Genomic DNA, 111,573 nt, shown 5'->3' with positions numbered 1-111,573 from the left:
CTCTGTAGGGTTCATATGTTTGTAAATCTGACTGTGATGACGTCAGTGCCTCATCAGCCATGAACCTCACCGCAGGTCACTGTGTCAGACTAAAACAGTCACTGTTTTAGTTTCAGAATAGTCTTCTGAGACTAAAACAGTGAACATTTCAGCTCCTTGTATTTTTTTGAGAGACCTGTCAGAGGAGAGTGGGGGTGGGAGGGTTCAAGTTTTATCTCTGAGTCCCAGCCCAGCCGGTGTCTCCCTGCTTGGCCTCCTGTGACTGAGGGAGAGCAGGTTCACACCCCGGCTGTGTCAGCTTCCAAATGTCCTCCTTACATCACTGTAAAAAAAAAAAAAAAAAAAAAAAAAGTTGAAGTGAACCACTTCCCTGAATTTTGGAATTTGGTGAAGATTATGTCCGCCACTGTCTTTTTAAAAATTACATTCCCGTTTGCGCCCCCCCCCCCCTTTTTCCCCAGGCTGTCAAGTGATGATGGAGTGATGGGGCAAAGTCACCATTCACTTTTTTCAGTAAATTGCATGTTTTCCCCCAAGGCTGCTGTTTCTGATGGAAAAACAAGCCTAAAAACAAGCCTGGTTTTTATTAGCTAAGGAAAACGCTTCCTTGTACTTCTCACCCTCTTAAGCTCCCATTCGGTCCTGAATATTCTTGCCGGTTTGTTTTTTTTTGGTACAGTTCCTCATTTTTGTTGCGTAATTAACAAGCAGTTTGAGTCAGTTGAGAGGTAGATGGATAGATTAGATGGGTTGTAACTTCTCATAGCAGCCAGTCATATTTACATTTCTGCAATAGCATAGCCTAAAATAAATAGAATAGTATCAGCTTGGGAATGTGTGTATTTATATGTGTGTGTGTGTGTGTGTGTGTGTGTGTATACATAAAGGAATTAACTGTAAATTTTGAAATCTATGTATGAAGCATGTTTTGACACAACCGGTTCCAATGCAGTACAGTTGCACTAACTGTACCTTAAATGTACTGTTTGCTTTTTGCTTTTATTGTCTAAAATTAAACTGGAATGCACAGTAGGATCAATACACTTGCGGAATTTAACGTTAGGAACAGCAGTCCGAAAGCTCAAGCAAACCTTCTGCAGTTGTTGAAACTTCTTAAATCATCAAACTTCCTTCTTTTTCAGGATTCAAGCAACAACGTCAGATTGATTGATTTCTGCCACTATTTTGCGACCCTGTATTGAAGTCAGTTAGTTTCGAAATATAATTTCCATTTCAAAGATAAATATGTTACACTAAATCGAATTGAACCTACTTTTCAACAGGATGATTTCAAGGTATTTAAAACCCAAAGAAACAGAATGAATGGAAAAACTGATCACACAAAGTACATAAACCAATTATATTTGCTTATGTTTGCATTGAAGTATACAAGTAGTTTATAGTGTGCGACTAAATAATATATATTGACTTCAGTAGTTGTTACAAAGAAGCTTATTTGATGCCGACGGCTTCAAGAGTCTGGCGATTTTCAGCTTGGGTTCCTTAGAAACTGCCTGAATTATTCTCTGAAGTAACTCCCTGTAAACAAACCGAGACAAAAAGGACGACTGAGGCTGGCAGCTTTGGCATGTGTAAACAGAGATTACGGATTCATCCCCGGTGGCACCTTTACAACTGTAATTCCCCCGAGCTTCTCCCGCGTAAACCGCGACACACAGGTGTATGTTTGTACGTACAAGCTACCATTGGCTAATATCTCTAAGTTTGGCACATCGTGATAAACAGGTCACGGTTTTTCTAAATGTGCCAAACAATATTATGCGTTGTGAAAAAAGGCTGCACTGCAAAAACCTGGCGAGCGATTTTCTGTGATTCCAGCCTCGGTGTGTAATCCTCGTTGCGGTTTCAGAGAGAGGTGTGGAGGGAACGGGCCATCCTGGCGCGGCGTGGCGGCCAGAGGCAGCTGGCGCGACGTTACGAAAGCTTCCTGTGGTGTGGTCCTGAAACTGGGTGTAGATGTGGTGGGGAAAGAGGGGGGGGGGGGTCCCAGAACATCCTGAGGCTGATTTTCTTTCTGTTTTTACGCCTCTTCCTCACCCCATACCGTTGGCACCCCAAACGACCCACCACCCCAACACACACACACACACACGCGCAACGTCCGACCAGCTTCCAGGAAGCTTGTTGGCCATCGATGAGACTAACTGTACATGCTTCCTGGCTGCTTGATAAAGGCGAACACGCACGCAGCGAAAACACCGTTAAAGCTGAATCGCCAGCGCCCCTTCTCCCACTTTGCGTGCACCCCTTCCCCCCCCCATCCATTTCCCACCCAGGACCCGTCCAACGCTCCCCCACCGCAGCGAATCCCACCTCTAACCGCTTCCCACTTCCTCCCTACCCTTCTTTTCACACCCCGCCTCGCACCTACAGATGTTGCTGTTACATAAATCTTAGCTGGTTCCTTAACCACTTCCACAATAGCGCCAAACACTTACACTCACACACACACACGCACACACAGACAAAAGGCATATTACCGTGGCTGTTACACACGCTCACCTCCTTTACCCCCTCTTTGTATTGCTCCTTCCTTACGTAAACTTTATACCCTGGCAAAATTATGGCCTTTTGTGTTTTTTTTTTTTTTTTGTTTAGTTTTTTTCCATTTTTAAAATAGAAAATCCAGTGCTTTCTTGTGAGCTTTTTAATTTTTTCTTTTTCACATTAGATATTCCCTCTCTGCGTTTGCTATCCGGAGTTCCCAGACCGACTTGTTGTGTTTTTGTTTTTGTCTCATGTCTCGTGTCGCCGCAGTATAATGTCAGCAAACAGTCACATCCGGCCGGGCAGTGTCACGTCACTCACAATATATACATATTTTTAACTCCCGTTGTTTACACGTCCCCAGTGCCGTCTGTCATCCTAGTCCTAAGCACCAACAGGGACTTTGTGTACTCAACCAATATAATGTGTGGTGATACAATTTTATAATTATGTTCACCTCACAGACCAATGAAGATTTATTTTATTCAATCAATTGAATTTTATTGAATTTGATGATCAGTGCAAAAATTAAGCAATAATGCACCCACACTAATTTATATATATATATATATATATATATATATATAATTGGATGTCTTGCTCAGCCTTTTGGGACGCAATAAGAGGATGTTGAAAAAACAGGAACAGCAAACTCAAACGCATTTTTATTTCTGGTCTGGTACAAGTGTGTCACAATATCTAGGCAGAGCCGTCGGCCCCACCAGGCCCTCAGAGAAAACGGTGGGGGATGTCGGAAAAACCTTTCTTAGCATCTCGCGGATGCCGTTGCCGCGCAGCATAGCAAACTGATTTACTCCTACTGGAACGGGACGGTGCTGATTATTTACATCTTTGCAGTCATTTGAATCGACCGACTCATCGATTTGTTCCCCTTGAGGGACGATTTAAATATCCTGACTGATCTTAATTTGGGATGCAAAACTCCTCTGTTGGATATGTGTTCCTTTAGAAGGACATGAAACGGCTGACGAAGGACCTGTGAAAAATAATAATAACCATGCGTTATTTACACTGATCACCCATTGATCTTCGCTGGTGAAGACAAAGTGATCCGTCAACATCCGATTGCCACACACTTCCCACATACCGCCTTTTTTTTTTTTTTTCGCTCCCCTCGCCGTCATCGCTCGTCATTCCTGGCGGCCACCATCCTTATCTGACCCTTAACCTTTCCCAGAATGCCATGCGTCACTACGGACGTCTTTCCCCCGAAGCCCTCCTCACTGTCCGTGTCGCCGTAGCAGCTGGATGTCGCCGGGGAATTGGCGAGGGCGATTACCGAGTCCGTCGAGTCTCTGTCTCTGCGCGTCGTCGCCGGCGCCGGGCGTACCGACGGCGGCGGGGCGTCTTGTGACGGGGGAGGGGTGTCGCACGGGAAAAGAGGACTGGGTTTGTCGCTGTCCATCCCGGCCCTGCCGTCCTCCGCCGACGGGCCCCGGCTCTTGTCCTGCGCCTGGTCGTTCAGCAGCGTGACCAGAAAGTTGATGTACTTGACGGCCAGGCGCAGGATCTCGTTCTTGCTGAGCTTCTTGTCGGGCGGGTGCGTGGGGATGAGCTTCCTCAGCTCAGAGAAAGCCCCGTTCACGTTCTGCTGTCGCCAGCGCTCGCGGCTGTTGGTGAAAACACGACGGGCGAGTTTCTGAGGCGGGCCTGCATGACACATGTTGAGACCGTGTGAGTGTGTTGGGCGTGGGTTCTACGACCGTTAGTGTTTGGTTTACAGTGGATTACAACTATTCCAATCATATTTCCCATCATAGCATTCGTTGTCAGAATATATCATTATATTATAAAGCATTCCCATTCTTTGGAAGGTGCGGAGGAGAGAGGCGAGAGAGGCCATGTTGTCTGGCTTACGGACATAGAGGACGAGAGAAGAAGCAGAGCTGGATGCAGCAGAGGTGAAGATGCTGGATTCTCCTTAGGAGCAAGGAGGATGGAGAGGAGTCCATCAGAGAGACAGCACATGTTAGAAGTTCTGGAGATAAAGTCAAGGCTGAGATGGATCGGACATGGACGGAGAAGGGAGAGTGAATATCTGGGTGGAAGGGTTGGACCTGCGGGGCAGGAGGTCTGGAGGAAGACCTGACAGGAGGTTTATGGATGGAGGGAAAGAGGATGTGAAGTTAGTTGGTGTGCGAGGACAGGATGCAGAGGAGCGGGTTTAAATTGAGGAAGATGATGCACTGTGGTGAAGGGAGCAGCCCAGAGGAGACGAAGAGGAATATACAACATTCCCATCCTTTAAATAACGTAAATATGAATACATTATTCATGCCGTGTGCAGTATCTCGTCCATATCCACTGCACGAATGTCAGTGTCAGAAACTCACACTCATTTATCTCCATCTCATAGTGCGACGAGGGTCTTCTCTTGATCCGACTGCCGGCGATGACACCGTAGCCCCCTCCTGAGGCACCCAGATAAGAACTAGAGCCCCCCCCCCCCCCCCCCAAAAAAGCAGTGGTTATATAATATATATATACAATATATAATTCAAATATTCTTTAATTGAGAGAAAAGTCTTCTGGTTCAAGCACAGAAACAAGAATATGATGGATGCTGTGTTTCTAATTGTGCTTGGCATTGATTGAGCGATCGTGCAAGGTTTATTCCCATTTCAATTAAACCTTGTTACTCCCCGTTTTAGCAGGATAAAATACATCGACACAGTGCGACAGCGGAGAGGAAACCTTATTCATCAGTGACTGATGGGGACGCTATAGATGTCACTGTTGAGCGTGGAAAAATTCCTACTCTTTGAAGAAATGGACGGCCTGTTTTGGGGACTTTTGCGAGCTTAAATTGTAGTTATTGTCATTTCATCAGTGTAAACCTGCATCTTATCTACACCCACGTTCTGTGACGGGGAATCCACCATTCTGTATCGTCACGCCATCCAGATGTCCTCCACGCACGACTGTTGGCGTGTGAAACAGAAATTAATATGAAAAAAAGGAAGCCGTTGGCGTGGCAACAAGCATGAAACCGTCATGATTGGGCAATAGTTGGGTGTTCCATCACCGGTTTGGTAAATCTTCAAGATCACCTGGGAGTGAAATGTGTAGGAGGCGGATGTTCTCAGGCTAATCCTGATGTGCAAATCGCAAATCTAACAATATTTGGGCTTTTGCTCGTAACAGCGCCAAGGATCGTGTGGTAAAATGGTAAAAATCATCTCACCCGGTGAAGAAGGGGTGTGAAGGCAGATACTGCTGAGGTAACAGGGGTCCGGGCGAGGAAGACGACGGGCCTCCGGACGCCGAAGGGCCTCCGGGGCCCCGGCAGAGCTCGGCGTGGAGCCCGTGAGCGAGGTTGGGTATGGGGTGCAGAGTAGTCAGAGGGGTGCCGGGGAGCGGCAGGGGGGGTTTGCTGTGGCCGAGGCTGATGACCGGGATGTGCGGCGGGAGAGGAGAAGGGGAGGACGAGGAGGGCGGAGGCAAAGGCACGGAGGGGGTCAGGGGAAGGTGAGGGGAGGTCTTGGCCGGCACTGGGAGGAGTGGGGGAGGGGAGGAGAGGGCGGCGGAGCTGTTGGCAGCGCGCGCCGGCTCTTCTCGTTTCTCCTTCGTCTCCATGGCGACGGGCTCAGGTGCAGCGTCTGAACGACGAGCGCCCGACAGCCCCGCGGTGCCATTAAGTGAGCGGACGGAGCCGGCGGCGGGTCCGTTCCGCCCCGGGTCTGAGTTTTCACCGGCGTCCCGGGACGCGGCGGTCTGGCTGCGCGCGGGGCTGTGCTGCTCCACGGACACGGAGGACGGGGAGGAGGCGACGGAGGAGGAAGAGGAAGGGGAGGAGGAGGAGGGGCGAAGTAGGGGCGGCGGAGAGGCAGGCAAGTCCGCGGCGTTAACCTTCTCCATCATGATCGTTAAGTTCCGATCTCCTTTTTCCAGGTCGTGTCACTTTGCGTTACCTCCGCGGCTCCTAAAAGCGATCGCTACCACCGTCTCCATGTGAGCCTCCGCCGGGCCTCTCCTTACAAAGTGTGTGTTCATTTTCCATCAAGGTGTGGGCGGCGGGGAAACTCCTTCTAACACCTTCTCCCCCGGACTCTTTCACGCTCCCTGAAAAATGAAATTAAAAAACAGAGAAAACGATTGAAGCCAGATGAAACTATCAATTATAATAATTCCCTTGATTTCCCAAAGATGGAGCTGGAAGTAGTCCCCCCCCCAAACCCCCCCACCCGCCTCGGACGAGATGCCGATGCCTGTATTTATTGTCACGGCACATCCTGAGCCGTGGGGTCGGGGGGGAGGGGAGGGTCGACTCCCCGGCGGCTGCCGTCGGTGAATCTGTCTGCGTGGAGGACGTGAGTCAAAATCCTTTTAAGCATTGAAAACGTCCCCCGGCTGCCGAGCGCTGGATCGATATCAAAGAGACGGTTGGACAAAAGAAAAAGAAAAAAAAAAAAGCGTCTTACACGCTTCTATATATTTGGTGTATATTTAGCAAAGGATGTTTTTTCCATGTTACTCATCACAACACGCCTGTGTTTTCCTTTGACCTTTGACCCTTTTATCTAGTAGTCTCTCTGAAACAGTGACACACTGGGTTTTTTTTTTCAAATATTCCCTTTATTACCGAATCCCTTAACTGCCGGCCGAGTCGTAATATAAATGAGACTTAAGCGTATTTATGGATGTCTGTCGCCGACCGCCAATATATTCCTGAAAGTCTCAGTAATGCATTAAATAACTGTGTTACTGCTTAAAATAGTATATTTGTGTGAAATATATTGAATAAAGACACCTTGTTATTTTTAAGTTGTTTTTTAAATGCAGAACGTCTTAATAAAAATAAATACATCGGATACTTATTGGAACTACATATTTAATTTCCGGAAATTCTGCTATAATGTGAAGGAGGTTTTTTTTGTCGTTTTCTCTAACTCAGTTCTAAGGAGACATGATTTCTCGGGTTTTGCAATCGCAGTTGTTCCTGTTCTGGTCTTGGCTATTGGTCATGACTTTATTTCGGACAGTTCCGTTTTTTTTTGTGCCGACGAGGGAACAACAACGATGCTCGTCTTACTTTTCTGCTGCTGCTGCTTTGCGGTTTTTAAATTCAACGCGAATATCAGCAGATCGGTTGACCGGGAGAGATGCCGGGACGTTAAGATAAAAATGTCACTGTCAAACATGCATTTCAGTATATATTTCAACATAATTAAAATTGATTAATAATGACTGATTGTGAATGAATCGATCGACATCTGCTTCTCACACCAACTCCCTTACAGCCTGGCATAGTAACTCCCGCATTGCCGTTTAATAATAATCATTCAAATTCAACAAGTATAATGAAAAAAAAAAGAGTTTATAAACAAAATCACCAAATTCCTTTAAATGAATTATTTACTTTTGTTTTATTAATCTCAGTACCAATCTGTAGTATTTACTCTTACCATAAAATAATAATTAAAAGCAAGTATTTCTAATATTATTAGAGAACCTCACAGGACTAGAATACTTCAACATTATGAAATTTTAAACTCAGTCACATTCATATCACCCTTCATACCATCTGCATCATGTATATAACTACGCACTATGTAAATAACTTATCTGTCTATTCGTTCTTATTTTTATAAAAACCTGTATATGCTCCGAGCCGGGAGCTCTCATTGCCAAATTTCACCGTGCCTGCACAATGAAAACTAAAAATATTGATTCTTGATTCTTTTTGATTGCTTTACTATTCACACTGGATGTAGAAATAAAAGTTCACTTAAATAACAATAATCTATTTACTTAGTGTAACCATGAGGTACATATTAACTTTATGTGTTAGTTGCGTCAAAAATATAGATACATAGAATACTCACGTGTACATCGTTGCATTCAGTCTGGCGTTCCCCCCCCTCCCTCTTTCTCTCTCTCTCTCTCTCTCTCTCTCTCCCTGTCATGCAAAATCCACCGGAGTCAGAGCGATCCGCAAACGCACATGTGGCATCTCCTCTGTGTTGGACAGAACTTCCCCCCTCCTCCTCCTCCTCCTCCACCTACTCCTCTGGTCCGTCACCGCCTGTCCGTCAACCTTCGGGGGTCACGAGCCGAGCCGAACCGCCGCGACACCGCTCACGCACAAAACGACCTCTTGGCACTCGTGGAAAGCCGTGAAGTCTCCACTCAGACCCGGAGGCCGGACATAGAAACATGAAGTTGTTTCTTCGAAGGGGAGACGCGGCGATGGATGGTCGGCCTCTCTGCCATCATCGCTCTCCATATGTCATCTTCACCCCTCTTTCGCTCTCCTTCAACGTCCCTGTCTATCCTTCTTCCCTCAACCCTCGTCGCCAAGGAGGCACAATGCTCTCTCGCTGGTTGCCAGTCGGGAAGCTGTGATACTGGCAAAATGCGCGGTGGGAGAGTGAGAGGTTGGGGTGGTGGTGGTGGGGGGGGGGGTTGGAGAGAAGGAGAGAGAGAGAGAGAGAGAGAGAGAGAGAGAGAGAGCGGGGGACTGTGTAGCAAGGAGAGTTTTCCGCTCCCTGCCGGACAAGAGGATGTGCTCGTACAATGTGGCGGCTGCTGATAAGAGCCTCAAAAGCTGCCTGTGGCCTGTAGATAAGAACCTCCCCACCACCACCACCAATACCGCTACACACTTTTCATAACACATCTCTAACTCACGTACACACACACACACACACACACGAGCGCAAGCCGCATTTGACGGGCCGGTCCCAGGCTCTGAATCCACCTGGATTGTTTCCAAGAAAAGATCTGCAACTGCACTTATAACACAATGTAATTAACAGCCAGTGATGTAGTGCGCTGTGCGTGCGCGCACACACACACACACACACACGCACGCACTCACACACGAACGACACACAAACGCACACTCATGGTGAGTCTACACACACTTAAAAGATAATAGTGCCTGGAGAGTCAAACTAAATCCTCCCATTTAAAATGTCCATCTACAGCTTTGTATGTCCTTTTAATGAAGCGTTAAACACCCCCATTGTTGTTATTTGCGATGTATCATAGTGTGAGGTGAGCGGGGATCGCACAGGCCTTTCTGATGAATTACATTGATGTAACAGTGATAAATAGTAAAACAAATCAGCAGAAAATGAACCTGAGCTTAGATCGAGCACATTTATATGGTTTTGTGTGTGTGTGTGTGTGTGTGTGTGTGTGTGTGTGTGTGTGTGTGTGTGTGTGTGTGTGTGTGTGTGTGCGTGTGTGTGCCATTATGTTATGATAATATTGTTGCTTATTTTTTAATTGCAGTGGACTACAAATGTAGTTGTAACTGGATTTATCAAAATAAAAGAGTAGCATGTAATCATATGACAGTATCAGAAATTTAAGCTGTTGTTTTTTTCAGGTCGAGCAACAACAACAAGCAAAATAGAAATAAAAAATAGATTAATCAAAAATGTAATTAATAACAAGAAACAAGTTTAATGAATTGTATTCCAGTATCCTGTGTTCTATTAATGGTTATGGTTAAATGTGTAATCATCTTTAATTTTTTAATCAGTCCCTATTGATTGTAATGCTTGAAATGATCCTTGAGCTTTAATATATCTAATTTCACTCAGTTCTACATGATTATAAAAAAATTCAGATTAACAAAATTCTCTAGCTGTGTATAGTATATTCATAACGCCATTATTTTGTCATTTTTTTTCTTTCTCCATGTAGCTGTATAATGTCAACCTTTTGAACCAGGATGGGAATACTTCTGTATAATGTGACATTTATATTTTTGTTGGAATATGTATTTGTTTATTGTATTAGACTCCTGCTTCTGTGATTTAGAAAATTAACCACAGATTAATATAATAACAAAACGATTGATACCTTGGCCTATTCTTTAAATTCATGTATCTGTTACAGCACACAAGTGAAAGTATTTGAAAGCTTGCGATCCTCTTATTGGCTCGTCCGTGATGACATCATAGCATACCTGTGTCACCGATGACCAATACGTGAGTCACGATGATTACTTTCCTCTTCGAGAGCTCAGAAGCTTCCTTCCTAAACGCGTCTCACACCCGGTTTTGCCCGAAACCCTCCGTCGCCGCCTCTCCCCGAGCCCCGGGGTCGACACCTTCCGCCGCGTTCCCATCGGCCGTTTCCTTCTTAGACACGTTCAAACACAAACACTGAAGACTTAACAGTAACGTGACCTTCGAGGTCCTGGGAAAGAAAGCAGCTCCAACGTGGAAACCTTCTACAAATCTGTCCTCGCGAACTGTAACATCATCATCATAATCATCATCAGTGTGGATGTGTTGAAAAGGCGGTGATGTGTGTGTGTCTGTCACACTCCTTTGCGTCCGGCACCTGCGTTTCCAGTTGATCGCACCGCTGTGTTTGCCGCCGTGGCCTCGGCCGAGCCGGCAGATGCCACGCAAATTTGCCTGCGCCGTATAAAAAGCAGACATGGGGGTGGAGGGGTCCGTTGGGATTAGATTTTACTGTTCTTTCCATTACCCTGACAAACGATGCCATTTTGTTCACCTCTCCCGCGTATCTGACTCGGTTATTACGATTAACTTTATCTGAAATGACACATAGATACATTTATAGCACATCGGGGCATGTTAGAAATATTCCTCATTCCTCGCAGTCCTCGCTTTCATCAATACACGATAGCAACCTCGTGTCCTCGATTCGCCGCTCCCCTGCGAGCGTGGCTTGATCTACTGCAGCTGTCCCGCCAGGCGCCCACCATTGTTATTTCTATTATGACTATTAAAGCTATTATTGTGTCATACTATTACCAGGTAATTGTTAGCACTACTGTTATTATTAGCATGAGAGCATTTGTTTCCTGCCCCCTCCCACTCTCATACAGTTCCCTTATCTCAATCACTCTTGTGCTTTCTATCCCTCTGTCCTTCTACGTCGCTCTGTCTCTCTCTTTTGACGCCGACCGGGCGAGGCAGAAGGCCGCCCGCATTGAGCCGGGATCTGTCCGAGGCGGTTTTTGTCCGAAGCTTTCTGTAAATCATTTGTCATCAGCAACGCTACACTTGGCTTATGCTGGGCTTCCACAATTTTCACAGTTCCAGACTTCAAACTGAAAGTCAAAGGAAATCTAAAAGTTTCGCTGGAGCGCGTTCGTAAAGCGGTAATCTTAACAGATCGGTGTTTGCCCAGTCTTGGGCTTACGACAATATCAAGTGCGTTTGGTATTATCTGTTTTACATTGGCATAATATGATCAACAACCAAAAGATGAGTTCCAACAAAACCAGAAACAGGAAACTTTGTAGACAAATAATCACCAGGGCGGTATTACCAGTAGAGACTGTATTTTTTTGCGGTATGGATGAACAGGAATGACAAGGGCCGTCCCGATCGGTACGGGACATCCAGAAAGAGCAGCGACCGATGGCGCTGTGGGCAGAACAGCCTGGCTTGGACGATGTCGACTCCGACGTATCACGACCAAATGGAGAAGGAAAAAGCGATGGACTGAAATAGCCGAGGCTCTGGTGTGAGATGATAATTTTCCATGAGTCTTTCCAAATTTTTCAAAGTCTTCAGACGTAGAGGTGTCATTTCTTTGATTCAAATTCAATTACTTTACATCTCAATTACATAGACCTCCGGCGAAAAAAATATAATTTCGAGAAACACGCTTTGCATAATGTGACTATATATGTGATTATCTTCCCGACCCCCTCTTCTCCAGACTTTGCTGTGGATGCAAAATGCAATTTCATATGCAAAAGCATCATTCGCTGACTAGAAACAGTGAACCTGCGGCCGACAAATAAGGATTAGTCTGCCCTTCTCATTTTAGAACAATTGCGGTGGCCGTATCTGGCCAGTTCCCCAAAAGGAATGAAGGATAAATCATTAACATCTAGCCCCTGGCGTGTAAATACCCCAAAGTCAAAACGGCAAATCAGAATAGAAACATGCAATAACAGACTGCTTCCGTTTTTCTCCTCCAGTCAGGAAGAAATCAACAGAGGATTGTTTGATTCTCAATACTGCGCTGTCACACCCTGCTGGCCGTCTCCAAATGCCACACTCGCTAAAGTAACGGTGGGGAGTATCTTTAGCTTTTTGTGTGTGTGACTGTGGGCGTGTGTGTGTGTGTGCGAGGGATTACTCATGTTTGGAATCTGTTACAACAGTCCTTTTCGGGGGGGCTTTTAACGGCACACAAAGAAGCCTCCATTGTTCAAGCGCAAAACATTACAGTTCGGTTGCTCGGGGTCAAGGTACGACACTACTCCTGGGATTATAGTTGTGTGTGTGTGTGTGTGTGTGTGTGTGTGTGTGTTTGTTTGTGTGTGTTCGTGTCTCAACCTGCCAAGTGTGACGCTGCATTTCATTGTAATGTCAAATGAATATATTTCGAAATTACTGTCACTATTGATCATGTGAAACTGAACACTGACACTCACACACACTCACATATTCACCCACATATCTCTGCCTGCCATAGAGCTTCTACCCAAGTGTTATTTTACAAATGTATGTGGATAATTTTATTTTGTGCAGAAATGCATGTGCGGTGTAGAACATTGTAAGAAAGAAATAGCCTAAATGCCAAAGCTAGTGAAGAGGGCACCTCTGCAGTGATGATGAAGGTGAGGAAGGAGATGGGAAAACCCGTCCTTTCCTCTTCTTCATTCTGAACGGCTCTGAAGACCCCTTGATATATAACTGCCGACAACCGCACGGACATATTCAGATTTGTCTAAAAACACCTATAAAAGTTCTTTTTGTTGTAAGCGTTTCACTTAAGTCAGTTGACAAGAGGCCAGTTTGAAGATGTTGCTCAGTGTCTGCGTGGTTTCAAATAATATTCTTATAACTGACTTGCCAACCCAACTCATTCTGCGTGTATGTGTATGTGTGTGTGTGTGTGTGTATGTTTGCGTGTTTTTGTGTGTGTGTGTGCGTGTGTGTGTGTGTGTGTGTGTGTGTGTGTGTGTGTGCGCGCATATATATTTGTATATTTATATCTGTTATATCTATTATAGTCTATCCCATTCTTTGTGTACTATTTATATATATGTGCATGAATTAGATATGAAATAGACACATATATATATATATATATGTATTTGTGTGTGTATTCCTATATCTATTTCATTATATACATATATAAACTCATATCCATCTCATTCTCTTTGTGTTCATATATATACATTATTCTGCATCTACAATGTCCATTTAATTCTGTACAAATATAACTATTTTCATCTCATTCTGTGTGTGTGAAATGTATTTTTATATGTATATATATATTTGTATATCCATCTCATTCTTAATATACAACATCTATCTCTGTGTATCTACATGTACAAACACACATACAGGACTGTTTCAGAAAATTAGAATATTGTGATAAAGTTCTTTATCTTCTGTAATGCAATTAAAAAAAACAAAAATTACTTTTTCATGATATTCAAATATTTCGAGATAGGATTTTTGAGTTTTCTCAAGATGTAAGCCATAATCAACAATATTAAAACAATAAAAGGCTTGCAATATTTCTGTTGATTTGTAATGAATCCAGAATGTATGACATTTTTGTAATTGCATGACAGAAGATGAAGAACTTTGTCACAATATTCTAATTTTCTGAGACATTCCTGCATATATATATATATATATATGCATAGATATGAATAAGCAGAAGGGCAATATTGTATGACTGTGGGCGATTCCATCTTTCCATCCACTCATGGTCCAGTGTGACACAAGAATCACGAAACCGGGTACAAATGTGGGCACACTCGCGTACGTGCCCAGCAAAACAGGCACACACGCCCCAAAGGCGACTCCATGGCCACATTTCCCCGCCGTCGTGTAAACACTATTGTGTGGCCGGTGATAGTGATCACTGGAACCTAATTGTTTGAGGCAATATTCACAGTGCAATTCGTGGAGAAAGTGACAAACAATGCAGCAAGCGCTGGCCAGGACAGACGCTCTCTTTTTCTTCTCTCTCCTCTGCCGTGACAGATGTCGACCCTCCACTCTTTTTATTTTGTGTTCCTTGATTGTCCTGGAATCCGGCCACGCGGCCGTAAATGCCGGGATGATTTCAGCCGATGCTTAAGATTGAGGAAAGAACAACGATGGCGGGGGGGGGGTTACCGCCAGAATGGTGATCTCATCTGCTTTTATTAATATGGCAGACCAGGTTCCAAATCATCGACCCCTCAACAGGTGCTCGCATTTTAATGGGGAGGGGGGTAAAATTCACTTTGAGATCATTTGGGTACTGACGAGAAAAATCGTTCAAATAATTCATTACAAAAAAAAAAAAAAATCAAAGTGAAATAGGACTTGTCCAGGCAGTCATTGATAAAAGCGGAGATTATTTTTATCCGCTTGCGACACAAAGTTCACGGCGATCCTGACGAATGTAACAGCTCGTCGCTCAGTGTCAGCCGCGCGGCGGCTGTCGCACGCCGCTCCGTTCCCAGGATGCACCTGGACTGGGCCGAGAGAGCGGACGCAGGGGGACAGCTGTTTCCTGCGCACACTTCCTGGTTTGGTAGAGCGCATGGAGGAGGGAGGGGGGGATGGTTTTAAGGGAGGAGGAGTGTTTTGGAGTGGTTGTCGGGGACGTGGGGGGAGGGTTGGAGGTTGGATTTGTCGAGGCCTTTTCCAAACAGGATGTATCTGCCATGGCCACAGGTGTGAGGGCGACCGAGCTCCGGCGCATTCCCTTTGTACATTCGGACAGAACGACAACGCCGCCGTGGACACGAGACGCTTTGGTCGGGTAGGGGGGGGTGAAAAAAAAAGTGAAAATATGCGGAAGAAAAACAGCCAGGAGGGAGGCGAGGATGTGACAGGGAAGGAGAAAGGAGAGGAGGTTCCTTTATTGTCTCCTGTCTCGGATTAGACCCGGGTCCCCTGGGGAGGGCGGGGGAGGAGGGAGCTCATCGGCGGGTTAATCAGGAGATAATGACCTCAATCGATAGTTTCCTCGATTGAACGCGTTCCACGGCGCCGACTGAACTCAAGCCAGATAGGAGAATATATGCTTGAGGGGCGGCATGTACCCTGCTTCCGTGCGGGAGTGGCAACATAGGTTGCAACATAAGTTTATTATACAGTTGTGTTCAAAATAATAGCAGTGTTGTTAAAAATGTGGGTAAAGCTCAAAATCCTTCTAATATTTTTATTTCCATTCACTGGGAACACTGCACATTATATTTTACATGAAAGCATCAAGAAAAAAAGAGTAGCAATATTTGAATTAGTTTACAGAAAATGAAAAAAAGTGGTTAATGAATGGATTAAAAATAAATGAATAAACAATGACAATAGACTGCATAATAATTAGTCATAAAAAATAATCATCATAATAAATTTGACCCTACTATACATTGATTTTCTCACCTCCCTTCACCCCCCTTTCACAGTAAATATCATTGTTATTTACAATAACTATTATAGAATAGCCCTTGAGTGTTATGTGAGGCGCCATAAATCTTCTTCTTCTTCTTTCGGCTTTTGCCTTCAGGGGTTGCTACAGCAAATCAACCTTTTCCATCTAACCTGATTCTCTGTATCCTCCTTTCTCACACCAACTACCTTCATATCCAAGTAAGGCGCCATAAATAAAATTTATTATTATTCTTGTAATAAAATTGTAAAAAAGGCATTTTTATTCATTAATGCACAGGACAAGATATGAAAAAGTCCCTTGTGCCAAAAGCCCAGGTAAACATATTTAGAGGCCTAATTCAGATTATGAAGAAGCTAACAAGCTTGACAACAACCAACAGGCAAGCTAACAACTTAGCAAACTAGACAATCACCAACTACCTACCCTATCCAACAGTAGTCTGAAGCACTTCATTGGGGTTTTCAATTGGGGCACCTATTTCTCCTATGTTTTGTTAGGTTAGGCCAACAACACCTCAAGAAGGCTTCACAGTGAAATCCAGCGTCCTGGAATCACCTCCCCTCCATGCTTCATAGCCGATCTGTGAGCAAACAAACCTACGTTAGCAGCCTCAAATGCTACCGTGCTTCCTCCTTAACCACAACAATTCACTTGCTCGTTCTGCTGCCGGGGACATGACGCTGACCGCAACTTTCAGACTTCGTCCGCGAATGCCCAACTCAGTCGGTAGTGCACTAACAGACTTTGCCACAAAACCACAGCCGCCCACCTCTACAGGCCGCAGCCGAGCTCTCCGACCTCGCTGCTCTGCATCTGCTGCCATCTCAGCATAACTAGCTTTCTTTCGCTCATGAGCCTCCTCAACTCGATCCTCCAAGGGGACCGTAAGTTCAATAAAATAGACTATCCTCTCCACCCCGGACCACAGCAACATATCCGGTCATAACTCTATACGCAGGGATAACCAGCTCCTTATTCAAGACCACCATCAACTCCCAAGACCCAGCTACGCTTTGGTGCCCCGAGCTGTGCATCAACCTAAGAGGTCTAACCTTTTCACCCTCTCTGACAAATGTAATCAGCATAGCCTCCTTACTAGTAACTACAGAATTTACCACAGGACGTTTTTCCTCAACTGCTGCTGCCAAACATTTCAACACCTGGTTATGACGCCAGGTGTCTCACCCCTAGGAGAGACTAACCTTACACCCTGTCAATATTTGTCAAAGTATGCATACACCAGAACACAATGTGCCTATCTCCCATTTTAAAGCCCAAATAGTGACCTCCATTGCCGTCATAAAAATCAAAGGAGAACTTGTACACCCTTCCATATCTCCAGCTGTACTCCAGTGTACTCTGCTGCGGTAAAGCGCAGTTGAATATCTTTAATGTATGCTTTAACTAAGCTCATTATGTTACCTGGCACTTTGAAGAAATCAAAAACCTCCCACAACAGAGTATGCAGGACTGACATGAAAGCTGTAGCCAGGTTTAAGAACACGACATACGAGTCTCGCTTCTCACACCCCGACTGGATTTGGTGCCAAATCCTGCTGATGTGCTCTGAAGTATCACTTAATCTATTCTTTCCTAGGTAACTAGACAGCCTCTGCTGCCACACTAAGAAGAAAACCTGCCCTTCAACACTGAGTAAACCGAAAGACTTAAATTGACAAATCTCTAACGAGTCACTTTCTTTATGAACTAAGATTCCCCCACTTAGCGCCATGCCTTGGGAATAACCTGCTTCTTCCAATCTACGTTCATTAACTTCCATAGAAACCTCAACATATCCGGCACACTCTTATACAGCCGGTTGACACTCCATTAAGTTCTATTCTCTGGGCATCCCCATGTGACCTCTTGTAGCATTAAACATAGATTAGACAGTAAATATCGTTGTCATACCTGAAACTGTCTTGATGATTAATATTGACATTTATTAAAGGAAGAGGTCTGCAATATTGACGTCCTGGCCTTGCGCGTGTGGAGGATTGTGATTTGCTCTCGGACCCGCAGCCACTTCCTGTTTCCTTTGCTCGGCCAAAGGCTGTCGGAGTGATGGAGCCGTGATCATTGGCAGAGCTGCACGTTGGATGGAGTGCACTTTTTGTTTTCACTCATTCATCGTTCGCAGCCTCTGATGCGCACAGTTATTCGGTCTTTTTTTGTTGTGATTATTATTCATTTATACATTATCTATACAACCCATCCTTGACTAAGGGTTGTGGGGTCGATGGAGCCTTTCCCAGTTGCCAGTGGATGTGAGGTGTGGTTCACCCTGGACTGGTTGACGGATGACAACCATTCACAAGCCTGGACAAATAAGGGTCTCCGGTGAATCTCCTGCAGTGGCCTTTCTGTGTGGAGTCTTCATGTTCTTCCCTTTTCTGCACGGGTTTCCCCCAATTTCCTCCCACAGTCCAAAAACATGCAATAGGTTCATTGGAGACCCTAAATTACCCAGACATATGAATGAGTGAATCAATGTTTGTATGTCTCTGTTATGATGTGTGATTGACAGGCTCCAGCACCCTGGTGACCTTATATGCAGGATGAGCACTGTAGATAATGAATGAATGAATGAATGAATGAATGAATGAATGAATGAATGAATGAATGAATGAACATTACGTGTCAATCAACCCTTTTTAAATATCTCTAAATCTAATTATTAGCATTATTTAAAAAATGTAGAGGGTGATTTTCAGCATTTTGTCCACTTCATAGCCACCACTTAGTCTGACACATTTAAAAGAATGTGTAGAAATGAAGTTTAAATTCTCCTCCTCAACAATAATTCACTATATTTTGGTTCAGCCATTTAACATTTGATGGTAATGGTGATGAAATAATAACATAATATCATATATTACCATCATAATATAATGTCATATCTGCATCTGATAAGAGGGGAAATCTACATTGCCTATTCAATCAGGACAAAATAACAAATATTAAGAAACAATAGAAAATTGCATAAATTATTGGATGTTTCCAGACAATTTTGTTTTGGATATGGACGTCAGGAAAGATGGGCGGGAGGTAAAGATGACGCAGTTGCGGAGCCAAACTCTGCTGGCTGCCGTGACCTTTTGACCTCTGAGCGACCTTCGACTTTTCAACTATAGGAGCGGAGCAGGGCTTTCCAACACACCCAGGCTTGGCAGCAGAACTCCAAATATTTCCACATGTGAGGAGCAATGACAATAGGCCGAGTATTTGTGTGTTGATGCATCGCCTCGTGAGTGCCAAGTGTGTGTTTTTGTGCACTGCTATATTTGTATCTGTAGATGTATCGTTTTTTTTTTCGACTTGTGTGTATGAGTGAGTGTGTGTGTGTGTGCGCGGGCCTACGTTCGGGTCGTGATGACATCGTGTGGAACAAAAAAGCATATGGTGTCATCGTCTCTCATATTTCTCATCATCAGCGTGGCCTCGTCCAAGTTCCACTGGCCCGTTCACGCCGCGGCGGAGGGACTCGACCCCCACACTGCAATAATAGGAAACACCACATCATTTTTTTTCCACTCCCCGCCGCACTATTCAGCACTAATTCAAAATATATGAGTTCCTGTAGGGATATTTCTCACTCTAGATGCTGAATCTTTGTTTTGGATGAACGTTTGAAGTGCTTTTGTAGTGTGTACAGTGTGAATATGCGTGTGTGTGTGTGTGTGTGTGTGTGTGTGTGTCTCTGTGTGTGTGTGTGTGTGTGTGTGGTTCTCTTCTTGAATGTTGGTGAAACTAAGGAGGTATTTGTAAAAGAAAAGGTGCAGAAAGTTAGCAGTCATACAAAGAAAATGTGTGTGTGTGTGTGTGTGTGTGTGTGTGTGCGTGTGTGTGTGCGCGCGCGTGTGTGTCCACGTGTGTGTGCGTACTCAAAAGTGGGTGGAATTAAAGAATAATTTATTTATTAGTTTATTTCATTTGTATAGTTTTGTATATCTGTTCAGAAAACATTGTAAAGAAAGTCAGCGATCATACGATCATAAGATGCTGAGTGTGTGTGTGTGTGTGTGTGTGTGTGTGTGTGTGTGTGTGTGTGTGTGTGTGTGTTATAATAATCTAATACCAAAAGGAAACAAAAGATTTAACACCAGTTTCTGGAAGTGTTTATTTGAATTAAATAATGTATTTAATATGATCATTTCAAACAAACTTATTTAAGGTTCCGGAAATTTAATGAAAACAATCATTTTAATAATTAAATATATTTATAAATCTATATATTTGTTTAATTGTCCTTTTCGAAACATCCTTTCGTTAAAGATGCTGCAAAAAGTTTTAAACTCTGGTCTAATTGGGCCTGCTGGCCTTCTCGGGTCCTTTCTAGGTCAAGGTCACCTCAGCGAAGGTCACCAGGAAGGAAATAGATGCTTTTTCTCTTTTGATACCCACTTTGCCACTTTTACCGTTTGATATCACACAAAAAAAATGATCCAATCAGACAAATATTGTCATGTGATGTTTTATTATCACTGTATCGCGGCGATTTAATGACAAAAAAAAGGAGCCGACTTCTTATCTTATAAATAGATTCTCACACTCGCAAACTATTCCATCTGTATTTTAGGGATTTGACCACTAGATGGAAACATATGTCGTTATATCGCAGCTTCCAAGTGCAACGAGACTATTTCTGTCTTTATTCGTGCGCCTTTCTGTTTGTTTTGGCGTCTCTTCGTCTCATGAGGAAGTAAAATATTATTAAAATTTGGGGACTTTTTTTCATTTCTCTCTCTCAGCAGAGTTGAGAAGTATTGCAAGTTGACCTCCGCGGGGGGAGGGGGGAGGTCAATGCCTCTTGGTCTCCAACTGCTGCCGGATATTTACATCTTCTTCCGTCGCTGGACGCCAGGTGTGCTTCAGAAATGTACATTTCTGCTGTCGAAGAGAAGCGATGTTTGGCATTCAACTTTGCCATGGGTATTTGTTTATTTGGGGCCTCTGTGTTGAGGTGAGCACTCGTGCTTCTCGCTTGACGTCGCGGGATACAGGCCTCGCTCGCTGCTGGTGGGCCGCCACCGCCCCTGCTGCCGCCGCCGCTGCCGCCGCCGCCGCCACCGCCGCACTGGCTTTGTGGGTGGTCCGGGCCAGGTGGAGGAGCGAGGGATTAACACCAAGCCAGCCTGAAGGGAAAAGACAGAAGTGGGGGGGGGGTGGAGGAGAGATGGACATCTGTCTGCCAGATGTGGTTTGAAACGGAGAGAGAGGTGGTTCATGAAATGGAGAGGACTCTGGGACGCAGGTCAGCGACAACTAGATGCATTGTGTCTAAAAAAAAAAAAATCCTCCAGGCTGCCTCTCCTCTTTTCTCTTTTCTGCATTTCTCCCCAGAGTTGTTTCATGTGTAGCCTTGACTTTTGATTATATACACAGGAGTGTGTGTGTGTGTGTGTGTGTGTGGGTGTGCGCGCGCACTCTTAGCAACCTCTGCAGAGGGCTTTAATACACTATAAACAGTGATGAACGCTGTTCTGTCCAGTGTGTGGTGTTTGAGGAACATTTTTTACGAGTGGTAACGACGTAGGTTTGTTCGTAGAGGAACAAACAGCCCATTTTAAAGCAACTGGAAATGATAATGATGCCTCAGAGATAAACTTTTTTTTTTTAAAAAAAGGACTTATAACCTTCATGTGGCCTTTCAGCCATAAGAAGGGGAAGAAATCGGTCTCAGGGAACTTGCAAGGTTAGTTTTGTCATATTTAAAGGATGCTCCTTTAACCAAATAACGGGAGTAGGAATTAAAATAATGACATTTTCATTGCGTATAAATAAAGACGCTTGCCATCACTGTGAGACCACACACGCCGGAGCGTCTATTTACTGTAAACTCTCTTTGATGGCGTGTTTAATCCGCGGTTGCTGGTCCTTCCCGGCCACACACGGATACAATTGCCATCGTACAAATGTCAAAAAAAGCAAACTTTGCGAAAAAAAAAAAATTGTCACTGAGACATATGATGTAACAGTTGTTCATGTTTTTTTTTTTTTAATCCACGCACTTCCTTCGCCATGGCGCTTCTAGTCGACGTGCCGCTCTCAAATACCACATCTCGTGCAGCTGTTAGATCATAACCCAAAGGGGCGAATAATCATGGCAGCCACGGTGATTCTGACCTTTCTCAAGCTCCGTCTTTAGACTCTATCCCCTCAGAACGGAGGAGCAAATCAATTCTTGGATTTTCCTGACTCTGGCCAGCTGTCCCTGCTTTCACACGCAGACAGTAGCTGTTTGTCCGGAACCGAAAACCGGCGACTCACAGCCGGCAGATGATTCTCTGCTTCTGATTAGCCGTTGGTATTTGGCTTCTTTTGATTTTCAAAACAATGCCAGCGATGAAAATGCAGTGCAAGGGTCAAAAGGACTATGCAAGTATTATGGCAACGCAGCGGTTGGCACTTCTTCCCCACGGCAAGAAGGCCCCTGGTTCAATTCCGACAAGAAGCCTTTCTATGTGGAGTTTGCATGTTCTCCCTCTGCTTGGGTTTCCTCCGTGCTCCTCCCACAGTCCAAAAACATGCAGAAGGTTCACTGGAGAAATTAAATGACCTACATGTGTGAATGAGAGGATGAGTTGTTGTATGTCTCTATGAGACGGTGAATTGTTGTATATTTATAATGTGTGAATGAGAGAGTTAATGTATGTCTCAATATGGTATGTGAATGAGAGAGTGAACTGCTGTATGGCTATATGTGTTGTATGAAAGAGACAGTGCAGTTTTATTTCTCTATATAATGTATAAATGAGAGAGGGAATGATCGATGTCTATATACGTGAATGACAGGGTGAATTGTTGTATGTTTATAACATGTGAGTGAGTGAGTGAATGAATTGTTGTACTGTCATTCTCAGACTATTAAGCGCACCTACTAAATTTGAAAAGACATAAAAAAATGTGTAAATATAGGCCCCCAAGCTGCAAGATTCCATTTGTAACATGAGATATTTACACAGAAAGATGTTACACAGACAGATTATTTATTTACTTTTTTCACTGAGTATGTACCATTTATGCTTTTCTGAACACTACCTGTAACACATCTGGTTAAAAAAATAAAAAATACACTAGCCTACCAGGAAAAGGCATTGATGACTATCTTCATCTTTATCCTGCACACTAAAACCACTAAATTCATCTTCTTCAGTGTCTTCAGTGTAAACAGCCTCAGAATTCCTCCGCCAGACGATTCCTCAGTCTCTCCTCCGTTAAACCACACACGTGTGTTCTGCTGTATTTACGGAAAATTTCATTGGTCCGATTTGACGAGGCTAAATATTTTGGTGACATGACATTTGTTAGCCCAAAAAAAAATCGATAAATTCCCAGCGTCATTGTTTAAGCCGCAGTGTTCAAAGCGTGTAAAAAAAGTAGTATATGATGTGAATGAGAGTGAATTGTTGCATGTTTCTATGTGATGTGTGAATGTGACGGTGAATCGCTTTATATCTATTATAGGGTTAATGAAAGAGTGAATGTATGTCGCTGTGTGATGTGTGAATGAATTGTATTATATTGATTTATATGATGTATAAATGAGAGTGAATGATCGTATGTCTATATATATATATGAATGAGAGGGTGAATTGCTGTATGTCTCTGTGTGACATGTGAATGGGACAGTGAATTTTTAACATATGGATGATTGAGTGCCTGGTTGTATGTCTTTATATGACCAGTGAGTGAGTGAATGAATGGTTGAATGTCTCTATATGTGGTTCTGTGATTGACTGGCAACTGGTCAAGTGTAAACCCCACCAATCTCGCAATGACAGGGGGGGTAGCTCCACCCCCCCTGCCCCCGACCTTGAGTGCAAGTACTTTTAGAGAACGAGTGAATGAATATACAAGTATTGTTTTTCTCCATTATTCCCAGTCTGGGCTTTTCCTCGCGAAAAGTCAATGTACCATGTGTCCTCTGGGCTTCCTCGGTCTGTTGACGTTGTCAGTCGAGGAGATGAGTGGAGTTATTGCAGAGACGTAGCATCTCTCCCGTGTGGGACCATCAAAAGACCATTAAATTTAAAGATGCACTTTGTTGCGCTGTGCAAAATCGATAAAAGCTTCATAAATATATATATTCCCACTCCTGTCCGCACTGTTTTGAGGTCCTGTGTGCTGTAAAGCTTTGGCCTTCGTCTTATGAGAGGCTGTTACCTGATCTTTCTAACCCCCCCTCCGGCTTCTCTGACCTCGCCTCCCCCCCTCTGCGCCAGCAAGTGAAGTCAGCGAGCAAGGAAAACACACACATGCTCACACACACACCCCTGATCCACGTTCACTCTCGCTGAGCTTATCCTGCAAAGTGCATTACCTGGAACTAATAAAAGTTATTTCTGTTGATGCTCCGGTTATTAGGTGCCGCTGATGTTGAAAGCGTCGCAATGTTGCTTTCTCACACGCCGCGGTAATAATACGCCGGAAAATGTTTAGATTTCTTAAGGAAAAGAAGAAAAAAAAAAAAGAAAAGCATGTTGTTATCTCATGTAATGACTTGGATCGCTTGGATCGCACACAAGCAATATGACTGTGCGAACAACTTACAGATGTTTGGAGTTTGTGTGTGAGTGTGTGGGCCCGGGGTGTGTGTTCAGGCCTCTGTATGAACACGTGTGTGACTTTATGTGTGTAATAATGTGAATGTTGTGTACAGGACCTTCGGTATCCAGGGTTTGGAGGGGAGCTCTTCCAGCTTTACCTTCACTTCCTGTTTTCCAACCATTTTACTTTGTTTATCTGACGGCTCTCCTCTCTACCATGAGCCGTCCATCAGCGCTCACAAAACGCACAAGCTCGCCTTTTCTTGCTGTCTGAAATTGAAACGGATTGCCGTCCACGCCCTCTTTTCCAAGCGCAGGAAAGTTTGCATTTCTATCCTGGCGAATCCCCGAATCTGCTAACCACATGCCCGGCCTCGTTGTCTCTGCGCTCCCCTGCACGCCAGCATCGTCCCCTCCTTTGCCATCCTCGTGTTTATTTGAAATGAATGTTAGCATTGTGTGGCTGCTGACAGGGCTGATCCTCGGTGAGACCGTCTGCTGCGTGAGTGTGCGTCTCAGGGACCGGCGAGCATGTGTGGGTGATTTTTTTTTTTTCCGCAATTGTTCACAGATTGTGACATTTATCCAATATTGACCTTTGGTTCAGTCACCAATTTCCCGAACAGAGCTGAGAATAAATATAACAATCAGAGAGCCGTGGGTGGGGGATAACCACAGTCCTGCTATCAGGGTGATGGAGGAAAGATAAGACTGGGTAAAGATATTTATTTTTATCTGGAAAACTCAATTTGCCAGACTCATTAAGCAGTGTTTACTTGAATAGCAAGTTCTTTTTTTTATTTAATTAACTCCCTGTCTACAGAATTAAACAAAACACAACATGCAGCTATTCATTAATTTGGGGCCACGGACACCATTTTCGATATTAGTTTATTTCTCAGATAATGGTCCAAAAACATGCAGCAGGTTAATTGGAGACCCTAAATTGGAGACACATTGGAGACCTGCGAATGACAGGATCAGGACGGCTGGGTGTTTGTTGAATTCAGATCGACCAGCCACCGATCCAAGATGAACCCCGCCTCTCGTCCAGTGACGCAGGATAGTTTCCAGGCTTGTTTGGCGTGTTTATGTGATGCAGACAGGGAGAGCCAGGGTTCAAACCGCCAACCTTCAGATTGAAAAGGGCACCGCACAGTTCGTCACAAATTCGTTTCGTATTAAAAATGCATAAAGCAGATGACTCGGGTGTAAAATGAGCTGGTTCGAGGCCTGTAAATTCAAATTGAGAGACATTTTTTGGAGACAGTTGACAAAAATTCCAAGTATCTGAAGTTTAATAGATGCAAAGAAATACTTTGACTCCGCAAGATTTCAAAACATTTCAAATCATTTTTGGGCGGCATGGCAAAGGAGGTAGAGCAATAGTCGTTGGAACCGAACATTCCTGGTTTGATTACCGGCTCGTCCTAGTGTGTGAAGGTATTGTTGAGCAAGACACTGCTCCTCTGACGCTGGTGGACGGCATGGGTTAATTGCAGAGAATGAATTTCCCCGCGGGGATTAATAAGGATAGATTATTATTAAATCTGCAGAAAAGTGACGAGGAATGACTTCTTGATATTTTCAACCCATGTTTGAATTTTACAAAGTTCATTGCGCCTGGATTGTTAACAATAAAAATCATTGATATTTTCCAGATATTGTGAGTTGAACCCCTGACTTAAAAGATGGGGGTGAAAATGAAGATATGTGAGCTGAGACGCCACATGATGGGAAAAACTGCTGCAGCTGTGCGGTTCTTGGGTTAGATAAGATTAGATCCAACTTTATTGCCATTACACGTGATCGAGCACTTGGCAACAAATTGCAATTTAGCATCTAACCCGAAGTACAAAAAAACAGCAGGTGTAGATATAATAAATAAATTAACAGTATTTCTTTGGTATATTGTGCAAATATTTAAAAAAAAAAAAAAAAAGGTCAGGTACTATGAACTGTACAGATTAGTCATGTTATACAAATATACAGTTTAAATGGACATTAAATAATGCATAAATATGGACAGTAGCTGGTCAGGGTTACTGAACTAGCGTAGTATTGTGTGGTAGCATGTGTGCAGGACGGTCTAGGATTCAACTGTTGGTGGTCGCTCTGTTTCTTAATCTTAGCTCATGGCGAGTAGAAATCCTCCAATCGGTTCAGGGATGGCTCAGAGATCCGATCCGCCGGTAATGGAGGAAACTTGGACTTTGTCTTTTGTTCGCAATGTTGTGCCTGCAGAGGTAGCTGGCTTTTACAGTCATCGAGTTGAGCGGGGTGGTCTTCTTTTGCTGCGCGCATTTCGCTTAAATGGAAACTTTGTCAACACAACAAGAATAAAAACATCCCTGTTATCCCCGCGCTCCTCCCAACATCTCACGGCCAGGGTTGGCCACTCCGGCAAAGTTGAGATCTCGTTCTGCTGAACTTACAAGGCTTCTTTGACCCCCACCCTAAGGTATACATCTCCCGTCTCCAAACTAAAACACCCTCCCAAGGCTGCGCAAGTCTGCTGACTAAAGTGCCTGAGTTTTATTCTGTAAATCCAGCTTAGACCAGCCATATGAATTCAGCTACAATCAGTGTGCACACAGATGTGGATATAAATATATATATATATATGTATATTTGAAAAGAGTCTAAAACATATGCGTGTTTGATCCAAGACTAATGAAGGAATTATCAACCCAGAAACCATTAATGATCCCGCAGCCCCTCTCTTCTCTTCGTACCCCTGGCTTGAGTCTCCAGCACCTGTCAGGTCCACTTTTTATGAGCACTGGAGGCAGGAGGTGGTTTGGAAGGAGGAGAAGCCAGGAAATGGGAGGAGGAGAGGAAAGGAGGGGGGATATTTGTGAAATTTACAGGCTTCGGGGTGGCACCGGGCGCAGTTCACAGCACCGTGTTGTCTGGTTCTGCTCCGCGGTCCGCGCAGGACCTCCATCTGTTGAGGTTGGAATTTGACCAGAGTAAATAAAGAAATAAACCAATTACTCAAATGCAATAATATTCTGTTCTCTTTGTGAAAATTATAGAAAAAAAATAGATACGGATTATTTTCAAATGGATTTCTTTTTTATTTATTCATTTTATAATGCTCGTACTCATTTGCACGTTTCCCCTTGCTATTACATTTCCCACATTCATCAGCCTGTACACGGCTGAATGCATCCAACCAAAGCGGTTCTTTTTGTCTTTTTGTAACATATCGCTTGGCCCCTGGATCTGATTAAATGGAATATTCAGCCTGGAGTAGCATGTGATGGAGGTTCTTACCAGTAACTGCACGTTAACTGCAAAAAAACGCTGTAAACGCAATGATCAAGCCTGTGCATATCTGGGGCATTACATAGAAAAAAAGCAAGAAGCTGTTCCTCCCTCTTAGAAACTTGTTTGCAAGCATTTCTGTTCAAGATGTGTGTTCGGATATTTTATATAAAACAAACAAATACACTGTCAAATAGTCATTCTTCAACAGCTGCGTTGTAATAAAACCACTCCTGAGACCTTGGGCTCGACCGGGTAAGCGAAGAGACATTTTCCCAGCTTTCATGACGAAAACTGTGGAAACAGTTACGGGGTTTTAGAAAAGACTAAAAACACAAAACAAAAAGAACCGTATTACATAATCAGTCCTGGAAGCAGTAAAATCGCAGACGTTGTACTTTTTAAACGTTGTCATACCAGACACGCGCTTTTATGAGCAGTTGTCACAGGAAAAAAAAACATTCACGCTAATCTTAACTTGCTTAATGTTAATTTTGAGAAAACATAAGCCTATTCCAAAATTATTACGTCGTAAGATCTGTAACAAGTGGTGTTGTAGAATGGACAACTTGGCTTTCATGGTGCTGCGACATCACTACAGACAAACACGACTGATTTGCTACATTAAGAAACTACACCGAATTACTGATTTGCACAGGAAATTAGTCTAATTTTATTTCATTTTGCATTCCTGTAAATATAAATATATCAACTCTTTGCCATGATAAGCCCTAAAGAATGCATTCTATGGGGTTCGGTCATTTCAGGGAGAGGGCCTGGAACTCCTAGCTGAACTCATAAACTCATCCCTGTGCTTCGTGTTATCCGAGGGGAACCTGGAGCTTCAGACCAGCGTGGGCCGACTCCTGAGGCAACCCGTGGCCAAAAACAGAGCCTCATTCCTGGCCTTCATGGCATGACGTAGCACACAAAATGACGGACCTCTGAGATTGTGATATTTAAGGGAAGAAATAATAATCATTTTCAGGTAAAAGCCGCCCTCATAACCTGACAATTATAGTGTTCTGTCCATTTGCATATGTAAATAATAGTTCCTCTACAACTGTGACCGCAAATGATCATTAACCCTCTCAGGCTCAAATTAAGTTGTAGTTGCAGGAAAAATCTGATATTTGGCTGTCGCAAATCTGCAACATCTGCCTGGAGAAGGTTAACTTAAATGTCCTTCATAATTAAGAGCCTCATATACATATTCCTAACAGCACATGTATTTTGATGGGGTGAAATGGACAAACCAAATTCAACAACATAAAAGGCTTGAGGAGGACTTTTTTATATGTATGGGGAGATTTTCTAATTAAAAGTAAAATATTTATTCTTTTCAATTCAGTTGCCATAGTGTTTTGTGCTTATCAATTTATCTGCATGTTTCTATAAAACGTAGAAATACGGTGGCATGGAAATGGTCTGCATCTTTCCGGCTCTGCTTCCTTGTGAGAATTGTATTTGCATTTGTGCGGCTATTATGCGTTGAAATATTCGTTTCAAAGTCTTGTAAATCAGCTGCTGCAATAGCCTTAAGAAAATCCCAACTTTTGCGTGCTTAGTCGGATTTGGAAGGGGAACTCCTCCATTGAAACCACACGTTATTAATCCATTGTTAGACCTCCAGATGTTATGATTTAACTGTTTCATGAATAATCGCAACTTAATCTACAGCCTATATGATATATTCGATACACCTGATTTCCGTTGTTCCTGATTTTAACACCACGCAGATGTTGGGCGGTCATGGAGTGTGTCCACGGATCAAGGGACTTGTTTGGCGCTGAATCGCAACGTGGTTGTGTGATGACACTTTTTGTGTAGAACAGGTCTGGACCACGCTCTTTGAAATTATCTACAGAAACCCAACATTCCCAGAAGAGCAAGAGCTTCGTGACAGTGGCAAGGGAAAAACTCAATGAGCTCAATGTGTGTGGCCTTCTGCCTTGACCGGTTGCCAAAAGAGACCGAGCGAGATCGAAAGCAAGAGTGGTAAAGAAAAACAGAGGGGGTATACTAATGATGACAATGGCGCTAACAGTAACGTCTTATAGGTGAAATGATACATTAATAGCTTAAATATTCATATAAGCAGTCCTGGCAGGACTCCTGCAGTGGATGAGGGTATCATCATGCATTGATAACGGGACATGAGTGCAGATAGGATAGGATAGTGAGAGAAGTGTATCATGGGATCTCCCTCAGCAGAGTAAGCCTATGGAAGCTAAAGGCAAGCCTAGTCTGTTTGAGTAACCTCCAATAGTGCCTATATTGGACATATTTTACCATAATACCCTTTAAGGCTTCTGTTATTTTCAGAGGCTACAACTTGAACCCTCACCCACTAAACGCCTTGATGAGCCAACAAAGAGTTCAGGGTCTGACAAAGGCCCATGACATCATCACCCCGGGTCGTCTGAGTCCAAGCCGGCTCACTTTTGGGGTAAAGAGCGCTTAAAAAAGTCTCTGCATTTGTCCTGCTCACATTTCACAATGTTTGGGGGAAGGAAAAAAAAAGAGTTTATGTGACGGTTTGTGATCGTCAGCAAGGACGCTCATTCATCTGACAAATGAGATGAAAGTGCACGGTTACTGAAACGAATCACAATAAAACGTTGAGACACTCAGCTTCAGTCAGTCTTCCCTCCTCACGTAATCCATTGCTGCACTCCCCCTCTTTTTCTGTTTTGGAGGAAATCTCACGCTGTTCATCTCAGCTGTGGCATTCCGTTCCTCCGCTTGGAAGTGCAGAAAGCCTGTGATATTTACAACATATATGACATCGGTACCTGCAAAACTTTCCGCCTCAGGGTCAGTAAATGCCCTGTACTTAGTTTTTTTTCCCCCTGACAATTCACCAACTTCTGTTAATCCAACGCCCTGGTTCGCTTAGAAATCTATAATATTCTTATCCAGTATTTGCGCTCAGAGGTGCCTGATTGATTGCTAATAGTAAATAAATTGGGAAAAAAAGAAAGTCCTGATCAGTCATCTCAGCACTGCTCATATTTTCCCTTCAAAGCCCCCGTCCTTTTTAATCCAGAACACTAAAAGCGAGTGCTGCCGTTTGTCTCAGTTTAAATCAACTGTTTCTCTGCATGTTCTAAAGACGTCTGCCTATTCCGGGGGGTCTTGGGTGGGATTCAAGAAGGACCCCAATTCCGCTCTCATACACACTCCATCAAACTTTTGCCTTGCATGAAATACAGTGGGACTATCAGGCTCACAGGCTTTGGCTCACACTTCACCGGTTTTAATGGGCCACACTTCAGCAATATATGAAGTTATTTTGCAATGAAAAGAACAGGACCGCGTGTGTGTGTGTGTGTGTGTGTGTGTGTGTGTGTGTGTGTGTGTGTGTGTGTGTGTGTGTGTGTGTGTGTGTGTGTGTGTGTGTGTGTGTGTGTGTGTGTGTGTGTGTGTGTGTGTGTGTGTGTGTGTGTTCTGAAATTGAATAAACTCAAATGTGACCATGCAAGCCAGGAAAAGCAAACCGTTCCTTCGGGGGTTATTTAGGTGGAAGACGGCCATTTATAGATGGCAGAAGACCTGCTTTGAAACAAATCACACTTCAGACGTCACGCCAGACGCCAAATCCTCTGAGAGATTTCCTCTGTGTATCTACACTCACTTCTCCCAGAGGTTGTTTCTCCAGAAATTAACAAGCCGTTGAGGCCTTTCTTGAGACTGACTGTATTCATTAGAAGCCGTTACGACTATCGGTGAAAAAATACACAGATATAAGCATAAAACTGGAAAATGTTACACACGCCAGTGTTTGGATTAGAATGAAATCAGCTCAGTGGGTAGAGCACAGCTCCACCCACTGAGCTTTGGACTATTATTTTAAACCCTCTGGTTTAGCGACGGATATCTTAATTAAACTAAACTGCATGTTGGCAGGGGAGAAGTGTGTGTCTTCGAAAAAAAAAAAGGACATGGAACATATCACTGCTTGCTCTCTCACTGAAAATCTACACTTCCAGCAAATGAATAAAGTAAAATAAAATGAAATAAAGCAAGGTAAAATAAGATAAGCTAACATAAAGTGAGATAAGCTAAAATAAAATAGGATAACAAGAAAATAAATTAAAAAAATATTGTAAAATAAAATAGAATAAAAATAACATTTTTTCTTCTGTTTTTGTTTTAAGTACTTTTCCAGCAGTTCCAACAGTTCATTTTACAAAAGAAATATCCAGTCTAATCTTGGTCCTTGCTGAATATTTTAAGCTGAATGAAAACAAGATTTCCTGCTGAATCTTCTTCCCTTGAAATGTGAAACAGCAGCTGAATAAGAAACCTTACCTGTAAGTCTTAAATCAAAAAACAGCGAACGTAAACCACCCACCCACTGGAGAACTATTATAGTCCTGCCAGGAACAACAAAATACTGGCTTAAAATAAAAATCCTTTACATGCAAGAGTAACAGAAACACCGACAGATTTACAATCATAGAACGTGACTGTGAATGGAATAATTAGGTGATTGTGGGACTTTTAGAGTTTTTTACATCCCCCAGGATTTGCTCTCTCTTAATCTCCTACACGCCGTCGTCAATCTCAGAAATAAGACTTGCCGCACAAACAAACACCAGATGTTTCATTATCCGATGGCTAAACTAACCTCATAACTTACTCAGAAAAAAAGAAAGATGTAGTATTTTGCTCTTAAAGTATCGGTAAATACTTTCTAGCGGTGTGAGCATCACTCCAGGTGTAGCACTCAAACCTCTCACGTGCACGGCAAGTTCAGCATATAGGAAAAACACAGCTGGAGTGGGGTTTGTATACCTGAAAGCCCAGATGTGACATTCCATGTTGACACTGAAGAAAAACCTGTCCGTGGTCACGTGACACTCGCTGAATTCACACACACACACCGAGAACATCAAGGCCTCTTTCATCCAATATTCTCATTCACTATTTAATTTTAACTAATGATCTGTAAAAAAAAAAAAATATATATATATATATATATATATATATATATATATATATTTGTTCTTTCTTTCAAAAGACAGTATGTTTAATTTTTTGGGCGGTGCCACTTCCTGCAGATATGCATTAATGTATCAGGAATTGGTATCTAGTAGTGACTTTCAGACATGTTACTTCTTTAAGCCATCTTTTATAGAAGTTGCCATTTGAATTTTCTCCTCATGGTAAATATGTAAGGCATATTATGAAGTAATTTTTATTTGACTTAGGTTTAGATCTTTTAAAAAAATGCCACAAAAAAAAAAAAACAATTTAATGTGTGGCTTGGTTTTATTTAAAACTCCACAAACGAAGTTTCTTCATAGGGTTTTTAATCCAAATATAAGAAAATATCCGTTTTGAGAAACAAAACAAAAATCGGATTAAAGTATTACAAAACTCTGTTTACGCAGGTTAAGTTAAAAAAAATTGCAATACTTTCAAGCACAGTTCCGAAGAGAAAGGATGCTGCTTCACTTCCGTTTTCCGCGGACTACAGGAAGTGCAGGTGGTCCCAGTAGAACCTGGGCAGCTGGGCCGCCAGGTAACTCGGAAACATCCCGGGAAAAGAGGCCGGGGACAGGAAGCGGGGGCCCCGTGACCCGACGGCGGGCCCCGGGTCCCCCGCCTCGACGCGCGGCTGCGGGTTTTTGAAGTTGAAGAGCAGCGACGAGAGCGCTGGCGTGACGTGTCTTGCGACGGGGTCGCATCTGCTCCCCGCGGCAGGAAGACGGTGCAATCCGGGTACCTGCGCGCCGGAAGTGAGGGGGGACTCGTTTGCCCTGGCGTCCCTCGCCGCCCTCAGGTGGAGGTGCTGCCGCTTGAAGCGCTTCCGGCGCCGGAGGAAGCTCCCGTTCTCGAACATATCGGCCGACATGGGATCCAGCGTCCAGTAGTTGCCCTTCCCGGGGTTCCCGGGCTCCCGGGGCGTTTTGACGAAGCAGTCGTTCAGGGACAAGTTGTGGCGGATGGAGTTCTGCCAGGCGGGGAACTTTTCCCGATAGTAAACAAAGTGCCGGCTAATGAAGTCGCAGATCTCGCTGAGGGTGAGTCTCTTCTTCGGGCTCTGGAGGATCGCCATGGTGATGAGGGCGATGTAGGAGTACGGCGGTTTCACCGAGGTGGTCCTCCCGCCCGGGGCGTCGCGGGGCCGGGCGGCAGCACCGCGCTCCCGTGACGCGCTTCGCTTCAGGTCGGTGGTGCGGCCTCCATCGAAGATAGTTTCCTCCATGGGTCCCGCCGTGGGAAAAAAAATAGCCTTGGTCCTCAAGACTGTCCGGCGGCCGAAAGGCTGCCTGCGCAGGGGGACAGAGCAGCCAGCGCAGCCGCGTCTCCTCTTTCATCCACGGGAGAAAAAAAAGGAAACATGCAGCATCTGAGATTTTATAGCAGCCTGTTGAGAAGCCTCCTCCTACTGGGAGCGCGCGCGCGCGCACACACACACACACACACACACACACACACACACACACACACACACACACACACACACACACACACACACACACACACACACACACACACACACACACACACACACACACACACACCGCTGTGATGCTGCAGGGCTGCAAAGGCTCAAAATATAAGGAGCCCACAGTGAAGGATTCACTGATACGCTGAATTTAGATGTGGTGTATTTACCGAATAGGCTGCAATAGAAAATATTAAGAAAACACTCAATACAGCACCCAAAAAAAAAAAAAAAAAAAAAAAATCGCTGATGTGCGGAACTGGAAATCTTGTGCAAGGCCAAAAACTTTTCAACTGCTGTTCATTGTAAAGAAGGCCTGCTTTGTTATGAGAGTTTGAACGGATTTTTGAAAGTGCTGTTTTTATTTACTGAACAGCTATTTTTGGAAGTTTGAAAAGCAGTTTTCTTGTTTTGTGCTTTTAAAAGGGAGGTAGGTGTTGATGGCAGGTATGCAGAAATAAGATTTGTTTTTGAGTAAACTCTGGACAATATGTACTATCACTGACAATGGGCTAGTTCGTTTTAAGATGACAAAACAGGTTAACACTCAAAAAAAAGACGACCATCGAACGACCATGAAGCAGCTGGGTTATGGGCTCTCCTCTCAGGGGAGGTGTACTTCCTTTGGCGTTGGCAGCCGGACAGAGAAGTCTCTCTCAACAGAATAGGTTTTGAAATAATAGATGCGCTGTGTGGGTCGGGGTGAGGCCACCCACTGCACTCTGACAGGATGAAGAAAACCTCTACATATAGTTCAGTGTGTTCTTTAACAATAATTGCATTTGAATTAGAATCTTAATCCCATGTTTGTCCTTACTGAGTTTTTTTCCTTTGAAGAGTGTTTTACTGGACTGACTTTAATAGACCAGACCTGCTACATGCTCACTCTATTTTTATTTATTCACACAAAAAGGAATTCTGTACACCCCTTTAACAAGAAACAATATAAAGCTGTCCAAAACCAACAACCCTCCCCACACACACACACACAAAACATGCGTCAAAAATAAAACACACAGTGACAAACACAAACAAACTCAATTTAACTTGTGCAACTAAGCACTTTTCTTCTCAACAAAGAAGATAGTCTTACTGTGAAAGTCGGCCGGACATGGCGTTGCAGTTAACAAGTGAACAGAGCTCTGGGCTCAGGTTGCGTTTTCTACTCCTGAAATAACTTATATTGCAGCTGTCTGGCCTTGTTGACCATTTTACACAAACACATACTATTTAGATAGTGGGGGGGGGGATGTGCAACAACACATAACCTACCACTGAGGTTCAACAGTCTCTTCCTAACAGGTGATCCTACAGGATCCAACTTAGCCAGCATCTTTAGATTTTCTCCAAACTTAAAACAGATATAGTTGTAACCAAACCATGAGGGGAACCAGGTTCAGCTTGCTAACGTTTAAATGTCATGTGAAGAGGGGAGAAACCGATGATGGTGTAAAGCCTTAATTTCTGCGTTCAAATCTGCAGTGAGCTGTACGACTGCGGAATGTGAGTGCCGCATTTTGAACTGTTACATCCAAATGCATTTTTTGAGGTCCGCGTGGAAATAAAAACACTTTATGCCTGTAAATGTTTCCCCTAGGTGGTGTGTTTCTGCTGAGCAGAAGTCTACCGCACAGAGTTTCCACACTTGAGGCAGCACGAGTTAGAGTTGCTCTCTTTCCTTGGAATATGCCAGCAGTGGACACAGCGCACTCTGTACTTCTTATACCTGGAAAGTCAACACAGAGCATATGGTGGTGATTCAACATCTCTTCAAACATTCACATACCATAGTAATTTTATATAACTGTTATACTAATTCAATACATAAAAACACCTCAGAAATAACCTTCCAACCTTAAAAAAAAAAAAAATTTATTCCTGTTGGCTGACATTAACATTTATTTAGTTAGCAGAGACTTCAGGCCATCGTTAATTGTGAAATGCTGCGAAAACATTTCAAAAGGCTTGGACAGGAAGTTTGTTTTTCAGATTAGACTGATATTTAAATGATTCAATGTAGATATCACTTGTATTTTCTCCAGTCACATTTTTACAGTTAATAATATTAAATAATTGCATGTTTAAGTGTCAAATGAAAACACGTGTGTATTTGCTTAGAAGTTAAGCCAAAATTCCTTTCAATGTCGAGGTCCTCGAGATACCTGCTGTACAGCCAGTAGTTCGGCCTTTGCACAGAGTCTCCCCAATGGTTTTAGCAGCCACAAGTGTCGCCTACCTTATTCCACATGCGTTACAGAGTGGGGTTCCATCCTCTGCATCTCTCCACATCGGGGTCTTCTTTGTGCAACATGAGGCACAGACTTTGCCCTCTGGTGACAAGAAAAACGTCAACATGTTGCAAAGATTTATAACGGGATACTTTAACCACCATCTACGCTTTCCTCAACTGTCATTCATTACATATGTATTTCATCCTATTCATGTCCGAATGAGAGGTAAAAGAAAATGTAATGTTAGCAGAGATTATAATTCCTATAAGGCGACTTTTGCAACTCATTCAGAATGAAATCTTGATGTTGATGTGTGCAGAAAAAGCTTGATCACCACTTCCCTCTTGCATTTTATTCATGTACCACTAAAGAAAGTGTGAGATCCTTCCTGGTCCCTAGATGTTTAATTAACACATCCCCTCATCACTCGTATGAACCTCTTGTCTTTCAAAGGCAAAGGCAGACGCTTAGATGAGGGGGCGCCCTCTACTGCAGAATATGCTGCCTACAGACATCATGTGGATAATATTTTTGCTGAAGAGTGCTTTAAAAAGGAAAGTGTTTCTATTTACTTAATGATTAACCTTAAAAGTAATTTGTTGTTCGAATAAACAGCAACAATATCACCATAAACAGAGACTGTCTTGCAAAGTGTAGATAGACTGTTACAAACTTGAAGCCATGTTTGCTGGGTCACTTTCCTCATCTGAGCTGCTAACTTTGAAGGATCTCTGGGATTCTCGTGTCCTCAACCTGGATTTCCTCACAGTCTTGCAGAGCTCCTTACTGTGATGTAAACACATACAGCAAACTTTATTTTTGCATGACAGACAAAAATCACTACTTTGTAATTACCAATGCGTATTTACAGGAAATGTGATCCCTGCAGACCCCCGGCTGACGGTCATCACCTGTACTTTGAAGTTATCAGGAGTCGACATTGGTCTCTACTCTCGTCCAACTCCGTTTCCATCCTGAAGGTCACTCCCTGGAAGTGTGGATCTTGAATATCAGCGCTCCGGCTGGGGTTTGGTTGCTTCCTACGAGTTTTGGTCTTCCACTTAGAGCTGGAGGCACACGGATGAGCCTGCGAACCTGCACTTTCTGTGTTTTGTGTGAATCTTGGTTGTGGTTTTGTTACAGATTGCGAGCGGTTGGTATCCCCACAACAGCTTGGAGAGTTCAGGTGTGCAACTGGAGTGGAGGTTTCCTCAAGTGGGTAAACTGTGCTTCCTGTGTTGGAGGATATGAGAGTCTCTTGTTTTAAGAAGGGGACTGAGGTTCTTTCAATGCCAGTAGAGGGTAAGGTGAACTGTGAGGAGCGCAATTTGGAGCCCGAGGGTGCCAGTTGAACAAGGTTTGCGTTAATATCCAGTGCAATCACTGCCTTTGATTGAACCCCAGCAGCATCTTCATTTGAAACTGATGTCAGTTGTGTTCCAAGGGACAGGGCAGGGATGTGTATTCGAGACAGATCAACTTTGACCTCTGTTTTTTCTCTTTGACTGGATTCCTCCAGCAGCTCTTGCGTAACTGTGTCCAATTCCTTGGTCACCTGTGGTTGAAGGTGACAATGAAATAAGCACCTTTGTGGTGTGTCATCGTCTCTGCCACTGTGGCCCTCTCCCTCATCTGCCACAGGACCGACCCGGGGGGAGAGGTTGTGTTGTTCACTGAAAAGACTAGAGGGTGGCCGGATGCTTTCGTCCCTATCACAGCCACCTTCGACTCCCACATCGATAGCATCTGTTCCCAGTGCTGTTGACAGGCAACACGATCCCGTGTCTGGTTCCTCTACATCTCTTGGATGCATGAGTCTTTCACACTGCAGGTTGATCAGACTGAGTACTCTCCAGGGACTGTGGCATTTTGGCCGCGAGGCTGCAAAGGCGAGACGAGACGACGGATTTGACAGACCGCATTGGCAGGAAGTATTAGGTGTTTGTGTCAAATCCACATGCGCCTCTTTCTTCTTATCTGCAAAGGGATCTTGCCTTGAGGCGTCGTTAAGCCACAGCGACAGAGAATTTGCACCGCAGAAACCGTTGTGGACAGGCGGTGCCAATTTAGAAACTTCCTGGAAGAGGTAGAAAAGTGCAGATTTGGAGGAATCTTTTTCCACGGCGCTCTCATTTCCCTGGATGAAGGCTGCTTGTGGCCAAGCCCCTGCGTTCATCTTGAGGACGTGCCTATGGGTGAGGGGACAAAACACACACACATTGAGGAAGCCCTAGTCATTTTGACAGTGATCAAATATAAGCGGAATAGGTTGTTAACAATGTTGAGGTTCTCTTTGAGAATTAAGAGGATGGATAGGATCAGGAATGAGTCTATCAGAGGGACAGCACACATTAGACGTTTGGGAGAGAAGGTCAGAGAAAAACTAGATTGAGATGGTTTGGTCATGTGCAGAGGAGGATTAGTAAATATATTGGTAGAAGGATGGCTAAGCTTGGAATGGCCAGGCAGGAAGACCAGAGAAGATTTCTGGGTGTAGTAAGAAGACATGAAGTCAGTAGGTGTGAGAGAAGAGGATACAGATGATAGGGTTAGATGGAGAAGGTATATTCGCTGTGGTGACCCCTGAATAGAGTACCTGTAAAAGGAAAGGAAGGAGGTCATTAGCAATAAAATTTGGAAATAGTATTCTAGAAAGAAAACTACCGCTACATTTCTTTATCAGCAAAAGTGCCCCTAGTTGTCGCCTAGAGCAGTAAGGCAGACAGGTCATGTGAAACAATTGTCTGTCTATTGTAGACAGGTTAAGGCTAATGAAAAATTGAATTTTGAACACGTTACAACCTGATAACCTTACAGTTGTGCTTAGGACTATCGACTATTTTAGCCCATGAATAGCTGTCTCTGGCTATAAACCTTTTACTAAAACGCGGAAAAAACGTCAAGATTTTCTGATGAGAAAAAAAAAAAAAACGAGGTGAAGTTGAGCCCGCGTTTACATTGTGGTCGCCTCTGCTTTTATAAATTAAAAAGCAAAGTCCGCAATCTCGACTTTGAACAGCGCTTTCAAGTTACGAATTTATATAAACTAGAGATTCCCCTCAACAATGTTCTTAAACTACTCCCAAAAATAGGCATGTTAGCATTATTTATTGCGGTAACATTACGGATCTCGAGAAGTGCCTCGTTGACATTCGCGTTTGATCTCTGAACTTAAAGACAAAAAGCATTGATTGATGTTTGTGTCGAACTTGGGAATGAAAATTAAATGAACAAATTAGGAAGAAAAAAAAAATCACTCCGCTGTTTTTCCTTTTTTTTTTTTTTTTTTTTAGGAGGGGGGGGACGTGACATTTTCACAATTTCCGTCGGGACTCCCGATCCCGGAGCTCACCTCGGACCCTCAGATGCGCAGACCGTCGAGTCTAGCGGCGGGACATCAAGAAGCAGAGCGGAGCCTTGATGACCTGACCCCGGCTTCCGGCCCTGAGGCCCCGCGGGTGTTTCGGGTTTTAGCTAATTTACAACCCGGATTTAAAACAACAGCATCCGGTTTTGCCCGCCCCTGCGAGGAGCACCGAGGGACCTGCTTGGCCGTAAAAACGAGGTAAAAAAAATAAAAATAAATAATGACCACGATGCTTTCCGGCATCGCTCTGCCCGGGGGTCGTTAGCTTTGAAAGAAAGAAACACTGAAACAGCAATCTCTCCCAAAATAATATTAAAACTTTCATTTTATTGCACAATTTTCAGATACTTTGCGAGATGCGACGTTAATAATTTCGCTTTTACATTTGTGCGTAACTTAGACGAGTACAGTACAAGTCGGATGGGGTTGTTTGGGGACCAAAACACACCTGAACCCGATGAAACAATCATACTCAGGTGCGGGTGATTGAAAGCCCTGCACCGCCAGTCTTATGGTCCCAATTACACCTGTGAAATTAAGTAAAATTTCCTATTAAATGAATACTAAGCTGTCCTCTTATTGACTTAATTTAAAAACTACAAAAAAAACCTCTTGAACTGCGGCAGTTTTTTTTTTTGGAAATGTTTCAAGTGATATTTATTTTGTTTTGAAAAGCAAGCTTGTACATCCACTGCTTTGATTCATGGCAAGTCCTGCTGTAGTCCTACGAGGAGTTTGACAAACGACACAAAGAAAATGCTATGCATACTAAATGTGACCAGAGAAATGGGATTCCTAGGGTGTACTGGCTCAAATTACTTGACTTTTGTGCGTATATGAGCTGTAACAAGGAATGTTCCATTCACAGATTCAAAAATTGGACTTTGAAAAACACCCCGTCTGCCAGGTGCGACACAACCAGTTTTTTTTTTTTCAAAGTTCAGTTTGTGAAAGTGAATGGTGTCTGGATGCTGGCCTGAGATCACGCCACAAAAATAAATAGACAGAGTTACATTAAACAGGTGTGTTTGTTGAGGAATATAACCATTATTTCAACACCAGTGTTTTGTTTTGTCCCCCCCCCCCGATTGTGTCTGATCTCCTCTGCCCTGATTGTGACTTTTTCAGGAGATAAAATCCATCTGGTGGAGTTGCCTCAGAGCGCAACATTCAGTCATGTATCTCTTCGTGGTCACTGTGTTAAACCGCAACACATGGACCCCTGTGTGAGCCTTGGTGTTCCTGTGCGTCATGTCAGTGAGGTTTCGGAACGTGGCCGTCCACGTAGAAGTTCCGTGTCACTTTGGGCAGCGTCACCTCCATGCCTTCAAGCTCTGAAGTAAGTATGATCTGGCATCCCAGCCGAGAGTTCTCCTGAAGCATAGGTGCCATGTCGAGCATGTCATCCTCCCTAAAGCAGCGATAGATCAGTTGTCATTTGCTTGCTATTCTGCCTGCGATCCATTGCGCAAAGCAGTGGATATCAGAGTGTATGGAACGTTACTCCTACCTTTCAAGAGGTTCAGGCAGTTTGTCAAAATGGGCATTGCTAACGTACACATGGCAGGTAGAGCAGGCCAGCGATGCTTCGCAGGCTCCTACGAGAAAGATACAAATAGTGAGCAATGATCCTTGGGGTTCGACTTGATAGCAAATCCACGTCACCCACCTTCAAGGTCAATTCCGTTCTTGTGAGCCAGGTACAAAACATTGTCTCCCACCTTGGCTTTGACTGGGATTTTCTGGCCTGATCGATCTATATATACCACGTTAACCCTGCAAGACAGAGGGGGAAAAAACAGAATTCGATTACATTTCAAAATTAATTGTCTTAAACTTTTACACAAAATCTGCCTTGCAAATAGGCTCAACTGTAATTTGTTTGGAAGAATTATCATGCTCTTTCCCTGTGTTTTCTTAACAATTGTAGAAGGTCATTCTTGTTCAAGTTTTGCCCTCTCTCTTCCTAAAAGCTACTTTTATGATAAATTAGTTCCTGGAACTTCCTGGAAACTTTTTTCAGCCAGAATGCTTGACGTTCTCATAAATAACAGAGACCACTATATTGTCTTTTCAATTGATAAAGAGCAATAACTTCCTGGTGCCTTCTTGGCACACTGGGTGTCAAGAATTGTTGCTTAATGTCTGTAGTCTTGAAAGTCAACAACCTTAAAAATCAGAGGTGGAAAAAAAATGGAGAATAGCTCTCAAATCAAATATAAATTTATTTAAAAAAAAATTGCTGAGTGCAAAAGGCATTTCACAAACTTAAATGCAGACAAGTTCATAGCCCATGCAGAATACTGCCCTCTGGGAGGTGCTACATTTCTCTCTCCGCCAAAAATACTCTTTAGAAACTACTTTTCCCCACTTATTACATCCCACCTTAGTTCTATCATTAAACTACTTATGGACTCTACAGTTATTTCCTGACCGATTGTTGCTTGTGATAAGTCAACAGGAAGTGCCTGTCTAGGTACAAATAGGAACCGACAAGTTCAAATCAGAGTTACACTTGACAGGTGTTGGCCATGAAGAATCCAAGATCGAGTCAAATTAAGTGAGTAAACAGGGATTGCTATGAATATTGAGGGAGACACATTTGTTGCCTAATAGCCTGCAGGCCATCCTTAAAGTACTTGCCATTTGTATTTACTTATGGGTCCTAATACAACCAGTGAGTCACAAGAAGTGGACCCGACAATAGTTTCGTTATTGGCAAGATTAATAGCATTCTGATTTCGAAATTTCAGTAAGAGACGTAACCGTAATGTAACCCAAATCCTAAGGAAAAGGGACTTACACGTCGTCCGGATTCTCCGCATTTGAGCTCCCATCTTCACCGTGGCAAAGACCTTTTGAGATTCAGAGGAGAAAAAGCAGGTTCGTGAGGGCGGTAAACGCCGCCGCATCCCGGGAATGTTTGACAAGTTACACAAACGTTTCACAACCGCGTCTGACCGAAATTACACAAGTGTTACTCAGCGAAAGAAAATATCCGTCGATCACAAACACACGTCAAGTTAACTGAAACCACATTTCATTTAAGCTTTGAGGAGTTTAAACGATTTGTGATTAACGATTATCACCAAAGTAGCGGTTCACAAAGCTTGCTTCTTGATGGAGTGACAACTAGCCGCGACTAGCCAAAGCTACGCCACTTACCGATGCTCGTCTGCAAATGCCGGTTGATGGTTTTGAAATTGTCAAAGGAGGCCGTCCGCTGCGAGTGAGCCGCGTTGTTCGTTCGGCCTTTCGACCTCGCAAAAGGACAAGTGCGGCAATCCGGTATAACCCGACTAAGTCTGAAAGTCAGCCCCGTGCTACACCGGACTGCCGCGGAGGCCGCCATGATTGTGTTTTGATCACATGGGCGAAATTGGCCAATATGATGCTTATCCCTTTGCTGTGGTAGTATTTGATCCCGACTCTCGAGGGCGCTGCGACACCACACTGCATCAACTCAAGGCCCTCTTCCTGTGTCATTGAAAACTCAAATAAAGCATTCAAAATGCATTGAACAATATAAATTTCTTCTATGTTGACGTATAGATGGCAGCAGTAGTGAACCAATGGCCTTTTACAAATGTAAAGGTTAAGATATTCTAACAATTTATGCAATTATAAAAACAAACAAACAAAAAAAAACGAAGTTGAATTCAGGAGGCCCTTGAACTTAAACTAGACTATTCCATTACAGGCCATTTTATATTTGTATTACAAAGCTAAAATATGTACTTTCCTTGGGTATGTTGTTCATATTAAATGTGTGGTAACATTTCACATTCAAGCGTTCAAGGTATGTGAATTAACAGTGAACAAAGAAGCAATGAATATTAAACAACTGTTAAACGATAATACTATTTCATGTAAAGTGTCACTATTTCATGTGAAGAGTCTGTTTTCAATGACATCACAGTACACTTCCTTTTTGTTCGATTTGATACAATGAATTCCTAGTTGTGACATCACTGTTTTCCTTTTATCAGTCCGTGTGTTGGGAGAGGAGGGGCAGGGGGCTTAAAAGCTTCTCTTTTATGAGTCCCCACCCACACATACACACACTCTCCCAATTTCCCCCTTTCATGCCGTGGGAGCAGACTGTTCCTGGGTTAATCGTGGTCAAATCCTTATTTGACACAAATGTCAACAGTTAAATAACTGTTTAAATATGCCCCATATTTATAATTTTGTATTGCATCGACTCAGTGTAACTGATGTCACTGGATTCCTTGCAAATTAAGATTTGGTCACTTAATTACTACAGACAACTCTTAAAACTGTGTCTGTCAACACACACCCATGTATATATGCATGTACCTGCAGGATCTGAAGAAAATGATATACTTTGTGGTGTAAACTCCGTTTCATTCTTTTCAAATTAATGTTTGTGTATTTTTGGCTTTATTTGCAGATTGTCTCTTTAGGTTGTCATAGACCTTTTCCTCTTTTTGATATATATTTTTTTCTGCTATGAGCACGTTACATGTCAGACCGCTGCATTTTATTTGAATTGCGGCTGACTGCTCAGCGTTAAAACTTGCTTTACTCTATTTGTCATGCTACAGAAGGAGACAAACCGAGATAAGAAATCTGATGCACACTGTGTGTGCATGGTTGAAGCCACTGGCGTGTGAAGACAGAGAGGCAGTGTTGTGGCTGCAGGCAGGTGATCTGCTCAATCATCTCTTTTCTCATTCCTCTCTCTGTTTCGAAACAAAGGAAGTCTTCCTCAGAGGAGGGCTTATGAAACATAGAATCCATTCTCAGACCAGTGGCTCTCACAGGGAGAAGCGTTGTGATGATACTGAAGTGTGTGGGATAGTTTATTTGTTATCTTGTTATCCATCTTTTCGTGTACCCCCATATGTCTCACTTAAGGAAAAGTCTTTTTCAAGGTTCATTTTTATGGTGTATTCAAGCTTCCCATCTGGCGCCAGTGGTTCCTCTCACATGAATGGATGTAAATTGTACGAGGGGCGTTCCTTGGTCTACTTTTGTATTCCCTGTGGGCACCACTCTGTAAAATCGAAAAATCTTTTTTATGTAGTCCAAATGCACATAGTGAAACACTATCCCACTTTTATGTAAACGCACACCTGCACAGTATTGCTTTCCAGGGACAGTCCACAGTCTACCTGTTTGTCATTGATGTCTGTGAATTCAGGGCCCTCAGTATATCACTGTTGTCCAGACCTATGTATGTGTGTGGGGGGGGCTGGTGCGGAGGTTGCTGTATGCCTGACTTGGATATAAAGTGCCCCCTTGCTGCTACTTTACTTTCCTCTCTCCTTGAAGTATCAAGACATAGAGACAGTCTCTCTCTCTCTCTCTTTCACGCACACACACAATTGCACTGAAACAGCCTGTATATATCGAACAGAACATGTGTGTGTACAGTTTTGTGTTTCCAAGGACAGAGTATGGAAAAATGCACTTCCCAAAAGATCTTTTTGGTGACATTAAATCACTTTCATTTTGGTTCCTACAAGTGTGTGTCTGTGTGTGCGCGCTCTCAAGTGGATCACTGCTCTTCCCTTGTGTGCTTGAGCACTTACTCACTGTCAGCATACATTTACACACTCTTATTAATGTTATGTCAAGCTTGGCTATAAGTACATTATCAGCTGTGATGATCTACGGGTCCACTGGGCTGTTTCATTTGGTTTCAGTTGTTCCTCGCCCCTCCTTGGGGAACCTCCTGTTCCAGCTTAGATGGATGTCAGATGCATGTTTTAATACCATGCAGCGTTTGAATGGCTCACAGATGAGCGTTACCTCCAATGCCATGGCATTTGCAAATATTTAAAGCCTTTAGTGATTTTCTTTTGCCTTGATGCACAGCATAGGAAAACAGACTTAACATTTCTCTCTTGTCACAAAGCGCAAACCAGCAGGGTTTGAGCAGAAAGAGAGAAACAGTCCATGTTATTTTCTAATTTTGTTGTTCTTTTGAGTACACATGTGTGCATCCAGATTTAGTCCTGTGAAACATTGTCAGGACTAGTGAGAGAATTTGTGAACAGGTTAAAAGGGTTATGTCCTTTCTTGTCTCATCTTAATGGGAATTCTTTTTTCTCGACTAGACAAAAGAGAGGCTTTACAGTAGGTGTGAGTGAATGATTCAGCCAGAGCCTTAAACAAAACTGCAACCGAGTCAGACCTGTTGGGTGTTTACATGTCAGCTCTGGGAAACACTCTCTCTTGTGTGTCACACATTTAAATGTCTCTGAGGCTCGAGGTTGTGTTTGAGTTGTCTTTAATTAATGACCTTTTACACACACACACACACACACACACACACACACACACACACACACACACACAAAATGATAAAAACTGGCAGCACAGAGACGTTTGTTTTCTTTGAGGCCTGAAACTGGTTTAGTGGTTTCAGACTGCGGTGTGTTTTTTTGTTGTCTGGCCCATGACGGGTTGTGCTGACCACTGGCTCTTGAGGTCAAAAAAAGGAAAAGCTCCAGAGAGGTCAAGGCCTGAGGAGATGACAGAGGTCGTAGACTCTCTACAATAATGTTTTTGTTACTGTTGCTTGTTTGTAGGTTATTACTTGTATATAGTGAATGGTATTATTGTTAAAAGCCTAACTACAGGTAACCCAGAGCATTGAAAGTCTCTACATTTTTATTTTTTCAGCAAAGGTGCCAAAATAGACTACTTATATAATAGGGCTTAATTATACACACATTCCCATGAAGAAATTAATTTACTTTGTTTATTTCCACATATTTACACTTATTATTATTATTATTATTATGTTCAACAAACCCCCAGCATTAAATGAAAGGATGTAAAAAAGATGCTTTTTTTTTTTTTTTTTTAAAGGTCAGATTAGTGCTTTTTTTCTATATTCTCACTATTCATTCATGTGTTCGTCCATTCTCTATACTGCTCATCCTGAACTCAGGATCAGAGGGTTGCTGGAGCCTATGAGTGGCTGGGTTCACCCTGGATCAATCACCAAATGATCACAGGGCCACATATAGAGACATACAACCATTCACTCTCTCATTTACACATCTGGACTTTAGGTCTCCTGTGAACCTACTGTGGGAGGTCGGGTGCCTATGGGAGGAAACCAGAGAACCCACGGGTAGAACATGCAAACCACACGGGAAGGCCCACCACTTGTTGCCGTGTGGCCGAGGCGCTAACCACTACGTCCTCACTAATTTGCTGTTGATGAACGATTTCAATAATTTTGATAATCATCAACCAAATGACCAAAAAAAAGAAAGGAAAACTTTCAGATATAGATCTAAGAAAAACAACTTGTGCAACAAATATATGGCTTCTGCCCTCCAAACCTGGGGGGCCCAGGAATGGATTACTTCCTGTAATTATGCGCTGTAATTTTTCACTTATCCCGATTCATTCTTTATCCAGTAATATATTGTATTTACTGATGCACTTGAAATAGACTTTCCCAGAGTTCATTTTCTATTCTCTTTGTTTAACTCCTCACCTGGTTCACCTTACACTGTGGACTTAAATGTTCTGACGCTTAGAAATTATACATAAATGTGACTATACTTAAATACACAAGTATTGAGCTTTTGAAGGAAGTGACTGATCGGTTGCCATGATTGTAGTCAATCATGGATGTTGTTGTGTCCTAGATGGTGAATGTTGTGTTGCACTTTTCAAACAAACTAACTCAGTTAAATTTCTAGCCTGGAGCGCTTGAGTTGAAAATGTTTGCACAATAACGTTTTAGCTTTTTAATACTGCCATTTCTTTTTCTAAGTCTTCAGTCTTGCCATCGCTTACTTTACCCCCGTCTTTCAAGCTAACCCACATCCCTCACTCTCACTCTCTAAGGGACCAAAACAAAACACAGGCGCGACCATTCAATGAATCTGACTTACATTTCTACTGAATTAATAGTCTAAACAGTCTTATCAGGGTATTATCTGTGCTGCTTGCAGACTAAAATGCCTCTGAGCACCATTCAGTATGTGTGTACGTGTGCGTGCATGTGTGCGTGTGTGTCATGCATCTCAGTATTGTTTTAAATGTTGCATAGCTCAGTTACATGAGGCTTAACCATGGCTGTGCGCTGCCAAACATGGGATGTTGGAAACATGTTGCAAAACTTTAGTGAGGTCATATTGACACGTGAGTAAATGAGCAAAATAGTTAACAATAGAAATGAAGATTCTGAAAACCATTGCCTCTAAACACAACACTATTGGTGCAAATGTGTGAGGGAGTGGTCGTGTCTGCACACTGTGTTTTCACTTGTCTCATGCCTGGGCGCTGTTATCGTCTGGGGCTCAGGGCTTTATCGTTGACCGGCGGAGGCGATAAGCGAAAACTCAGGATGTATTGTTGGTTCGTCTGGGACTGTGGTCACAATGCAGACATGGCAACCGACGACCTCCGCCAAAAAAATGGCTGCTTTTTCTTAAACTCCTAACTGTTTTCTCCCCCCCAAAACACGAACCCAGTGGTTCGGATGAAATCGAAGAGCTCTCTGTGGGTTAGAGTAGAGGAATACTGATACCCTTGTTTTTTCTTAATAGTGGAAACATTAATAAGAACAAAAGTGGCTGCAGTTGCTCTGGACTAAAGTCAGAAATGAAAGAAGTAACGTCAACCAGGGCAAATTATAGTGAGGTAATTTAATCATTTATATGTAATTTGGGCGATGAGTTAACTCTTAACACAACTGCATATGATGTTATGGAAAGTCTTGAGGCGAAATCTTCCTGACAGCCTAATATTGGGTAATCCCTTTACATGATCATTATATGCATATTTTTATATATATATTTATATATATATTCTCAATTTATGTGTGCATCATCTTTGTTTTAAAAGCAATTTTCCTTCTTTTAGGGTTTACATTGTTCAAGTATAAGTCAAATTACGCTTATGCAGACTTTTGAGAGAAAGAAGAGCTCAGAAGCTCCTGATGTATGTGTATGTGTCGTGTCATTTCAAAATCTACATAAAAACAACCTACGTTTGAATTTGGGCTGATTAACAAGAATAAGCCAGGCTGGATTTTCTCCTCTGCGCGTCAGATTTAATCAGAGCCTCTCTCTGATGTTGCTGTTTGTGCGGAAAGCTCCGCTGCCTCTGGAGACATGTGAGAAGATTAGTCCCTCCGAGCTGCAAGAAAGCCGTAATGATTTGAGATTTAAGCCACACTTAAGTGAATTTAAACAAAGCGCTCATTCTTCTTTTTACATCTCAGTATTTTGCAAAGTAGGAGGGATAAAGATTATGATAGGACAGAATTCTGAGATGGACTGGAAAGACTGAAAGCAAGCGACGATGATAAGAGACCCACCTGGGTCCAACCATATCCATCTCAAATTTATCTAGTTTAAATTTGAGATAGTCTTGTTTCACGTTCCATGTTTTCCTTAGCAGAGAAATCCAAAGAAAAGTTTTCATTTAATCGGCAATTCAACGCAGGATTACGTGTCACTTGAGTAAGAGTTTGATTGTGGCGTGTAAATAATGTTGGGTTTGCACAAATGTTCATGGAAATAAATCCCCATATCTTTCCCTTAATGTTTTGATTTTGTAACACAGTCATGCATGCGTGCATATACACACACACACACACACACACAGGATCAGGCTCGGAGGCAATGATAAAGGCTTATAATATGGCAGTTGAACTGTCTGGTTTTGTTCTTCCTCCAGAAAACCACGGGTTGTGTGTGTGTGCTGGACGTTAACGTGCCTCCTGTCACTGACCCTGATGAGTTGCAAGCCCTGGGTTTCCTGGTCTACCGTCATGTGCAAGAGGCACCGATGTCATGAGAAATTAATTCATATAGCGCATTTCATATGACAAGACTAGACTTGATGTGCTTAAAAACATCAATAAATGTCATACCTGTAAGTAATAAAATCCTACATCAATAGGAACATGTAGTAACGAGCAAACAAGAAAGAGATCAAATGTGGGTGTACGACATGAGACTGTTATTAAACATAACAAAAATATCTGAAACAATCAAATGGATAGCATTAACATCAATCATGTTGCCTACACGCATCAACATCATCCTTCTAATTTTTTTTAATTTTTTTTTTAAAGCTGGCACTGTGGCGTCGTGGTTAACGCTCACACCTCACAGTAAGAAGGCCCCTGGTTCGATTCAGGCTGGTCAGTTTTACATGTTCTCTGTGTGGTTTTCCTCTGGGTTCTCAGATTTCCTCCCACAGTCCAAAACCCCACAGGAGACCCTATACCGCCCAGACGTGGGAATGAGAGAGTGAATGGCCACATGTCTCTATATGGCGTGTGAATGATTGATTGAATGGTCTTATGTCTCTATAGGAAAAGTGAATGAGAGAGTGAATGGTTGTATTTCCCTACTGTATATGTTGCCCTGTGATCGACCGACGATCAGTCCAGGGTGAACCCTGCCTCTCGCCCAATGACAGCTAGGATAAGCTCTAGCCCTCCCTGCGATGTTGGGTGCAGGACAAGTGGTATAGATACAGAATGAATGAATGAAACCAAACCTTTAAGCTCATGGATGTTGAATAAGAAGCATTGTTATAGTAAGCCTGAAGGTCAAAAATCACAAGGAAAGTATATTGATCAACAGATACAATAGCGTTTAAACAGTAGCATTTGTTTGTTTGTTTTTTACCTAACCCTCATGCTTCAACAAATTCTAGCAGCCTCCTGTTTTTCATGTCGAGCTGTGGGAGCAAGCAACCTGTCGGGTTTGAGTCACAACCATTCTTTTAATCACCTGTTCAGTGGAATATCCTCCTCCCCTTGGAGACTTAAAACCAGACAAGGCGAGTTGTGTGCGGCGTGCAGGTGTGCCAGGAGTCTCCGTGAGTGTCGCTGTAATTCGTGCACACTGTAGCTTTAGTCATACGCATTCCAAGACATAAACACGCACAGGTGGCCTAAGCGAGAAGTCAAACGCAGACAGGCAGACAGAGCGCTAAGCATGCCCACGCCAAACACGCACACACACAAGCACACACACACACACACACACACACACATACAGGCTTAAAGGCATTCCCAAACAATAAGCATCACAACAGCTGTGCTGCCTAAATGTCTGTGTTTACCTTTGATAGTATCCTAGACAGACAGAACCGTTTCCTTGCGTTCTCACAATTTTCCCGAACACCCAAATTCATCCCCATAAAGATGCGGGGGTCTTTGACTCTTATGATCTGACTTCATCCTTGTGCGGCAGGTTTACGAGGCAGCAACGGGTCTCATTACCTCATCAGGCACAAAAATAAATCATCAAAGTGAGAAGCCAGAGGTGTAGGTTAAAACAAGGTGATTTATTTATATGTCCAGGTTAAAAAAAAAAAACAACAAGGCCTCAATGATAAGCAACTGAGGAATTGTTCCTGAAAAAGTCCTCCATCTGCGGATTTATTACATGTCAAGTTAAGTCAGAAAATAAATCATCAAAGTGAGAAGCCAGAGGTGAAGGTTAAAACAAGGTGATTTATTTATATGTCAGGGTAAAAAAAAAAAAAAAAAAACAAGGCCTGAATGATAAGCAACTGAGGAATATTCCTGAAAAAGTCCTCCATCTGCGGCTATATTATATGTCAAGTTAAGTCAGATTTTCTTTATAAAGCGCCAAATTGTCTGACACTCTCCATCACTCTTTAGAAATGATCCACAGACAACCAGCATACCTCATGAGAAAGCACTTGGCGAGGAAGGAACTACCTTTTACCGCTTCAATGCAGGCGACCTCTGCCTCCACCAATGAGGGTAGAATGCGAGTAAACAAGAAAGAAGTACTGAGAGATAAAAAATAAGAGCGTGATACAGACAAAGGAACAAATGATCTCCTGCTGGTAATAATAATAGAGCTAACAGTTACAAGGTAATAGCTGATGTTATACAATAATAGAAATGAAATGACAGTGTGTGCCTGGCAGGGCCGATGCTGAACCTGCATGGCAAGAGAGCCCAGGGACTCGGGCTCCCATGACTGCAGACAGGATAGTGGGAGGAAAAATAGATTTGTTTGACTTTTGTTCTGTGTGAAAATTCAGTTGAACTGATAAATAACAGGCCCTGCAATTGACTGAACCCCGCCTCTCACCCAATGCCAGCCGGGGTAGGCTCCAAAATCCCGGCAACCCCGACCGCAGGATAAGTAGTAAATGAATGGTAAATAACAGTGTATCCATCTGTTGATCATTTTATTTTTGTCTTTATCAAATTTTTTTTTGTTTGCTTCGCTGGTAAACATGCGTTAACCGATTGTCTAATTTCCCCCTAATTTGCTCACAACATCTCAATGATTCTTGCGTCACATCCTGCAATATTTTGGCAGATTTTACTTTTGGCAGTCCTTCCAGCTATTTTCAACTAATCTCTCACAGATTTTCAGCCATTGTCCTTGTGACATTTCCCATGCTATGATGACACAAAACAAATAGGAAACAGACAAACCAGTAAATTAACAGTGTCTCAAGTTAAACCACAAACACCAACGATGGAATACAACGTCGTTATTCTTCACCAAAATACATTTTATACTTATGGGTTTCTCTTGACAGTAGATTAGATAGAAGTTTTATTTCTCACATTAACAGGTTGGGTAGAAGAGGGGGGCGGGGCACTGCACATTCCTCTGCCACGGAAGATATACAATTTAGAGTTGTCTAATTGTAACCCGACAGGGTTCGGAAAATCCCTGCACGGAAAGAATTCAATACTCCACCCCACCTTCCCCCCGCTTCACTCCCTTGAAGCCATTGTCTAATCTCATTGACAAGTGTTTGAGGGATGTTGCTGCGGGCCAGGTTCGCCTTTGGTGGGAATGTAAGTCTGTGCCCTCCATGCAGTAAGAGACTGCAGAGTCTTATCCCGTCCATGGAATGACGCTCCTTGGAGCATCATGAATCATGTTTCACATCTCTGGATTGATGGCGCGTTGCCACACTAAACTCTCACCTTCCCTGAACGGCTAATGTTAAGTGTCAATCCCACACAACAGTAGTGGCAGACGGCCGCCAATCAAATCCATGATCCTTAATGAAAAAGAGCACAACAATGCCCCCAATGTTAGGTGTTTCTTTTTTTTGGAGTTAATTTAGCTCTTTCAATCATGTTAAACAAATAGCGTGTCTGGTTTGATTTCAAATTTCCATTCACATTTAGGGGTTTGGTGATGCCATCTTTTATAATGGATGGAGACACGCTTCAGCTGCAATCCGAGGACGCAGCCAGACTGAAAACCCCGACGTGTGTTTTCCAGCAGGTTCATTCAGCTACAAGGAGTCCATGTGTGAGAAATTCCTCAGTAAACTCTTCTTAAATGATTCATATGAAACCACAAAATAGTGGGATGTGCCTGTTGCAGACTCTCCACTCCCTCGCTCCCTTTTGACTCCATGACTCCCCAAATTGCCAATGATTTAGCTTGTTCCTTCTCCAACTTGCGTTTCCGCCCTGTGTTTCTTATTTGAAGGTTCTTTATTGGAAAGCCCCATAATGATCAAGAGTTGCCATAAAAAAAACCTGTGTTTAAACAATGATATTTCATTCATTCATTAAACGATGAATAAAGTGTTTGCTATGTGGATCTTTCCCATTCCCCCTCCCTCAGCCCACGATAAAACAGATACCATCTACAGCTCCATACGTTGAGAACATCATCCACCATAGTTATCAACAAAAGCTCTTTCAGACCTCCTTCGGTGACATCTACAAGGGTCTTACTCCCTCCCTCCCACACACTCTCTCTCACACACACAGACACACACACATATATGCAGACGTGCACACAAAAGTAAGATGCATTGTAATGCAGCATGTTTGCCCCTTTTCCATACTTGGACTGTCTGCTGATTTATCTCTCGCTGAACTCCCGACACATCTGGAAGCATATACGAACATTCAAGACAATTCCAACCCAGGAAGACGAAGAAAAAAACAAAAGAAAAAAAAGAAAGGAAAATGTAGAATATCGATGTGTGTGTATTCTTGTGTTCTGGCAAGGGTTGGAGCCAATGTTTTTCTGTATTAAGTTCAATGGGTTCTGCTTCTGTGATGTAAATTGCTCTTCCTGGGCCGCGCCAGCAAACCACACACTGCTTCGGCCGGCTCCTAAGCTCACTGTTACCAGGGCACGGACCCATTCCTATCCATACATCTTGGTTTTCCTGTGGTTTTTCTCTCAAACTGACCTTCCTTCATTGTCTCTAGACAACACTCTGCTCTCTTGACATGTGCTTTGGCATGGGCTCTTCTTTAAAAAACATGAACGCCCAGTCTCAGGAATGAGAGCGAAGGAAGTGAGGAGAAAGAGAAAAGAAGGAGAGAAGAGAGATAGAGAAAAGAAGGAGAGAAGAGAGAGATAGAGAAAGAGGAAGAAAAAAACGGATGAGGAGAATGAGAGCAGAAAAAGGAGGGGGGGGGGGGGCTTGATTTCTGTGACGCCTTGCTCTTACCAACCCCAAACCCACAAAGAATGACATTGGAGGAGAGGGGCAGGAAGGGATGGAAAGGAGGAGGTTGGAAGTAGAGGGGCTTTAGAAAATGACTGCGGTAGAAAGCAATCTTTAATAAGCGAAGAGCCTTGGGTTTCTGCGGTTGCTGGTAATGGCTCCAGTTGTCTAGGAGGTGGACTGAACAACAGAGTTTGTTTACACACAGAAGTGGGGCAGCTTGCCTTTGTAACAACTATATTGACAGCATGGATTGGTTCAGCGGTCACTAGATGTTTCTGCTTTCGTCATGTCACCATACACTGTATATTTATTGAGTACACACTATTGGGGGAAAACAGGGACCAAAACTTGTTGTTTATCTTCGTAAAAGCCTGACGGCAGGAGTGGAAAGTGTCACAGCTCTTGCAATAGGTTACGCTAGACTCCTGTGAGATGTTGAGGTGCCAGCCAACGTGCGAACTAGCTAAGACCATGCTTCCGCAGGGCCTTGAAGCTTATTAAACTGCATGAACAGCATTTCGCCAAAAGCAATGTTAATCTTGGACATCATCTGTAGATTATGCATTTACCTTCATCCATTTACACTTTGTTCAACATTTCAACAAGTCATTTTTGCACTTCATAGAATGGTGAGCGCTAAATCATAACAATCAATCAATTTCATTATCATCAAGACTCATCGATCAGGGCCTGCAAGCATTTTTTTTTTCGTATTTACCTTGGTGTTTGGAGTCATGGGCAAATAATAGGAAGTGATATTCTCAAGCTGCGTATTAAAGACCTACTTTTCCAGCACGATCTGAAAATATATGCAGGTGTTTAAGATTTATGGACATAGTGTGTCACTGTTGGCAATTGATTGCTACATTACATATATATCTATTTTTTTAGTGTGCCATGATTTATATCACAGGTGTTGTAAAACCTAATGTATCAGGAACAAGGGATATTGAACAGTAAAGAGAAGCATGTAAACCAGTGTTGAGTGTGGTTGCCATAGCATCAATTACACATCTTTTACATCATTGTTTCTTTCAAAGTCAGAGCGGACTTTGTCAGGGAATTTGTGGAACAAATGACAGAGTTACAGATGTTACACAGGGAGGCGAGGAGACTTCGGAAATAGAGCTGCTAAGTACTGTAGAGTCAATTGACCCGGCAGTAAATACTGATTAAACCTGTTTCCATTATACTTAAAAGCCAGATGTTAGCAGATTTCTGTTGGGGTTTTGAACCAATGGGCTGCTGGGATCTGTGAGCGACTCCAGGACACGCACTTCCTTTGGTGAAGTTGCACAGCTGAAGTCTCTTTTGGACTGTGTGTGGACTCCAGGAATATTGACGATACATCAGGGGTCGTGTTTCACTCAAAGGCATTTTACAAACCTACTAATTTTGTGTACATTAACCCGCCCATAAACATTACATTGAGTCAAATAACTAGGAAGGAATCCAAACAAGCTGTTCAATTTTTCGAATCATTGTACTAAGAATGTTTCCTTCCTTTCATTCCAGATGTTCCCCTCCTCGTATCTCCCCCATACAGTACGATGCTGAAGGGATGACGGGCTCAGAGTGTACGATCAATATTGATACAAATAAAGAGCGAAGTTGGGCCACGTTTGTACTATTAAGTGTAGGTTAAAAAATGGACGCTGCAATGAAAGGCAGAATTTGTAACCTGCTTGTGGGGATTTCAAAGAGACCTGAATCATGTTTAGTCATTTGCCCCTGAGTACAATAATATTTTAGACACTAATTCTATATAATTTCGTGTCATCCAACAGCTTTGAATTACACAGAGTGCTGTTAATGTAAACCAGGGATCGTAATTCATCATTGCAATTCCTTTTTTCCTTTTTTTTTTTTTTTTATGCCATTGGTCAGCGATGATCTGTTCAACACCCCCACAGCCCCAATAAATACACACACGCACCCAAACTTGCAAATTATTCTTGTGAAAACAAGGAAAAGTTGGAGATGAAGTCGGAAACAACATGTGCTCAGTAGTTGTCAGCGAGCTGGTGAGCTGAAAGTTATCAAAAGTTGTGTTTGGCAGATAAAAGACTCAATTGTCCTTTATTTTTAGGCTAGATAGCCGATGTGGTTTCCAGCGTGCTTGGATGCTGAGAAACTGCCTCTATGAAACTGCACTTTCTCCTGGCCTTTTAAGTGATCTCTGTCTTGTTTTACATAAAGCACGCATTTTCTTCATTAAATTAGATATGATGTACAATAACTGAGCAGATGTGGACTGTACGCAACCCAAGTGACATCATTACAAGAAAGTCCTTTCTTTCTTGTTACTGTGCTGAAGCTATGATGTGGCCATCACTTCAGTAGATTCGAGACCTGCTCCAAATTTAAGACTTACATTCGAGTTGACTCGTCGAGGAGCGTTTGGCCGCAGCGACGCAAGCCGCATATACCAATACCACAAGTGAACACAGCCAGTGTTAACGAGACACAGATGGGAAGATGGGCTTGTGAAAACCACTGAGCCTGACAAAGAAGAAAACCTCGAAGTGGGGAGTAAATAGCAAAGCATCAACGTCTCATTGTCGTCTTGAGAAATGATCAACTTTTTTCCAGAGTTTATGGAAATCAACATTTGCTTTTAAATGTTTCCATAGCGCTAAGCGTATACTTTCTTTATCTCAGTCTCACAAAGAAGCAAGACTTATGGAAAATGGACGCTATGTGGCTGACGAATCCGTTACGTACCCTGCAAAATCAGTTTAGGTTCATAAGTCAGTGGAGATTCTCAGTCATCCGGGTCATGGTAAATTCAGCTCTGAAGATGATTGGATTCTAGGATGATTGGTAAAACATCTTCAAGGGAAGAAATTCAAGTCCAGCTGCCACGACAAGACAATTTTCACAAGAAGTTACATACACAAGAAATATTTAACCAAATGAGGGTGACCAGGCAGCCAGGTTTATTTGGGTGGTTGCAGTTCTGAAGCTTCTTGTCATGAGCTCTGTCTCTCACGATACACATGACACGCTATGACTACCAAAGTATTGTAAATTACATTCACCCACTCAGAGCTGCCATCCAAATCACTTACCAGGCCGTTGGGAGAAACTGAGGACTCTGTGTCTTGTTCAGGGGCTCTTCAGCAAGCATGCATGAATGGCTGAGAATCACAACAGCAACATTGCAATTTGAGAGATGCACGATTTACCAACCGAGCTACAACCCCCCCCCCCCCCCCCCCCAAAGAATCCCGGTTTTCAGGCTATGTTGATATTGTTTTGTTCTACTCACTACCACCAACCATAAACAAAATCCTCAACAAGGCACCGTCTGACTTGATCCGCCTGGAGATTGGTCAAAAAATAACAGTTTCAAGGTGGTTGCTATCATCTAAAAATGTACGCAAAGGTGGATGCCATTTTAAAAAAATAGTTTTTAGTCCTAAAGCGCTCCATAAGGCTTCTCGCCTCCTGCACTCTGCATATATTGCAAAAGTAGCTCTGAAAACGCAGATGTAAAAAAACCATATGAGGACTACGCCATATAAAACTTGGGTAAAAACTTCAATGTTGGGCAAATACCAGGAATCAAGTGATTGAGAGGGAAGTTTTGCCTCCAGGCTACAATGTTGAAAGCACGGGTGGTTGTTTTCTTTTAAGAAGCAGTTTTTCAGGTCTCCTCATGTGCAGAGAAACTGGTAGCTAAGAACTCCAAGTTGGAAAGCGCAGTGACCCGGCTCCGCCACCCTCCAGATGATAGTCATTACTGTCATTTGTATCAGTAATGTCATACATTTGTGAGGGCTGGGAGGCATTTCAACTGATGCCAAAGAATTACAGACAGCACAGTGTTCTGTGTTGCACCCCATTTATTAGCGTGAGGAATACGAGGAGAAGCTTGTTTGGATTCCCACTATTCGCTTTCTGAGCTTCAGGACTTCTTTTCCTCCGCGATGTCAGCCCTTTTCTGACACTTGCTGAAATTTCACTGCAGTCTCTTGGCCTGTTAGCTTGATGACCTGTTATCAAGTCTGATTTCAGTTGCACAAATACAATGTTGAAAGAGACGCAAATTTACATGGAAGGCATCGAAAAACATGCTCTGCTCATGGCGTTGTCGGTTTGCAGCGATCAATTCTTTGTTGCTGTAGAGAAGTTTCTGTGTTGCAGCCACTTAAGCCTCACATGGAGGGTAAGCTGTGTAAGATTGTGAATACCATAATCCTATCAGTAGGCTTGAAAGTATAAAGCTATAATGTGCCCTGTGTTACTTTTTACCTACAGTGTCACACCACTATTTCAGTTGCCGGAAAACTAACCTAAATTAAAAACCAAGAACAGTGAATTATTAAAAGTAAGTTAATTAGTCAGTTTATTGAACCACTTGGCGGCTATAGAAATGTTGTTTCAAAGAATTACAAGTTAGGAAAAACGAAAATGTATTTTCTCAAAAGCTGACCGCTGCTGAAAATTATATTGGTGTAAAATAAAACGGCTGCGTATAAATTCCATTGGGATTGAGAATTTGCAAGGAGTCATCTGATCTAGCCCTCTGGCTTTCCCTGGTATATCAGTAAAAGACAAAAATTTTTTTGACATTTTTGATTTACTCCTAATAATTAACAAGCCCTTTAAGCTGAGGTTGTTTGAGGCTTGACGTGCTCCCATTAACATCACTGCTGTTTCCTATGATGTCTGCCCATAGCAACTACAGAGGTCAACAAGTTTAAACAGTTTAGGTTAGGGAAGAATTATGATATGAGTTAACACAAACACCACTATATCTGTTATTATATCAGTTGTAACATATGCCCTTTCCAAAAACAATGGATACACACTGTTGGCACCGAATATCATACAGCACAGATTGGTTTTACTGTGCCAAATAAGTAACACAGCAACATGATATAACATGAATACACAAACACTAGTCTAGGGTGAAAAAAAATAGAAAGATTTGGTCTCAATGCAATTCACTGGATTTCAGGATATAAAAACAGAACTTATCTTTGTAATAAGGTTCAGCGACCTTCCTGCTGTGGTAATTCATTGTTGAGTGTTGAATCACAGATTCTGCATGATTTGATTAAATATGGGCGATAACTTCGCAGACCCAATCATAATTGTTCCTGTTCTTATTAGGACATAAGAGATATGACTGCGCGAAAAAAAATCTTCTTGCAGTAAAAACTTTAATGAGGCAATATTAATGGGAATTGTGAGTCTTAAGAGAAAAGCTCTGAGTGGTTGTTTCTGCATGGGCTGCCAAGAGGGAGATCATCTCCATAGTGATGACCAGAGCTTTCCCCTTGAGAACACAGCTGTCTCTGTCGGACAAGTTTTACTGACAGTGGAGTCTGCAACTCTAGTTTATGGTCAGTGGTGAATTTTGCCGCTCAGACAGTGGAGATATTTACGCTTACCCCAAACAAACATCGATGAGTCAACTGGGTAATCTCCCACCGTGAAACTTGGTTGCGGGGGCTGCAGCCGTCGTAATCTCAGCTCGATAAAGTCTGTTCTCGTCCAGCACGAGCCGTTAAAATGTCTGTACCACAAACACGACCTAATCACACCATAGAGGGCTTTCTCTCTGGTGACCTTAATTATGTTATCATTTGGACACATGAGACAAAATTGCATGGCAGAAAAAGAACGTCTGACTGAACGCGGCCCAGAATGCTCCTTTTTTGGGTATTTGAAATCATCAGAGATGATTCTCATCCATCTCTCGTGACAGTAAACACATCCTCTCATCTCTTCCTTCGTATCCTGGGAGGAAAGCGCCACAGAACACATCTGCAGCCAGTCACTCCACCACTGGCTTGTCAGCGCATCTCCTAACGGAACATGTGAGTGGGCACTAAGACTGGAACAGCTGCGTTAAGTTCAGTTACACATTCGGGCCGGAGAGCGCCAAGTTGCCAACTCTTCACGCATTCTAATTAAATTGAGCAAATTGATGTTAATGGGGTACTTAAGAGACGTGGCAGTGGGTCACGGAGGAAAACAACTGGATCTCATGGAGGGAAAAAAAACCTCTGCGGGGATCTGCTGGGTGAGTGGGGTACATGTGAAGAATGAAAAACAAACTCAGGCATTGCCATTAAGAGTCGAAGGGTCAAAGTTCACAGATAATGTTGCTGAACTTTGTTTCCTCAGATTGGTTTGTTTTTCAGGGGGGTGCCTGACTTTACCTGTCTGCCTGGCCTGGGGCTAAATCACACACACACACACACACACACACACACACACACACACACACACACACACACGCATACACGCACACAAACACCAAAAATGCACCTAACTGTGCGACCTACATGAAATTTGCTATAAAATGGGCCAAAATCATCACGGTCTGTAACCTTTAAATTTGCATGGTCCATTACAAATCCTTAACTCGTCTCTACATTGGAGTCAAGACGGATTAAGACGTGAAAATAACTGATGATGTTTTTGTCCTCCAAGGGGGAAAAAACTCGACAGCACTCCTCCAGAAATGTGCATGAAATCGTCAGCTGGGCAGGAAGAAATGGATTATGGGAAAATTCCACCCGTCTCATCCAAACATTATCCCACCGATTCAGCCCCGAACCGGACAGAGAGGTATGAATCATGGGAAAGTAATATTCAATAATCTTCTTATTCCTTCTTATTCAAATTGAATCTAAAATGCCTTATTTCTTGTATTGTTACTAGGCTTCACTTCTTGACTTTATTTCCTCATAAAGGGACTTCAGACAGATTTTGGTTGCCATTGCAAATGTTAAGGCTAAAGGTCAGAATAAACACAGGGTTTTTCATTACGTGAGGTTTCATTTTCATTTATTTCAGTTTACTTTCATCGTCTCTGTGTTTTTCTGTGCTTTCATTTGAGTATGGATTAGGTTTCCTTTTTGGTTCAATCACTGTGTTTTGTCTTCTGAATTCTTTGTCTGACTGGAAACGCACACAGATCAGACCGTGCACCTAAATCGAATAGATAAAGAATGAAAAATGGAAGTTTGACTGTATCACACGCACTCCCAGCTGTGTGACCCGCGTGCATGTCTGACATGCAATTCTCTGAATTTTTAAGTTATGCGATGCAGACCCGGACTTTGTAAAATATGGTGTCTGAACCAAGTCAAAGGTGTTGAGCGCGACACACATTCAAAACCAAGCCAAGTCAAAGACGACAACAGACAGTAAGCCAGTATTCCACCATGCTCTGTTTCCTCTAACATTTGTCCAACATCTTGTTTAAACTGCAGTGCAAATGGTTCAGTGGGTCAATTGAATGTTTGGCCACTTGCCTCCGATCGGCACTGACCTGAACAAGGCGCTCAGCTGGACAAACCCTTCCCGCTACGCTCGACCCCATATTTAACTTTGCCGTCTCTTGTAAAAATATTTGTTGTAAAAATTGTTTGGATGGTGTTGAGTTTTAAATAAATACAGCAGTAACCACCTTAGCGTTAATCCTGGCGTCTACGCCGCTCACTGATGTTTGCTTGTTCTGTATGTCTGCCTCTCGGATTTTCTCTGAGATGTCAAGATGGACACGTCGGGTTCCCAAAGTAGAAAGAGCTCCTGTTGTATCATTTGGCTGGGGAACGCAAACAATGCAATTCCGCTTTTTGAAATACCTACCAATAACACTTGCTGACCGTGGCTGAATATAGGCGGCAGGAAAATGACTGGAGGACAGGAGCTTAAATCTAGTGGAGTCCAAAAAGCAGGCAGAGGAGGAAAGGGGGTCACGGAAAACCGGGATATAATGTGAGAGGAAGGCCTCGGGTAAAAAGGAAGTTCTGGATCGTGTACTGTCAATAAACACACACTCGCACTGAACATAATATTCCCCCCAAACCCACCTCTGTCAATTTCCATCGGACCCATGGAAATTCTATTTCGGTTCGGCCGTCAGTCATCAAGATCATACGCATATCATAACCTGCTGTCAAACATGCAACAATAGACTCCATTGTCAAGCTCCGGCCCTGCAGATACACAGTGTCTGTGAGGTAATTAAACACACCATGATAAAAAGGTTTATAATTTACTCTTTAGCTGAAAACCAATCACTCCTCTGCTTTAAGGGATTTTTCCTGCATAATCACAAAAGCAGATGTTTCATGTCTGATCCCTATATGGGGAGCCCGAGGCAGAGGAGACGATGCAGTGTGCAGATGAGTGGAGTTAGAGACGGAGAAAAAACACTAAAGGATAGCGTCAGGAATTACGGAGGATCTTTTGCTCCTCAGTCTAAACAATCTTGAAAGGAGTGCGCCGTTTTTCTTCGGGAACTGGCATATTCCTGGCAATCTGCTGAGAGAGCTCTCATGGCTGCAGTCCGTGTTTTCATTGAAGCGTTTTATGTGCGCGGCAACTGGTTAATGTAAAAATCTGAATTGTAACCTTTTTTTTTTTTTTTTTTTTGTAATTTGCTCAATAGCTTTGGCTATGTTTATTGTGTGCGCCCCCCCCCGATTGAAAATATGCTTCCGCATATGCATTTCACTCCTGGCATCCCACTTTTTGGCGGAGGGGGGCGAAAAGGGTAAAAGGTCATAGATGACAAGTCCCTGTGGGAATGTCAAGGCACATTGGGAAGCCTGTGAAAGCCACTGCCGCTGGCTTGTTTTCCTGCCTCCCAGCCACATATAGAAATACCGCGGCCTCTGCCAGTCCCCTTTAATCCCAACATGAAATGTGGAATACCTTGCGAACAAAGACTGTGAACGTTGTCTACAGTGTTGGCCAACAATAAAATGGCTTAGCAAGCAAAGACACCACCGGCCCTTTCTCCGTGCCTCAGCTGTGATAGGGTGACCATCCAGTGGCCCGCGGGGACTCATTTGGGACACACAGTCATGCTTCCGTAAACAAAAAAAGGCCTATAAGTCTCCTCTTCTGAAAGGCTCTGAAAACAACCCTCCAAAATAAGACATGGAAATACTCGCAGTGACCCGTGCAGTCCCGCAGGGCTTGTGCACAAATGTGAGAAGAAAAAAAAGTTGTGATTTTCAATGGTTTCTGACATTTCCTTCAAAATCTACTTTAACCAGATTCCAGATGGTACATGTAGTGTAAGATTAACAGAGTGAGCCAAGTTCGTATGTGGTACTTGTGGAATCTTCGGAAATTCATTTTCAAGTTCTGTGGATTCAGGCAAAGGCCTTTTTTTGAGGGGGATGATGAAAATCCAAGATGTCGTTACATTTTCTTTGGGGTGCCGGCTCATTTGAAGTCACTCGGCTGAGCTGACTAGACGACTTGGACTGCAACTGCACTCCTCTGACACACTAACATCCCCAAGACCTCAATTTATCAGCAAGGAGGAACAAAGTTACACGATATCTTCAACAGTTTGTGGATCACAGTTGGAGTGCGCAGTAATTAGGGCATTGCTGAAAACACGGATGAAAAAAAACAACAAATTTTCAGCAAAAAATGGCATCCACTCTGACTCTGGAGACCTTTCTCCTCCTCCGCTCCTTGGTTAGTCGGCTGAGTAAACTACAGAAGCAACAAATTTCTACAAAATAAGGAGTTACACACACTTTTGAAGGACTTGCCCCTTGACCCAGAAAGAAGTGCGTGTTCACGTCTGTACATGTAAGTCTGGAGGTGATGTGATTTATTTTGATCCAGGTTCAACTGGTTTTTCAAGACAAATTCTCTTCACTTTTTTTGTGTTGTTGCCGTGGAAGCTAATAAGCTATAAGGCCAGCTGGTTTGTATCTGCATGAGCTTAGCCCGCTGGACTCATGATACCCCATTAACTGAGACCTGTACGGAACGTGCACTGTAGCACACTTAAACAGGACCCAGCTGCTCGAATGGTTGTGACCTGACATTTAATTGCTGGCAGTGGAACAAGCATCTCGGTAATGCGTTTTTTTTTTTTTTTTCCGAAGCCGGGGAAGGAGACGGTAGTGAGGTGGGCGGTTGGGTGCCAGTTGACTGACACGTAGATGTGGAGCCTCATATACAGAGGAAGACATTAAGTTTCACCATTTGAATTTCTCCGGACCACACTTAATTGGTAGCAGAACCCGAACAACATCAGAGCTTTGACTTTCACTAATGTGCCTGTTCAAAAAATTCTAGGGTTTTTTGGTTCACGGCAATGTTGGCTCTTACATCACACATGAGCTTAAATGTGGGCACACAATTGTCCACATAAAGGAATAGCGTGCTTTTTGATTTCTTTTGATAATTTTTGAAAAATTTCAACTTTTTGGAGCTTTTTTTTTCCCGAGCGCTGGGCTTTTTTTGACGCACTGTTCGGGAAATATTGCACGCAAGTAAAACAAGCCAACTTGCGTGGGAGAGAAGCCAACATTATTTATGGAAAACAAAAAAAAAAAGATGGCGGAACGCCAAACATGCTCACCCTGAACACATGTCGGCTTGCTGTTGGATCCCACCGCCTTAATCCTGTTTGTTGACAATCTGTGTGAACAGTCAAGAGCTGTAGATCTTGCTGAGTTACGTGAGAAAAGTTACACAATGAAGCCCAGTGAAGCAAAAAAAAAAACTTAACAGCATTGTAATTTGCTCGCCACATTCAATGACTTTAAGAAATATTGGTTTTCCAGTGAACTATGCAGTATTTGTTGTCTTTTATTGACTGGCAGTTTGATACAGCAGAATCTATTCGCCAGTCCTGATGTCAGGCTAAATGTCTCCAGTGAGGAGGTGCGCATAACTAAGAGTAATTCATTCATTCATTTATTCATTTATTGATTATTTATACCACTTCTCCTGCTCTCGCAAGGGTGCTGGAGCCTGCCCCGGCCATCACTGGTCGAGAGGAGGTGTTCACCCTGGACAAGCCGTCAGTTGATTGCGGAGCCACATATAGAGGAATAAAATAATTCACTCATTCATGCATCATATAGTCATGCAACCATTCACTCACTCATTCACACATCTGGGCAATAAACCAGCTGCATGTTTTTGGACCGTGGGAGAGAACATGCAAAGCTCTCTCACCATGTTTGGGAATTGAACCAGGAACTTTCTTGCTGTGAGGTCGAAAAGCTCTAACCACTGCGCCACCATGCAGAGTAAAATTATGAATATTCTCATAAAAACTCAGGCAACAAAGGAGGAATCAAATATTTTTTTTCCTAAAATGTGTGCTTGACTTGGCACCAATTATTCTTGGAAATATAAAATTGCACCGACATGATAAATCATTTCAGCTATGGCCGCCAGCATCACCCCGGTTAAATTAAAGGAGACGTATTTTTCAGCTACACAAACCTTTTTTTGGCATAATTCTCTTCAAATAAAAACATGATTTGACACCTCTTCCAGTCTTGGTAATTTTCCCATTTTTCTTTTTTTTTCTTTTTGTCTGTAGATTATCAGAGCACGCAGCACAGGTACTGTGAGAAAGCAGAGGTCAAATGTAAATATTGAGACAGGGAAGGAACGAAGAAGAGGGTTCAAGCCCAAGCTTGTCTGATTCCTTTTCCTTCGCTCTCACCTTATCGCAGTCCTGGCTGCACATTTTACGAATCATTTCCGGATCGCGGCGATGGGGCAATACTGGGAGATCTGGTATTCATTTACATTCCTACTGGTTTGAACCTCTCCTGCAGCCCCTTTTTCTGCAAGAGGAGCGAGCGAGATGGAATTTCAAGGGGCCAAAAAGAAACACAGTAGAAATCGTTCAAGCAGCAAAATCCCTGAGAGAGTGTCCCACAGGGCTCCGGATGGCTGCTGTGTGGTTGAAATGTCTTTGTCCGCCCCTCTTCTCTTATTACCATCATGTCCAGAGAAAGATCCATGTGGACACAATGCATGTTTTGCAGAAATGTATCATTTCAATTTTTTTCCTCATTTATTTGTGAGTATTGTCTTGCAGTGTGTGTACTGTTGCATTTTGTGAGTGCGATGCCCCTGGGTCTCGCAGTTTGTGGAAAAGCACTCATTTAGTACTCTCGTAATCAAATGTTTAATGGTGGGGGAACTTGGATAAACTGGGTAAAGGGAACAAAAGATACGAGATTCAATTTGGGGTAATACGATCGGGCCGAAGTTGAGATTATATTTTTACATCAGCGGCTAATCATAACCGCTAAGCTTTCCGTGAACATTATACTTTTGTTTTCACAGAGTCGGTGAACTTGGTCGAGTATTACGTAGCTAAAGAGCGTAGGAGGTGAAAACCAACAAGGTAAAAACAGATTCGACGCTGAACTTGCGTGCACATGTTCCTGGGTGAAAGTGTACCCTAAGGGACGAGCTTTAAGTGATATTTCTGGCATGGCAGGAATGAAGACATCATTCGAGGCCCGAGTGAGATGGTTGCAGCCCAGAGGGGTGTCAATATCACACCCGAAACCAAGTTCACAAATCTGGATCTCATTAGCACTCCAGTCTGCCAATGCTGGGGTGAACGCATTCAGGCCGCACCGCTTACCCAACAAACCTTCAGCACTGCAGCATAGGCACGCCAAGAGAAATAGACCACATCACCATGGAGTGTTTGGTAACCTGAACCATTCCTATAACGGTGGATGGAAACCTCTGGATGCAATCTGCAAACCGGTTCGGATGTCTGTCGTCTGTAAAGACAGACAAACACAGATGTTTACGGTGAGCATATAATGATAGGCCAAAAAAGAAAAAAAAACATCACGGTTCAAGTAGCGTTTTGCTAATGATGTCACATTTTAGTATGTTTTCAGTAGTACAGGGTGAAAAAAAAAACTACTGGAGATGACCTCCTCTGTGTTAATTGGTTTTCAAAAAGTAATTATGGCTCTATATTTGATGAATCTCAGCTCCTCAAAGCAAGTGATCGGAATAACTTTGTTTTTGCTCGACCACCTTGGAAAAGTCGAGCGCGCAGGCCCATCCAGACGCACGCTGACAGGGACACGCGGGGAGATTCCCGGCTTCTTTTCTGTCCAAGGAGTTATCTGGCGCTATCTCAGTAATTGGAGCAATAAAGGTCATTTCCTGCTCCGAAGCGTCAAATTCTGTTGAGTCATTTCTCTACATTGTATCCAACCGCACCCACTCAGCGGCTGTCGGGAGATGACCAGAGTGCCGATCACCAACAACAGCACTCCCTCCTTGTCTTTTCCTACGTTACCAATTTCGCCAGTCATCTCTCTCTCTGAAGCCGTGGCCTTTACAAAGCACTTCAAAAGGGGGAAAAAAAGGGTCCCGTAAATCACCGTGGCGACTCAAACCACGTGAAGTCATCTGGAGAATCCAAATAAACAATACGCCGATTATAAATTTGGTCTTTTCGGGTCAAGCGTCGCATCCAGGAGGCTATCAAGCGATCAAAGATCTGGAAAGTAAACATGGTGGTTTGGAAATGTTACATTGAAATATGAAGACAAGTAAAAGGGGGCATGTTATGCTCTATGACCGTGTAAAAAAAAAAAGAAAAGAAAAAGAAGAACAAGAAAAGAAGTAAAGATTGTAAATGGATAGGAATGTTTTCTTATCGTCACAGACGCGGTCTGGCCACTCTGATGGGGACTTATCAGCGGTGTAGGACAGATAATTGAGTGGTGATGGATTTCAGAGGGAGGAAACAGCTTGATAACCTCAGAAAGACCCTCGACTCAAAGTGTTTGGGCCATGAAGAAAGGAGAGCTTGGCAGGAGAACACCATGTAGATTGCGTTTTAAACATCGGCGTGTTATACTTTTATCTTTGTCTTTCGGAGGGTCAGGATTTGAATCTGTGCAAATATTTTTGACGAGCAAAAGCGAAGGGGCTTCAGGTCACCCGGGGGCCAGAATTCACTCTCGGAAAGTGAAATAAATACTATGACAACACAGAAATGATGTCTCTGACTGCGAATGTAGGTGGTCTCTGGTCCCAGAGCCTTTGTGGTTATGCATACCTTCTCTCGAAAATGAGTGTCCACAGACTGACAAATAGAAGGGATGTTAGAAAAAAAACACTTTTATTTTTTCAACCGGAAAAAAGAAGCTTTCGCCACATCACCTCTCTGGATCTCATCTGTGAAGTGCTCAGAGTAAAAGTAAACCGCCGAGCACCACGGATAATTCCAACAACCGATCAATCAGACTCATCATTAAGTCCATACCCGATCGGAGATGGCTCAGTGAGACGCAAGCACTTTGCTCATAAATATATATATATATATATATATATACATATATATATTGTAGTGAGTCATGAATGTTGGGGTTTATGTTGATGCTTGTTTTCTGAGTGATTTTGGGGTTACTAGGAATTTTGTGGGTGTGGTTTGGAGTGCAAGGAATTCTGTTTAACATATTGACTATTAAAGTGATTATACTACTGTGCAGTATTTCTAGAAAACTATCTAGTTATCTGTGAGAAAACGCTTATGTAAATATTTTTTTAAATGCTTGGGCCAGAAAACAGGTTTTGATCTTTGGTTTCATTCTATTGTACAGTACTGTATTCTATAATAATTGACTACTTCGCAGATTTTGCCTATTGCGGGTTATTTTTAGAACGTAACCAGCACAATAAATGAGGGTTTACTGTAGTTGTTTTTTTTTTTTAAATATATATGTATATCAAAGATGGGAACCTGTGTATCAGGTGTTTACGGTGCAAACATCGAAAAAAAGAATCATAGGAAGACGGAAGAAGCTGACAAAATATATCAGTCATCGATCATCGGAAAAAACCTGCACATAGACACTTGGGAGAAAAACAGACCCGACTCGGTATCAAGTGATCGGCAGATGAGAGGGAACTGCTTTCTCTTTTCTCTTTCTCCAGGGGTTTGTGAGAGCCGTCTGTGTCCCAGTCTGAGTCTTTGAAGTCAGGTTTCTCCATTCAACCCCGGCAGGATATTACTCTGTAAGGGCATTGTGAGTGGACCGGCGTCTTTACTCGGTGGTGCCGGGAAAGAAGCTGCATTTATAGATACTCAAACATGGACATCAACCAACACTTCAGACACTTGACCCTCTCAGAAACGAACCCGCGATGTGCTTTAAAAACACGAGTTATATGAGGGGGTTTATGGGGTATGTGGGTTAATATGGGGGGAGGTATGATTTGTAAAAACTACTGGGGTAAATATCGTAAGGTTGTTTCCCCAATCAAATCTTGTACAGTACTCACGAGAACCAAAGCTTACAAAACCTGTTACACCACAACAAAGAGCTTTGTGTCGAAACACTGATATCTCTAGTTTGAATATGAAAATAAAAGTCAGATTTGTTTAATCTGTGTCCAGGTCTCCGTCCGTAGGTTGGTCGCATGTGTACCATGTAAATATAATTGTAAAAGGCACGGCGCGCACCATCAAGTTATATCGAAGTGAGTCATTGAATAAGCTGTCGATGGTTTTCTCATACCTGTCAACCCTCTCAGTCACGGTTTAGTCCCAATAAACGTACTGCAGGCAGAGGATTTACAGGTGAGCTGCCAAAGCATGTTAAGGCATGATGAGATTTCACTAACGAACTGTGGGAAGCAAAACGCCAACCACGCAAATTTAGACGCTGTCAACTTGATTTCCTTCCCTTGCTGCACAAGTGGGGGTTGCCGAGTTTATCATTGCGAAGGAAATAAGTTGTAGGAAAACTCAAAGTTTTGTGTCAGCAACTCATTTAAGACTGTCAAAACTGGTTCTGCCATTCAACAGACAGCCTTCTTTCACCAAATTCTCCAATCACTCACGGATGATCTACTTAAGTCGACTTGTTTTGACTCTTCCAGACGTTGCACATAAACCAACGCGCTCATCCCATGCTGGGATCCCATCCCATCTGTCTATCAAGAGATCTTTGTGTATTTAAAATAGTAAAAATGGTCTAATTTTAGCATAGACTTGGAAGAAATTGTATTTGAAGTGAAATGGTTTGTCACTGCATGCCGGAGAAGAAGTGAATTCATGACGATATCATGAGAAAATCAATTCTGAACCGTATTTGTGTGCAGACCGATGACACAGCGTGGACCATTGTCATCACGCCGCTCAGATAAAAGTTGCACAAAGGGGGTAAAGCTCTCGACAAGAAGCCCCCCGATGTTTATCATGGTCATCGGTTTTAAGAAATCACAAGCTTTTTGTAATTCATGCAGATAGAGTGAGCAAGAGACAGAAATTCAGATCCTGGTATAGAGACAGACAGTGTATGTGATGGTGTGTGATGGTGTGTGACAGAGAGAGCGAGAGAGAGAGAGAGAGAGAGAGAGAGAGAGAGAGAGAGAGAGAGAGAGAGAGAGAGAGCGAGCGAGCGAGCGTTGAGACCAACCCCTCTGGCAGTTGCTTTGCCTCCTCAGTTTAAACGAAATCCCTTCGTGTTCGTGTTTGGATTCTACTCTCTGGGAGAAAAAAAAAGCAGATGAAGATAAAGATAAATGTATGGCTTCCACAATCTGAAGGTAATTACCTGTAATGAAACAAATGATGCATTGCCTGCAGACAAGTTTTTGTTTTGAGACAGTTGCGTTTGAATTTAAGAATGCATGCCAATCATTTCATTTTATCATGGTTATTGGTTATTTGTACTTAAATTAGTTATGAAGAGAAGCAATAGTGATAAATGGCAATACAATTTGTGCTAATATGTGGGAGACACAGAATGAAATGAAATCTGACTTTGGTATTTTTGTATTCAAACATGACCAAAAAGTCTGTAAGGCGATTGTCATTTCGAACACATATCCTGATTTTCGCAATTGCAAAAGTGCTCTTTTTATTCTCACAATCAGGACACTCTGTCTCACATCAAATGCTGATACTCACGTTTATGTTTATTACTTGTGGTATAAATGAGATGTTCACTAGCCATAGACCTCACTTTGCTGTTTTGCCCGACATGGGAGCATTAAACTGATTTATATATTCCTGGCAAAAGACTCAATGAGAAATCGACTTCCAGACCTGTTGGTAAATGTTAACATATGACTCAGGAAATAAGAAGAACATTCCCACGCATGAGGGAAAACTCGAGACTGCTCGGAATGCAATCTAATCACCTCTGATTGTCGAGTATAAAACAGCTATCATTTTCGACACGATACCCTTGAATGAAAGAATAGAGTTAAAAAAGGAAACTCCTCTCTTCCGTATCGAAAATGTATTGCTTTGATAGATTTGCATGTGTAGGTTACTTTAGACACACCTCATCTATACCGTGAAGGTGGAACAGTGATGGCAAAAAAATGTGTCTGCATGTGTGCCAAATCAAATGCACATGTTGTGATGGATCCTATCTAACAGCCGTGGAGTGACTTATGCACTCTAAAACAGTTGGAGAGATTTCGCATTTGTCTGACACTAAAGTGATTCACCCTGCCTTAAATGTCACGTTTCCTCCTGAAATATTAAACAGTAAAAATTGATAATAACGAAATAAAAAAATATTATTATTATTATTATTAATAGTAGTAGTAGCATTATTATAATAATAATTATTATTATTATTAATTATTGTTATTAATAATAATATTATAAATATCATAAATGATAATAATACTGTCAATATGTCTATAGGTACATTTTCATATTATCCCACATTTAAAAGCAACTTCTCCACATGGTTTACTTCATATGCTTTTTGGGGATTTATGAATTGAAACCTTATTTCTGAACGGGATTTGTAAAACGTATTTTCTGTGCTTTCTAGGGACCCATAGAGGATTAGATTTTGAACTTCCTGTGGGTCGGTGTTCTTCATGACAATCTTTTTCTCTGTTCCTCAGCGTGCGAATACTTTGACTGGGAGATACAGAGCTCAATAGCACCGTCCTCTGGTGAAAGAGAGAACGTCTTGGATATCTGTTGGATCACAGGGTATCTCGGCCCCCTCAAACCGTTCCTTCGGTCGAAGGATTTCTGAAAATACCCTTTTTTTTCTGCACTTGGATGAGAAAGTCAAGCCCGCTGATAAGACGTCATCGAAAATGACTTCATAGCCACAGACCGCCACCAGAATCAGTGATAATCGACATCGACCATGGAGGCTTCAAGTTCTGCTCATGTTGGGGGTACCCCAACTGCAACCATATACCCCTCCGTTCCCGCCCCTTCCACATATGGCTATCTGCAGTTCTTCTGGGAGTACCAGGACAATTTCGTAATTGTGCAACATTACAACTACACGGGCAAACTCCAGGGAGACCGTTACCGTGACGGGCTTAAACCCGAGAGCATTAGCTTCTTGGTGGTGTGTCTTCTAATTGTGCTGGAGAACGCCGTGGTTCTCCTCGCGATATGGAAGAACAAGAAGTTCCACCTGCCCATGTATTACCTCCTGGGGAACTTGACACTTTCTGACCTTCTGGCTGGAATTACATACATGGCAAATATTGTAATGTCTGGACCTAACACTTTGAAGCTGACACCACTGCAATGGTTCCTCAGGGAGGGAGGGGTCTTCATTACCCTGGCTGCATCCATCATTAGTTTGCTGGCCATTGCGATTGAACGGCACGTCACCATGGTCACCATGAGGCCATACCACGGGGCAAAGCGAGGAAGGATGTGGGCACTAATCGGTGCAAGTTGGGCACTCGCTGTATTTTTGGGGGTTCTACCAGTTCTAGGATGGAACTGCATCAATAGACTGGACCAGTGTTCGACAGTCCTGCCTCTTTACGCCAAGAGCTACATCCTTTGCTGTGTATCCGTGTTCAGCGCGGTGCTTCTGGCCATCGTTGTCCTTTACGTTCGAGTTTTCCGCATTGTCCGTACTAACACAAAACGCCAGCGACTTGGCTTGTCGAGCAGCATGAGAAAGGGCTTGGCGAGAAAGTCACAAAAGTACATTGCCCTCCTGAAGACGGTCACCATTGTGCTCGGTGTTTTCATCGCATGTTGGCTTCCCCTCTTCATTCTCCTGCTCCTAGATTTTTTCTGCCCGACCCGCTGCTGCCACCTGCTCTACAAGGCCGATTACTTCCTCGGAGTAGCCATGGTCAACTCACTGCTCAATCCCATCATCTATACTTTGACCAGCAAGGACATGAGGAGAGCTATTATGAGACTGCTCTGTCGGCCATGTCTCATGACCAGAGATGGCCAGGTGAAGAAGATTGGGATGCCGTTTCTGGAATGCAGTTTTAGTAAAACTGAAGTGGCCTCCCAGAAGTTGGAGGGAGGCTTGGAGACCACAGTGTCTTCTGGAAATGTTGTCACCACCCCGTCCCCCATCAGGGCCTTTTACCCCAAACTCTTCAAATCATAAGGGACCCAGACTTTGAGACTGACTGAATTCCAAATGTGTCTGAACTGGGTTTGCCCTGAACCGGAAGACACGTAGCACACCTTTTAAAGGAAAGTAGCATCGCACCAGAAACAAATGGTGACTGAATCATGGAGGAACCCAGCACACACTTTAAGGCTGAGCGGTCAGTTGCAGAAGGTCTTCATCACAAGAATTATTTCAAAATAAAAGACCACTCAAATTGGAACCTGCAATCTTTCTGTAACTAATTTGCACTGAAATATCATAAAGACTGGACTGCGCCTTGGACTCTAATTCCCTGTGTTTCTGTAGTTTGCATCCAAGCCTGGAGGGACACGACTGTGACACCAAAGACTTTCGCAAGTTAAAGGACATTAGTGTGACTTTCCCACGTGCTTGTAAATAAAGGGCTTTAATTTAGCACAAATATTGCCGGCGAATCTTTTGTGTTCTCTGTGCATATTTTAACGATTTTACTGGCCGAGAGTTTTGGGGTGTGTTACAATACTAATGATGAATAGTCTCAAATGACGTCTATGAGTGTGTGCGATCTAGGGAAAGAGGTGGGCAGAGAAACTGGCAAAGGAGTTAAAAGAAAAATGTGGCACTTTTAACGAAGCACTCGAGAACCAAAGTCACCAAGTTTGAAAAAGACAGATGGTAAACTGATCCGGTGTCGTGCGGAGCTGTGGCGGCTAGCGTCTGCAGAACATCAGCGTAGCCGACTGCAACAGCACAAAAACAGTGAGATGCCGTCTAGAAAGGAGGTGCTGTGAAGAATCTCCCTAAATATTTCAATCAAAGATTTACTTATCAGATTTTGGCGAATAGAATCCAGAATTCAAGTCATCGTTATTATCGAACTTCACGGTCGACAAGGAAAAGAATGTGCCTTCACTCTCGAGCCCAAATCTTGAGGAATAACGGGAAATGTTGCAGTGTTTGGGATAACATATAGTTGCCGTTGCAATCCATTATGTTTAAAGAACAGCAGAATGTGAAAAGTTTAAGGTTCTGAATATGCATTTCTGTAAGTGTTTTGAATAAGTTTGGCACCAGACTGTTTATACAAATACGTTAATGTATTAAAAAAGCACAATTTCATCGATCAAGGTCTTCGGGACCTTGATCGATGAAATCGTGCTTTTTTTTTTGTGCTATAATTCATGTAGTGAATGTTTCTTTTATCTTTTGTTAATATTTTTGTATTCCTGTTTTGTTGCATTTGAATAGTAAATTATATCACTTTTGTAGCAGAAAATGACTTCAAACATAAAGCAAATGGTTTATCAAGTGTCTGAAGTTTGAGGTTTATATTCATAAGTGCCTCTTCGTTCACGTCTGCGTGTTTTTCCTTTGGTTTAGTCGAGGCCGATTGAGTAGGTGCCGACTCTTTCGGTCTCGCAGCACCAGAGCAAGTCGACTCCCTTGTAACACATCTGGTAATGGCATTGGCCTACTTTGATATTCTACAAGCTCTGCATGGTCCGGTCCAGCCCAAACGGCACACAATGCAGCCTTTATCCCGAGGCTTCTCACTCAATTTGTCTTTTTTCCTTATGATATCAACCTGAGGGGAAGATGGCCCCAAAAATCCCAGATTGCTGTACCAACTTCACATCAATTAAACAGAGATGCCGGTCATTTTTTTTATTTTTCATTTCCTCTTCATGACTGTAAAATTCATGTTGCCTGACATTAATCCCAACCTACCGTTACCATGTTTTAAATGAAATGTTGTCGTCCTATTATGGAGCAATTGTCAGGGCAAATATTGGGCTGTTCTTCTGTTGATGTCACAAATAGAAAAGCCTGTGTTTTATGACAGGAGCAAAGGCAACCAAAAAGCATTGTAATATTTTACAATTACAACTGTCACCCTGGCCAACTGTATTGCAGTGCAATAGCATTTTTTTTAGTGCAATCATTGTCATTAACTTTTCTGACCTCTATTACAGGACAGGGCTACAATTTTGATAACATTAGTTTGCTCCAGTCAAAACCAAAAAAGAAAAAAAAATGTAGCTTGATATGCATATTTAATGTCCATGAAGTTAATTCTATTTTTGTTTCCTCATCAGTGAGCTAAAGAAGGATAAACATAAAACAATACAACTCTAAATGTTTGGAAAATATCTATGTAGCTGATTTTTTTGTGAACTGGACATTTGCATCAGCCTATTAATGCATGATGCCAAGTCCTTTGCCTTTGCAGAGCTCAGTGACAGTAGGAATCAGAGCTCAACAGCTTCAATCAGGTGCCGAGAAAGCAAACAGATGCGCATCTGCGCCTCTGCCTACATGCCTTGGGCCTAAATTGCTCAATTCATCAGACAGGAAGGAGGGGAGGGTCAGTGCGCAGCTGAGGTAAATAAAATATTACTCACGGCTTGTCAAGCCACATCAAGGATTCATTTTTTCGTGGTCGTTTCAACAACTCCCGATGATCTATCATTTTCGGTGAGCATAAGGAAGAGAAGGCTCCACTTTGCTTGTGAGTTTAATCAGCAGTGAATCCTGTCTTGGGGCCAAAGCTGTGGTCAACAAAACCTGAACAATTTGATCAGATCGATTTAATGATAAATTAGTTCCATATGATTTAGATTTACCACGGGAAAAGGCTCTCTTGAGTTAAAATCAAAAATAGCCTTCCTCTGCGAAATCCCACCGTTGGCCTTTAATGCCACCTTGTGGCTATCACTATACATATATATATATATATATATATATATATATATATATATTACCTTTGTTTGTTTATATAGTTTTAAAAGAGGAGGGGAAATGATTGCTTTAGGTAACGCATCGACTTTATTATGCTACCTGCACAAGGACACGCCTTTGGTTCACCTGTACCTGTTTTAACTTTGCAAGGAGGCTCAGAAGCTCCAGATCCCTTCAAAAACCTGCCCATACATGACCAGATTGCAAAAGTGCAACGTTTGATGGAGTGATTGAACTCCTGCATTGCCGAATCCCAGTTTAAATTGCACATCTTAACGAATATTGTTGTCGTTGTCATTGTTGTCGTTGTTGTTGTTGTTGCTGTTGTTGTTGTTGTTGTTGTTGTTGTTGTTGTTGTTGTTGTTGTTGTTGTTACAACGCATTTGATTGACGTTGTGAATGCAGGTTCTGACATTCACCCAATAATTGTCTTTGCTTTTCCTTCACTTTGATAAGTCCTTCAAAATAAAAGCACGAAGCCTAAAGTTGCGTCTCCCCGCCATTACGTGTGAACAGAGGAGTTCCGGTGTTGAGGACGCGGGCTTTTATTTTGAAGGCGAGTCGAGACCGGCAACAATGCTTAGTCATGGTGAGTTATAGCTTCCCCCCTCCTCCTTCCTATGTGGCGCACAGTTCGGCGGACGGCGATGGAGGATTTGGACTAGTCAGCGTGAGTTTCTCGGAAAATACATTTCTAGGCGACTCGTTTCGTTCGCTGCTATCTTAATGTGCTTTTGTTTCATTTCTAGGAACGGCATTTACCGGTCGCAAATGTTCTAAACCTCTCTTTGTTAGCATATTTGCGCGGCTCAGAGCCGTTAGCGTCTGTCTTAAATATCAAGAGGCTGTTTTGCTGCCCGCTCAATTTCTGTAAGCTGTAACTTATTTCGTGTTTTTCCCGCGTTCTCCTGTCACGGACACGTCTCGTCTTCTGCTCGTTTTTCCACAAACCGAACGGAGGTTTTCCATCGAGTCAGCTTCACCTGTGTGTCCCCCCACCCGCTTTATTTTCAGTGCATGCTGGGCGTATCTTTAATCAAAACAAGCGCTGAATTGGCCAACGCTTGACAATGTGTGTGCAAACGGTGATTTGTGCGAGAGACCAGTGTGTGTGTGTGTGTGTGTGTGTGTGTGTGTGTGTGTGTGTGTGTGTGTGTGTGTGTGTGTCTCTGTCTGTCTCTCTCTGCCTGTCTGTCTGTCTGTCTGTCTGTCTGTGTGTGTATGTGCGTGTGTGTGTGTGTGCGCGCAATTCGCGGAAATCCTCTTCCACCTAGGTTTATGTAAGGACTGGCTTCACTTCTGGGTCATGTTTTGGTACATCCAGTTCCACTGCTTGCTCGCTGAAGACTTCAGGATGAGTCACTGAGCAGGAAGCCCCTATGCCAAATTATCCATGAAACCCACTTGTTTCACCCTTGTTGTATCTCTATCTTCCCCTGCCAGGCGGAACTCGTTCAACTGAAAAAAAGAAAACTTTTACAGTGATGTTGTTTTGCAATACATGTTGACTGCCCATCCTAAGACCGCAGGCCCCAGCAAACCGGGGTGTTGTGTCAGGTACCAGGGGGTCAAGACGAAGATTCAGAGAGGTTCATCCGTTTGTTTGCCACTTGAAACAATGTCATTCGTATAAGAGTGTATGAGAATGCAGCATTGGGTTGTACGTGAGTTTACACAGTGGTATTACCAATCATGGAAGGAAAGGCAACATGTCCATTCCATCTTTGTCAAGTAAAGACCTTTGTTTTGTCAGTTTTTTGTACAGAACAACATCAGCGAAATTTGGACACTGCTTTTAACCATGCGGTAGGGTGCCGCAGGTGCAGTGCCTTGCTCAATAACATTTAGGCAGGCTAAGAGGAGCACGGGAATCGTGCTTGGTTTACAAGACGACCGCATCCGCAATTTAGCATCCTTGATTTTTATTGAGATGCAAAATTATGACGCACGTGCTACAGTCTTTTGCTGTCTTTTGTAGGGCTTGTTTTTAGGTCAGTCCCATAAATCAGCAGGATATTCCGTCAAAAAAAGGATTCATTATCATTGTAGTAGTGACATTTGCAGTTCATCCATTTTGTGATGTATTTGGATCCCAAGCAGATATTCTTTTACATATGAATTCATGGAGAGAGAAAGGTGACTTGAAAATATGATACTCTACACTCACACAATAGTCAATAATAATTACACTGGAAAATATATGTCCCAATCCTGGATTCAGTTGCTTCCATCCAATTTGATCAAAAAAAAGGTTGCAGCTTTATTTAACTTAAATGAGGACAAAAAAATACACCAAACATTTTTTTAAATCAGTTCCATACAGATTTCAGCTCTACTAATTTCCTCCCTGTCATATTAGATACGACCATCAGGTACAAGCAATGGGGATGTAACAGCCTGTTTTGTTAGTGTACAATTTGGTCTGGCCCTGAGAGAAAGCAAGGTTGAGCAATGTGTTCTCAGCCAAGGGGTGCTCTGCTAGGAAACCTGGGGGGGACAAAAGCCCAGCAATGAATCTGAACTGGCTAGTGGTTTAAATTACCGTACACTGAACCGCGTGATGACTGCATCCGTGACACACGCCAAGATCCCTTCTTGAATGTCGCCCCCCGTTGCAAAAAAACACACTCTCCAAATCATTGGTGTTTGTACTCCTTTTCATTTGTAACCAACTTGTGAAAGGGTACTTGGTGTGGCTACATCACCTGTTCACTGCATCCACTTATCACTACGCTGGCTAATGATTACTCTGTGTGTGTTTGGGTGTGTGTGTGTGTGTGTGTGTGTGTGCGTGTGTGCGTGCGTGCGTGCGTGCGTGCACAACTTGTGTGCACTTCATTATGTAATCCCGATCACTCACAGCAGCATACTTGCTGAGTAATTGTGACTCTTCTCGATCAGAGAGCACTTTGAAAATTCATTCAGGCTAATTGCTTTTTCAATGTAACCGTCTCAGTTCATTCAGGAAAGACAGACATCATATTCCCTGGCTGTCTACGGTGACTGCAGTTGCTGTCGATGTATTCCCAAATGATGCATTAATGTCTGACTTTATCGACCGTTTAGCTATTCATCATCCTGCTTAAGTATTTCTCAAGTCAAAACGCCGGATTATATTGTTTTAGTTAATTGCAACATGCGTTTATCTCTCGTTAGTGAGAGTTGCTGCTTCGATTTTTGTTGGCTCTGATTTCCATTGTTCCGTCCCCCAGCTGGATTAGTCACAGGACACTGTAAAAACACTCAGTCATGCTGGCCAGCTAAACTCAAGCCTGATTTAACTCTCATGCTGTTCTGTACACCCTGACTTGCAGTTTTGTGTCCCACAGTTATGCGCTCCTGTCAATATAGCTGTTTTTAAGGCTCATATGCAGGAATAACCTGTGCACAACTTGCCTTCCTGTAATTTGGTAACAGAATCATATTCTTTCCACCAATATTTATTTTTTGTTTTGTTTCTTCTGTAATCAACATTTTCATTGAATCCAACATATCGCAACACGGAAGAAGCTTTGAAATGAACCAGGAAGAAAAGCGTGATCACTGTAATTCTGAGCTTACAGTATAGATTAACTTGTGCCGCGTCAATCAGTAAGGGGGGATCGGTGATGAGCAAGGATTTATGTGAGACGCCTGCTATGAACAAATGTTTAATAACCCTGCTCTTTTTTAATATTTTTTTTCATAATCAGAGCAATCTATTTTCTTTCAAAGCTACCTTTCTATGTATGTCTTCACAGTTGTCAACTTAACCAGCAGTTTCCAAGAAAGCGCAGCCACGCCACTGTATTCCTGTGCCGGGTAACCTCGATGAAGGAATCTTCGGAGAACACCACCCAACACCAGCCCCCTCTACCTCCTCGCTGCTGAGGGCCCCAAGATACACTTGTGACACTTTTGGCAGACCGACCACTTCATAGTAGATGACTCTGCAGCACTCAAAAGAAATGGAGCTATAACTTCTGTAAACCCAAGCAGTAAATCCGATATCACTTTTGTCTTTTTTTGGTTCGGGCTGCGAAAACTTGACCAGGTATGAGATTAATATCTTCTATCGGGTGATGAATTGCTTTTTTGAAAACATTTAATAAGGAACCAAATCCTCAAAAAACAAAAAATACCTTTAACAAGTGACTAATACCAAAAATTGACTCAGAATTGACTCAAGTTTAGCCACATTCCTTGATCATGTCTGAGTCCTCCTTTACTTTTTGAGTTGTTTCTGCCATGAAATCAACTCTAAGTTAGTTTGCTTGAAATGACACAAGAAGCCAAAGTATTTCTTATCTGAAGATAATGTCAGAACTGTAAATTTAAAAGTTCAACCAGCCATGACTGATAATGTACATCGTGGTCTCGAGTTGTAACCTGAGGAGTGGTTTCGTCTGACTCGAGCACTGAGCACTGCAAGGAAATCCCCATGTCTATGTAAATCTGACACTTGTAACTTTAAAGTGTTTCCTGGAGAGGACAGAGCTTTTGTTGAAACTGCTTTGTCACACTTTTTTTTTTTTTTTTTTTTTTTTTTGGGGGGGGTGGCTGGTGGTTTTAACACGTGCCACACGTGGTACCATGATGCTCCATAACACTACCGAGTGTTCTTGAGAAAGAGACTTTGGAGGAGGAGTGAGGGGGTAGGAAATGACAGAGTGCCTAACAGAATGCAAAGCGCTGGTGACTCCATCCACGCGCAACGGCCACCGTGTCTTCAGCTACACGCTAGAAAGCCACACGACCGCCGCCTTTGGCATCATGAACGAACTACGTATGGAGCGTCAGCTCTGCGACGTGACACTGCGTGTGCGTTACAAAGACTTGGAGGAGGTGGACTTCGTCGCTCACAAAGTGGTGCTGGCCTCCTCCTCCCCGGTCTTCAGAGCTATGTTCACCAACGGCCTGAAGGAGTGTGGTATGGAGCTGGTGCCCATCGAAGGAATCCACCCCAGGGTGAGTAGGGTTCATCTTCTCTTAACTGGTTTGATTGCATGCTACTCCATCCCATTTCCATTGTTTTTTATATTTCCTTCAAAACAAGTGGGTAAAATTAAATCTCATTAATGAATTTCCACTGGCCAAGTGCATAAAACCTGACCTGTTTCATTAAGCTCACAGATACCTACACATGCAGTGTCAACTACTTATTTTGCCAATAAATGCTAATCTTACCATCCTCTCGTGAGAGAAATGAGGAGGCAGCAGGATAAAAAGATCCTGAGGATTTCTCAACAACCTTTTCCTCCCGCCTCCTCCATTAACTGTCTGTCTGCCTTTATCCATCCTAAGTTGTCCTCCTCTCACTCCCGCCTCTAAGCTACCACCGCTTTTGTCTGCTTTTCCCATTCAGGTTATGGACAGGCTAATCGAGTTTGCCTACACGGCCAGCATCTCTGTTGGAGAGAAGTGTGTGATCCATGTGATGAACGGCGCCGTCATGTACCAGATAGATAGCGTTGTCAAAGCCTGCTGTGATTTCCTGGTCCAGCAGCTCGACCCGAGCAACGCCATCGGCATCGCCAACTTTGCCGAACAGATTGGCTGCACGGAGCTCCACCAGAAGGCTCGCGAATACATCTACATGAACTTCAGCCAGGTAAATCCATGCAAAAATTTCCCAAGAATACTCTGCAGTTGTGTCACTATAAAGGTTTGAATGTGTTTAGAACGCTAGCTATTTCTATTAAAATGTGTCTATTTTGCATTACATACTAGAAGAAAAAGATTGTTATATTGGTATAGCAGTACTTTTCAATATCTCCCCTGTGATTCACAGAAGTTTGGAAGTCAGTCAGTTCGTCACACTGTTATTCATGACCGTGCCATTCAGATTACATCATATCAGCAATTAAATCCGTAATTCAAGCTGGTTTTGCAGAGTGGTGAGAAGAAAAACCGCGGCTTGTTAACATTTGGGTTTAATGCAGTGACTGTTGGTCAAAAGAATTCAGTGCTCAAGACAACCTCTTCCATCAGTTCATAAACACAGGACCCACTGCTAGTTTTGTCAGGGTGCAGGGGGAGTGGGGCAGCTTGTGACACAACTGCAGGAAATGACTTGTGGCTAATCTTTCTCTGATTCAGCCTTAATCAGTAACACATGGCCCAATGTTGTTTTATGCCAAAATGGAAACTTTGAAAAAGTCGATGCACCAGCTTTAGACGAGAAACCCTCCTGCAGAGGCAGAAATGAAATCACCTGCTGTTCAGTGAAAAACAGTAAAGGAAACACAACATTAAAAATCCAGTGACAGCGTAATACAATGCATTTAGAAAAACATAGTTGCAGGATTTTAATTGTAATTTTATCTCTCTAGAGGAAGGAGTGTATTTGCATACATTAAGTCATAGATTGTACAAATCTCTCAACATGCTGTCCTGATCCAAAATGTAACACACCGCATTTCTGTTTATATGACTTTTCTGTGGTTTTTATTCTAGTGAAATACTTACAGAATGAATATTGGGAACCAACATGTTGACATTTTATCTCTCAACTACCAGATGTATGCTTTATATTGGATGTTTCCATGGGTTCACGTTGTTTCAGCTGGCACGGATAGATACACAGAACTGCAATTTACATGAGTGACAGATAAGTCCATGTGGTAGTATCACCCAGCTCCTTACAGGTCCAAAGAAAATCCCCAAAATAATGTTGGAATTTTTTATTTTGAGAAACGTGCTCCGACTCAACTGTGATTCCGGTGCTTTGTATTGTGAGTGAAATTTTCTGAGATGAAGCCTGTATCATCCTGAGAGTTCATTTTTCTAGAAACAATTCAAGATCTGTTTTTATGATGAAGTCACGTATATATGACTTTGTTGCATACAGCACTTATACAGCACTGTATTTAGTCATTTGTTTAAAACAGCTTGAGACTGTACGTGCTAAAACGCTGTTTTTTTTTTTACATTTGTAGATGTTATGGAGACAGCAGTTACAGACGTTTAGCACAGTATTGGGCTGATGATAATTCTGCGTAAGCATTTGGGGTTAGAATCTGGTTTAAAGTGCTGTATTAATCAGAGGAGTTTTATCGTTTAGTGACTGTGACATGCTTGATATAGGTCTAAATAAGCCTCCTAATTGTTGTCCCTATAATCCCGACATCAAACGACCAAGATTTTAAAGTTCTCCAATTACTATAAAACCTTGGAAATGGTTTGCGTAAACACATTTCTTTTTTTTTTGGATAACTCATTATTCAGGTATTTTCCGAGTAATTTAAGCCTGTTAAGTATCGTTGGTCTAGACTCCTCCTCAATTGTGAATGCAGTGCTTTGCAAGATATCATCCCCGCATCTGTTCACAGGTGGCAACCCAGGAGGAGTTCTTCAATTTGTCCCACTGCCAGCTTGTGACTCTCATCAGCCGCGATGAACTCAACGTGCGCTGTGAGTCAGAAGTCTTCCAGGCGTGCGTGGCCTGGGTGCGGTACGACCGGGAGAACCGGCGGCCGTACGTCCAGGCCCTGCTCCAGGCTGTCCGCTGCCATTCCCTCACCCCCAACTTCCTGCAGGCTCAGCTCCAGTCCCTCGACTGGGACCCCCAGTGCAAAGACTACCTTGCTCAGATCTTCCAAGACCTCACCCTACACAAACCCACCAAATTGAATTCTTGCCGAACTCCTAAGGTGCCGCAGCTGATCTACACAGCAGGGGGCTATTTCCGTCAGTCACTCAGCTACCTTGAGGCATACAATCCCTGCACAGGAGCGTGGCTTCGGCTAACGGACCTGCAGGTACCCCGGAGCGGCCTGGCAGCTTGTGTTATCAGTGGGCTGTTCTATGCCGTGGGCGGTCGAAACAATGCGCCCGACGGTAACATGGACTCCAATTCACTGGACTGCTACAATCCTATGAACAACTGCTGGCTGCCCTGCGCACCGATGAGCGTCCCCAGGAACCGGATTGGAGTCGGCGTCATCGACTGCATGATATATGCTGTTGGTGGATCCCATGGTTGTATTCATCACAACAGTGTAGAAAGGTAAGTGAATGGGCACGGAATGGCTATAGCTCACTTTTTATTTGTGTGTGTGAGCGAGTGATGAACAAATCCCCGAAGAGTCTAAATGAAATTTGAATTATCGTCATTTCCGGACTATAAGACGCCACTTATTTGCTTTGAACACTGTGGCTTAAACAATGATGCAGCTAATTTATGGATTTTTCTTTATTTTTGGCTAGTGAGCTTCATGCCACCAAAACATATAGCCTCGTCACGTCGGACCGATGAAATTACTGAGAAATTCTGAGGCTGTTGAATTCCAACACTGAAGAAGACGACTTTAACGGTTTTAGTGTGCAGGAGGAAGATGAAGATAGCAATCAGCTGGGGTAGAACAAAGCGGAGATAGAAAATGGATGTGTCATTGTGTTATTTATTATTAATCTTTTTAGTCAGCTGTGTTACAGGCACTGTTCAGAAAAAAGCATTTCCAGTACATATTTGTGGTTGTTACCGGTATGTATTTAATTAAAAGTAAAAAAAAAAAAAAGTTTTTATATCTCATGTTACATTGAGGCCACCTGTGGCTTATCGACAAGTGTAGCCTATATATGTACACTTTTTTTTTTTTTTTTTTTTAGCCGGTGCACCTTATATGGGGCTCAATAGTCTGGAAATGACAGTAGCCCAAGTGTGCTGCCAAGCACATTAAGTGACATCTCTGTCTTTGTTGCTCTCTCGGGGGATATTGATTTTTAAATGATTATAAATGTAAACAGTCAGTCATTTGCATTAGCTATGAGTCCTGAAGATATGACAAACAGTCTATCCCCGGGTCCAAAGTTGTGATAGCCAAAGATTGCTGTCATCCGAGAAGAAACGCTAAGTAGTTTTTTTCACCTTCTAAGCCCAAGAAAAAAATACATATAATCCTTTAAGGTTGAGTAAACTATCCAACCTGTTGCAAGAAGTATTTTGCAGTATAAATTTCACCCAGACATGAGTGATCGGATGAGAAAAAGACAAGTATTAATCATGCAAGCCTGTGTCACAGCATGAGAAATAGAAGCTACCGCATGTTGTGTGCATGGCCATTGTTCCTGCGGTCTCTCAAAAATCAACAATCAGCAGGGGAAATGAGTCGGCATCACAATGACTCAACAATTTGGTAAACACTTGTCAGTCAGCAGCTGTCACCGGGCCAAGGGACGACTGTGAATGGCACTGCTGTGGAAACTGCACAGCCGACTGGGCCAATATGGAAATCTTAATAATAAATGTGGAAAAAAGCCCAAACAATAGAGACAATAACAATGTGTTATTCCTGATATACAGGTATGATCCAGAAAGGGACCAGTGGCAGCTGGTGGCACCCATGTTGACACGGCGAATTGGCGTGGGTGTGGCGGTAATAAATCGACTGCTTTACGCCGTGGGTGGGTTCGACGGGGCCAACCGGCTCAGCTCCTGTGAGTGTTACAACCCAGAGAGGGACGAGTGGAAGACCATGGCCTCTATGAACACTGTGCGCTCCGGAGCTGGTGAGAAACCGGTCAAAAGCAGCTTTCCAAATGAAATGTATGTGCTTCACAAAAAAAAACAGGACACAAGGGCCCATTTGTGTTTTAAAATATAGTGCATATAAAAACCCAGCCAACTGGTTTCACTGCATGCCATGTCTTTGGAAGTCAAATGGTTTAAGCTTCCACTAAGAAAACACTCCTTTTAAACCCTAGGCCAGAAAAAGGAAAAAATACTGTAATACCTTAACTTGCACATTTAGTTTGTTCCGTGACCTAACTCGTGACTCAATTTGCTCGCACATCAAATTAAATTTCCCCATTGAAGCGCTATCAATCTGTGCCAGGCCACAGTGATTTAAACAAGAAAAATGTGCTTTATTAATGTAAAAAAAAAATAATGATAAAAAAAAAAACTGGTTGTATGAAGTGTATTTACCATGAAGATGGTTTGGGGCGAGAAGATCGGGGGAGTTTTTCATTTTGTTTCATTTCTAATTCGCAGCACACTTAAGATGAGATAATACTTTATTGAGTCCCATAGGGGAAAGTCTTTCGTCACAACAGTGCAACAGTAACAATTTCAATAAATATGAGTATAAATATAAACAAAAGGGACAATTAAAAGATAGCAAAAACATCCCCAAAAAATAGACAGCAAAATGAACAACAAAAACAAAAAATAAACAGAAAGAGGAAAAAAAACAGCAAAGGTGAAAATAAGACAACCAAGATGACAACAACAAGGATAAATAGACAATAGAATGAAAAAGCTATTCTTTTTGCAAAATGTAACTCGCTCACAGTACTACACTTTATCGCAAAGCTTGATTTAGGGATGGGGAGGGGGGGGATAATCAAACTGTCCCCGACACAGTGGCAGTTTGTGCCCAACTTAAAGTTGATGCACTCATACGTTAAGGTTCCGCTGTATAACTTCAAAATCAGGGAGGAAAAAAAAAAAAGTCAAATAGTATTAAATTCATTACATGACACAACGTTCGTTGGATTCTCTTATTTTTTGACACCATTCATACTTAAAGGAACATTTGAATAAATCATTATTTGATCTATTTTTAGGGGTTTGCTCCCTTGGAAATCACATTTTCGTGATGGGCGGCTACGACGGCACCAACCAGCTGAACACAGTCGAGCGGTACGACGTGGAAACCGACAACTGGAGCTTCGCTGCCTCCATGAGGCACCGGCGCAGTGCCCTGGGCGTCACTGCGTTACACGGACGCATCTATGTGCTGGGTGAGGAACACTGCACCTTTCTCCACTTTACCAAACAGTTGCCATAGCAGTTGAGCTGCATCACAAAGGAAACCATAGGAGATCATACTTATACCACACACTAATTAAAAAAAAAAGAGGATGCTGCAAACCAAGTCAGGGTGAATATTAACTACCAGTTAATGTTTAAGTGAATACATCTCAAATAAACTTATCACGGCCTCATCATTAATTCATAAAGTGATAAATCCCATCTCTTGTGTTGGTGTGGAAATCAATTTGAATCGACCAAGACCTTCATAAATATGCAACATGCTGACTCACGACACTGAGACACTGATATCAGGACCTTATCTCTTTAAATAGCATTATAAAAATGAATAGCACTTTAAAAAAAGTGGTCAACATAAACTCTGTGTAGATGGAATCTTCGTCTGCAGTAATCACGGAGCATTTTCCTGCTTCTCTTTTAATTTGATGGATCAAAAACCTGACTGAATTCGTATGTTTTGAACTCTTGTGGCCCCCCCATGTGCTGTGGAACCGATCGTTCCAGTTGGAATCGTAGCGCATCTCGTTGAAAGCGAATAACCTTTGCGGCACCAAAAATTTTGAGGTGCTGCCAAACTAACTGATCCTGCTTTGTGAATTGAATGTTAGAAGCAGGGTTATGCAAATGTGATCTTTTGGTATTTATTCTCTTTTTTTCCCCCTAAATAAATAACCAGAAAGCAAAAGCACAACAGCATGTTACATTACTTCAAAATGAATTAAACAGTTATTGTTGGAAATTTGATCCACCCCAAAAAAATATTAATTGGCCAAAAACTTTTTGCAGGCGGTTACGACGGCAACACTTTCCTGGACAGCGTGGAGTGTTATGACCCAGAGAACGACACATGGGTGGAGGTGACGCACATGACATCGGGGCGGAGCGGGGTCGGCGTGGCAGTTACCATGGAGCCCTGCCAGAAAGACCTTCCTAACTGTCAGAAATCCGATTGCGGTGAGCCGTCGTCGGTCCAACAGCCGCCATCGTCCGGGTTCGGAGCTCAACAAAACCAGCGGCACGGCGGCCGATAAAGACGGGCCTCGCCCCTCTCACCTATAAATACACAGGCACGCACGCAGAGACGAAAAAATGAACGAGACAATGCGGATGAGCCAAAACATCAAAGTGCTGACCATTTCCATGGCACAAAATTTTGAAGAACCCACTAACAAAAGTCCATGATTTGACAAACAAACGATAAAACCTCTGTCCACAGACAGGAACTTGGTGAAACCATACTCCAGATTGGACCTGTGAGAGAAAAGGGCTGCTCAATAAAAAGCTCCCTGCAAAGAAACCAGCGTTCAGATGTACGTCTGTAGGGGAGAAGGGATTCATTTTGAGTGATTGAGTCACGTTTTAAAAAGGAGAACAACGCACCTGCTGCAGAAGGTAGTCCAGTGCAATGTGCCATCACAATGTTCGCGTGCATCACCGTCATCAGCTTATTAATTTTTCGGTAAGAAACCGCGGCGTCGCAGTTTTCGACATGAATCCAGACCCATGTCCTTTTTCCTACATGAAGAACCACATGACCCACGTCTGCTGGTTTTCAGGTGGGAGTCCCCTCCTCCGCTTCACCCCTTACACTCCACGAGTGTAAACTGCTTGTTTGAGCCAGACACGGGAAGGTCCTCGGCAGGAGCTTTTGTCCGAGAGAAGCGAAAGCCACTCCTTCAGGGTATTAGTAAATTTGCAAAATAAGATTTTTGACAATGTTAAAAGTAATTTCACATAACGGAGTAAAAGCAACCTTGCTGGTTTATGATATAAGAGGCTAATGAATTTATTCAGATTTGCAGAGATTTGACAAAAAAAAACAAAAAAACTCAACCTTTTAATCCCATCTCATGACTGATTATCATCAGTCCGGTCTGTTAGAGGTGGCTCTCCGATGGGATCGTTTCATGAGAACAGCTGTGTGAGCGTTTCACACGTGCATTTCGCTGCCGCGTTATTTATGCTTCATTTTTCTTTTTTCATTTCTTTTTCCTTGAGATCATTTCAAAACCAAAAAACAAAAAAAAATACACACAAAGCCTGATGCCAGCAGTGGGTGATGGGCAGTTCTTCCTGTGTACTTAATGCATGAAGTTTTGTTGGCATGAAAACTGGAAATAAAGTACTAGTACGCAGATATGTGAGCATGTTTATGGCTTTGGCCTTGAAACGTCCAAGGCGCCGGTCCCCTCCCACCCTTAGCCTTTGAGCACATCATTCCTTGCCCATTCATACCCTGTTAACCTCAATGGTTATGCCACTCATCATCTGACCAACCGTTGCTTCTTTCTTCAGACACGTTTCACTACCCGCACCGCGATGAAAACAAGAGCTGAGAGAAACGAGACAGTTGACTTAGATCTCTTGCGCGTACAGCTCCAGAGTGGATCTGCCTCCCGATTGGTTCGTGCATAAAACCCGGTGTCACAAAGTCAAGCCCTGCTTGAAGCGGAGCAGAGCTTGCAGGAGCGTTGAAATGTACTGTGCGGACTGCAGAGCCAGGTCCAGCATCTCTGGTGTGTTTTGCGTGTGAGTGTGTTTGTTTGTGTGTGTGTGTGTGAATGTGTGCACCAAGAGAACAACAAAGCAAATTTTGCCTCTTTAGAAGAGAGCTGTAATGGTAGCGTTTGGAAAACAAAAAAAAAAAAGATTGGGTTTAATCAAACATGCGAATGTTTTTATTAAATAAAAATAAATAAATACTGATACAACGGGGAATCTCCTGCTACAGCTGGCTTTTGGGTTTTTCCACATCCACCGGACCTCAAAAACAAAGTGACTATGTTTGTCTATTAGTATTCAAATATTGTAAGCTAATGACAAAAAAAATATGTATTTCTAACAGCAATTTAAGCTACAAAGGTTTTTAAGTGATGTTTTTGTACATTGATATTCAAAGAAGTCTTGTACAGAATTGATGGGCTCACTTTTTTTATTTATTTGTTCAGGATCTGTTGGTTTTCTTGTTTCTCCTAAACTGACATTAGCTTTGTATTGAATTGGACTGGTACTGTGTTTGAAATAACAAGCATGCATTGTAATAAAGTAGGAATGCCTTTTAATGCTAATTTTGGATGTTTGTAAAATGAATATATATATATATATATATATATATATATATATATATATATATATATATATATGCCTTTACTCTGAAAGGGATTTTTTTTTCTGTCCATCTGTGGTTGGAATGGAAAGAATATTTAAGTTCTGCTTTGTACATTTTCTTCCCAGCAAACATACCCTGTAAAATTACAAATTGTAAAGTAAAATATGTTTATTGTATCGCTGGACTCGTGGAATGATTTACATGCTTCTCGATGTTTCCCATTTAGCCGTTATTTGCCGTGTGATTTTATTGTGTGTTTATTTTCATCTTAAGTAGACACTACAGGAGGGACCTGAAACAGAGTTTACTGAAAAACTTTTCTTTTTAGTTTGTACTGGAATTTATCATCATGTACAGTTTTAACAGATACAGCTTCCCCCTGTGATGAAAGTACACATTTTTACTTTTAGCTGTCCCGACCGATCTGCCAACACATCTCTTCCCTCTGATTCCCGCAGGTAATACACAAATATCCAGGAGGAAAACTTCTCCCATCACATGGGTTCATGGACTTGATCCTGCCGAAGAGTTAGAGGTTATTTGAGATTTTAGTGTTTATGGCAAAACAAATTATTTTAACCTTCTAATCAAGTCAGTTACTGTCCGGTAATAATATAATGCCTCAACCACGCAAACCTATTTTCTTTCTTATATTGTTGAAATACAACATAGTTCTCATTCTTGACCATAAAGAGGCAGCTTCAGCATAGAAGAAGGGAAAAGACCTTTAAAGCACAAATTGACAAAATCAGTATTTGCCTAACAAATGTGCCGTATTCGCACATTCCTGCTAAAGATAAAAATTTCATAGGGAAAAATAATTACATATTATCATTCTATCACTTGGTACCCTTTTTTTTTGATTGCGTATGAATATAAAAAGATGGAATCAAGAGCGACAAGTCTGTAAACGCCAGGATTAAAAAAAACAAAAAAAAAAAAAAACTTTTTTTTTTGTAAAGCTAGTATAAGTGCGGTGCGCACTCCTCTGACTGTTTGTTTCCTTTATTATTTTATTTTGACATGTCTGTCCCGGAAATGCTACGCTGTGCTGCTGGGTGACTTGACAGCGGTGCGCTCGGTTTTTCGATGAGGGGAGGGCGGGGTCACTCGGATTCAATGTGAAGGAGTGGATCCTCCTCGGGCAGGTAAGAAACTCTTAAAGGGGGAATATATATTTATATATAATATATATATATGTATATAAATATGTATATCCACTGTCTTACTTCCCACCGAGAGATGATCATGTCTGATAGAAAAGGTTAGAGGTCGATGAGGTGTTGTAGGAAAAAAAAGTGACATTCAGTCAGTGATTTCGCAACGTTGTGATGATTATTGGCTGTCCGAGCGCTTCTTGTAATCTCACATCACAAGTTTGAGATTAATAATCTTTTAATTTCGAATATCAGTGATTGGAATCCTGATTTAAAGAAAAAAAAAACGGAAAATGCAGATCGAGAGATAACAATTCACAAGTTGGGTATGTTTTGGATCTTTTTATAAAGGGGTCTTTTTTTTTAATTCAGCATACTGAATATTTGAAGGGATTTTAAAAAATGAAAACACAAGAAAAGCTAACAGAAAAAGCCTGGACTGAATGAGACTGAAACCTCCTCTGACATTGTTGCCAAACTAGTTGATCCACTTTGTGTTCAGGATACAGGAGCAGCTTTATTTCCCTCAAAACCAAACACGGTGCCTGATGCCCTGCGCAGGTTGGCCCTCTGTTTCTTCTTCGGCTTAAAAACTCACCCTTGTCATCTCTTATCAGCGTGAGCCTGGCAGCCAGGATGATCCCGGTGGGTGAATTCAGGAACTTTGGCCCGGAGTCGAACACAAAGTACCGGGTGCTCAAACCCTGGTGGGATGTTTTCTCGGAGTACCTGTGCATGGCAATGCTCATGATCGGAGTCTTCGGCTGCACGCTGCAGGTGAGTGGCCTGCAGAACCGGACCCTGGATGTCGGCACGTAGACTTAGTGACATATTTATGATGTACTCGAGTTAACCTACCTTACGTTGTCTTGTAAAAACGGAAAATTTTGAACCCAAACCCTGCACTGACCCCCTGACCTGGGCCACTCGCTCTTGACATTTTGGTCATATTGTCAAAAAACAGAGAAGAAGAGAAAAAGTTGGTAGTTCAACAGAAAAAAAAGGTTAATTTTCCTTATAAAATCTTGCGGTTCATTTATTATGTTGTCATCACAGTTAGATGAAAAACGTCCAAAATAACTAATTTGATTAGCCTGGACCTAAAAGTAATATTTAGAAGATAATGTTTTGATGTCACTGTGGGACATCTTCTCGATTCCTCTGTATGTCCTAGTACATGCCGAGAAATTGACTCTGACTTTGATAACAGTTTTGCTTTTGAAGGTGTTGTCGAGCAGCGATCCCAATGAGATCCTGGATAAATAATAAATAACAAGGTTAGGTTATAATATACAGATATTTGCAAGAAAAAAAAATTGATGAGTTCAATTTCATTTTTAGAAAAAAAAATTAATTGAACAAAGTGGATAAGCTCAGTGATTAGTGATTTTCTGGCCAGCAGTAAAGTGTTCGATTCTGAAAGGGGGGCCTCTGTGGGGAGTTTTGTGTGTCTCTATATGACACGTGACTGAGAGCTTGAAAGGTCGCATGTCTCTGTATTGTTACCTTCTTAAAACAATTGCAGTGATTTTTTGGGGGGACTTTTTTTTCTCCTAAATGCAACTCCTTTATCAACATATGACTCAGTTTTTTGTGTTTTCTGAAAATCTTGAAAATAATGATGATGATTATTATAAGAGAGCGATGATATGTGACCCTTGCCTCTCGCCCGATGACAGACAGGATAGGATCCACCCACTGTGGGGCCATGAGTGCAGGATAAACGATATGGATAATGAATGAAGAAATATAAACAATATAGAAGTATAAGGTAGACATACTTATATATATATATATACGTTCATATGTTCATATTTATAATAATGTTCACACTATAATTATTTCTTATCAATACATATCTAAATGCACTACGGACAGAATTTCACTGTACAGGGAAATACATATAATGGACTTTCTCAGAAATTTAGAATAATGTGATAAAGTTCGTTATCTTCTGTAATGCAATTAAAAAAAACTAAAATTACTTTTTCATGATATTCTAATATTTTGAGACAGGATTTTTGAGTTTTCTTAAGATGTAAGCCATAATCAGCAATACTAAAATAATAAAAGGCTTGCAATATTTCAGTTGATTTGTAATGAATCCAGAATGTATGACATTTTTGTTTTTGTAATTGCATTACAGAAGATAAAGAACTTTATCACAAATTCTACTTTTCTGAGACAGTCCTGTTTATGATATTCCTTCATGTATTTAGAGGAGTCATAGTGCATTCAGGCCTATTGCGTATTGATCGCTTAAATAAGCTCAGACAACAGGGATCAATGAGCCGATGTGATCCGGTCACTGGAAGCGACTCAGGCAGCCGTGCAGCCCGGGCCCACCCGAGTCACACCCAGGTGAGGCTGAATGTGGCACCACCTTGTTGAAGGCGGCCGTTCATCAGGGGTGAAGTGACAAGATCAGTGGCGAACAGTTTTCAGCTTGGGGAGGGGAGGGGCGGGAGTGGGGGTTAAAGGGGTCAGGTCAATGTTTTGCAAATTCCAAGTTAAGTCGGGACGTTTAGTCTGTTAGTTCCTGGGACAAGTCTCCATTTCTATCTATGTATCTATGTATCTATGTATCTATGTATCTATCTATCTATCTATCTATCTATCTATCTATCTATCTATCTATCTATCTATCTATCTATCTATCTATCTATCTATCTATCTATCTATCTATCTATCTAATTTGCTTATTTATTTATTTGTTTATTTTTTCATTCATTTATTGTTATTGTGATCAAGTATTTTTAAATAAAATGACTGTATTTATTTTATTTTGTTTTTTATTTTATTCCTTTTAGAATTAATCAAAATAACGGATTTTTATTTAGTTTAGTTTATTTCTTGTTTTTTCTTGTTTCTTGTTTATTTCCTGTTTATTTTATTTTTTATTCGTTACTCCCTGGAAATTGCTTTGATTTGATTTTGTTCTCGAAACCACGGGGATATTTCCACATAGATTTCTAAAGCAGGTAGAAAGGACATCCAGAATGCTGGATAACATGCATGAAAAATTGGAAATCTTCTGAAAAAATATCTGACAGTGGGATCCTGGGAAATAAAAGGAACAACATGTATTTTTTTATTTATAATGTCCAATTATCTATGTATTTAACTTCCAGATATGCGTGTCTGGTATCATGTATCCGCTGAACACAGCTATGGCTGTTATCATGATAGATAATGATAATTACATTTTTATAATATATTGTGATCATAATCATATCATTATCATTCAGGTACTTTGTTTTATATCTGTTGTGTAATTTGCCACACAAAGTAAACAGAGTGAGTGATACCAGTTCAAGGGGAAAAAAAGGGTACAAGAGCTTATTCTTTTTGGTTTATTCAGTGTCGATATGACATAAAGCCATAATCCGTCTTTCTCTTGTTTTTTTGGTCTTATTGAATGTCATCTTTCTTGCCCCTTTCAGCTCACTCAAGACAAAATCTCATGCCTGCCGAGTCCCATGACGAGTCCGACGCCGGAGGTGATCGACTGCAGCCACATCCGGAATTACGGGCAGAACCAAACATCGGGGCACTCGGTGATCAAACCCGGCAGCCCCATCATACGGGAGGTGTTTGGCCGCAAGAACGGCCTGGATATTCATCAGTATGTGTTCGTCAACCATTACTGCTACGAGAGGTTCGTGCATTGGTACGCCAAGTACTTCCCGTACCTCGTCGTCATCCACACCTTGCTCTTCATGGTCACCAGCAGCTTCTGGTTCAAGTTTCCCGGGACATCCTCTAAAATCGAGCTCTTCGTCTCAACGCTCGACAAGTGTTTTGACTCGCCCTGGACCACCAGGGCCTTGAGCGAGGTGTCCGAGGAAAGAAGACACGAGAATTTGGTCATTTTGAGAAAGAACACGTTGTCGAAAGAGGTCGCGGACCGGTGCGCGGACGAGGAGGAGACGGCGGGACTTACGCAGTCCGTCACCAAGTCCGCTACCGACAAGAAGAGCCCCGAGTCTCAGCCGGCGCCATCTGTTTTGGATAAAAAAGAAGGAGAGCAGGCGAAGGCTCTGTTTGAAAAGGTGAAAAAGTTAAGGACTCACGTGGAGGAGGTGGACCTCTTGTACATCATGTATGTGCTGCAAACCTCGCTGAAAGTCTTCAAGTTCCTCCTGATCATCATCTACACCGCGGCTCTGGTTCCCAGCATCGAGATTGTGGTGCGCTGCTTCGTGCCTCCAGAACTGACGGGTTTTGATATCTACTGCTGCAACCACAACAAAGCCCACCTTTTTTCAAAGTTGGGTTATACCTACATCTGCTTCGTGGGGGTTTACGGACTCCTGTGCATCTACACCCTCTACTGGCTGTTCCACCGACCCCTGCGGGAGTACTCCTTTGAGCAGGTCCGACTGGAGACGGGCATTAATGACATACCGGACGTGAAAAATGATTTCGCCTTCCTCCTGCACCTGGTGGACCAGTACGATTCCCTTTACTCCAAACGTTTCGCCGTCTTCCTGTCCGAGGTCAGCGAGAGCCTCCTCCATCAGCTCAACCTCAACTACGAGTGGACCGCCAAAAAGCTGCGCGGTCACCTGGCCCGGAACGCCAGTGACCGCTTGGAGCTGCATCTGCTGATGTTGCCCGGGCTCCCCGACACCGTCTTCGACATCCCTGAAGTCCAGTCACTCAAACTGGAGCAAGTGAAAAACGTCACTATCTCAGCTGGTGTGGCAAAGTTGGCGTCCCTTCAGGAGCTGTCGCTGATGTACTGCTCGGCGAAGCTCCAGCTGCCCGCCATGAACCACCTTAAAAAGCACTTGAAGGTCCTGCGGTTGTCTTTCGAGAGTTTTGAGGAAGTCCCCGTGTGGATGTACAACCTGCAGGGGCTGGAGGAGCTGCACCTGAACGGTCCCTTAACCAATGAAGTGTCCCGAAGCCCCAATCTGGAGTCCCTTCGGGGGCTCTCGTCTCTGAGTGTCCTCACCTTGCGATGCAACCTCATAAAGATCCCGCCCAGTATCGGGGATGTGGCTCAGCCTCTCCAACGCCTGTGCATCTACAACGAAGGCAGCAAGCTTCAGGCCTTTAGCAGCCTGAAGAAGCTGACGAACCTCAGCTCGCTGGAGCTCGTGGGCTGCGAGTTGGAGCGCATCCCGAGCGCCGTTTTCAGTCTGAGCAATTTGCAGGAGTTGGACCTCAAGGAAAACAAGCTCACCACAGTGGAGGAGATCTTGAGCCTGCAGCACTGCCGGCGTTTGGTGACGCTACGCCTGTGGCACAACAGGATCACCTACATCCCCGAGCACATCAGCAAGCTGCACACGCTGGAGAATCTGGACATCAGCTGGAATAAGCTGCGAACCCTCCCCTCACGACTGTGCTTCTGCACCAAACTCAGACATTTGGACGTCTCCCACAACCAGCTCACCTCGCTCCCCGCCGAGATCGGCGTCCTGCAGGGCCTCCAGTTCTTCTCAGCCGCTTTCAATTCCCTCGAGACGCTGCCGGAGGAGTTGTTCTCCTGCAAGAGGCTCAAGACGCTGGCGCTCGGAAACAACAGCTTGTCATGCCTCAACTCCAGAGTGGCCAACCTGGCCCAGCTGGTCCACCTAGAGCTAAAGGGGAACCGCCTGGAATCCCTGCCCTTGGAGATCGGCGACTGCCCTCTGCTCACTCACAGCGGGCTGGTTGTCGAGGACAACCTGATAAATCTGTTGCCGCCGGACGTGCGCAGCAGGTTGAACAATGACCGAAACTCTTGAGCGATGGATCCAACGGGAGGATGGCTCTGTGGGAAGGAAAAAGCTGCTGCCAAAGGATGACCACATATGAAAACTTTCATTTTTAAATATCACTGTGTGAGAATAACCAAGAAATCAAGTTGCACATTTCTAAATGATTTCTGTGTATCGAGAAACAAAAACAAAACCACGTTTTTTTTTTTATGGTTATCTTTACTTATCAGGTCACTTTTAGGCCTCTTTTCTATGTATTTTTCAGCGCTGTTTTGTGAGAGGTGTCTACATTATACTTAAACAATATGGACAATTTTATAGGAAATCCAACAGTGCTTTATTCATGTTTTATGAACATGTACTACGACAAAAACCCAGTAAACCTGCTGTTGTCGGCAGAAAGATCCTAAAGAGGTTTAGGGACGGTACCAGAAAAGGGTTAAAGTTATTCTTAAGCCTACTTTAGGCAAAAATGTAGTCATGTTAAGTCAAATCAGATTTGATTCATATGGCATCAAATCACAACACAGTTGTCTGATGATACTTTTACATGGTTGTAGCTGACATGATACAGTATTAGCTTTAATTTTTGTAGAAGAAATGATGGCGGGTTCCGGGCAGGACAGCTACAGAAGATCAAGCCACGCTCAATGGGAACCTGCGAAAGTGAATGAATTATATGCAAATGAGTTTGGGGGGGTATGCAAATGTATTTCCAACATAATATGTGGCGTGCATGCCCGACTATTTGCATGAATCGTGGCAAACCCTTTCAGTAGGACCAAGCCGCTTTATTTGTATGAATATGTTAATGTCGTCGTTGTTTTTTTACTGGAGCGATAGAAAGAAGGGGATGTTAAATTTACTTACACAAATAAAGGCGAAGCCAGAGTGTCAGCCAGGCATGCACTCGCCTTTTCCGTCAAACAACCGTGCCTCGTATGTTTTCTTCTGAGGGGTTCAGGCGAAAGGGATTTCTGACTGTGCCGAATCCTGTCGGACAGGTTCGCGCAGCGTAAGCAAGTGTTTCCCACAATCCCCAATGTCATCGCACCGCCTTTGAGGTGGACCGAAACCAGTAGCAAGTATAATGCCGGTTATTTCAATGTTAATAACCTCAAGCACAAGAGAAAAACACTTGCAGGGTAAAAATGGGTGCATAAGAAACAGGTTTCTCAGACGACACGTGAAAACCTGGTTTCACTTCCAGTTGTCCTTGAAAAATACCTGATTTTTTTTTCTGATGTTTCCAGTGTCTCAAATCTGCAAGTAGATCTCACTCTGTTTTTTTCCCGGCAGAGATCTCATAAAAAAACCCGCGCTCTTCCCACGCCGCGGTCATGTCCCGACTCGCAGGGCCGCAAAATATGATCACATGGGCCGCCGTCTGGAAAAGCCAGGGCGAAAAAAAAAAAAGAAATGCACCCTCGTCAGAATGAAAAGAGGGAGGAAGCCGAAACACATCGATGGGTTCTGCACCCTCCATCTAAGGGATGGTCTCTTATTCTGAGTTTTACTGATAGCGATGAACTTTCACTTTCACATCCATTCTACCGCACCATCATCCTGTTTTCACTCGCCTGTTAAGAAAGGATAACAGCGAGGGATGGGACTTTGTGTGTGTGTGTGTGAGATCGTACGAATCTGTGTAGTTTGATTCCCCGTCCCTGAATGTGTCAGTCAGGTTTGTCTCTAGGCGACCAGATCGGATCGTGACTTCCACTGCAGAGACCGAAGTGAAGAGGCGGGTGGCTTCGGTTTGAGTGGGTCAGGATTGTACGTCTACATGTAGTTCCTGTACTTTAGTGGAGGTACACTGAGTAGGAAGTGTAAAACAAGTCAGTTCCTGCCAGCGGTTATTTCCCCCTCAGTTCACTAGCCTAAGTTAAAGTGTTAATTGGAGGATAATAGTTTGTACTTTGTACAAGGAGACACGTCTCTACAACTACACCTTTATTACCCGATCACAACTGAACTTTATTGTAACAGGATGGCATAACTCACGTGCGAACAGTGGTGATGACACTAGTGCCACTGAATATTGATCTAAAAGGGAAATTATTTTCCCCTGATTAACAAATTTCAAAATGAATTTTGTGTCACAGAGTGGAATACTTCCTGTTTCTGTTCAAACCGAATCCCACAACAGGCCAGTTTCTTGCTGTGAGGCTTATTACATAACACAATTATGACAGATTAGGGTAATGTTGGAGCCAATATCATATATCTAACTAACTTATTCTCACAAATCATGCTATTTTAAATTTTTGCGGTTGCTGACGGGGAATTCTCCAACTTTTCATCTCTGGACCTGTTAAATTAAAAATTTTAGAGTCGGGAATCCCCGGTTACTTTCTGACATAAACTATCAGCCTAAATCGTCCATTTGTAACAAGTGTGGGGGGAAGCAGAAGTTTAACTTTGTTCATTCACAGGTGTTTTCTCACTATTTAGACAGAGTTGCCTGTCTCAGGAGTTGAGATCTTCCAATCAATCATTCATTCATTCATTCATTAACTATACTGCCTATGTTACATGTTTATGGTCCACACAAACTCCAGCCAGAAAGGCCCCATCGGAATCAAACAAGGGCCATTCTTGCTCTGAGGCCGAAATGCTAACCAAATTTAGAAGAATAAAATAAAAGAAACACTTTGGGAAACAGTTTAGGAGAATGTTCAAACAAATGTGCTTAATGTGATGCTTTTAAATCTATTTCATTTATTTATAATCTATAATAAGTCCAAAAAATAATCAGATTTGGTCATGGCAGGAAAAAAAACAACTTTTAAATCTTTTTAAGTTTCACGAAATCCCCGCAATTTTCTCTCAAAAAAAACCTGCTTTACAAATTCCACAAAAATCCAAAGTGGACCTATGACGTAGCTCACGGAACGGTCCAGGGTGGGCCTGCGGCTGATAGTTTATATATATATATATATATATATATATATATGTATGCACACATGCATACATACATATATAAATAAATATATATGTGTGTATATATACATATATAAATATATACAAACATATACATGTATGTATATATACATATATATGTATGTGTGTGTGTGTGTGTGTGTGTATATATATATATATATATATATATACAAATACACACACACACACAGACACCACACACACACACAAATACACTAATATCTTTGTCCGTGTATATGTATGTATTTATATACACACACACATGCAAAATAATCCAGCCCCAGACAAGCATCCCACCTTGAATTTGCACCTGAATTAAAATAATGTATTTACATATTTTTTCAAATATATAATTTATATATGTATTATATATATATAATATATGTGTGTATTATATATATGTATCAAACATATGATACTAATTATCAAAGAAATATATATATATATATATATATATGTATTATATGTATTATATATATTTACATTTTTTATTCACATTTTTATAAAACAGGACCACAGGGGAACACATGAAAATTCCACACAGAGAGGCCGTCCCTGACAGAATTGAACCAGGAACCTTATCTCTGCAGAGGCGGAGGCCTTAACTTCTGCAGCAGCAGTTCACGTTATTATTTTCTCAGGTGAAGAAGTGCTTGCAGGCAAAAATATAAAGATTATTTATGCTCATTTAATAACTACATCTTACACTAACATTGGAGCTAGGGCCTTCTGTGACGCTGCAGGCCTTCGTGTGGAACAGAGACCCAGCAGTAAATGAACAGTACCTCCTTTCTGGGCCTGAGAACTTGGCCCGGTGGCACACAATCGAACAAACACGACTATTGTACCAGAAGAGCTTGGCGCACACACTTTGGCAGAAGTCGCCGTCCCTTACCTGCAAGCAGCGAAAGAACACACGCCCACGGTTACACTCGGTTTCAAGACGGCTATCAGACTGATCTGTTCGAGGGGCTTCAACATGCACCTCATTTCAAACGCCCTTCATGAGTCACCTTGGAGACAAAGACAGCCTCTCAGAACGCCTACTTCCCTTTTCTTTCTTCAGGGCGTTGTTTCCTGTAAAGTAAATCTGTGTTTTGCTATTTTTCTGTATTATATGTCCCTTTAAGCATAACAAGATCTTTATTCGTCTTTTCTTTCAGCTGGGAATAGTAACAAAGTGATGCTCAACGCCTGGTAAATGGTAACTTAAGTAGTTACTAAGTTTCCTAAGTGGTTGGATGAAAAAAGGAAGAAGTTGGACGTTCCAAACTTCTTGCAACTCCTGAATAAACGAGGCTGCATCGCGCTCCATCATGCATCTCATCAGAGAGTGGTGCCTGACTCACCCTTTACTCGCAGGTCTCTGTGACCACAAAGGTTGTTTTATCATGGTGACGCACGGCATCCGTCTGTGCAACCGTTTGCCTCCTCTGGTTTTCTCTGTTGAATTCAGTTGGGCTCATCAAAGCTAAACCAAAACCATCTTCATTATCTCAGAGAGGATAAGGAACGCGATTAAATTTTAATCTGGCCAAAGGAACAATGAATATCGAAGATATCCAGAAATACAGCGTTGATCTATCTTCTTCTCTCATAGTAAAAAAAAAAAAAAAAATCTGATTTGGAATTTTAATACCTGCATAAAATGTAAAATGCACCATCAGATAAACAGTGTCTCTGAATCTCCAGACTGATCAGAACCCACAAGAGATAAATTCAACAAATACAGTGTACTGTTGAAACTACAACTCCACGCGCTCAAGTTCAACACTTTATTTTGTGCTTCAAATAGTAGTGAATTATTTCACTTTGGATTTTAAAGTATCTGTATAAATAACATTTGACCAATAACAATAAATGTTGCTATTTACAAAAGTCACAGGAACATTAAATTCTATTCCAACAATAAATAACGTGTAATCCAAAGTCTAAGATCAACTAATTAGAAGGAGGAGAAACACAAAAAAACTATGCAAAGCCATCAGGTTGCACCAATTCAAGTTTTGTAAAATAATTAAAAAACCCCACAAACAAAAACATTTTAACAACTGTTACGATTCTTGCACAATGAAAACAATGCAACAGGAAAACAACAAGAAATCGGGGGTAAACTATCTACAAATGTGCGCTCCCAATTAACAGGGAAACAGATATATATTTGTAAGTAAGGTGCCGAAATTGCACTGTGCAAAAGAGGTGCCTACTGTAAATAGCCACCTATCCACTGAAAATAAGCTGCCAAGACAATATGTCCTGTGTCACATGTTAATGTTGAGCCACTATAAACAAAAGGAAAAAAACCTAAACAAACAAACAAACAAAAAAATCCTTTACACAGCAATGAATTCAAGTCACCAGGTCTGAAGCGAAATGGATGAGGTTGAATGACACCCAGCGGCCAGCCGGCCCACGATTAACTATGGATGTGAGCGAAAAGCAAGTCAATCATATCCGGCACATGAGAAGCTCGGGCGACGTCTATCGCCGTCTGACCGCTCACGTTGGCGTGCTTCAGGTCGGACAGTGGCGCCAAAAACTCCACGACATCACGGTGACTTTCCCGGATGGCAATGTGGATTGGCAGGGCGCCGCTCTGGTCTGGGATGTTTACCAAAGCGCCGTGATCCACTAGCACCCGCACAGTCTCAAGGAATCCGGTACGGGCGGCATCGTGGATAGGCGCTATCCCATATTTATCCTGGACATTGGGGTCTGCTCCTTTTTCCAACAGCAAGCGAGCGACTAGGGAATTTCCCATCATCATCACCTGTCGGAGACATCAGGAGACTTGAGGGATCACAGTTGGTTGTTCTTCTATGAGCTCACTTTAACCTACTTAGTAGTCCCTCCTCGAATTAAAGGTGAATAATATGGAAATGGGAAAGATTAATGCAACAAAAATTGTATTTCTTAGTGTAGTTGCAAAAGCTGTAAAAAAGTCAATGGAATTTGAATTTATTTTCATTTGGGGAAAAGAATACAAATATGGATGCCAGGTGCTGTGTAAACTGAGCAAAAAAAAATGCCATATTTTGATTCTGACAATGTTTTAGACACTGTTTTTCTGACCCTATAATTCTATTATTCAACAAAAAGTTGCCCAATCTAGGTCTTGGTAATTGTAATTGTCTTGTTTTTTTCCTGATTCTTATACAAATCACCCAAACGATGAAAACATACGTAGGTTGAAATTGTACTATCTTGTGTTTGGGCGATGGCAGTTATCACACAGTTATACTAAGACACTCCATGAGTTTGAAAACGAATCATTCGAATATTGTATCAATATGAAGGTGAGCGTTCAGTAGAAAAGCTGTCGTTTTGACACACTTGACATCGCGTCAAGTTAAACAGTGTACACTTTCTCTCTCAAATAATAAAATCCTGTCGTATTGCTGGCTTTGAATGGGGCAACCCTGGTGCAGCGGATGCTTTATAAACGGTGGTATAACCCAGTGCTGGTAGGACGAGAGCAAAGTCTTAGTTCTATTCAAGCTTTAATAATAAGCTCGAAGTCAGTCAGAGGAAATAAACAACATGCGTCGCTGTTATTAACTAAACAGCGATTTTTAAATCGTTCCCACCTGAAGCGCAGTCCTGCCGTATTCATTGAGAGTATCGGGATGCACCCTGCATTCCTCCAGGATCCTCCGCACCTCCCCGCTGCTCCCTTTGGCTGCTGCCCCCGTCAAAGCTTTGCCGGCATCCATCAGACTGAAGACCATTATAGTCTGCCTTTTTGCCTGCGCGGTAGGACATGACAAAACGTTACGCCACAAAAACTAATCCAAAAAAACGGAGTTTCGGCCTTGGCGGTGGTAATATCTGCTGCGTTTTAAGTGGGTGGAGTGGGAGTTAGCAAGCGGCACCGCAGTGTTTATTCGGTTATATTCCCGATTGCTAACGCTAGCTACTTGTTACAGCATCCGGCTAGCTCCGTTCCCCGGCTGACGCCATGTTCGCCCGGTCGGTTAGCGTTCAGCGGAGGGACAGGGGAACCGGCGGTTTGAACCCCCGGCTCCGCCGGACGGCGCAACCGCTAGCGGCACGACTGTTATTAATAATTAGCATGCAGGCTAACGGCTAACACCGAGAAGAGGAGGGGGTGGTGGGTTAGGGGGGAAAACAATACAGCTTAAACGCCTACCTTGGTCAGTTTTTTACGACTCCCGACGTCGCTAAACTTTTTGTCGGAGCCCGGCGCTCGGGACGCTCGCTAACTTTCAAATGGAATCCGAGTGAGGTTGGTTTATCAATATTAGAAGATACATTTGCGCGCTGAGATCCACACAGCGGTGTCTTAAGACTAGAATTTACAAACATTGGAGAGAGATCACACGCTGACCAATCGCGGCTCGTCGGGAGGGGGGCTTTTTACCTTATATGGTTAAAAAGGCGGTGTTACAACTCTGTTACTACGCTATCCCTGTGGCAACAGCAGAGGCCGACCAATCAGATCGCTCGGCGAAGAGAGCGGGCGATTTGTATACGTTGGCGTCTTGAAAGGCAGTTCATTCACGTATCTGTCATTTGGAAGCGCATCTTCAGAGCCGCAGTCGCAAAAAAGGCGGGTGGCGTTTTTTAAGTTTTAGGCGGAAAATCCCGAGTGTGATCGTCCCTCGCTGCTGCAAGGACCACAATCTCCAGACTCATGAGGGGGAAAAAATATGTGGATACCTGCGAGAGATGATCTCCTGCACAAACTCATTCCCAGTCATTATTCGATCGCAGATATAATTTATTTGAGTCCAACGTTCAGATGGATTTTAAAAAAACGACTTCTGTGCATATTTCAGGGAAAAAAATCATCATTAAATAACTCTGGTTTAATTTAAAAGACAATCATTGAGGCCGGTTAAAGTGATGCTCGACTGGAGGCGAGGAATGGGAGTGGATCCCTCGGGCGTTAAGCGTTGGTCCGCAGCTGGTAATCTAAACACAAAGAGGGTGAACGGGAAAGTTATAAACATGTGAAGCTTCGGTTTGCCTGATCTAGACACTAAAAAATAACACAGTACCTCCACTTTGTGTGATATAGCGCACCCACGGTAATGCTTGGTAGCCACTTTTCTCTATGATTTTCATGTATCGCACCTGGAGAACAGGAGAGAGGCAAGAAGCAACTTGTTGAGACAGCAGAAATAATGCTCACCTATCAATCAAACCTAGATTGCAGGCGCACACGATATTACTGGAAGGCAACTCGACCTGTTTTGTTTTCTCTTTATTGCTGCGAGGTAAAAGGATTAGAAGTTTATTCGTCTTGCCATCCAAAGTGTTATGGATCGGTATGTACCTGTATCCCCGAGACCGTGAAGTACGGGATTTCAAATTTCACAGTGATGGGGGGTTTGCCCTCGGCCTCGTCGTTCTCCACGCTTGGAAGCCCAAAGTGAGCCCTCATTAGAAACTCTTTACCTCCCTAGATAATGGATTTACAAAATATATATATATGAAATGTGGAATAATCTGGAAACAATTTGAGAAACCTTTATCACACATATATATGGTCATATAACGTAAATCTAATGGTGGGTATCTATAATCTTCTGAGTTTTTCTTACAGGGAAAGACTTGATGGTCCACAACACCACGTTCTTCTCGGGTACATATTTTGCGTGGCCTGTGCTGGTTTTGAACTTGGGTGAGTCGGCGTCGCTGGGGACCGGGACCCTCACCTCCACATTGTTTGCCACCGACTGTTTTTTGAATTGTCCCTTTGCCTGAAAAAGTAGAAGACAGCTGGACTTTCGGCAGCGCACGAGATGCTTTGAGGACGAAATGAAAGACTGGCTAAGGGGGAAGTTTGGAAGAACTGTAGACATTACTTTGGTGTGAGAGAGCTGTTCGCTCCATTTAGTGATGCCGAATTGAAGGGAGCATTTTTGTCTTATGTGAAATGGGCGCTGATATGCACGAATTTCAGTACCTTGACCATGATTTCCACTCGGCTGTGGGAGAATTTTTCGATGACTGATTCGATCCATATCAGGGGCTTCACCTGCGAGAGAGTAAAAAGATCGAACTCGATGAGCAAATCTTCAGCAGCCGAGTGATTCAATTTGATTTCAATGACTTCTTTACATGGAAATTCATGTCCGAATGCAATGTAACAGAAAACGGTATTGTTATTTTATCAATAACTTGTTCTATTTTCATCTTTCCAGCTTTTTCCCCTCAGGTTAATTATAAAGCTTGTGATAAATGACAGGTCATTTTTATAGCCATATCAAATGTTGCTGGCAGGAAAAGCAAGATTAACAGATGTAAAATACAACTTGAGAACCATCAGAAATAGCTTAAATCTTGAAGATACAGTCGCGGAAAAGTATTTGAAATAAAGAATGTGATGTTCTGGAAAGTGTGAGGCTGTCTTTAATGCTGCAACACTTTTTTTTTTTTCTTCCCACCAATTAAAATATAACCAAGCGGACACAAGTTTGAAAATAAAACTTATTTGGAAACTCTTATGGTAGAATATACTGACATGAGTATTGATGCGGTAGGACATGAGTTCGGATTCCCCGTCCGGAGGAATAAACGATATTGTTCGGTCACTGTCGAAGCGTGAGAGACGCACACACTGGTGAAACTTCACATCTTCCATCATGACTGTCTTCCCCTTGTCTCCTGAGTGAAAAGAACACGAAAAAGAAAACAAAATGTTGCAGAAATGTAGCGAGAAAAAGAATTTTTGACGGACGGCGGTAGGCAGGCGTACGTCCGGTGAGGGCGAACAGCACTCGATCGTTGAGGCCCAGCCGCAGCTCCGGCATCCCCGACAGCATCGTCTTCAGTTTGATGCTGCCTACAATGTCGCTACTCATCACACTGCCATTGGCATTCACCTGTGCAAAAAATCGTAGATAAGAGAAACGATTAGAAAAAATTAAAAGCAAATTATTTTATTTTCATTTCCCTCAGAGAAGTGGATGACAAATCATCACCGGCAGTCACAATAAGCATGAAATCACTTGAAATGTACTCCAATTTCAATAAAATAATGTGATATACATGAAATGCTCCCCTGGCTAGCATTTTCAGTGTATAGTGGACTCCCTCCCCATGCACTCAAACCACAATGCTCTCTCTCTCTCTCTCTGTCTGACACACACACAAACACACACACATACACAAGCATGCACACACGCTGCATTATAACAGATAAACTGCTCCGGTTGGAGCATTGCCACCCAACTGAGTATTGCACAAAACTAGTTGGAAAAAGTACTAACTGAATTTTAATTTGTCATAAAAAATGCACAAAATGCAGTCATTCTGTGGCAAACGTTCACCTTCAGGAATCGATGTGTGTCAAGCAAAGTTCATTGACGGAGCCCCTTTGTGTTCAACTCAATGGCGAGAGCCAGGCGGCTGCAGCGGTGGCGGCTTATCAAAAAGGAAGCTATTTTCAATAGTTCTGATATCTTTGACAGCTCTTCTTTTTCTTTCTTATATCTCCGCCTTGCCCATTTCATGCTTGAAAGACAGGATGACTGTTTTCCTGTTTTTTTTCGAGATAAAACTGTTAATATTATGCATCTGAGCTGGCATATCATCTGAGCTGGCCAACAGTGTACATATTAGCCAGTAGTCCACACTTCATATCTGTATATCACCAAACTGTATGAGCAATATGTAATTGTTGATCAAAATTTTTCCCCTTTATATAGCTTATGTGAATACAACAAGCATATAATTGTTTAGGCTCCTAGGGGGCTCATGATAGAGCTTGTTTTGTGCTCTCAAGGAATACAATGACATGTGGCATCACTCCTTGGTTGCATGAAAGTACTGAATAGAGGAGAGCCATAAATCATATTAATAAAGGGCCTATCATGAACGTGGGTGGCACTCGCCCCCACAGAGCGACTGTGCAGTACCCACCACCGTCGCTATATATGAATACGCTGCAGGCCGTCTCCTCCGCAAACACAGGCAGCTGTAAATCATCTAAAAATTTTCTTTATTTCCATCCACGTAGAGAAAGGTGCAAATGCCTAGAAATGGTGCACATTCTGTGTTCCAGAAACTGATTCTGTGCTCTCATACGTTTGAATATTATAAATGAAGACATCGATTCCTTATACCATAACTCTTCCTTGTGTCACTATGTCTGCTTTTTTTGGCCTGTAAAATAATTTCTCATGGTAGAAATAACATAAATGAGAAATAAAAGGAGATACACTTGACCTACAATGCTTGTATGATGCATATTAATATCCTATACTTGAGACTTGCTTAATATTTGTTTTAAAGCCTCACCAGGACGTTGATGGACTCGATGACATCGATGAAGACTTCATTTTTCTTGTACTTGATCCCCTCGGACCTCCAGGAGACGGCATTGGTGACAGTGGTGGGCACCTTAGTCTTTGTGACTTCCAGTTTGGCGCCCTCCTGTGTAATGTACCTGTGCAAGTAAAAAGGTCTGTTAATAACCAACCTTTTCACACATCATTTATTTGTGTCTCGCTGAGGCTCACTCCTGGAGAATCTTGCTGTCGGTAGTCTGGGGGAATCCAAAGTCCATCAGCTCATCCAGCAACTCGTACACAACAACAAAATTATCCTGGATGCTCTCCTCCTCCGCCTCCTTAAAGTACTCAGTGAATACCTGCGTGACGAATACACCTGGCGTCTGTCATTCACTTCATGTCACACTTTTAGAGTCACTGTCTTTGACTCCTATCTTTCCTCGCGCAAAAAACTGCATAGCTTTTCCCCCGGGAATCTGGAGAGAACATATTGCACTCACCTCAACTAGTTTGTAGAGAAATGAGTACACAAGCGAAGCGTTGGAGTTCTTGTTCGTGGTGGCAACCACTGTATAAACATCAAGTCAAGGACAATTTTACACAATAACATTTTGTTTTCTGTTCACTATCATACATTTTAAATTGTGTTGGACGTAAATGAATAATCTTGTCTGATAATCCCAGTAAATACTTTAGTTACAGCCAAAGATTGTGTATCATTTGAATGTATGATGCGTATAATATTTACAATTGTGACATATCACGTCAACACACACGCGCGTGTGTGTGTGTGTGTGTCTGCCTTTGTGTGTGTGTGTGTGTGTGTGTGTGTGTTAGTCCAGGGCAAGGATACAGTAGAGGTTGCTGTGTTTGATCCACATGAAGTGAACGCTACCATGGGACATGACAGGACAAATAAGTCCTTCTTCTTCGTGCTGCATGAGCAGCGGCATGAAGTGGTCGATCTCCGCCATGTCCACATCGCCCTTGTAGTTCCGACATATCAACACCTGAGAAGAGGTGCAGACAGTTAAAGTGCAAAGATTAAAAGCAGATTTTTTTTTCTAAGTGAGCAACAGCATTATTTATGGAGCAATTGAAAATTGTAGTTTAAAAATTATTTAGCATTTCTGACCACTTTTCACTCATACAACCAGCAAATGTACAATGCAAGAAGCAGGGCGATGATGTATATCTGCCATATTCACTGTATTTTATTCAGAACCATAGGAAAACACCACATTTTGACTAAGAAATATGCAGATTAACATTCAAAGCTTTAAAGTTCTTATTTTAATCTATGTCGTCTAGAAAGGTGGATCCCTTTAAAATCAAATTCTTATTTTATTCACAGTGAAGCCAGAAAAAAAAACAAAGAAAGCAGAGATAAACAAATAAATAAACAGTAAGTATATTATTACAGATCATTTCAAGAGGGTTATAGGTCAGATTGGTGTTTAAATGATGCATCTGATATTGGATTCTTGTCAAAATCTTCCTGTCTTGGCAGCTGGACTTGAATTTCTTCCCTTAAAAGATGTTTCACCCCTCATCCAAGAGGGTTCTTCAGTTCAAATGACCTATGGGGGAGTTTCCAAATATAATTGCCAGGGCTTTTTTTTTTTTTATTTGGAAACTCCCCAAAAGTCATTAGAACTGAAGAAACCTCTCGGATGAAGGGTGAAGCGTCTTCAAATGACGAAATTCAAGTCTAATTGCCAAGACAAGAAGATTTCGACAAGAGATCACCATGACCTGGATTTCTGAGAACCTCCACAGACATTTGATATTGGATTACAGTAAATAATATGATGCAGTTTTACCACAGTAGTTACAAATATGTTTTTATCATTTTATATTTCTATATATAAACGTACATGCACATGTAGCCTAGCACTATTTAGAGTTAAGGGACACAAACTCTCACTCTCTCTCACTCTCTCTCTCTCTCACTCTCTCTCTCACACACACACACACACACACACACACACACACACACACACACACACACACACACACACACTGTGCTTGTCTAGGTCAAACAACTGTTTATCCCTTCAGGTGCGTCACCGTGTTCCTACCAGACGTGTATCCGGAAGTAGGACAAGTACCGCCTATGAATGGCTCTGCTATTAAAGTTTAACGACGCAAACACCACGAATGCCGAACGGTTAACATGGTATCTTGCAGAAAGCGCGACGTAAAGCCTGTTATTTAGTTTTCTTATTAATTTTGAGACTTTGTCACGCTGATAGGCCTCGGGAATTACTTTCTCCGGAGCGGCGGTTGATCTTACCTTCCCCTTCAGATCCAAAACGAACACGGCGGAAGCAGACATTGTGTTTGTTTCACAAACCCCTCGGATTCACAAAAAAACCACACCTCAATTTAAACTTCTCCGGCTTCCTCGCTGCTTATCGCCATTCGAAACTTGTGAAATTCAATCGGCCAGGATCTTGATTCCCCCCACGCTTCCCCCGTGTCCGTTTCCTGGAGCCGTCGTGACGTCATGGCATCCAGGTGAAACATTCACGAGCGAAGGACACTCACCTGAGCCAGGAGGAGGAGGGTGCAACTCCCGATGTGACCGCTAGAGGGCGCTGTAGATAGACAAATCACACTGCAAAAGCAGAGAAAGGGTTCAAATACTGGGATGATTTTTAAAATAACATTGCTTGTCAAACACATCCCACTTCTTCTGAATTTCCCTCAAAATGAAATAACTTGTCTGCAATCTCAAATGAACATCTCGATGAATACATTGCAGTGGATTTAAAATTTGTAATGTCCAGTCACAAATGTGATAATACCACCTGTATATGTGTGATTTGCCTCAGGGATGAAATGGTTCTCTTTGGAGTGACCAGGATGGATAGGATCAGGAATAACTCTATCAGAGGAACGGCAAATGTTACATATTTTGGAGAGAGGGTCAGAGAAGCCAGACTGAGATGGTTCGGCCATGTACAGAGGAGGGAAAATGAATATATTGGTAGACAGATGCTGGAATTGGAGGTCTAGACCAAAGACCAAAGAGAAGATTCATGGACGTCGTGAGAGGATGTGAAGGAAGTTGGTGTGAGAGAGGAGGATACAGAGAATAGGGTTAGATGGAGAAGGTTGATTTGCTGCGACAAACTCTTGAAGGGAAAAGCCGAAAGGAGAAGAAGAAGATATATGTGATTTGCCTGAAATTTGAAATACAGTTGATTTATTTAGTCATGTTTATTTGTAGGGTGCTAAATCAAAACATAGATGTGTGATAACACATTCCATGTACAGCAGGTGTGGACCACTCTATAAAACGATTGAAAGAAAAGCAACGCTCCGCACCAAGCAAGCGCATGGCGTCAGCCACAAGGACACATCCGAGGGCAGCCTTCCGTCTCCATCAGCTGGGTTAGAAAGAGAAATTGAAAGCATAAGTGTTATAGACACAGGGGTGAGCGGGACAAGCATAAATTTTTTTTTTAATAATATCAGAAGCCCTAACAGCTACATGGTTTTAGCTGACATGATATAATAATAAAGGAAATAACAATGGCTGACGCCTGGCAAGA

The 111,573-nt window shown here is 42.5% G+C and overlaps 9 protein-coding genes and 2 long non-coding RNA genes across 13 annotated transcripts; 5 read left to right on the top strand and 6 right to left on the bottom strand.

Moving 5' to 3' along the window:
- Nucleotides 1–3,158: 3,158 nt before the first annotated feature.
- lyl1 (LYL1 basic helix-loop-helix family member) lies at nt 3,159–8,875 on the bottom strand. Of its 2 annotated transcripts, XM_086157048.1 has the most exons (5): nt 8,355–8,875; nt 5,714–6,591; nt 4,863–4,960; nt 3,617–4,179; nt 3,159–3,505 (listed from the first exon to the last, which is right to left on the bottom strand). In XM_086157048.1, exons 2-4 carry the CDS (start codon nt 6,388–6,390, stop codon nt 3,650–3,652), a joined length of 1,305 nt encoding a protein of 434 aa, XP_086013174.1. In that variant the 5' UTR covers nt 6,391–6,591; nt 8,355–8,875; the 3' UTR covers nt 3,159–3,505; nt 3,617–3,649. The 2 variants fall into 2 exon arrangements, with proteins under 2 accessions (XP_086013174.1, XP_086013173.1); XM_086157047.1 differs by having other exon boundaries at nt 3,159–4,179.
- A 7,865-nt stretch (nt 8,876–16,740) lies between these two features.
- Nucleotides 16,741–17,549, top strand: LOC147228806 (uncharacterized). The gene is made up of 3 exons (XR_015106881.1): nt 16,741–16,766; nt 16,841–16,927; nt 17,480–17,549. It is a non-coding gene; the product is annotated as an uncharacterized LOC147228806 (long non-coding RNA).
- A 15,417-nt stretch (nt 17,550–32,966) lies between these two features.
- Nucleotides 32,967–34,399, bottom strand: LOC147228805 (forkhead box protein D3-like). Its single transcript, XM_086157045.1, has one exon. It carries the CDS (start codon nt 33,916–33,918, stop codon nt 33,181–33,183), a length of 738 nt encoding a protein of 245 aa, XP_086013171.1. The 5' UTR covers nt 33,919–34,399; the 3' UTR covers nt 32,967–33,180.
- Nucleotides 34,400–35,046: 647 nt separating this feature from the next.
- On the bottom strand, nt 35,047–38,569 carry zglp1 (zinc finger GATA like protein 1). Its single transcript, XM_086156178.1, has 5 exons — nt 38,041–38,569; nt 37,304–37,947; nt 37,066–37,178; nt 36,398–36,491; nt 35,047–35,887 (listed from the first exon to the last, which is right to left on the bottom strand). Exons 1-5 carry the CDS (start codon nt 38,566–38,568, stop codon nt 35,785–35,787), a joined length of 1,482 nt encoding a protein of 493 aa, XP_086012304.1. The 5' UTR covers nt 38,569; the 3' UTR covers nt 35,047–35,784.
- A 1,816-nt stretch (nt 38,570–40,385) lies between these two features.
- fdx2 (ferredoxin 2) lies at nt 40,386–43,136 on the bottom strand. The gene is made up of 5 exons (XM_086156108.1): nt 42,925–43,136; nt 42,563–42,614; nt 41,429–41,535; nt 41,270–41,357; nt 40,386–41,170 (listed from the first exon to the last, which is right to left on the bottom strand). The coding sequence occupies exons 1-5, from the start codon at nt 43,109–43,111 to the stop codon at nt 41,014–41,016; spliced, it is 591 nt and encodes a 196-aa protein (XP_086012234.1). The 5' UTR covers nt 43,112–43,136; the 3' UTR covers nt 40,386–41,013.
- Nucleotides 40,988–66,355, top strand: LOC147228802 (uncharacterized). Its single transcript, XR_015106883.1, has 3 exons — nt 40,988–41,098; nt 60,652–60,789; nt 66,298–66,355. It is a non-coding gene; the product is annotated as an uncharacterized LOC147228802 (long non-coding RNA).
- Nucleotides 66,356–66,740: 385 nt separating this feature from the next.
- Nucleotides 66,741–74,645, top strand: s1pr5b (sphingosine-1-phosphate receptor 5b). Of its 2 annotated transcripts, XM_086157035.1 has the most exons (3): nt 66,741–66,780; nt 68,929–69,009; nt 71,869–74,645. In XM_086157035.1, the coding sequence occupies exon 3, from the start codon at nt 72,123–72,125 to the stop codon at nt 73,350–73,352; it is 1,230 nt and encodes a 409-aa protein (XP_086013161.1). In that variant the 5' UTR covers nt 66,741–66,780; nt 68,929–69,009; nt 71,869–72,122; the 3' UTR covers nt 73,353–74,645. The 2 variants fall into 2 exon arrangements, with proteins under 2 accessions (XP_086013161.1, XP_086013160.1); XM_086157034.1 differs by lacking the exons at nt 66,741–66,780; nt 68,929–69,009 and adding an exon at nt 70,453–70,545.
- A 2,020-nt stretch (nt 74,646–76,665) lies between these two features.
- keap1b (kelch-like ECH-associated protein 1b) lies at nt 76,666–90,123 on the top strand. The gene is made up of 7 exons (XM_086157043.1): nt 76,666–76,746; nt 79,817–81,023; nt 81,421–81,666; nt 83,387–84,063; nt 85,360–85,565; nt 86,625–86,801; nt 87,619–90,123. The coding sequence occupies exons 2-7, from the start codon at nt 80,718–80,720 to the stop codon at nt 87,861–87,863; spliced, it is 1,857 nt and encodes a 618-aa protein (XP_086013169.1). The 5' UTR covers nt 76,666–76,746; nt 79,817–80,717; the 3' UTR covers nt 87,864–90,123.
- A 929-nt stretch (nt 90,124–91,052) lies between these two features.
- Nucleotides 91,053–97,561, top strand: LOC147228799 (volume-regulated anion channel subunit LRRC8C). Its single transcript, XM_086157042.1, has 3 exons — nt 91,053–91,089; nt 91,716–91,875; nt 94,542–97,561. Exons 2-3 carry the CDS (start codon nt 91,735–91,737, stop codon nt 96,834–96,836), a joined length of 2,436 nt encoding a protein of 811 aa, XP_086013168.1. The 5' UTR covers nt 91,053–91,089; nt 91,716–91,734; the 3' UTR covers nt 96,837–97,561.
- Nucleotides 97,562–101,513: 3,952 nt separating this feature from the next.
- On the bottom strand, nt 101,514–104,474 carry cdkn2d (cyclin-dependent kinase inhibitor 2D (p19, inhibits CDK4)). Its single transcript, XM_086157033.1, has 3 exons — nt 103,903–104,474; nt 103,340–103,498; nt 101,514–102,522 (listed from the first exon to the last, which is right to left on the bottom strand). The coding sequence occupies exons 2-3, from the start codon at nt 103,478–103,480 to the stop codon at nt 102,169–102,171; spliced, it is 495 nt and encodes a 164-aa protein (XP_086013159.1). The 5' UTR covers nt 103,481–103,498; nt 103,903–104,474; the 3' UTR covers nt 101,514–102,168.
- A 1-nt stretch (nt 104,475) lies between these two features.
- On the bottom strand, nt 104,476–110,511 carry ap1m2 (adaptor related protein complex 1 subunit mu 2). The gene is made up of 12 exons (XM_086157032.1): nt 110,310–110,511; nt 108,867–109,023; nt 108,514–108,581; nt 108,242–108,372; nt 108,021–108,168; nt 106,477–106,603; nt 106,243–106,385; nt 105,685–105,756; nt 105,320–105,478; nt 105,052–105,177; nt 104,774–104,849; nt 104,476–104,687 (listed from the first exon to the last, which is right to left on the bottom strand). Exons 1-12 carry the CDS (start codon nt 110,349–110,351, stop codon nt 104,662–104,664), a joined length of 1,275 nt encoding a protein of 424 aa, XP_086013158.1. The 5' UTR covers nt 110,352–110,511; the 3' UTR covers nt 104,476–104,661.
- Between the last annotated feature and the right edge of the window lie 1,062 nt (nt 110,512–111,573).

Source organism: Fistularia commersonii, chromosome 12 (assembly GCF_037954325.1).
Source record: "Fistularia commersonii isolate RoL2024-O1a breed Wild chromosome 12, RoL_Fcom_v1.0, whole genome shotgun sequence".
NCBI classification, from domain to species: domain Eukaryota; kingdom Metazoa; phylum Chordata; class Actinopteri; order Syngnathiformes; family Fistulariidae; genus Fistularia; species Fistularia commersonii.
This window is presented reverse-complemented; position numbering and strand designations above follow the sequence as displayed.

Bases quoted from the DNA above. Each gene is read 5' to 3' on its own strand.
- lyl1 (XM_086157047.1), bottom strand. From the start codon at position 6,390: ATGATGGAGAAGGTTAACGCCGCGGACTTGCCTGCCTCTCCGCCGCCC. The intron at 4,961-5,713 runs GTGAGATGATTT...GGGGGGCTCTAG, and splicing joins TCACACCCCTTCTTCACCGG to TTCTTATCTGGGTGCCTCAG. The intron at 4,180-4,862 runs GTGAGTTTCTGA...TGTGTCATGCAG, and splicing joins TGAGATGGAGATAAATGAGT to GCCCGCCTCAGAAACTCGCC.
- LOC147228805 (XM_086157045.1), bottom strand. From the start codon at position 33,918: ATGGAGGAAACTATCTTCGATGGAGGCCGCACCACCGACCTGAAGCGA.
- zglp1 (XM_086156178.1), bottom strand. From the start codon at position 38,568: ATGAACGCAGGGGCTTGGCCACAAGCAGCCTTCATCCAGGGAAATGAG. The intron at 37,179-37,303 runs GTGATGACCGTC...TTTACATCACAG, and splicing joins CTGATAACTTCAAAGTACAG to TAAGGAGCTCTGCAAGACTG. The intron at 36,492-37,065 runs GTTTGTAACAGT...TCTTGTCACCAG, and splicing joins CCCAGCAAACATGGCTTCAA to AGGGCAAAGTCTGTGCCTCA.
- fdx2 (XM_086156108.1), bottom strand. From the start codon at position 43,111: ATGGCGGCCTCCGCGGCAGTCCGGTGTAGCACGGGGCTGACTTTCAGA. The intron at 41,358-41,428 runs GTGGGTGACGTG...TCTTTCTCGTAG, and splicing joins GAACGGAATTGACCTTGAAG to GAGCCTGCGAAGCATCGCTG. The intron at 41,171-41,269 runs GTAGGAGTAACG...TCGCTGCTTTAG, and splicing joins CTGCCTGAACCTCTTGAAAG to GGAGGATGACATGCTCGACA.
- s1pr5b (XM_086157035.1), top strand. From the start codon at position 72,123: ATGGAGGCTTCAAGTTCTGCTCATGTTGGGGGTACCCCAACTGCAACC.
- keap1b (XM_086157043.1), top strand. From the start codon at position 80,718: ATGACAGAGTGCCTAACAGAATGCAAAGCGCTGGTGACTCCATCCACG. The intron at 84,064-85,359 runs GTAAGTGAATGG...CCTGATATACAG, and splicing joins CATCACAACAGTGTAGAAAG to GTATGATCCAGAAAGGGACC. The intron at 85,566-86,624 runs GTGAGAAACCGG...ATCTATTTTTAG, and splicing joins CACTGTGCGCTCCGGAGCTG to GGGTTTGCTCCCTTGGAAAT.
- LOC147228799 (XM_086157042.1), top strand. From the start codon at position 91,735: ATGATCCCGGTGGGTGAATTCAGGAACTTTGGCCCGGAGTCGAACACA. The intron at 91,876-94,541 runs GTGAGTGGCCTG...TGCCCCTTTCAG, and splicing joins TCTTCGGCTGCACGCTGCAG to CTCACTCAAGACAAAATCTC.
- cdkn2d (XM_086157033.1), bottom strand. From the start codon at position 103,480: ATGGTCTTCAGTCTGATGGATGCCGGCAAAGCTTTGACGGGGGCAGCA. The intron at 102,523-103,339 runs GTGGGAACGATT...TGTCTCCGACAG, and splicing joins ACGGCAGGACTGCGCTTCAG to GTGATGATGATGGGAAATTC.
- ap1m2 (XM_086157032.1), bottom strand. From the start codon at position 110,351: ATGTCTGCTTCCGCCGTGTTCGTTTTGGATCTGAAGGGGAAG. The intron at 109,024-110,309 runs GTAAGATCAACC...ACCTCTTCTCAG, and splicing joins TTTTGGATCTGAAGGGGAAG to GTGTTGATATGTCGGAACTA. The intron at 106,604-108,020 runs GTGAGGCTTTAA...TTTTTTGCACAG, and splicing joins TCGAGTCCATCAACGTCCTG to GTGAATGCCAATGGCAGTGT.